Source organism: Mobula birostris, chromosome 9 (assembly GCF_030028105.1).
Source record: "Mobula birostris isolate sMobBir1 chromosome 9, sMobBir1.hap1, whole genome shotgun sequence".
NCBI lineage: Eukaryota > Metazoa > Chordata > Chondrichthyes > Myliobatiformes > Myliobatidae > Mobula > Mobula birostris.
The window spans coordinates 53407439-53549381 of NC_092378.1; the positions used below are offsets into that span (position 1 = coordinate 53407439).

General features: G+C 45.2%; 2 protein-coding genes across 7 annotated transcripts; both read right to left on the reverse strand.

Moving 5' to 3' along the window:
• Nucleotides 1–415: 415 nt before the first annotated feature.
• Nucleotides 416–50836, reverse strand: LOC140202758 (WD repeat-containing protein 91-like). 2 transcript variants are annotated; one of them, XM_072268055.1, is made up of 15 exons: nucleotides 50552–50836; nucleotides 47135–47314; nucleotides 45795–46002; nucleotides 38002–38084; nucleotides 37122–37228; nucleotides 36019–36202; nucleotides 35711–35911; nucleotides 33916–34106; nucleotides 32039–32189; nucleotides 22090–22184; nucleotides 16267–16426; nucleotides 11989–12097; nucleotides 10931–11043; nucleotides 9730–9927; nucleotides 416–1471 (listed from the first exon to the last, which is right to left on the reverse strand). In XM_072268055.1, the coding sequence occupies exons 1-15, from the start codon at nucleotides 50672–50674 to the stop codon at nucleotides 1307–1309; spliced, it is 2268 nt and encodes a 755-aa protein (XP_072124156.1). In that variant the 5' UTR covers nucleotides 50675–50836; the 3' UTR covers nucleotides 416–1306. The 2 variants fall into 2 exon arrangements, with proteins under 2 accessions (XP_072124156.1, XP_072124157.1); XM_072268056.1 differs by lacking the exon at nucleotides 50552–50836 and adding an exon at nucleotides 50228–50425.
• On the reverse strand, nucleotides 47292–80813 carry LOC140202759 (aldo-keto reductase family 1 member B1-like). Of its 5 annotated transcripts, none has more exons than XM_072268058.1 (8): nucleotides 80611–80813; nucleotides 71513–71680; nucleotides 71305–71421; nucleotides 70687–70764; nucleotides 70361–70483; nucleotides 70117–70223; nucleotides 62674–62732; nucleotides 47292–47314 (listed from the first exon to the last, which is right to left on the reverse strand). In XM_072268058.1, exons 1-8 carry the CDS (start codon nucleotides 80686–80688, stop codon nucleotides 47307–47309), a joined length of 738 nt encoding a protein of 245 aa, XP_072124159.1. In that variant the 5' UTR covers nucleotides 80689–80813; the 3' UTR covers nucleotides 47292–47306. The 5 variants fall into 5 exon arrangements, with proteins under 5 accessions (XP_072124159.1, XP_072124158.1, XP_072124160.1 ...); XM_072268057.1 differs by lacking the exon at nucleotides 47292–47314 and adding an exon at nucleotides 62437–62567; XM_072268059.1 differs by lacking the exons at nucleotides 47292–47314; nucleotides 62674–62732 and adding an exon at nucleotides 62782–62851.
• Between the last annotated feature and the right edge of the window lie 61130 nt (nucleotides 80814–141943).

Below are 141943 nucleotides of genomic sequence, written 5' to 3' on the forward strand. Positions count from 1 at the left end.
GCAGGGAAAGGGGAGACAGTGGAAGGAGAGGAACATTTGAGACTGGCTGGAAAGCAGTAGGCTGATTGAGACAAGTGCTGGTGGTGCTGGCGGAAAGACAGGCTGGAAAAAGGTCCAAGAGAGAAACAGCCAAGTTCACTGGAAATGTTAGCAGGAGGCAGTGATAGAAATATAAAATTGTAAAAGTTGAGGGAGAGAAAGTTAAATGTGGAAATAATGTTAAATAGGTGCATGAATCATTTGGATTTCCAACTCTGATCACAATATTACTTGAAGTTACCTGAATGCACAGTAATGCAATTCAGCTATATCATGGAATACAAAGCATTTAACAAAAGTATTACTACTACACCCAAGAGAACAGCTAAAGCAGATTCAGAACTCAATAATCATGGATCTCAGAGCCTGAGCCAAGTCGAGTATTCCAAATGTTTACTGTGACACAAGAATACAAATCAACTCCTTAGAAAGGAAAATATCTGACCTGAAGCTTGGTACATCTGGAGTTGGGATATGCATCAGTTTCCTGGATCCTTTGCATAAAGCACCAACTTGTCCAAACTTGAGACAACCATTTTAGTTCAAACTGTTACTAAATGAGCCAGATAAAGCTATTGACAGATTCTTCCAGTTTACATCTCTGCATTCAAGGGCATTTAACATGATGCTAATACAAGTGGCTTGTTTGACCATTCTTAACAATTCCCTGCTTTCATACACGTTAGCTGCCCACCATTACATGTGAAGCTACAAACCAGGTGTCTGCCACAGCAGTTTAACTTGCACCCTTCCAGAAGCTGGGCAGAGAAGTGCAGCACCTAACAGTTACGAAGGTCAAACAATGACCATGAACTTGGGGCTCAGACCCATCAGCGATCACACCCCTGGAGCATGAAGAAAAGGAACAACTGCTGCATAATCCTCAGGCACAAGTTGTACCTTAAGTTGTAAGTGAGAGGGAAATCCAGAATGTAGAATACCCTGCTCACGCAGAAGGCAATTACACTGTACAAACAAGGGCAAAAGGCCCACATGCTTAGGATTCCCAGAATTAGCTACCATTTTAAAATTGATTTAAATGCAATGTTGTTAAGACATGAAACAATAGCAGGAATGTTTTTTCATTAAAAAACTTGTTAAATACAGCATTAATCCATATGGCTAGAGAGAGTTTAGCACAATACTTGGAACCATTTCATGAGTGGAACCCTCAAATACAAATTGAAGTGTTGTAACGCCCACAGGTTCTGAAGCAATCTCTCTTAGGGAGGCACACCAGTGTTTCCTGTCCAGATGGGCCATAGCCTTATGGCTTGTGTGCCAGCAGAGTGGTCAGCTTTATTCTTCCATCCATTGATGCTGTCAAGCAAGTCCCACAGTCCATTGCGGTGCACCAATCAACAGTGACTACAGGAGCTCGATGACCTCCAAGTGATAGGCAGGGCTCCATGGCTCGGTCCGTGTTGGTCAGCTGCAAGACACCAAAGTTAATGGAATCAACAAGTGCTGTCCGGAACATCACCTACTCCTGGATCAACTTCTTACAGGTTTACCATCACTTCCTGGCCCTTCACTCTTACAAATTCCAGCATACTTTCACAAAACTACTTACTCAACCTATTCTGTTGCTTTCAATGAACTGGGTACACAAAAGCAGACAAACCGTTTGTACTGAATTCCCACAGGGTGTGCTGGAACGACAACTGTTTCGTCTACTGCAATCAAAGTATGAAGCCCCTGCAGAATTTACCAAGTATCACACATCTGTAATGTGGGCAGCTCTCCCCTTTCCAAGAGGCATCACTTGTTGGACCGGCAATCCTCTGATGCTGCCTTCTTGGGGACCGCAGGGGAATAGGGGTGTGAATTGAGGGGAGGGAGAACAGTGGGTATGTGGGACAGATGGACCTGGAGACATCTTGTGTTTGGGATGTGGAGTGGGAGGGGTGCCACGAGAAGGACTGAAGAGACTGCTACTCAATCAGAATCAGGTTGTTTTTTTTTAATATAATTTTTATTGAGTTTTCGAAGTGATTACATATAATGTTAATATCTATCCTCCCCCCTCCCCTCTCCCCTTAACCCTCCCCCCCCCGATATGTACCCCTACCTGAAAAAAAAAGGGAAAAAAAAGAAAAAGCAAGAAGAACAAAGAACTGCCTGGATATTGGAAGGTTTCCACATGCTCCATGGGATTCAAAATAAATTTAGTATATTTATTTATTACTTTCCCCAAGGGACCAACATCTTATCATCGGAGCAACTAAATATGCCATCCTATCCTTTGTAAATGTGGGTGCCAAATATTCAAAAATGTTTCATATTCATCTCTTAAATTATAAGTAATTTTTTCAAGTGGAATACAACTAGAAATTTCATTATTTCAACGATTCATACTTAAATACGAATCCAATTTCCAAGTAACTGCTATAGCCTTCTTGGCTACTGCCAATACAATTTTTATAAATTCTTTCTGATATTTATTCAGTTTAAGTTTCAGTTTTATCCCTTCAATATCACCTAATAGAAATAATATAGGGTTATGTGGAAGTTGACTTCCAGTAATTTGTTCCAATAAAACTTTTAAATTTATCCAAAAAGGTTGAATTTTGGAACAAGACCAAGTAGAATGTAAGAAAGTACCAACTTCTTGATTACACCGAAAACATTGATCAGATAAGTTTGAATTTAATCTATTTATTTTTTGCGGTGTAATATATAATTGGTGTAAAAAATTATATTGTACTAACCTAAGTCGAACGTTTATTGTATTTGTCATACTGTCAAGACACAGTCTTGACCAATTTGTTTCATCAATATTAATATTCAGATCCGTTTCCCATTTTTGTTTTGACTTGTGGATTCCTTGTTTAATTGTCTGTTTTTGAATCAAATTATACATAAAAGAAATAAATCTTTTAATTTTTCCTTTTTGAATTAAAATTTCAATTTCATTGGGTTTTGGCAAAAACATTGTTTGACCCAGTTTGTCTTTTAAATAAGCCCTTAATTGAAGGTAACAAAAGAAAGTGTTATTTGATATTTTATATTTATTCTTTAGTTGTTCAAATGACATCAATATACCTCATTCACAACAGTCTCCTATAGATCTAATCCCTTTTTGGTACCAATTATATAAAAGTTGATTATCCATTGTAAAAGGAATAAGTCTATTTTGGATCAAAGGTCTCCTTGCTAATAAAGATTTCTTTATTTCATTATCAACGTTTATCTTATTCCATAGATCAATCAAATGCTTTAATATAGGAGATTCTTTCTTTTCCCGTATCCATTTAGATTCCCATTTATATATAAAACCTTCGGGTGTATTTTCTCCTATCTTATCTAATTCTATTCTAATCCATGCCGGTTTTCGTTCGTCAAGGAAAGATGCAATAAATCTAAGTTGATTTGCTTTATAATAATTCTTAAAGTTTGGAAGTTGTAACCCTCCTAACTCAAATTTCCATGTCAACTTTTCCAATGATATTCTTGACATCTTACCTTTCCAAAGAAATTTTCTCACACATTTATTTAACTCTTGAAAAAATTTCTGTGGCAATTGTATTGGTAATGTTTGAAACAAATACTGCAACCTAGGAAATATATTCATTTTTACAACATTGTCAAGATCTTCATGAATTTTTTTCAATAGTGGTAAATAATTAAATTTATATAAATTCTTTACATCATCATCAAGTCTTATACCTAAATACTTTATACCATTTACCGGCCATCTAAATTGGGTTGCTAATCGACACTAGCTAATAGTCTCCTTTAGTAAGAGGTAAAATTTTACTTTTTTCCCCAATTTATTTTATACCCTGATACTTTCCCATATTCATCCAATCTAGAAGATAATTTACAAAATGAATGCTGTGGGTTTGTTAAGTAAATCAAAACATCATCAGCAAATAGATTAATTTTATATTCCTCCTGATTAACTCTAAAACCCTTAGTATCCGAATCAATTCTAATTAGTTCTGCTAATGGTTCTATCGTCGATACAAATAAAGCAGGTGATAATGGACAACCTTGTCTAGTTGACCCTTTTTAACTGGAATGGTGTTGAAATTTGACTATTTGTCACTACTTTAGCATTAGGGTTAGTATTTAAAGTTTTAATCCAGTTTATAAAAGGTGTTCCTAACCCATATTTTTCATATACTTTAAATGAAAAATCCCATTCCAATCTATCAAATGCTTTTTCTGCATCCAAGGCTACTACTATACTCATCTCCTCCCTTTTTTGTGCCAAATGAATTATACGGAGTAGCAGAGTTACATTATCTGCCAATTGTCTATTTTTAATAAATCCTGTTTAATCCATCTGTATAAATTTTGGTAAATATTTAGATAATCTATTCGATAAAATTTTTGCTATTATTTTATAACCCGTGTTCAGCAAAGAAATAGGCCTATATGATGCTGGTTTTAAAGCATCTCTATCTTTTTTTTGGCAATACTATTACAATCGCTGTTGAGAAAGATTCTGGGAGTTTATGTATTTTTTCCGCTTGATGTATTAACTCCATAAAAGGAGGAAATAATAAATCTTAAACTTTTTATAAAATTCAGGTGGAAAACCATCCTCTCCTGGAGATTTATTACTTTGAAGTGATCCCAAAGCTTCTTCAACCTCTTTTAATGTAAAAGGCATATCTAATCCCTTCGTTTCCTCCAAATTCAATTTTGGGAGAGTTATTTGTGATAAAAATCTTTCTATCTCATTAACATCATTTTGTGATTCCAATTGATATAATTCAGAATAGAAACTTTTGAAGGTTTCATTAATTTCTAAAGGTTTATAAGTAATTTTATTTGTACTTGTTCTAATTGCATTTATCGTTTTAGAAGCCTGTTCTGTTTTCAACTGCCAAGCAAGAATTTTGTGTGCTCTCTCACCTAACTCATAATACCTTTGCTTAGTTCTCATGATTGCTTTTTCCATTCCATATGTCTGAAGCGTATTATATTGTAACTTCTTATTGACAAGTTGTCTTTGTTTTTCTTCTGTCATATGTCTTTGAGATTCTTTTTCTAATTTTGTAATCTTTTTCCAATTGATCTAGTTCTGCCATATATTCTTTCTTAATTTTAGATGTACAACTTATTATCTGACCCCTCAAATATGCTTTCATCGCATCCTATAGTATAAATTTATCATCCACTGAGAGTTTGTATCCAAAAAAATTGGATCTGTTTTTTCATAAAATCACAAAAATCTTGACGTTTTAATAATGTTGAATTAAATCTCCATCTATAAGTCACTTCTTCCTAATCAGTCATTATTATTGTCATTAATAAAGGAGAGTGATCTGACAATATTCTTGCTTTTTATTCCATATTTTTCACTCTGTGTTGAATATTCATTGATAATAGGAAAAAATCTATCCTTGAGTAAGATTTGTGTCTATTAGAATAGAACAAATAGTCTCTTTCTTTGGGATTGATTCTTCTCCATATATCAATCAAAATTTAAGTCTTTCATCAATGATAAAAGTTAGTTTTACTACCTTCGATTTTGTAACAGCCTTAGTTGATCTAAGACTGGGTCCAGGCAAAAACTAAAATCTCCTCCTATTAATATTTTTTCATGTGCATCAGCCAAATTCAAAAAAGCTTCTTGTATAAATTTTGCATCATTTTCATTTGGTGCATAAATATTCATGAGTCCATAATTCAGAAAAAAGTTGACAGTGTATAATCACATATCTCCCCGCAGAATTGGTTATTACATTTTGTATTCTAATTGGTGACGTTTTATTGATCAAAATTGCTACTCCCCTCGCTTTTGAATTAAATGAAGCTGCAACAACACTACCCACCCAATCTCTCTTTAATTTCTGATGTTCTGTTTCTATTAGATGCGTTTCCTGCAAGAAGGCTAAATCTACCTTCATTTTCTTAATATGTGTTAAGATTCTTTTTCTTTCACTGGTCCATTAAGCCTATTAACATTAAAACTCAAAAAATTCAATAAATTAGTCATTATTCTTAACAAAGTTACTCCAATCTAAAACATTACTTAACATCTCAACTCTCATAGTTCCTTGGGGAATCTCTTTAAACTTCACCATGTTGCTATGTGTTTCCTTCCCAATCATCCAGTCAAAAAGAAAGAAATAAAAGATAGATATGATACAAAAAGAAAAATAACAGAATACCCCCCTACTAATGTTGTGAATGAAAAAAAACACTATCCCCTCCATTCTGCGGGTCTTGGCTATTGCCACGCTTGCACACATGAATTCCATAGCGATTGGTCAGTATTTCTTCCAGCTCCCCCGTAACAAAAAAATTGTGTGTATATATATAAAAAAATTAATGTCACTATTCCCAACTAATATTCCTCAAACTTTAACCTTTCCTCCCCTCTATTATATAATTAGCGAGCCGAAACTCCTGAAGACAGGTGGCAGATCAACTGATGATCCCACTGGTGATAGCACAGGACAGTTAACATCTTAGTCCACGTGTATTCTGTAACTCTATATTCTTCCGCCTTTAAAAATCCACCAAGTCTATTCCTTGACCCAATCGTCATTTTTAATCCATCTCACACCCCTGAGTTTGTTCTTGTATCTTCAAAGAATCTCGCACAAACTCCTCCGCTTTCCAGTAATCGCCAATAAATCTTTTTTCTCCGTTAGCCAAAAAAGTCTTCAAGGTTGCAGGATAACGCAATATAAATTGATAACCGTGATCCCATAGGACTTTTTTCACTGGATTAAATTTCTTCCTTCTCTTCAAAAGTTCATAACTTATGTCAGGGTAGAAAAAAATTTTGTTCCCTTCTATCATCAATGGTCCTTTTCTATTCTTAGCAGCTTGAGCAGCCGCCTGTAGAATCCTTTCTTTGTCTTGAAATCTTAAACATTTTATTAAAATTGATCGTGGATATTGGTCATCTTGTGGTTTTAGTCTTAGAGCTCTATGTGCCCGCTCAATTTCAATTGATCGGTCCCCCTCTTTCATTTGCAAAGTTTCCAGGATCCATCTTTGAAAAAATTCTATTGGATTGTTTCCCTCTATACCTTCTTTAAGACCAACAATCTTAATATTACTTCCTCTACTAAAATTTTCCAGCACATCCACTTTTTCCAACAGTCGCTTTCTTTCCATTTTCCAGACAAGCATATCATTTTCTGTTTTTTCCACTCTATCGTTAATATGCTCCATTGTTCTTTCCAACTTTTGAAGTTTCTTATCCACTTTCTCCTGTCTTTTCATAGCTTTATCATAGCTCATCTTCATGTTTCTAAGCTCTATTTTTAATCCTTTCATTTCAATCATTACTTGCAATGAAGTCTCTTTTATGTCTCCATGATATCCTTTACTTTCAGTCTCTTCCAGTTCTTCCTCCTCCTCTTCGTCTGTGTTCTCTGCTGAATCCAATTCTGACTCTGAGTCACTTTCGCTTGCAGTGGCCGGCGGTTCTTGTAGTTTGAGTTGTATCGATTTGCGCATGCCTACTTCTTTGCGCATGCGCAATTCCAGCATCTTCTTCCCAGGGACCGCTACCGCTGCCATTGCTCCCTGTTCTTCTATGCCAGAGATAAAATGTGTCTCCTCCGAAGGAGATCCAACCTGAGTCCGAGGTTCCATCACCGCAGTAGGCCCTTTTATCTTCCCATCTCGCGACGACTTCACAACAACAGACTTCTTCTGTTGCAATTTACGAGGCATATTGTAAAATAGTCTTGAGAAGTTTATTAGTTTTCAGAAAGTATTTATTAACTTTGCTTTGTTTAAACGGTACTTTGCTGATTTTTTACGGGAGAGTTGGATTTACACGTCTCAATCCCACGTCATCACGTGACGTCCCCCCAGAATCAAGTTTTATATTATTGACAGGCATTGTGAAATCTGTTGTTTTGTGGCAGCAGTAGAGTACGAGACATTAAAAAAAGAACTGTTACATTAAAATTGAATAAGTAGTGAAAAAGAGGAATAGTGAGGTAGAGCTCACAGACCAATCATAGTTAAATGATAGGGAGGGAACAAATCAAAGTGTTAGACTGGTGGAGGTGGAATTTAAAGAGCAGAATAGAGAATAGCACAGCACTGTTCAGGCCCTTCAGCCCACAATACTGTGTTGACCTTGTAACCTACTTTAAAACCAATCTAACCCTTCCCTCCCAAATAGCCCCACATTTTTCTTTTATCCATGCACCGTATCTAGATCTCTTAAATATTACAAACCTATCTGACTTTAACACACCCCACAGCAGGGCTTTCCACACATTCACCACTGTGTAAAAAAAAACTGATCTCTGACATTCCTCTATACATTTCTTAAATTACTTTAAAATTATACCCCTGGTGTTAGCCTCTTCTACCCTGGGAAAGTCTCTGGCTATCCACGATCAATGTTTCTAATCATCTTGTACACTTCAATCAAGCCATAACTCATCCTCCTTTGCTCCAAAGAGAAACCTATCCTCAGAGGACTAATTCTGGCAGCATCCTGATAAATCTCCTCTGCACCCTCTCTAATGCGTCCACGCCTTTCCAATAAAGAGGTGACCAGAACTGAATACTACACTACAATTGTGATCTAACCAGCTTTGTAGAGCTGCACATTACCTCATGGCTCTTGAACTCAATCTCCCATCTCCAACACGCCATATGCCTTCTTATCCACCCTATAAACTTTAGGCAAATATAGTTGAGTGGGAACTATATCAAGAGTTTGTGAAAGAGTGCATGCTGAGCTGGGGCGGGGGGCTGCTCTGACAAGAAGGGGGCAATTTGAGGTTTTGACAGAAAGATCAGAGGAAGGACTCTGATGTAGAATTACAGCTTATGGCATCACAGGGTCATGGGCTCAGCAGAACAGCTGGATATTTGGGTGGTGCGTGTGTGGATACAAGCTCAGCAGATGGTACTGCTTCAGTGACCCAGGGTCAATCCTGACCAATGCTGTCTGTGTGCAGTTTGCAAGCTCTTCACAACCACATGGGATTTACCCCAGGTGCTCCAGTTCCTTCCTACATCCCAAAGATAAGTGGTAGTAGGTTCTTATAAATCATTGGTCCCAACTTGGTTGTTTATTAGAACCAGTAGGGAGTGGGGTGGGGGAAGTGGTGTATGTGATTACACTGGCAGCCAGTATACCATGGGCTCAATGGCCTCCTCTCAAGTCAGAAGAAATAAATGGGGTGAGGATAGGGAAAAAGAAAAGGTACGAACCAGAATCCTGGACCAGCACTATGGCATTACTAGGGTTTCCCCTGAGAGTGGCCAGTAATATTCACCCTGGACAATGTGAATGTTCACCAATGCTACAAAGGGACGTCACAAAGGGATGGAACAGTGAAGCAAGCAAACCAGTTCCCCAAGCCTGTTCCATTGTGGAATTGGAGCATGACTATTCTGTGAATAAATTCCACCTCCAGGGCGTTTGTCAGTAAATATCCATCAATCACACGGTGAATTCCTGGCAGCTGCACGATTCTAGGGGAGTTTCAACTTCTATCCTGAGGAAGAACCTCACTCCTGAAGGCTCAACTCCTTGTTCAAACCCTACTATAAAAGAAACACTATCAAATTGTTAGCTTAAAATTCTATTGTTAATGTCACTCTTAACACACTGACTTATTAAAAAAAAAATGACAGCAGTGTTTAACTTCAAGATAAATAGCACTTCTTATAGGAGGGAGAAAGCAGAGGGTGTGAAAATGCACCAGCTTCTTCCATAATAAATGCTTGAGGCCCACGTCTTACCTTGTGAATAATTCCACCAGTGGATGAACAGGTCAACACATAGTGTCCCTCTGAGTCAAAGGCAAACAGTCTTCCATGCGGCACCTGCACTTGCTTGTACCCGCTGTAACCAGACAGCACAAACGGGCCAATAGCATCCGGCTGTACCCCACACTCTGAAACCTTGACTCCACTCTTATGAATATTCCACTGTATCAACTGGATTGGCCCAAGAAATCAAAATAAATCAGTCAGAGATGTTAATAGCTGCACTTTCTTCAGCTGGTATATACATCTTCACACTGCAAAATAAAACTGAACATTTACTAGTTGAAATTGTAAAAACAAAATAGTTGTGTGTAGGTTAGGTTGTGGGAGTGGGGGGATGCGGAAGAGTGTGTAAACCTTGGTTTCACAGGCAGGGACCTTTCATAAAATGGGAGGCTCAGCAAAATGCCAGCCGAGAACCAGAACTGACATCAATTAAAGAATCACAACTATAAGGAGGGAAGATCCAAGTGATGGCTATTGATTGACGCTATAAGGGTGAAGACCAAAATGATGGTCAATCATATTTTCACGTGTACATTAAACTTCAAAGGACACGGAAAAATGAGGGCAATCATAGAGGATTTCACACTAGGAACTTGAATACATTCAGTACACAATTCCAAAATTCTATTCAAGACATTTGTTTTGCTTACACACAGCAAGCCAAACAACCAGGCTGTAATACTTAAATTTAAATTTTGGAAATTAAGCTGAGCAAGCAAAAGGACTAACTAGTGGGACAAGAGTTTTATGGTAGTGAGTACAATTTGTCTAGATTTAAGAAAGTTATGGAAAAAGATTTAGATAAGAGGAAGGAAGATGTTAAATTGGTGTACTCCCCATTTTACTTACAATTGTCTCTTTAAACAATAACATTTCAGGGGAAACAGCATTGGTTAAAGCTGTTTACTTTGCGTAAATTATTTTCAACAAATTTCCTGTCAGGCACCAAGATGCAAGGAAAGTTTTGCTCTGATACAGGTCAACAGATTTTTAGCTTCACGGCACTTTTCCTTGTGATGAGAACATTACTACGGGGGAACAGTTCCAACCCCATTGCCATTAAACATTCCAAGGAAGCTCCTCCCCCTCTCATGATCCCTGTGGGTATAGTCACTGGTGCCTTCTCTCCAACACTGTGTAGTACTGTATTTAATAATACTTCCAATACCTTTCCATCTTCACCAATGCTGTAAACAGAGTTTTCATCGTAGCTGAACTCCACGGAATAAACTTCACCAGAATGTGCATGCCAGCTCATAGCACAGTCATACCGCTGCATGTCTGAAATATACAAGTAGACACATGCTCAGATTTGATGTGAGGTCATCAACCTGGAACAGTCTTTCTCTCTCTCGCCACTCCCCCCCCCACCACACCCCACCCCCTGAAGATGCTACCTGACCTGCTGAGTCTCATCAATATTTTCTGTCCTCATTTCAGGTTCCAGCCTCCACAGTTTTTTTTTTGCTTTTCAGAAATCTTCTCACATTGAAAAAGTTTTAAAGTAGTACCTGACTTTGGGGAATGGCAACTCAAGCAGTGACTAAACGGAGAGCTCCATGTACACCAAGGTAGAGCTGATTGCTTGAGTCAGGTGCCTCCACCTAATTTTCTGCTCAGATCAGTTAGAGGAAACAAAATTCAAACCAAAGTCAGGCATTCCTCAATACTCAACTCCCTCCCTCATACTCAGGCTCTTTAAGCTGCAGGCTTCTCACCCCTGAGACACCACAGACTGCAGATGCTGGAATCTGAAGCACCACACAAGATGCTCGTGTTTAGCTGCCCAGATGAAGAGTCTCATCCTTGTACATTAATTGTACATTTTCATCCATAAATGCTACCTGACCCACCGAGGTTCTCCAGCATCTTGCAGTTTGAGTCTGCTCTGTACTTACTCAATTCAAGCAAGCTGAGGTGATGTAACTGGTTTTGGGAACTTGAATCTTGGGCATTGGAATAGATGGGTTCTACACAGATCATCAGCATTTAACCCTGCTGAGCTATCAATGTGCAAGCAGTTCACAAAATACTAGAGTGAAGCAGTGTCTATAAATCTGGACCCCAGTAGACCTTCACCCAGCTGAAAAGCAGACAATTGGGTGTTCAGACATTGTAGTTTCAGTGTTATTTTCAGATCTAACCAAATAAAGAATCAAGTAATTAGAGCAAAAACATTTGGAACCAAGCATTCAAAGCCTAAATCCGTGGAAAGGTCAACCTTACCAAAGAGTCGGATGATGCCATCAGCTGCTCCAGACACCAGCAGATTTCCATTATGACTGAAAGCTGTACAGTTAATGGCAATGGGCTCAGGATCCAAGGAAAACTGATGCTGCAGAAAACAAGTCAAAATGTTGAAACTTTAAACCCTCAACAGTAAGAATTTACAAACTGACATCCTTCAATACATACACAATCCTATTGATCTACATCAGCACAGTACTCCTCAAACCCGATCTGAATCCAACATTTACTCCTTAGTCTGGTGAAGGGACTGAACAAAATAACTTACTCCCGACTGTTCTGACACCTCCAAGCCTGAATGCTTGAAACAATAGTGAGCAAGTTTTCAATTGCCTTACTGTTTATTTCCCAACTAACAGTAACAAAACTCACTGCTTTTTAAATACAAACACATGCAACTAACACCATTTAAAAGCTGTTTGCTGTCAGCGCAGTGTAGAGTCTAATGGTCACACAAGTCCAAGTTACTGACTCTAGTTAGAAAATGTTTGGTAACAGTGTCCTATCCCAATTAAGCAGCATACTGTCCCAAAAAGATGAAGGGAATCTTAGCTATCTTCTCGATTAGTTTTTGTTCTTTATGAGTAGTCATAAATAAGTGGCTGCCTTGATGAACCGATGGCCCAATTAACCGGAATCCACTGTGTGGATAAATTATTTGGATGTCGTGGCTTCACATGAAGATTGGTGGTGATGTTGATAGTGTGGAGGGAAGTATTGGGTTACAGGATGATATTGATGGGTTTGTAAAACGGGCAAGAAATGGCAGATGGTGTTTAATTCAGGTAGATGTGAGGTGATACATTTTGGGAGTACTAATGAAGGTTGAACATACATGAATGGCTGAATCCTTGGGAGTACTGAAGAATAGAGAACTTGAGATACAAATCCAAAGGTCCTTGAAGGAGGCAATGCAGGAAGGTCAATGTGGTTAATAAGGTATGAAGGATACAAGGTTTCATTAGCCAGGAGATTATATACAAGAGTAGGCAAACTTGCTCCAGGATGTGATTGTACTGGAGAAGGTGCACATGGGATTCACTAGGAAATTACCTAGGATGTAATGTTTCAGCTATGAGGAGAGACCAGAAGCGCAAAATCCGTTGCTCCCCGGAATGGAGGAGGCCAAATGCAGATATGTTTGAAATCTATACAATAATGAGGGGCATAGAAAGTGAAAGGCACGAATCTTTCCAACCCACCTCGTTTCACCTATCATCTTCGAGCAGGTCTCCTTCCCCTCCCCCCACCTTTTTATTCTGACATCTTCTCACTTCCTTTTCAGTCTGAAGAAGGGTCTCGGCTTAAAATGTCAACTACTATTCACTTCCATGGATGTTGCCTGACCTGCTGAGCTCCTCCAGCATTTTGTGTATGTTGATCAGGAATCTTTCTCCCCCTGTCAGAGGTAGATAAAACTAGAGGACATAGGCTTACAAAATGGGAGATTCAAAGGGGACATTTTCCACACAGAAAGTGGCAAATACATAGAACACACTGCCGGAGAGAGTACAGCAGAAGCAGAGTCACTAACAGCATTCAAGATGTGTCTGAACAAGCACCTGAGTCAATGGACCAAGAGCTTGTATTTAGGATTGGTAATTGCCATTAGTTGGCATGGAGGTGGTGGGCCATATGGCTTGTTTCCAAGCTGTACAAGTCGATGCCTCTAAAATAGGAAGAAGATGGGCAAAGAGTGGCTCAAAATTCCTGGTAATAGTGTTTCAAAATATAGAGTAAACCAAAAAATAAAGAACCAACATGCCAGAATAGCAAGGTGTGTTTAAACAAAACAAAGTCATGATGACACTGCAAGGAATGCAGGGTAAATTCACAAGTACAGGGAAATTTCTGACAGCAAAAACAGCAGTTAAACCTCAGGGGGATATCAATTGCTCCAATATTAATTTTAGTAGAATTAGGTTTGTATGATACAGTGATGGCAGAAGTTTTAACATGCTTTTGAACGTCTCGAATGAGCGGCTGCAGGCATTTGCAGTTGTATCAGTGCATTTAGAGTGGTCACAGGCTTTCTTTTAAAAAAAATACAAAACTTTGTATAGAAGTAGAAGAATTTTTTTCTAAAACAGAATATACATGGAATAAAAACAACAGGAATTCTGCAGATGCTGGAAATTCAAGCAACACACATCAAAGTTGCTGGTGAATGCAGCAGGCCAGGCAGCATCTGTAGGAAGAGGTGCAGTCAACGTTTCAGGCCGAGACCCTTCGTCAAGACTTACTGAAGGAAGAGTGAGTAAGGGATTTGAAAGTTGGAGGAGGAGGGGGAGATCAAAAATGATAGGAGAAGACAGGAGGGGGAGGGATAGAGCCAAGAGCTGGACAGGTGACAGGCAAAAGGGGATATGAGGGGATCATGGGACAGGAGGTCCGGGAAGAAAGACAAGGGGGGGGGGACCCAGAGGATGGGCAAGAGGTATATTCAGAGGGACAGAGGAGAGAAAAAGGAGAGTGAGAGAAAGAATGTGTGCATAAAAATAAGTAACAGATGGGGTACGAGGGGGAGGTGGGGCCTTAGCGGAAGTTAGAGAAGTCGATGTTCATGCCATCAGGTTGGAGGCTACCCAGACGGAATATAAGGTGTTGTTCCTCCAACCTGAGTGTGGCTTCATCTTTACAGTAGAGGAGGCCGTGGATAGACATGTCAGAATGGGAATGGGATGTGGAATTAAAATGTGTGGCCACTGGGAGATCCTGCTTTCTCTGGCAGACAAAGCGTAGGTGTTCAGCAAAGCGGTCTCCCAGTCTGCATGGAATAAATCTCATTTCCACCGAGACATAATGGACAACTCTGGAGGTTATGGACAAGTCCTACCATATCTAGTTTATCAGTTGGGTTTATACAATGGTCCTACAATCAACCACTGTTACCAGATTAAATTAATAAATCTCATAGATTTCCCATGTAGCAACAGAATTTATGACCTCCAGGTTGCCCAGCCAGTAACATTACTGGACTGAGAAGTGGCAGATGGAATTTAATGCAGAAAAATGTCTGGTGATTCACTTTAGAAGGTAAAATTTGAAGACAGAAATACAGAGTTAATGGTAGAATTCTTAGCAGTGTCGAGAAAGTGAGATCTTGGTGTCCATGTTGACAGATCTCTCAAAGTTGCCATGCAAATTGATTGAACTTTTTGAGCACCTGAAGCAAACTCACACAGTCACAGGGAGAACTTACCAAATTCATTACAGATAGCAGTGGGAATTGAACGCCAATCAGTGGTACCGTGAAGCATTCGCGCTAACCGCTACACTACTGTGCTGCCGCTGATTGGCAAAAGAACCAATGGGTCATTTGAAAAGATTTATTTAACACAGTAAGTGGTTTGGGGTGCAGTTGTCAGAAAATGACCATTTCTAGTAATTGAGGGGTACTGGTCGAGGGGAAGAGAAACAAAATTAAACAGGTTTAGAAGAAATGAACAGGAGATATAACAGAAGGTGGGGATGGTGGCATACTGTTGAGGCAAGATCAGAAATTGATTATATAGACAGGTAAAAGATTAATTAACTGCTCTTGTAGATGCAAAATGAGCCATTTCTGCATTCAAGGCATATTTTATTTACAGCCCCAAGGCTTAAGGAGCCACATGGTATGTTGGCCTTCATTGGCATTCAGCTCCAGAGCCTCAAGTTATGCTGCAGCTCTATAAAACCCTGGTTAGACCACATTTGGAATATTCTGTTCAGATCTAATTGTCTCATTATAGGAAGGATGTAGACATCTTAAGAGAGTGCAGATGAGATTTCCAAGGATAATGCTTAGATTAGAGAGCATATCTTATGAGCTAGGGCTTTATTCTTTGATACAAAGACAGATGAGAAGTGACAGACAGAGGAGTACAAGAGGCATAAGATTGAGTGGCTACCTTATTCCCAGGGCAGAAATAGCTAATACCAGAGGACATAATTTTAATGTGACTGGAGGAAAGTAACAGGGTAGTTAGAGGTAATTTATTTATTTTAAAAAGACAGTAGTGTGTGCATGGAACACCCTGCCAGAGGTGGTGGTAGTGGAAGATACATTAGGGACATTTAGAAAACTCTTAGATAGGTACATGAATGATTTTAAAAAATGGAGGGCTATATAGGAGGGTAGGTTTATATTGATCTTTAAGTAGGTTAAAAGATTGGTACAACATTGTGTGTTGAAAGGCCTGTACTGTGCTGTAATGTTCTATCTTCTATTACACTTGGCACTAGCTTCTCTCTGAGAAGCTGCTGGTGTATTACCTGTTGCTTCATGGTCTTTGTGTCCCAGAGCAGGAGATTGCCTGGAACCAGGTTCACTCCTTTCTCTCCAGTATCCGGCACAGCCACGAGTTTGATGCTTGGAGCAGCTGAGGAGCAAACAAATGAGGTGCCACTTGGACTGCAAGCTAGAGACAAGATTCTGGTGCACAAAAGCAGTATTCTTAAGTTAAAAATTTAAACATTGAATATTTCATACTGACTCTAGACAGTTTAGAAAGCCATCTGATACAGCTCAGTTTGTAGTTACAATCATCAATTTCTTCCCTGTTCTTTCATGTATTTTTCTACCAACCACCAAAAATTCTTGGTAATTTTCTACCGGTGAAAACTTTCAGAACACGCTCTATTGGGGGCATGTATTGTTTCTTGAACAGAAGAAAGATATAAAGTTGCTGCAGGCCCTTTTAGCGGCAAGTAAGAAATCAATTACTAGAAAGTGGCTAAATCCAATACCACCTACATTAGAAGATTAGCACGAAATTATCTTGGAAATATTTAAAATGGAAAAAATGACTTACTCTGAGAATTCAAAAAGAAAAATTTTATCAAATTTGGAATAAATGGATTGAATATATAACCCCAAAGCGAGCAGACTTTAGATGACTCTCCTAATGATTTATACTGCTCTTCTCATCAACACAGTAATATTGCTAACGTAAGCACCCCTGGTCTAAATGTTTACTGTTTTTGTTTTCTTTTTTTTTGGAAAATGGAGAATTAACACAAGTAAAGGAAAAGATTTGGGAAAGGGATAAAAAATGATAAAATTAAGTAAATAAGTACATAGGGATTGGATAATTATGTTTGGGGGTAGGAGCAAACATGAACAAGTTAGGATATAAACATCTACAATGGTAGTTACATATGCTTACATACAACATTTTGGACCAGAAGAAATGGTCCAGAAGAGATATATGGAAATTATTATTAATCCACTATTATTACTATCTTTAACAACTAATATCATTATTTAGCCTAATAGATTAGAATTTCAACTGCACATAATTATCTATTTAAGTGTCTAATTTCTTATTATATCTTAATGTGTACTTAGGATTGTATAAGTAATTATAGTTTTATACATATATAAAAAAAATGGAAAAGGTTATACATGTGAAAAAAGTTCATGATACTTGTGAATTCCTTATCCAAATAAAAATAAAAATTTTTAAAAAAAAGAAAACTTTCAGAACATTGAACCTGTGGCAACACTGAGCTATGGCTCAGTGGTAGCACACTCATGCTCAGAAGGTCACTGGTTCCAGCTCCAAAGAATTTAGCAGAAATTTCAGACCAACACAGCAGCTCCGAAGGAATGTTGTTCCAGGGTGGTGGTGAAGAGCAGTACTGAGGGAGTAATATGGAAGTTGTTGTTTTTTTGTGATCCAGAGCCCAAGTATTTGTTCTATAAACGATACCATGACGTTCTTGGAAACATTTCACGTTAACATTAGGGTCTAGAGGAGTGAGAAACTTCCCACTGACAGCAGAGCCAAGAACCAGAGTACAAAATGAAAGTGAGATTAGAGATTACAGATCAGCTTTGTTAAATGTATGTCGAAACAAACAGTGAATTGCGTGGTTTATGTCAACAACCACATTATGAGGATGTGCTGGATGCGACCCAAAAATGTCACCATGCAAAATAGGATGCCTGAAACTTACTAACACTTACTACTCCATACTGTTATGTGGGCAGAAACTGAAGCTCTTGGAGGAAACTTACACAGTCACTGGGCTTACAAGCTTACAGACAGTGGAGAGAATTGAAACCTGATCGTTGCTGCTGTGAAGCATTAACACTAAGTGCTACACTACTGTGCCATCCCTGATCAGCAAAAGAACCAAATGGGACATTTGAAAAAATGGTTTATTTAATATAGTAAGTGATTAGGAAGTAACACACACAAGACACTGGAGGAACTCATCAGGTCAGGCAGTTTCTATGGAAAAGTGTAAACAGTCGACATTTCGGGTCAACACCCTTCTTCAGGACTGATTAGAAATGTGGTCATCAGAAAATGACCATTTCTCGTAACTGAGGGGGACTGGTCAAGGGGAAGAGGCACTTAACTACACAGGTTTAGAAGAAATGAACAGAGATACAACAGATGGTGAGGGTAGCAGATAATTGAGGTAAGACCAGAAAGTGATTGAATAAACAGGTAATCTTGCCTAACAAGTCTGTTGGAATTCTTTGAATTAGCAACAAGCAGTTTAAACAAGAGAATCGGTTGATGCGCACTTGGATTTTCAGAAGGCTTTTGAGAAGGTGCCACACATGAGTGTTATTAATGATTATGATATAGTTGGGATCACAGAGACATGGCTCCAGGGTGACCAAGGATGGGAGCTCAACGTTCAGGGATATTCAATATTCAGGAGGGATAGACATGAAAGAAAAGGAGGTGGGGTGGCGTTGCTGGTTAAAGAGGAGATTAACGCAATAGAAAGGAAGGACATAAGCCGGGAAGATGTGGAATCGATATGGGTAGAGCTGCGTAACACTAAGGGGCAGAAAACGCTGGTAGGAGTTGTGTACAGGCCACCTAACAGTAGTAGTGAGGACGGGGATGGTATTAAACAGGAAATTAGAAATGTGTGCAATAAAGAAACAGCAGTTATAATGGGTGACTTCAATCTACATGTAGATTGGGTGAACCAAATTGGTAAAGGTGCTGAGGAAGAGGATGTCTTGGAATGTATGCGGGATGGTTTTTTGAACCAACATGTCGAGGAACCAACTAGACAGCAGACTATTCTAGACTGGGTTTTGAGCAATGAGGAAGGGTCATGGCAGACCAATTGAATAATTACTTTGGTTCTGTCTTCACTAAGGAGGACAGAGGGTCCAGTGAGATGGAGGAACTAAGCGAAATACATGTTAGTAGGGAAGTGGTGTTAGGTAAATTGAAGGGATTAAAAGCAGATAAATCCCCAGGGCCAGATGGTCTGCATCCCAGAGTGCTTAAGGAAGTAGCCCAAAAAATAGTGGATGCACTAGTGATAATTTTTCAAAACTCGTTAGATTCTGGACTAGTTCCTGAGGATTGGAGGGTGGCTAATGTAACCCCACTTTTTAAAAAAAGGAGGGAGAGAGAAACCAGGGAATTATAGACCGGTTAGCCTAACGTCGGTGGTGGGGAAACTGCTGGAGTCAGTTATCAAAGATGTGATAACAGCACATTTGGAAAGTGGTGAAATCATCGGACAAAGTCAGCATGGATTTGTGAAAGGAAAATCATGTCTGACGAATCTCACAGAATTTTTTGAGGATGCAACCAGTAGAGTGGATAGGGGAGAACCAGTGGATGTGGTATATTTGGATTTTCAAAAGGCTTTTGATAAGGTCCCACACAGGAGATCAGTGTGCAAACTTAAAGCACATGGTATTGGGGGTAAGGTATTGATGTGGATAGAGACTTGGTTGGCAGACAGGAAGCAAAGAGCGGGAATAAACGGGGCCTTTTCAGAATGGCAGGCAGTGACTAGTGGGGTACCGCAAGGCTCAGTGCTGGGACCCCAGTTGTTTACAATATATATTAATGACTTGGATGAGGGAATTAAATGCAGCATCTCCAAGTTTGCGGATGACACGAAGCTGGGCGGCAGTGTCAACTGTGAGGAGGATGCTAAGAGGATGCAGGGTGACTTGGATAGGTTGGGTGAGTGGGCAAATTCATGGCAGGTGCAATTTAATGTGGATAAATGTGAAGTTATCCACTTTGGTGGCAAAAATAGGAAAACAGATTATCTGAATGGTGGCTGATTAGGAAAAGGGGAGGTGCAACGAGACCTGGGTGTCATTATACACCAGTCATTGAAAGTGGGCATGCAGGTACAGCAGGCGGTGAAAAAGGCGAATGGTATGCTGGCATTTATAGCAAGAGGATTCGAGTACAGAAGCAGGGAGGTACTACTGCAGTTGTACAAGGCCTTGGTGAGACCACACCTGGAGTATTGTGTGCAGTTTTGGTCCCCTAATCTCAGGAAAGACATCCTTGCCATAGAGGGAGTACAAAGAAGGTTCACCAGATTGATTCCTGGGATGGCAGGACTTTCATATGAAGAAAGACTGGATGAACTAGGCTTGTACTCATTGGAATTTAGAAGATTGAGGGGGGGGGGGGATCTGATTGAAACGTATAAAATCCTAAATGGATTGGACAGGCTAGATGCAGGAAGGTTGTTCCCGATGTTGGGGAAGTCCAGAACGAGGGGTCACGGTTTGAGGATAAAAGCGAAGTCTTTTAGGACTGAGATTAGGAAAAACTTCTTCACACAGAGAGTGGTGAATCTGTGGAATTCTCTGCCACAGGAAACAGTTGAGGCCAGTTCATTGGCTATATTTAAGAGGGAGTTAGATACAGCCCTTGTGACTAGGGGGATCAGAGGGTATGGAGGGAAGGCTGGTGCAGGGTTCTGAATTGGATGATCAGCCATGATCATAATAAATGGCGGTGCAGGCTCAAAGGGCCGAATGGCCTACTCCTGCACCTATTTTCTATGAGGCTGCTTAACAAGCTACAAGCCTATGGTATCACAGGAAAGATTCTAGCAAGGATAAAGCAGTGACTGATTAGCAGGAGGCAAAGAATGGGAATAAAGGGAGCCTTTTCTGGCTGGCTGCTGGTGCCTAGTGGTGTTCCACAGTGGACTGTATTGGGACTGATTCTTTTTATGTTATATGTTAATGATTTGAATGATGGAATTGATGGCTTTGTTGCAAAGTTTGCAGACAATATGAATAGAGGTGGAGAGGCAGGTAGCTTTGAGGAAGTAGAGAGGCTACAGAAGGAGAATGGGCAAAGAAACGGCAGATGGTACAGTGTTAAAGTGTATGGTCATACACTTTGATAGAAGCAATAAAAGGGTTGACTATTCTCTAAATAGAGAGAAACTACAAAAAAACTGAGGTGTAGAGGGACCTGGAAGTCCTTGTGTAGGATTTCTTAAAGGTTAATTTGCAGGTTGAGTCTGTGGTGAGGAAGGCAAATGCAATGCTAGCATTCATTTCAAGAGGAATAGAATTTAATGCTGAAACTTTATAACCACTGGTGAGGTCTCACGTGGAATACTGTGAACAGGTTTGGGCCCCTTATCTTTGAAATGATGTGCTGAACCTGGAGAAAGCTCAAAGGAAGTTCACGAAAATGTTTCCAGGATTGAATGGCTTGTCATACAAGAGCGTTTGATGGCTCTGGGCCTGTATTCACTAGAATTCAGGAGAGCGAGGGGCCACCTCACTGAAACCTATCAACTGGTGAAAAAGTTTGATAGCGTGAATGTGGAGAGGATGCTTCCTATAATCTGGGAGTTTAAGAGCTAGAGGACACAGACTCTGAATAGAGGGGTGTACTTTTAGAACAGAGATAAGGAGGAATTTCTTTAGCTAGACAGTGGTGAATCTGTGGAATTCTTTGCCACAGGCAGCTGTTAAGGCCAAGTCTTCACATATATTTAAGGCTGACGTTGACTGATTCTTGATTGGTCAGCACATGAAGGAATACGGGGATGGAGGTGGTGGAAGGCAGGAGATTGAGACAGAGAGGAAAACTGGATCAGCCATGATGAAATGGTAGAGCAGACTTTATGGCCAATTCTGCTCCTATACATTATGGTCTTATGGTAAAAGATTAATTGCTCCTGCAGACAATTGCAATGCAAGCAAAATGAGCCATTTCTACATACAAATATTTCATTTACAGCCCCAAGCAATTTTAAGATGCATCTTAAATTTGCAATCTTGCAAATCTACAGTATTTCATGTACTTTTCATGCCACAATAACTCTAAAACTTACCGGGGATACGATTCATCAATTATTAACTCATACAAATTCTTCTTGGCATCAGTGTCATAAAGTCGGACTGTCCCAACTCCGCTGCCAAGCAACAGCTGCAGGAGATGTAATCAACAATTTACTACACATACTTTCTCAAACCCTGGGGAAGATGAGTTGACATTATACACTTTATTCTTAATTGTACTCTTGTGTAGATGAAATGCAACAGATGATCTCTAAAGTTCATAGGAATCTGGCATCACTCACAGAACTGCTACTGACCTTGTGGATGTGGAGATGATATTTACCCCTGGGGAGAAACTAGAGGTAGGGATGACTGCTTAAAAATAAGCACCTTCCAATTACAACAGAAAGGAGGCAAATTTTTCTGTCAGCATCACAAATCCCACCATGACATGCAGCTGGCGCAAAACATATTTTAACAATAAGTCACCAATCATTGATTTAGTCAATTTAGGCCAAAAGTAGATCAAGATCCCCCACTTTGGAGAGTGAGGGGATGGAGGGAGACAGGAGAGGGAGGACTGGAGGAGGGATTTGAGGAACAGCTAACACTATTTATGTGCAGCTCTTGGATGCTTGTGGAGATTATCTGTCACTTGGGACTAACACACAGAAACACCTACAACTGCCTCCCCATCAGGTCTAGTCCCCAAGCACCAGAGTAGCTGACAATCTATGACAATACAAGATTTCAGATGAAAGAAACCAAGAGGATTCATACTGCAGACAAAATGAATTGGTCAGAAATGGGCAACCAAGTATAAAGAAGGGATGAGGGGATATTGAAAACCTGAGGCAATTAAGGAAGGCATTCAGTTTTCAATGTTACATAAAATCATAGGGCAATTAGTTAACCTCAAGAAAATAAACATAATACTGTAAAGATGCAAACAGGTAAATACATGTGCTGCAAGAAACATGCACAAACTTTGGCAAAAAAGAGATCTTAAAGGAATAGGGAAAAGAGCAGAGGGAATTCTGGAATTTTTGTATTTGCTTAGTTTGTCATCTTGTGCATATTGGTTTGTCAGTATTTGTGTATAGTTTTTCATTGATTCTATTGTATCTCCTTATCCTACTGTGAATGCCTGCAAGAAACTGAATCTTGGGGTGGTGTATGGTGACATCTACATACTTTGAACTTGAAGAGCAATGGAGATTTATGGAGTTAATTCTGGAATGTTTGTCAAGTGTGGATGAAGATTCCGCGGATTGAGCAAAAAGATGCGGAGTGCACAGGGTGATTGAAGGGTTACAGGTTTGTCTCAACAGGAGAATGGCATTTTGAATTTGAGTTCACGACATGGAGAATGAGAGGGTGACCAGACTGGAGAGGAAGCAGAAACCTTGTAGCTGAGATGTTTTAAAAGAACAGCAAAGGGCCTGAAGCCGTTGTTCAAGCAGTGATGCTATAGTGATAAGAGCAACTCTCCAACTGTGCTTATTAGAAGCTCATCATTGAAGAAAAGTAAAGGTTACGAACAATAAAGACACATCCTCAACTCTCAGGTTTTGTTGTTAAAACCAGTTTCATAAATGTTTCTGAGGGAAAGAACTCTGTAGCCTCACCAAGTCTTGCCAGTGTGAGATCTTCATCTGATCAAGGGAATTACAGATGGGTAGTAAATGATGGACACATTAGTGAAACCCCAAAAGCACAGACAAATAAATTCTGTTTTACACCTGCAATCTTTTGTCTTCGTAATGATATTTGCAGCTCAAAAGCAGCCACTGAGGTCACCACATCAATGATGTCCAATGAAAGGAGCTGTTTAGATGTACCCCACTTCCCATCTCTGTCTCTCTGTGGCCTTATCTGTAGAGCTCTTCAAACGCCTATGTAGCTATCTTGAAAATGTAGACTGAGCATTTCCACCAGCACCCCCTTTCATGACTCTAGGGGTGCATTTCTCCCCTTTCAACTCCTTTAATCCTAATCTATGCTTCATTGTTATTAAATTCTCTACCAAGATTGTTTTTCCTTTTCCAAATATCTATACCTCTCAAATGTTATGCAACTTAATTTAATCTACTTTAATATGATACCATCACTGGAGTCATCTTCCCTCCACAGTTCCCAAGGAACAATTCCTCCGCTTTATTTTTCTAGTCCCACCACCACCCCACTCTCAAGGAACAATCCATGCAACAGAGGCCCTAACATTTGCCCTTATACCTCTTCCTTTTCCACCATCAGGAACCCAAATACGCTTTCCAAATGAACTAACAACCTATTGTCCTTCTTCCCCCCTCCCCCAATCCAATACATACATTCTGTGTTCACAATGTGGCCTTCTTTGGATTGGAGAAAATATTCAGATGTCACAACAGTTCCAGATTACAAGGGTGGTCCTGAGCTTCCCGCTACCTCCATTCTACTCTGACACGTCCTTGGTCTCTGCACTGTTTCAACAAAGCCCAAAACAAGCTTGAGAAACATAACTTTATCATCCTATTAGAGTGGTTACAACCTCCGGGTCTCAAAACTGAATTCAACAACTAAAGGGTAAACTCCTGGTACTCACAATTTACTTCTCTGTAGCCCTTACACTTGTCTACCCACACTGTAATTTTCTTTAGCTGCAATTCCATGTTCTATGGAATTCCAATGTAACTATGTAAGGCATAAGGCATCTGGACGGTATGCAAGAGAGTAGTTTTTCCACTGAATCTCGGTACACATAATAATAAAGCAATGAGAAACAGACATTAGAGGTCTCTAGTACTGGGAATAGTTCATCCTGTACAAACTGTAATGTTAATTCAGCTTGTCTTCTCTTCAGTTTTTGCCCCATTTGAAGTATTTCTTTCCAGGTCCAAATTTGTTTCTAACCCTGGCCCAGCGCCCCCTCCCCAATAACCAAAATGACCTGTGCATTTCTGGTCATCCCATTACGAGGAAGATGTGGAAGGTCTGGAAGATGCAGAAGAGGTTCATCAGGATTATAAGACCATAAGATATAGGAGCAGAAGTCAGCCATTCAGCCCATTGAGCTTGTTCTGCCATTCAATCATGGGCTGATCCAATTCTTCCAACCATCCCCACTCCCCTGTCTTCACCCCACACCTTTTGATCCCCGGCTAATCAAGAACTTATTTATCTTTGCCTTAAATACACCAAACGGCTTGGCCTCCACAGCCGCTCATGGCAACAAATTCCACAGATTTACCACTCCCTGACTAAAGTAATTTCTCCGCATCTCTGTTCTAAATGGACGTCCTTCAATCCTGACATTGTGCCCTCTTGTCCTAGAATCCCCTACCATGGGAAATAACTTTGCCATATCTAATCTGTTTAGGCCTTTTAAAATTCTGAATGTTTCTATGAACACCCCCCCCCCACCCCTTCTCCTGAACTCCAGGGAATACAGCCCAAGAGCTGCCAGACGTTCCTCATATGGTGATCCTTTCATTCCTAGAATCATTCTTGTCAGTCTTCCCTGAACCCTCTCCAATGTCAGTATATCCTTTCCAAAATAAGGAGCCCAAAACTGCACACAATACTCCAAGTGTTCTCTCACGAATGCCTTAGAGCCTCAACATCACATCCCTGCACTTATATTCTATACCTCTAGAAATGAATGCCAACATTGCATTCACCTTCTTCACAACCGACTCAACCTGGAGCCAGAAATCCATTAATACTGTAGTCCAAATCATTGACATACATTGTAAAAAGCAGCAGTCCTAACACTGACCCCTGTGGAACTCCACTAGTAACCAGCAGCCAGCCAGAATAGGATCCCTTTATTCCCACTCGCTGTTTTCTGCCGACCAGCCAATGCTCCATTACAGACAATAAAGGGAGATAGAACAAACCTAGGCTGTTTTTGCTGGAGATCTGCTAGAGTTTTATAATATAATCAGTGGCATAAATAGAGCATAGAGTAAGAATCTGTTTCCCAGAGAAGGATTAAAGTTCAGAGGGAAAGTTTAAAGGAGATGTGTGACATAGATATGCGTGCTTGGAACGTGGTAGTGGAAGCAGACGAGATTGTGGTATTTTACAGGGATTTAGGCAGGAGCACAAACATGCAAGGAATAAAAGGATGTGAATCACATGCAGGCAAATAGGTTTAACTTAACACACACACATACACAAAATGCTGGAGGAACTCAGTAGCATTTATGGGAAAAAGTAGTGTTGGCATTTCAGACCCGTTTTCCATAGATGCTGCTTGGCTTGCTGAGTTCCTCCAGCATTTTGTGTGTGTTGCTTGGATTTCCAACATCTACAGATTTTCTGGTTTTTGATAGTTTTAACTTAACCTGCGTAGATCTGGAAGGCTGAAGGATCTGCTCCTGTGCTCTACCACTGATGTTAAGGAAAGGTAGGATAACCAGAGTCTAATGAAAGACAAAGGAGACAGGTGACAATGAAATTTTAAAAAGTTGGTGAATAGTTCAAGTGAGAACCAGACTAAATATTCCAAGCTCAGAAAGAAACTGTAAAGAATATTTAGATACAGAGGAAGAATGAGTGTTAGGGAGTACTCTGGATTCAGGTGAATACAGCAGATAGTAAATCACGAACTGGTCTTTATTCTTAATGTAAATTACAGGCAGTAAATTGAAGTTTAAAACAACCTTTGCAAATAAGCTTTACTGTCCTTAGAATCAAGGCCCTAAAGGGATGATAGTGCAAGAATATTTAACTTTCTATGTAAAAGGGATACAGCGATGTCATGGGTTTAATTGTGATGAGGGGAAAACTCCCAAAGTGTATGCTTCATAAACCTGCGTATCTACAAGAGAAAACAAAGTGTCAGAAATTGCAGTGAACAAATCACAGGGCTACAAGAGGAAATGGATGAATACAGAGAACAGCAAGACAAATAGAGCTGGGCAGATTGAAGGAACAGTTAGAATATTTAGAGAGAGAGACATGGGTGAGAAACAGGTAGAACAATACAAGAATAAATTAGTCAGGGATCTGGACAGACAGGTAAATGGTATAAGGCCCAGCGAATGGGGTTCGCTGGGTAGCAGCCATCGAAATGATAGCTGAGGAAGATAATGAGATAAATTGGGAAGTGTTAGACCAGGAATTTGACAAGTGGGTAAGTGCCCACAAACAGAAGAGATTATTGCCAGTACTGCCTGTCACAATGGTATGGCACACTTAGAGACCAAGCCAACGGCAGGCTCAGAATCCTAATGATCCCAAGCAGCCACTCAGACTCATGACAAGCCTTTCATCCCAGGAGAAAAGCAGAGCATTTTATCCAAACCACACAAAGTTGCCAATGACAAAGCAGAATTTTAGCACAAGTTAGAAGAAATGTTATTAAATTAGAAACCCACCAGATACAAAGACAAACGTGTATTGGTTAAAGCTAAATGCCTGAAAATATGTGGATCAGTATGACCCTAAGGGTGCAGAATGGAACATGAGCAACTAACGGGAATGCCAGTAATGAGGGGAGGTATCGGAATTTTAAGTAAGAAGTGAGGCAGTGACTGTTGACCAGATCATCATCATGGCTTGTCACACCAGACAGCAGCCACTCTAGTGTTGTTTGGTTGATGTTGAGCAGGTCAGTGTCAGCTAAATCAGGTGAGAGTGGACAGTTGCGCAGAACATGTTCAATGTTCTGCACCCTTTTGCCACACTCACAGGATTCGCTGGTCTTTAAACTCCACTTCACCATATTGTCTCCCGTCCTACAAACTCCCACTCCCGATCTGTTGAGAGTGCACCACTTCCGTCTGTCAAGCAGTACCCCGTCTGGTAACGTTTCTGTGGGGTCTTGCACTGTATTGTTTGATGGGATTCTGGCTTCTGTTTGTTGCCAGAGGTCAATCTTGTATGTTTGGGGGGGATGTTCAGTGCGGTAGTTCCTCCACTGTAGCAAAGCTTTTCCTCGACTTTAGGCAGTTGAAACTGACACATGATGATGTAGTGGGTGCCATGGATCCGAGTTCTGTTTACCTTTTTCAATTTTTGTTGTAGTGTGTTCTTCGGATCTCTGGGGGAGCAATGCCTGCAAGTCTGTAAATGATGTTAGTGGGTGTGGGGCGCAGTGTGCCCGTGATTATTCGGCAGGGCTCATTAAGCAATGGGTCTATTTTCTTCGTATGAGCTGATCTGCCCCACACAGGTGCACAGTATTCTGCAGGTGCATAGCAGAGTGCTAGGGCAGTTGATCTAAGTGTGTAAGCATTAGTTCCCTATTTCGTGCCTGCTAATTTTTTCAGGAGAGAATTGCAAGAGCCAACTTTCCCTTGGAGTTTTTGGACGTGGGTGGCAAATGAGAGCGTCCTATCCAGTGTTACACCCAGGTAAATTTGAGCTCCTTCCCACACCAGAAGATCTTGAGTTTCCAAGCTGCTTCTCGATTCCTCAGGTGGAATGCACATACTTGAGTTTTTGATGGATTTGGGTTCAGAGACTATTTTTCATAATACTGCTTCATTGCTTCGAGAACTGCTGTAAGTCGTACTTCAACTTCTTGGAAGGAATTGGCTTGTGTTGCTATGCATAAGGTCGTCTGCATAGATAAACCTGCATGTGTTATGAAAGGTTGGTTGGTCGGTTGTGTAAACATTAAATAGTAGAGGTGCCAGGACTGATCCCTGTGGTAGTCCATTCTTTTGTGGGTGCCACCTACTCTTAATTCCATTCATTTCTACATAAAATCTGCGATTTTCTAGGAGGCTTCTTATTACTTTGACTGTGGTTTCATTCTTTAACATTTTAGATAATTTCAGTAGAAGGCCTCTGTGATTCACAGTGTTGTATGCCGCTGTTGAGTTGACCAGATTATAGAATGAGTAAAGGCAGCATCCAGTCAGACACAACAGCTCTCAATAGCCCCCATTGCCGGTACTGGTCACTCTCAATGTACACAAGAGATTTAATAGGAGACCAGCAATGCAGTATGTCATGGACAAAGGAGCTTCAGTATCTATAACTCATCTTTCTTTGCCCATACCTGGAGAGGCTATTTATCTCACAGGTGTAGGGGGCAAAACAATGAGGGCAGAAAAAAGTGAGCCTCAAGTACTTGAGATAGAGAGAATGCATTTTCTGGTGGACTTCTGGATGTGCCAAACAATGTGGACACAGTTCTGGGGATAGATGCACTTAGTAAAGCAGGTGCTGTTACAGACTCAGGGAAGGGACAGATTACATGGACAAGTCAGGGTCAGCAAACAAGAGTCACACAGTCGACAACATGACCACAGCAGCTCTGATAAATAGGGACTGGAGCCAGGATGGTGTATCGGGATTATGTCAAACAGTCCAAGGGGTACAGGCTGAACACAAACAAGATTGTGAACCAATCAGAACATACCCAACTGGAATAGAGTTATATAAACCCACACACAAAAATCCCAAACACAAGTGGAAATATGGGTTTGAACTAAAGGATGAGTTGTTCTAAAGTAGATTAAATTGCCCAAGACCAATACTAACAGGTCATATAATCAGAATTTTGTAGATTAGAGACTTGAATCTGGGAAAACTCAGATGTTACAATTTTAGTTGATGTGGAATGTTTGTCTATGACCAATAATTCCCAGCATTCTTTATTTCAACCGCTTAAGGGCCAAGATTTTGGAAGATGGTTATAAATGCATGCTGAATGTTTAACCAGTGAGCAAATGAAGCATGAATAATGGTTTATTAAAAAAATGTCACATGCAGTGTGGCCACACACAAGTTCTCTTGCTCCCTCTCCCTCGAGAGAATACAGCATGAATGAGTGCAAAGCCCATCGTGTATTTGTTAAATTTCTCATGTGTTTAATTATTTCAATTAATACAAGAGGAAGATTCTGTAACTTGATGTGTAACAGAATTTGCACGATGTCTTGAGTATCTACCTTTTAGAGTCAGAGAAAAGTACAGCAGGCTCTTCAGCCCATGCCAAACCAAACCACTGCCTAATCCCATTGAACTGCACCAGGACCACAGCCCTCCATACCCCTGCCATCCAAGTACCTCTCCAAACTTCTCAAACATTGTAATCGAGCTCGCATACACGGCTTGCGCTGGGAGCTCGTTCCACTCTCTCACAATCCTCTGAGTGAAGAACTTTCTCCTCATGCCCTCCTTAACCCATGACCTCCAGTTGTAGTATCACCCAACCTCAGTAGAAAAAACTTGCTTGCATTTAACCTACGTCCCTCAATTTTACATACCTCGTCAAATCTCCCCTTAATCTTCTACATTCCAAGGAATAAAGTCCTAACCTATTCAATCTTTCCTTATAACTCAGATCCTCCAGTCCCAGAAAACATCCTTGCAAATTTTCTCTGTTCTCTTTCAACCTTATTTACATCTTCCCTGTAGGCAGGTGACCAAAACTGCACACAATACTCTGAATTAAGCCTCACCCATGTCTTATACAATTTCAACATTCCATCTCCTGTACTCAATATTTTGATTTATGAAGGCCATATGCTACCTTATCTAACTGTGATGTCACTTTCAATGGATTATGGACCTGTATTCCCAGATCCCTTTATTCTACTGCACTCCTCAATGCCCTACTATTCACTGGGCAAGATCTACCCTGGTTGGTCCTACTGAAGTGCAACATCTCGCTGTCATCTGCATTAAATTCCATCTGCCATTTTGCAGCCCATTTTTCCAATGTGCTCATATCCTGCTGCAAGCCATGATAGTCTTCCAAAATTTACTGATCCAGTTAACATCATCATCCAGATCATTGATATAGATGATATATCCAGCACCGATCTCTGTTGCACTCCACCAGTCACAGGCCTCCAGTCAGAGAGGCAACAGTCTACCACCACCCTCTGGCTTTTCCCACAAAGCCAAGTCAAATCCAATTTACTAGCTAATTTTGAATGCCAAACAACGGAACCTTCCTGACCAACCTCCCATGCAGGACCTTGTCAAATACTTTGCTAAAGTCCACGTAAACACTATCCATTGCCTTGCCTTCATCAACTTTCCCGGTAACTTCCTCGAAAAACTATAAGCTTGGTTAGACACAAACTATCACACACAAAGCCATGCTGACTATCCCTAATCAGTCCCCGTCTATCCAAATACTTATGGAGTACCTTCCAGTAATTTTCCCACAACTGATGCGAGGCTTTTCCTTTGTTTTTGGAATATGTGTTTATTACGCATTAAATGTACGTTTCATGTTTTTTATCAGTTTATTGGTGAATCTTCAGAAGGAAGAAAAGTATATGTTGTTTTATCTGTGTTTTAAGTTTGTGTCTTTTTATTTCTTTGCTTTGAAATTGGTTTTGGAGAGAAAGAGACCTGGATTCCGCTCTGGCCATGTGGAATTCAAGTCAAGGTGAAGGAAATATGAGTGTCTCTATTAAGATACTATGCCACTTAAATGGGACAGGAGACTGTTGCAAAGAGTTTCTAACCAACATCAGCTGCATGGACTTGTGTGGTCACTGTGCTTAAAGTGAAGTTTTTAAACAGCATCATTTGCATGTATTTGTGTTCAAAATACATTGACTTTTGTCACTGATAGTTTGTGGGAAATAAGCAGTAAGACAATTCAGAACTGTTTTGCTCACTGTGGTTTGAAGCATTCAGGCTTAGAGATGGGAGAAACAGCCAGGAGTGAAAATGAAATGATTTCACTACTTCAGCAGGTTAGGAACGATGAAGAATTTGAAGGTATCGACAATCACCTCGAATGTTACAATGAAAATGAAGACTTGGAGGGTGCAATCATTGAAAGTATTATATGGAAGCAATCCATCATCCACACTAGATGTCTGTGCTGATTTTGTTCATTTACAGTCAAAGAACACGACAGCATACACTGGATGAATTCCTCCATCCATAGCTATTAGAAACCAACAGTTTTATAGTCTTAATAGTGGCATTGACAGTGTTATAATTTGTTCGGTATTTGTTCAGTTAAATACATAATATGTTACCCAGCTAAAATACGCTGTCCTGTAAGCATTGCAGGTGGAAAGAGATTATTTCTCACCAATCGATCCGGTTTCGTGGCCCACTCCAGGGAGAGTAACTGTGACTTGGACATTATGGTGGCCTTCGTCTGCATGGTGGGATTGAATGTCCATACTTTAACCACTCCATCCACATCCAGACTAGCGACTCTCCTACCAGAGCAATCCACCCTAAACCAATCACAAAAAGTATTTTCAAAACCAGCATAATATCTTCAGAGACCTAAGCAGACTGGTATTAAATCTCCTTTTCCCATCCACCATAATCAACCTTCCCTTTACAAACATTTCAAATCCCCTTTACATGGAGAAGGTCCGCCATGGACACCAACATTGCCTCCTACTTCAGTACAAAAATGCTAACTCAGAGCACTTGAAAAGGATACAGCTGTGTAACAAAGTTCAGTTAACTGTTGAAACAAGCTCTGATGAAGGGTCTTCAATCCATACTGTTAACCATTTGTCATTTATATAGATACTGCTTGATCTGCTGAGTATTTTCAGCATTTTTTGGTGGGATTCCAGATACCAATTGCATCTGCAGTTTATGGCATCTTTAAGCACCCTGATGTTTACTGAATTAAGTTGATCCAATGGGCGCTTTTAGAACTATGAACAGCTACAGCATTGAAGCCTGTCAAAGGTAGCTTGAAAGACTAAACTTGACACAGCATTCATCACCAGTCAAGAATTCTGCAGCACAGGAAAGGAAAAACACTTACTTAGTGTACTGCAAGTTAATTTGATTCAGAACACCAATCATAGAACATAACAGCACAGAACAGGCCTTTCAGCCCACTACATTACAGCATCCTTTTAACCTACTCCAAGATCAATCCAATTCTTCCCAACACAGTCCTCCATTTTTCTATCATTCATGTGCCTATTTAAGAATCTGTTAAATATCTCTAATGTATCTGCCTCTACTACCAACCATACCAATTCACCCACCACTATGTAAAAAAATTAGCTCTGACATCCCCCTGTACTTTCTGCCAATCACCTTAAATTATAACCCTCTGGTACTTGCTATTTCTGCCCTGGGAAGAAAACTCTAGTTATCTACTCAATCTATGCCTCTTTACATTTTGTGTACTGCTATCAAATTGACTCTCATCCTCCTTTGCTCCAAAGAGAAAAGCCCTAGCTCACTTAACTTATTCTCACAAGACATGCTCTCTACCCCAGGCAGCATCCTGTTAAATCTCCTCTGCACTCTCTCTAAAGTTTCTTCCTTCCTATAATGAGGCAACCAGAACTGAACAATATTCCAAGTCTAGTCTGACCAGGGTTTTACAAAGCTGCAACATCACCTTGCGGCTCTTGAACTCAGTCTCCTGACTAATGAAGGTTCAGGCACCATACACAACTGTAACTTTAAGGGACCTATGGACGCGAACCCCGGGATCCCTGTGCCTCCTCACTGCTAAGAACTATGTACTCTGTCTTCAAATTCGACCTTTCAAGGAGAATTACTTAACACTTTTCAGGGTAGAACTCCATCTGCCATTTTGCAGCCTAGCTCTCATCCTGTTAATGGTCCATTGTAACCTAAAACTACCTTTTACATAATGCACAACTCCACCAATCTTGTGTTATTTAGATTCTGATGTCCACCGTGTACATTAGATTCAAAACAAGCTAGTTATACTCCTGGAAGGAGAGGTAACCCCTGGAATACATTCCCACTAGAAGTGTTGCTGAGAGTTATCATGCCCAGAGAGACAGAGAGAATGCACTTCCAGAACATACATTTAATGAAATTTACCCTCCAATAAACTAAGGCCATCATATTCCTCCAACTTGTTTATAACTTTAGCATACAGTCACAGAATAACTTATAAGGGAATTAACATCCAAGCTATTAATTGTTCACAATATATCCAGAGCTGCTCACCTGCAATGCATGATTGAAGAGTGATGCTCTGCATATTCCTCCTGACTCAAGACAATGAAAGGCTGCTCATTCCCTCCATCCAGGCTGCTCTTCTTCAGTTTGGAAGAGGAATCCAGCTGATCTGCTGACAATTCAGGACTACTAGGAATGTCAATCTCTGCATTACTGCAGTCAAGCTTTTTCTCCGTACCCTACACGTAGCAAAAGTATATTCACAGTGACTTTGTAACTTCAACAAGCAAATATCTATGAAATTTATATAGGTTGCCTTATTAACATAATCTTGAAACCATCCATAAAAAATCTGATGCAACTCTTTACAACAGGGACAATAATAACAGACCAAGGGTCCTAGATTTCATCTTTGAGCAAAGTAGCCCTTTTCATTTATAGCAGTAGATGCGATGAATCGGGGCTGCCCGAACACATTGTATTTACAAAGTAGAATCTGGTTCGACTTTGATGTATTCTGCAATGAACAAATTCTGTTTCGCTCTATCTAGGTTTACAAGAGGTAGCAGTAGAGTCCTAAGGTCATTGAACTGCACCTCACAGGATTCAAGACAGTTAGGATTTACTATAAAATGTCAAAGGAAGTAAAATAAATTATAAATTGTACTATTTTACATAATAACTGGCTGATATATTAACTACATGAAATTAAAGATCAGTGATGAAATTACTTTTATACGTCAATGGAAAACAGCAAATCTTGCTAAGTATTTTTGGATGGTGGGATGTTCAGCAAAGGTTGAGACTGAGACTGCGGCTGTTGAGTGCATTTTCAGTTCGGTTCAGGAAGCTTGGAAAGTAAGCCTGAGAATGGCAGGCTAACAATGACAGTCCAATTTACCATAACTGCAACAGTAATTTTTTTTTACTGTAAAGATATTGCACCATGTTGCCAGCTGACTATAGTACACAAAAGCCATGTCACCAGAGCTAAATCTGATGAGCTCATTTGCAATTGGTATTATTGAGAAATTACAGACATCCAGAGCTTCCAGTTTAAGATGGCGCTGGTGAAACACAATGACACATTACTGCCAGCAAACAGATCTACTAACTATTAATCACACTTCTGCTGGATAACAATCACTGCAATCAATAGCCTGCAATTTTCCTTTCAGATATGAGCTTTTGAACCACCTGTACAACCTGGCATTTTAGCAGTGTGAACTGAAGACCCAAAGGTACAGGACAGTTGCGCGTGGCGTGCAAGAGCTGAATCGGGGCAGCAGGGCCCAGGCCTGACGGAGGAATGAGCTGATGTCTGACCATTGCTGGAGCAGACTTGCAGCCGATTTGAAGCAGGAGATCTGAGGTGATGCAAGGTAAGAGTTGAGGCGACAAGGCCCGGGCTCAAGAGTGAGGAACGAGCTGATGTTTGACCTAATTTAAGTGCTGGGCCAGATTGAAAAGGTCAGAGTGCTGGAGCTGGAGGCAAGGGATAGGCCTGCATTCAGATTGCCGCCCACCGAAGTTTACTCATCTCTGCGCCGAACTGAGGCTCTGGCCTGCAACAAATGGGCTCCTAGACTGGCTTGATGGCTGCAAACTCACTTTCATGAAGTTTAGTTCTGAATGCTATTTGCTTACTTTTTATTGTTTGCATGACTTTTTCTTTTTTTTGTACATTGGGTGCTTGACATTCTTTTTTAATCAGTTGTATTGATTTCTTTGCTTTGTAGCTGTCTTTAAGGAGACAAATCTCAAGGTTGTATAGACTGCAATATACATACTTTGATAATAAATGTACTTTGAACTTTGACGTACTGATCAAACTGGTCATTACCTGGCCAGTCTGTTTGGACAAGAGCTCCTTTCGTTCTTTCCCGTAGTCCAGCACTTTTCTCTGTCGTTGTTGTAGCGTACTTGGCTCCCTCTCAAGGTCTTGCACCCTCTTCTGACGCTGCTGGACAGTGCTGAGGTCAGCAGTCGTGCTTGCTAACATTTTCCCTTCTCTGGCAGCTGAGCCATCTTTGTTCTTGGCAGCCTGAATATCATGAACGAGAAAAAGCCAGCCAGCTTCCTAAAGCAGTGCCAATTATTGGAAGCGAGAACAGCGAAATATCAAATGGATTCACTGTCAACAACAAATACCTGGTTATTGATAACATCTTTTTTCCCAGTGGATACAGGTGACTGAGACTGCTGGGGAGGTGCCAAGTGCACGGAACCTTTCACAGGGGGTTTCTTGCTTTGCGGCAGTAACATTGACAGAAACGAACCAGCTTTAGTCTGAGATGGCATTGGAGATGAGGTCCTTTGACTCGACATCAAATCTCTGCATATAAACAGCACAAGTTAAGCTGACAGAAGGTATTATCACAGTCACTGACTTCCAAGTCAGCTCACAGCATGACGCCTGACTTCCCATATCAGACCATGTTCCATCAGATCTCCATGTAAACAAATGTGTTATAAATGGTGAAGACATTACCATAAGGACACAGTATCAGTAGAAAACACTGATACTGTGAAAACACAGACACTGCAGAAGCAAGATGACTTCCAGCTTAAGGCGTAAAGGGTGGGGAAAAACAATAGGCACAACAGGAATGGGATTGATTTTGAGCTGCCATAGGCTCGGTGGGTGGATGGCTCCCTTTGACATAGTAAGGAAATATGGAAAGTCCAAGTGAGCCCAGGTATGATTCTCAACCTAGACCGAGTTGTCAGGTTAAATGTATACGCGTGGTCTGTACTAAAGGTTAAAAGTTTTTAGGGGTTCTGTGCTCTGGAAAACTGGGATAGCCTTTCCAATGAAACCTGCCGTAAACAAGTAGCCTGCCAAGGCCCACCACCTCAATTTCCATATTTCCTTACAATATAGAAGGTAGACATTCACCCAGATGGTGATAGTCATAGCAACAAGTTCAATTATGGAACAAACTGGCAGAGAATGTAGACAACAATTATATCAAAAAGGCATTTGGATGTACAAGGGTCAGAAAGATTGAGTGATACAGGCCAAGTATGAGCAAATGGGAGAAGCTCAGGTGGCCGACTTGTTTAGAGTGAATGAGTTGGGTTAAAAGGCCAGATTCCATATTACTCTATAAAGCAGCATACAGAGCAAGCTGCCCTCAGTCCCTATGAGCAACAGATTCAATCCTATATAATAGTCAGTCCTGGAGCAACATGGAAAAAAGTATAAAGTTTATTAAAAACAGACATCACTACTGTTTGGGTGCAATACTCACAATTCAGAATCTCCCAACCGGTCCATATTCTGTACATAATAGGGTAACTTATGGTGAATCACCTCCTCCTCTTTCTTCATTTTTGCTTCTGCTTGAAGTGCAAACAACTAGGGTACAACATGAAACATTCAATAAACTAATATAATTTTTCAAATATATTAATTTATCAAGGCGTAGACTCCACTGGTATTTATTGCCCACCTCTTTTACCCTTGATCATGTGACAAATGACATCCCTGAAACTGACTGGTCAAAATCTACAATAAAACTCGTGTTGAAAATCAAACATACCCATACTGGTTGGTAAGGTACGAACAGGTCAAAAAACAAGCTCAACTGTTCTAATACTGCCGGGACAACAGGTGCACTCTACAGGGCAAATGGTATATAGGTTTACCATTCTGTGCAGTAGTATTTCTGTAATTTAAGCGCAAGACTGTTACGCACCAGGTAAGAAAGCTAAAAGGAAAAAGGAATGAAGAAATGTGATTCTCGCACTTGGACTTGCCTTTCTTGTCCTCGGCAACCTATTTCCAATTCACCCATTCTTACACATCAGGCTCTCACATCTTCATCATCACCCACCCAACTCAAGTTTAATTATCAACTATACATGAACACAGCCAAACAAAACAGCATTCACCTGGGGCCAAGGTGCAAAACCTGTCATCAGTGCAGGATAGACAGCTCCAGTCAGCATGCAACCGTCTTGGGATCACTGGGACTGCTCCAGCCATCCATAGCCCATCTCTGGAACACTGCACATTGGTGTTCAGCTTCCAGGTCCTCAGCCCCTCCCAAAACCCTATATAAAAAAAAAAAAAAAAAAAGCCCATCCCTAGTTCTCCAGCCCCCGGATCTCAGCAGAATAAAGCAGTACCTTCTGCCACAAAGCTTCATTTTCTTCTTGCAGCTGGTGGCGTCTCTGCACCTCTTCATCAAAGCTCAGCAACACAGGAACAGGTGACATAAGTTAAAGTAAAAACTTGAACAACATGTCAATTCTCATGTTTAAGATTGAAGAGGGATCTCACTTATTGATACGGTAAGCATTTTTACCCCTTTAAGAATCACCTCATTCTCACACCAAATGTCACCATGGAACAGTCCTACATTAAGACCATTCTACTACCTCTCTGACCTCAGTCTCAATCAAGCGCAGTAAAGAAAAATTCAGATCAGCACACCTCTAAACAAGCATATCATCTCAGAGCATACAGAATTCAGTAACAATAACTCTGCTATCTATACTTTTACCTCATCTTGAGGCACTTTTCTGGCTTTATTTGGACAATTACCATTCACTCTTGCCATTTAATTTCTTTGTCACAGATGTTATCTTTTCCCATTCACTGCTCTTAACTAAGTCTTTATCTTTAACTTTCCAATTTTGAGGAAAAATTAACTGGCTTCCTCCACAGAAGCTTCTTAACATGTTTGGTATTTTGATTTTATTCCTATCCTGTTGCAAGTTTAATTATTTTCTTAATTGGTTTTAATTATGTCCTGTCATTTTACATTACACTCACCCATGCATCTATTTTTAGTAGGTTTGGCAACTGTAATGGCATTTTCACAGGTCTCTGTAAAAAAAAAAAAATCCCTCAGACAGCTGCAACTTATTCAGAACACTGCTGCTAGAGACCAAGAAAGTAGAACGCATCACCCCAGTTCTCAGATCACTACACTGGCTTCCTGACCAGAGGACTGACTTTAAAATATTACTAGTGGTTTATAAAGTACTGAATGTTCTAGGCCCAAAATACATCTCTGATCTCTTATGGCATCATGAACCTTCCTGAGCTCTCAGGTCATCTTGGGCGAGTCTGCTTACTGTCCCCAGGTTGAAAACTAAACATGGTGAAGCAACTTTTAGTTACTATTCTCCACATAGTGGCATGCAAAAGTTTGGGCACCTCTGGTCAAAATTACTGTTACTGTGAATAGCTAAGCAAGTAAAAGATGACCTGATTTCCAAAAGGCATAAAGTTAAAGATGACACATTTTTTTAATATTTTAAGCAAGATTACTTTTTTTTATTTCCATCTTTTACAGTTTCAAAATAACAAAAAAGAAAAAGGGCCTGAAGCAAAAGTTTGGGCACCCTGCATGGTCAGTACTTAGTAACACCCCCTTTGGCAAGTATCACAGCTTGTACATGCTTTCTGTAGCCAGCTAAGAGTCTTTCAATTCTTGTTTGGGGGGGATTTTTGCCCATTCTTCCTTGCAAAAGGCTTCTAGTTCCGTGAGATTCTTGAGCCATCTTGCATGCACTGCTCTTTTGAGGTCTATCCACAGATTTTTGATGATGTTTAGGTCAGGGGTCTGTGAGGGCCATGGCAAAATCTTCAGCTTACACCTCTTGAGGTAGTCCATTGTGGACTTTGAGGTGTGTTTAGGATCATTATCCTGTTGTAGAAGTCATCCTCTTTTCATCTTCAGCTTTTTTTTTTAAAAAAAACACACGGTGTGATGTTTGCTTCCAGAATTTGCTGGTATTTAATTGAATTCATTCTTCTCTCTACCAGTGAAATGTTCCCCGTGCCACTGGCTGCAACACAAGCCCAAAGCATGATCGATCCACCCCCGTGCTTAACAGTTGGAGAGGTGTTCTTTTCATGAAATTCTGTACCCTTTTTTCTTCAAACATACCTTTGCTCATTGCAGCCAAAAAGTTCTATTTTAACTTCATCAGTCCACAGGACTTGTTTCCAAAATGCATCAGGCTTGTTTAGATAGATAGATAGATATACTTTATTAATCCCGAGGGAAACATGGCTTCGTTACAGCCGCACCAACCAAGAATAGAGCGTAAATATAGCAATACAAAACCCCCAACAATCAAACAACAAAATGCAAGCTATGCCAGATGGAAAATAAGTCCAGGACCAGTCTATTGGCTCAGGGTGTCTGACCCTCCACGGGAGGAGCTGCACGTTCGATGGCCACAGGCAGGAACCACCTCCCGTGCAGCCAAGTGTTGTATCACGGTGGAATGTGGCCGAAGTCCAACAGTAAAAAGTTCAATATCCAGTCTGCAAACACGTTCCTCAATCGTAATATGCCCCGGATTGCACCATCTGTTGTTAACCAGATCAGTAAGCACCCAACTCCTTTACGCTTACCGCTCGCAGTGCGCTTCCGGTCAGCCGGAATGGTATTACCCACCGAACTCCTTTTCTCCAAAAGTCTCTGTTGTCTCGACCCAGTCCTCTTTCCTCGGCTTTGTGATCCCCCCTGCATCCTCTGTGTGTTTTCCTCCAGATTTCAGCAGGGGTGTCCGCCGCTCTGTTCGCTAAACCGGCCAGTATTTGCTGTTCCGTGGAATACACAATGCGACCTTGCTTCTGTCCCGCATGTCGGGATGTACCTCTGGCAACTTCTGACGCTGAATTTTGTGGTGAGAACGCAGGAAAGGTTTTCTTCTGATGACTCTTCCATGAAGGTCATATTTGTGCAGGTGTCACTGCACAGTAGAACAGTGCACCACCACTCCAGAGTCTGCTAAATCTTCCTTAAGGTCTTTTGCAGTCAAACGGGGGTTTTGATTTATCTTTCCAGCAATCCTACGAGCAGTTCTCTCGGAAAGTTTTCTCGGTCTTCCAGACCTCAACTTGACCTCCACTGTTCCTGTTCACTGCCATTTCTTAATTACGTTACGAACTGAGGAAACGGCTACCTGAAAACACTTTGCTATCTTATAGCCTTCTCCTGCTTTGTGGGCATCATTTATTTTAATTTTCAGAGTGCTAGGCAGCTGCTTAGAGGAGCCCATGGCTGCTAATTGTTGGGACAAGGTTTGAGGAGTCAGGGTATTTATAAAGCTTTGAAGTTTGCATCACCTGGCCTTTCCTAACAATGACTGAACAAGCCATAGCCCGAACAAGCTAGTTAAGGTCTGAGACCTTGGTAAAAGTTATCTGAGAGCTCAAATCTCTTAGGGTTCCCAAACTTTTGCATGGTGCTCCTTTCCTTTTTCCCCCCCACTCTAAAACTGTACAAAACAAAATTAATACACTAATCTTGCTTAAGATGTTGAAAAGAATGTTTCATCTTTAACTTTATGACTTTTGGAGATCAATTCATCTTCTGCTCACTTAACTATTCACAGTAACAGAAATTTTGACCGGGGTGCCCAAACTTTTGCATGCCACTGTATCTGGAATAACCTTCCAGAGGATCTGAAGTCTGCCCCAACTTTAAGCTCTTTTAAATTGAGGATTAAAATTTTTCTTTTCGCTGTAACTTTGAAGTAGAATCCCCTGCACTGTAACTTTTATTCCTTTTTTAATCTATTTCTTGTGTGACTTTATTCTTTTATATTGTCTGAAATTTGATGTTTGATTTTTTTTTATCTTGTTCTTTATAAAGCACTTTGAACTACCTTGTGTTTGAAAAGTGCTATACAAATAAACTTGCCTTGCATGACAAGTATCAAATCCCCAGCTGAAGGCTTTCTGGCTTTGCCGGGTAAGACAGCAGCAAACATGAAAATCTGGTTTTCCATTCCACACCCAAGTCAAGAGCCCCAATACATGTCCCAGGAATAAATGTTAATACATGTACCATCTTAAAATTCAACAAGTTTCCTAATCAGATGAATAATTTAAATCCATGAATTTTAATTTCAGATGCCAATCTCACATGAGGAACTTCATAAAGTTTTCTGGACATCCACACAAATAACATCCAGAAATATGCAAACTCATTCTAGCTTTAGATTAATTAGTCTTTATATAAATCTAATTTATACAAGTCTAACTTTATACAAATGAGTCACCATACAGGACTGAAATAGGACACCTGATTGAATGGTGCCTCAACAACAATTTCTCATGCAGTGTCAGTAAAACTAAAGAGCTGATCATTGACTACAGGAAGGAGGAGAGCTAACATACGCCAGTCTACATTAGGGGATTGGCGGTTGAGAGAATCAGCAGCTTTAAATTCCCTGGGTGTTAGCATATCACCTGACCAGCCCTGAGCTCGGTACCATCACAAAGAAGGCATGCTAGCATCTTTACTTTCTTAGAAGGTTAAGGAGGTTCAGCATGTCACCAAAAATTCTAACAAACTTCTACAGATGTATTGTTGAAAGTATGGTTTGGTACGAAAATTCAAACGCACAGGAATGCAAGAAGCTGCAGATAATAGTGGACCCAGCACAACCGTCCTTTTCAGCAAACTGCCTCAAGAAGGCAATGCCTATCAAAGACCCTCACCATCTAGGCCACACCATCTTTTCACAGTTACTATCGGCCTGGTGGGTACAGAAGTCTGAAATCAAACACCACACCAGGTTCAAGAACAGCTACTTCCCTTCAATCATTTGGTTCCTCAACCTACACCATCCTTAATCATTACTTCAGTACCTATAACAAAAAGTTATAAAAAGTCATTTCTTGTTCTTTGCTTCAGCAGCAAAAGGTGATCACATAGGGGGCGATATTCATGTGTTAAAGGTTACAAAGACCACTTTTAAGATTATTTAAATACTTTACTGAAAATCACCACTTTTTATCTCCTTCAGGACCCCTAGTTCAGTATTTTTCCATTGTACCAGTTACTGTCCCTCCTTCTCTTTCTCATTTAGGTACATAAAGATAGAAACTGCAAGTTCTGCAGGAAAAAAAACTGCCATGATTATCCACTCACAAGGCTTTGTATCAGTTCTCCGCTATGTTCTGAAAACATTTCCCACATTCCAAGCTGACACCATTTTGCCTAAAATCACCATTTTGTGTTAACACTTTTAAATGTACTAATATGGAACCTCCGCAACTTTTGAACAATTTAACTCTCTTCTTACAATGGAGCACCTTCCTGACCACTTTGCCCTACAACAGATTTAGTTCCTTCTTGTGTTCTTTCTTGTATAATTTATGTTGCTATTGTGCCTGTGATACTGCTGCATTTTTCTTTGCACCTGTGCCTACATGCACATACATTTGACAAAAATGTGACTGAGTTTAATTTCCTTACTTCCTTCTCTCATGTTAACATGAGCATGCAGATTTCTAACATGAAGGAAAGATTTTAAAAATCAAACAAGTGCTGGAAGATCATAGTTAGGATATCAGCAATTTTCTCACTTTATTTAAAATAATGGAAAGGAAACTATTTATTTGTAGTGACTGGTTGCTCTTTGATGCCATTATTTCATGTGAATTTGCTACCATTAGTCTCTCCAAGTTCAGGGCCCTAATTATTCAACTATTATTTTTCTTTTAATTTTTTGCATCTTATTCTGATCCTCAAATGAAAATAATGAGGCAAACATATTCTGTAATATCATCCTCAACATGTCCAATTGTCCAAAATCAACAAAACAGCTAGCTATTACCTTCAGAAAGGGGTGGGAGGGAGAAGTGCACACGCTCCTGTCTACTTCAACAGTGTCAAGGTTGAGAGCTTCAGGTCCCGAAAGGTGAACAACAATAGCCTGTCCTGGTCCATCCACAATGAAAATCCACAAAGCCAAGAAAGCTCACCATTGCCTCAACTTCCTTATAGACTAAAGACATTTGGAATATTCCTTTTGACTCTTACAAATTTTTATTGATGCATTCTTTCTGGACACAAGAAGGCTTGTTATGGCAACTGCTCTGCACATGACCTCAAGAATCTGCAGTTGTGGACACAGTTCAGCACATCACAAGAACCAGCCTCCCCTCTTCGACCTGCCTATACTTTTTGCTTCCTCAGTAAAGCAGTCAGCATAAACATCTTGTGCATTTTCTTCTCCCCTGCCATCAGGCAGAAGATACAAACGCCAGAAAGTGCATACCACCAGGCTCAAAGAGAGCTACAATCCCACCATTATCAGTCTTGAATGGTCTTCTTGTGCCACAAGATGGACTCTTGGCCTCACAAACTACCTTATGATATTGCATTTTATTGTTTACCTGCACTGGACCCTTTTGGCAGCTTTTACAGTTTATTCTGCAATATTATTTCTTTAACTTATTCTAGAGCAATGCACTGTATAATGATCTGATTTGTATAACCAGAATACAAGCTTTTCACTGTACCTGTATGTCAATACATGTGACAATCATGAACTAATACCAATATGCTTCCCATGTCACCCCTGGCCACTTTCTTCCTTATACAATTATAAAAGTTGTGTTTATCTTGGTACTGGTTGTAAAATGTTCCCATTCCCTGACCAGTTGCTTTGTCACTCTTTTAGTTAGCAGTTCCACTGGAAGGCAACATCTCAATTTAAGCCACAAACCACAAAGCAGGAGAGGGGAGGAAAACAAATCAAGTGAACATAGAACCATTCGGTCTTCAATCTTGTGGCAACCTTTACTTATTCTAAGATCAATTTAAACCTTCCTTCTATGTAGCTCTCCATTTTTCTATCATCCATATGACTATCTAAGTAAGAGTTTCTTAAATGTCCCTAATGTAACTGCTACCACCACCACCACCACCAGCAGCAGGGTGGTCCACAGACCCACCACTCTCTGTAAAAATTTTATTTCAGGCACTCTGCGCATGCTTTCCTCCGAACACCTTAAAATTATACCCCTTTGTATGCTATTTCTGCTCTGGGAAAAGATGTCTGGTTATCCTTGCAATCCATGCTTCTTATCCTCCTTTGCTCCAAGAAAAAAGCCCTAGCTCACTCAACTTATTCTCACAGGTCATGCTCTCTAATCCAGGCAGCATCCTGGTAAACCTCCTTTACATCCTTTCTAAAGCTTCCGAAAATGAGGCCACCAGAACTGAAAACAATATTCCAAGTGTGATCTAAGCAGGGTCGAACCAAATGGTGCAGCTGCTACTGTGATCCCTGCTGGAAAGTGGCTGTGCAGTGCATGCCACCCTGATTCATGCCTCAATGATCTCAAAGACTCTCCACCTGGATGTACATGGTTATTCTGATTACCTGCAACGTGGTCAGCACTTACTGAATAAAGAATGATGGGTGGAACCGCTGGACCACCAACCTGCCCGCTACAAACCAACACTAATGCTTCATGATAAACATTCTTTCCAACCTAACTGTAACCGCATGACCTTCCGAAGGGGAAAAGTGTACACAATAAAATTAAAAAGAGTCCAATGTAGGGCAAAGTGGTCATGGAGCTGCTATATTGCAAGGAAGAGTTAAATTTGCCAGATGTTAGAGGTTCCTCCTTAGTATGTTTAGAAGTGTTTTATCATAAGACAAAATGTTGCCAGCTTGGAATGTGGAAAAGGATAATTCATTGCAGAACCAACCTTTCACTTGTTTCGTCAAGCATTCACTGGTAGAAGAGAGCCTGAAAAGGTCTAAGAACTGACAGTTTGATATGTGAAACAAGTGTGATTGTGAGAAATAACAAGGAGGACAACTAAGCTGTTAAGTGGATTCCTTGCATTACCAGGAAAAGGGTTGTCATCCTAGAAGACTGGACACATTGTGATTTTCCATAAGGCAAAGTCACATCTTCTGCGCAAATCTGAAAGAAAATTACTTAAGACAGCAAATTTTATTCCACATCTCAGGCGACTGTGAAATTTGTAAGGATAAATTTCCGTCACCCAAATTGCTGGTACGTAGCAGTCACCTGCACTTTTCAAGCTGTCTGGATTTCAGTCTGCTGCCAGTGGCACTGGCTCCCTCCTCAAATGACTGACAAGTAGAAAAAAGTTGATCTTTCATTTACAACAAAAGGATATGCATGCACTGAAACAGCACACTTAGGAAATTGTGCAGTGACACCAGGAACGTTTCTGCCCACTGCTTGGAGAAATACGTGGCAAACACCTGGTTTTGCTCTGGATTTGGAATGAAGGGAAGAATGAACCACTCCTTCCATTCGGGTTGGTTCTGCAGTTCCAGGGAGTATTTCTGGAAGAATTCTTGGGTTTTATCAATCCTGTTGGACTACAATAAAATAAGAGGAAAGAAAATTACTTTGCCTTAGTCCCCAGCTCTCAAGTGTGCACTGCCATATGGAAGTATTATTCAGACACATTACCATCATTAACAAAGAATCCAACCCTACCACCCTTCGCCTCCCCCACCCATTTTGCAAACACCTTACATAGCACAAAGACAAGTGATCCTGTTTACAGTTTGGCCAAAGTAGCCAACATGGATTGTCTAGGGAACCTACAGGAGGTGTATGCTCAAAGGCAGAAAGTAGGAGGGTGAGCTAGTGGGGTGTCTCAGAAAATTAATTCTAAGTCTATAGGGGGCAAAACGTGTTGCGGTCCCACCATGCCAACTAGATCCAAAGCCAAACATCACACCCCTGCTCTAGAACTAGTCTGCAATTATTAACCCAGGGGCCATCTCTGGAGGTACAGGGTGGGATAGCCCTTTATAGCCAATTCCAAGGTGGGAGGGGGGTGGCATATGGTGGCCGGAGATCGTCAAAACCAACTTTGGATTAGGGTGTCAATCCTTATGTTACCAACCAGCTATCAAATATCCAAGGTACGTGCATCATAAATTCCAAACAACTATTCTTCATAAACCTTTGACAGTAACGTTGCACACGTGTGGACACATTAAATGTGCAAATTAAAAGATCCCTGCAACATTCAAAGTCCTGCGTAAAGATATGAAAATATTCTCAATCATAATTCAAGAACCATTTGAAAGAAAGACTGTGCGGGTACCAGAGGAATGCGGCATCCAGAGAAATGAGTCTGAGGCAGGAGCTCCAGAGCAAGGCTGGAGAGTGGCGTTGCCATTTCTTGCAGAAGAGGAAATACTAGAGGCAGGATCATAGTGAAAACAACAGCTCACCATCAGCAACGTTACCCCCCCCCACCCCAATCTCACAAGTGATTATCAGAGCTGGAAAAACTGTCAATCTCACTTCTTTTTCCCTCTCAGTAACAGGAACTTGTTGACCAAGAATACACAAAGAGTAAATTTGCTTCTATTCTGTCCTAGCAAACATTCCCAGTAAATGTAACACATCAGCCAAATAGTGAGACACAGTACCTTGTAATCACATACCCTGGCAACATGGATCAGACTGCTGCAAGGACAGCTAGGCAGTTACCTGAACAGTATGCACCAGGTAGTAACGGTTCAGGCTGGTTCTCAGCTTGTTAACAGTGTGTCGATACGCATCTTCCAGCCTTCTGAACAAACGACGATCAAGGTAGTTCCAGTATTCACGTAGTCCACTGAGATCATATCCCTGAACCAAATGCTGCAAGTGCTCTACAATTTTATCTACCTACGAGATAAAACAGATTATTTTGAGCATAATCTTTAAGTTTAATTTTATTTGCATTGATACATTCTTACTGAAGCACTTAACATTTTAAATATAAAAGTGGCAACAGCAATGTCGGTGGTCAACAGTGATTTGCCTTGCAATAATATAAAGGCAGGCTTAAAGATGTAAGCCATATAACCTGTTGAGTTTACTCAGTTATTTTAACATCAGAATCAGGATTATTATCACTGACATGTGACGTGAAATTTGTTAACTTAGCAGAAGCAGTTCAATGCAATACATAATCTAGCAGAGAATAAATAATAATAAATAAAATAAAAATAATAATAAAATAATAAATAGACAAGTAAACCAATTATGTATATTGAATAGATTTTTTAAAAGTGCAAAAACAGAAATACTGTACATTAAAAAAGTGAGGTAGTGTCCAAAGATTCAATGCCCATTTAGGAATCAGACGGCAGAGGAGAAGAGGCTGATCCTGAATCACTGAGTGCGCTTCAGACTTCTGTACCTCCTACCTGATGGCAACAGTGAGAAAAGGGCATGCCCTGGGTGCTGGAGGTTCTTAATAATGATGCAGCCTTTCTGAGACACCGCTCCCTGAAGATGTCCTCGGTACTTTGTAGGCTAGTACCCAAGATGGAGCTGACCAGATTTACAAATCTCTGCAGCTTCTTTTGGTCCTGTGCAGGCAGTGATGCAGCCTGTCGGAATGCTCTCCACGGTGCAACTATGGAACTTTTTGAGTGTATTTGTTGACATGCTAAATCTCTTCAAGCTCCTAATATAAACTCCTTCTTTATAGCTACATCGATATATTGGAACCAGGTTAGATCCTCAGAGATCTTGACACCCAGGAACCTAAACTGCTCACCCTCTCCACTTCTGATCCTTCTATGAGGATTGGTATGTGTTCCTTCATCTTACCCTTCTTGAAGTCCACAATCAGCTCTTTTGTCTTACTGACAATGAGTACCAGGTTGGTGCTGCGGCACCACTCCACTAGTTAGCATATCTCGCTCCTGTACACACCCTCATCTCCATCTGAGATTCTACCAACAATGGCTGTATCATCAGCAAATTTATACACAGTATTTGAGCTATGCCTAGCCCCACAGTCATGTGTATATAGAGAGTAGAGCAGTGAGCTAAGCACACACCCCTGATGTGCACCAGTGTTGATCATCAGTGAGGAGGATACGTTATACCAATCCTCACAGATTGTGGTCTTCATTTTAGGAAGTCAGGGATTCAATTGCAGCGGGAAGTACAGAGGCCAACGTTCTGCAACTTCTCAATCAGAATTGTGGGAATGATGGTGTTAAATGCTGAGCTATAGTCGATAAACAGCATCCTGATGTAGGAGTCTGTGTTGTCCAAATGGTTTAAAGCTGTGAGGAGAGCCATTGAGATTGCATCTGCCATTGACCTACGTGGCGATAAGCTGATCCTTTATCTCATTCACAACTAAACCCCGCTTCCCAACAATCCCTTTATTATGTCAGTCTTATTCTTGAGGTACACACTTTGGATGCAGGGAATTGTTCCTGGGATTTGAGTTGAAACTGTAACAATTCCTTCCCTTCCATAGATGCTGCTTGGCGCACCAAGTTCCTCCAGCAGATTCTCACTCCAGGTTCCAACATGTGCATTCTCTTGTCACTCCACTTATTATAGATTAATGATTGTAACTTGATGGTCTTGCAGCTCTCTCCCTGCACCAGGGAAAAATACAGGGCTCCGAACAGAGTAAGAGTGGGCTACTTTTTCAATTTTTCTGACACCTAACTAGATGATTGCTTTCTATAATGGAAATGATTTTTATGATTGCTGTATTACTAAGACAAGCCCCACACAGAAATATCTCAAGAACAAGTTTAAAGAAAGCTTTATCAAGGCGACTTAGTGAAATGTGCAATACTTTATAACAGATGCATCTTCATGTTAATCATGAACTGGGTAAACATTTGTAGGAAGCACAGTTATGACTGATTTATATTTCAACTCATCTGACCTGCCATATTCCATCACATATTTGCATGGCAAAAATGTGTTAAATAGTCTTTTAAAAAAAAAAGCTAGCTTATGATTTCCACTATCACCTAACAAGGACACAGTTTCCCAATTTCATTCCTGAACAGAAATAATACCAGTTGAAGAACAGATCCCACTTTTTCTGGTGCCACCCACCCATTTCAATTCTAATTCCCATTCCCAATCTGACATGACAGTCCATGACTTCTACTGTAGCAATGAGGCTACGCTCAAGTTGGAGGAGCAACACCTTATAGTCTGTCCAGGTAGCTTCCAACCTGATGGCATGAACATCAATTTCCCTAACCTCCGGTAATTGACACCCCCCCCCCACACCATTCCCTATTCCAGTTTCCCTATCTCACCCACCTTACCTGCCCATTACCTCCCTCTGATGCTCCTCTCCCTTCACTTTCTTCCATGGTCTCTGTCCTCTCCTAGCAGGTTCCCCCTTCTCCGGCCCTTTATCACTTTCAGCAATCAAATTCCCAGCTCTTTACTTCATCCCTGGTTTCACCCATCACTTCGTACTTCTTCCTCACCTTCCCCACCTTCTCACTCTGACTTCTGTTCCTTTCCAGTCCTGATGAAGGGTCTCGGCCCGAAACGTCGACTGCTCACTCTTTTCTATAGATGCTGCCTTGCCTGCTGAGTTCCTCCAGCATTCTGTGTGTGTTGCTTTGGATATCCAGCATCTGCAGATTTTCTCGTGTTAGGGTTAATTGGATTTACTGGGGGTTGCCGGGACGGTGCGGCTCGAAGGGCCTACTCCGCGCTATATCGTTAAATAAAAAATACAATACAATCCAACCATGATCCTCAGTCCATTTACCTACTATTAGCCCATCCAACAAACCTTTCCTATCGGTGTACCTGTCCAAGTATCTTCCAAATACTGTTAAAAGTAACTGCCTCAACGTCCTCTGGAAGCTCGTTCCACATACTGACCACCCATTGGGTGAAAAAGTTCCCCACAAGTTCAGATAGTGAAAGGACGGCCTGGGGTTTGACAGTGGTGGAGGAAGGAGTGACATTCAGTCTCCGTAAGCGAGAGTTCTCCAAACAACACTGTCCTTACTCACTGGTTAATGACAATGTCGATGTTGGTTCTCGCTGCTGCAGGTTCAGAAAGGGGTGATGGGGAGGAACAGATCCCGTCAGGGCCACCAACGCCAGGATTGACTTGTACACACTCACTCTGCATCCCTTCTCCTTGTCGGCCTTCATCTCTGCATCCAGCACCTTCAGGGTACTGCTGAACTCCCTGTACAGAAGGTACTCGCGGACCAGCTTGTCCATGCGTTCCACCGCCGAGGCCATAGCTGCCGGACCCGGGTGCGGGCTCCCTCTGTACGGAACGGGACAAACACCAGACGAACGTTCCCTGCCGCGACTGGCACACTAAAGGCCACAGTACACCACTCACAATCTTCCCCTCCGACGCCGATCACTCTCCGCAGGCCTCATCCCTCCCCCAATCAGCTGACCAGTACGTACACCCGTGTCACGTGAGGAGTTGGCCAATCAAATTTCGCTTGCTCAGTGGACGTCTCATCGATTGCACGTCCCGCCAAACCGATCAGAAACTCCTCATGTCACCGCTGTCGCTTACACCTCACTTATCTTCCTTTACACCTTACCATTGCCCCCTCATCCCTTCACCAACCTCCCCCTCACCACATCACACCTGCTCACAGCCCTTCTTACCCCATCATCCCCTCATTACACCTACACATCCCACCCGACCCTCTTTATCAACCTCCCACATCCATGATATCATCAATCCACATTACCACACCCTTTCCCTTCTACCTCATCCACTCACATTCTATCACCAAGCCTTTTGCCCCATATCAACCCCGCCCCCGCACCCATTACCAGACCAACCCCCTCCCCCCACTCCAGATGCTCACCTGAATACCCAAGGTAGGCAATGGAGCAATTTGCTGGAAGAACTCAGCAGGTCAATCAGCACCTGTGTGAGTTAATGAATGGGTCAAAATCCTGCAACTGGACATCCTCACCCAACAGCCCCTTATGGGCCACGAGTACCCTGTGGGTAACAGAGATAGGAAAATCTCCACCAGAGCCCAGCAATCTCCTCCCTATTTTCTATAATATCGTAGGGCAGGCCCCAGGGCATCCAACATTTTGTATTTCGAGACCTCCTCCATTGTAATGCTGATAGCTCCAAGATGTCACCATCACCCTCTCTGAACTGGCTAACTTTGTGCTTCTCCATGGTAAATAAAGGTAGGAAGTATTAATTTAAGACCTCACTAATTTCCCATGGTTCTACATATAGATGGCCACACTGATCCAAAATAAAGAACTGGTTTAACAAATATGTTAACTTCGGTGGCAGAGTGGAGCTAATTCTCTTCCAAAGGAGGTGTAAGTCACTCTTCCTCTCCGCTAGCCAGCAGGTCACTCTTGGGCAAGGTTTAGCACCTGCTTAGCCCCCGATCAGGGTCACGTGAAGCATTGGGAGCAGGTGGTTGATGGTCATACGAGCAGCTGGTCCATATCACAAGTCCTTGTTGGGTGACAACGGTTGCCAGACGGACAAACTCTGAAGGGTCATAGGAAAACACAGCACTGAAACAGGCCCTTCATCCTATCTAGTCCATGCCAAACCATTTAAACTGCCTACTCTCATCAACCTGCACCAGGGCTATAGACCTCCATACTCTTGCCATCCATGTACCTATCCAAACTTCTCTTAAACATTGAAATTGAGCTCACCTGCATCACTTGTACTGGCAGCTCATTCCACACTCTCACGACCCTCAGGTGAAGAAGTTCCCCTCATGTTCCCTAAAACTTTTCATCTTTCACCCTTAACCCTGACATCCTCACTGGAAAAAGCCTTCTTGCATTTGCACTACACCCCTCATAATTTTGCATACCTCTATAAAATCTCCTCTCAATCTTCTACATTCTAAAGAATAAAGTCCTAACCAATTCAATCTTTCCTTACAACTCAGGTCCTCCAGACCCAGCAATATCCTTATAAATTTTCTTTGTACTCTTTCAATCTTATTTACATCTTACTTGTAGGTAGTGTAAGGATATCACATGTAAGAACGTGATTGGACAGAGTCGGGAGCATGCGCAGAAATGAATGATCTAGAAACTGTATGGTGAAACGTGGTTGCTGGTAAATAAAAGTTCTACTTTTAATTCTTACAGAACGTGGTTTGTTCTTAGTAACCCACGGTACATATTAAGAATGCAACATGGTGTCAGAAGTCAGTCTGGAAGAATAATTCGTTTCGCTACTATGGGAGAAGCGAAGATAATGGGAAAAAAAAGCATACTTTTTCATTGTTTGCTAACAGCTTTGAAAATGGAAGTTTTGCAACCCCCATCAATGCTTCAGCTGACTGGTATCGTAACAGAAAACTGGAGAAGATTCAAACAGCGTTTTGAAATTTATTTATTGGTGATCGGAGCAGAAAATAAAACAGAAAAAACGAAAGCAGCGATCATACTCCAGGTGATAGGGGATGACGCAATTGAGGTATATAACCATTTTACTTTTGAAATTGGAGATAATTTGAATCTAAAAGCGATAGTCATAGTCACAGTCATACTTTATTGATCCCGGGGGAAACTGGTTACAGTCGCACCATAAATAATAATAAAACCATAAATAGTTAAATAGTAATATGTAAATTATGCCAGGAAATAAGTCCAGGACCAGCCTATCGGCACAGGGTGTCTGACCCTCCAAGGGAGGAGTTATAAAGTTTGATGGCCACAGGCAGGAATGACTTCTATGACGCTCTGTGTTGCATCTCGGTGGAATGAGTCTCTGGCTGAATGTACTCCTGTGCCCAACCAGTACATTATGTAGTGGATGGGAGACATTATCCAAGATGGCATGCAACTTGGACAGCATCCTCTTTTCAGACACCACCGTCAGAGAGTCCAGTTCCATCCCCACAACATCACTGGCCTTACGAATGAGTTTGTTGGTTCTGTTGGTATCTGCTACCCTCAGCCTGCTGCCCTAGCACAGAACAGCAAACATGATTGCACTGGTCACCACAGACTCGTAGAACATCCTCAGCATTGTCCGGCAGATGTTAAAGGACCTCAGTCTCCTCAGAAAATAGAGATGGCTCTGACCCTTCTTGTAGACAGCCTCCGTGTTCTTTGACCTAATCAACAAGTTTGAATCATTTTGTATACCGAAGTGTAACATGAAAGATAGAAATTCTTCATGTTGTTGCAACGAGCAGCTGAAGCGAATCCAAGTGCAGGACGCAGGCACGGAGATTGAGTTTGGATGTTTTACATGTTTTGGATGTAAACACCGAACAGCAAGCAGGAGGGATCTTGACACAGATCTTTTGACTCAGAGACTCGACACGGAGCCTTGACTCAGAGAAACGGAGTCTCATAGGTAACCCTTGAAACTGGAGCTAAATTTAGAATAAACAGTTCTAAGCAGTCAGGAAACATAGTTTACTCATAGGAAAGAAAAAAGACCAACAAACTGGCAACTAGTGGTTGTGATGTAGGGGTTCTTATACTGAGTCTTTGATGGAAACCAGGTGTGCCATCATTAAAGAGAAGTGGAAGCAATTAGGGAAATTAATCATCAGGACTATGACGCATGTAAGCAGAAAGCTGGTGAAGTGATTGATCAATTTGTTACTAAGTTGAGAAACTGCAGTAAAACATGCCAGTTCACAGAGCTGTCAGACATACTTGGCTGTGACGGGATTGAGTGGGTGGAGACTTTGGTGTGGAGGAGCCTAGTAATTTGGAAAAGGTTAGCTTGTAGCCTATGGCTGCAAAAGGGAGGGGGGGGGGTTGAGATTGAAGGGGGAGGGTGGGAGACTGTGGAATACTCCAGAAGTTAGGGTAGCCAAAAAAGGGGTGCATCAGGTGAAAGACCTGAAGTAATGGGGGACAACAAATTGAGGAAAATGGGTCAGTTGGAGGAATTTATAGTTCTGTATAAAATTAAAGGTCAGAAGGAAGGAGAAGGAGGATTTAGAGCCCTTAATCCTTTGAAAGTGGCAGCAGTATTAGAGAACCAAATAGGTAAAGGATTCCAGGCCAAGATTTTATCTAATAAATTGCTGAAAATTTGTTGTAAAGACATTGACCAATATAACAGTGCTAAAATGGTGGGAAAATTGGTTGTGAAAGTGGAGTGTATTACTCCGAAAGAAAGGAAGGGAGTTAAGGGGGTAGCGTATGGTATTTGGTCTGGCATAACTGAAAAATAAATTTAATTAAATATTAAAGATGGTCGAGTGATTGAAGCCAAACGATTAAAATTGAGAAAAGGTGGTAATTGGGATTCCCCTGTTCTTCTGGTTTTTGCAGGTGATATTCTTCCAACTAGAGTCTATCTTGGGTGCATGCCTTATCAAGTGAGAGAATACATTAGGCCTCCCTTACGCTGTTATAATTGCCAGAGATTTGGACATGTTGCTGGTTCATGTCAAGGTAAAAGAAGATGTATGAAATGTGGAGAGGATCATGATATTAAAGCATATAAGGCAGCGGTGCCTAAATGCAGTAACTGTGGAGGGGGCCATATAGCGGCGTTCAGAGGATGTGAGTATTTTAGTAAGGCAAAGCAGATTCAGGATGTTAGTATCCAACAAAAAATATCATATGCTGAAGCAGTAAAGAAAGTTGATAGAGAGCAAAGGATAAGTAAAGAAAAGATTGGAATGATGGGGAGTCAGTTGATTCCGAGTCCTCCAACTCTGGTTCCTTCAGGCATGTTGTTGATGACTAAAGAGTCTTTTTTGGCGTTCGTTGTTGATGTACTGTTCGAGGCTAAAACTACAGCCAAGAGATCGGATATGATAAAAGTAGTTGTTGGAGCTGCAGAGAGATTCCTTGATATAAAACAGATTTCATCGGAAAAGTTACATGAGTATATGATAGACAAACAATCACTGAATACTTCCCAGTTGTCGGGATCAGAGAGTATGGAGGAGCTTTATGTGGATGAAGAGGCCAATAATTAGTATTTCAATGTTTTTAATATTACAATGGAATGCAAGAAATTTATCTGCAAATGGTCAAGAATTAAAAAGATTTGTTGGAACTTTTAGAGACAAGCCTGATTTGATCTATATACAGGAGACATGGTTAAAGCCTCACTTAGATCTTGTGATCCCTGGATATGATAGTTTCAGAGCTGACAGAACAGGTAAATCTGGTGGAGAGTGTACAACTTTCATAAAAACAGGACTCCAGTTTAGAAGACTTGATATTAAATCTAATCTTGAAATTGTGGCTGTGGAGGTTTGGAGCTCTCGTGGTCAAATAACTTTGATTAACTTTTATAATCCAGGTAATATGATGTTATCAGATTTGGATGAAATTATGAATAAGGTAAGATCCCCAGTAATCTGGGTTGGAGATTTCAATGCCCATAATCCTATATGGGGTAGTGAAAGTATAGATAGTAATGGAGTGGTAATAGAGGAGTTTCTAGATAAATACAACATGGTACTGCTAAATGACGGAAGGCCTACAAGATTCAATATTGTAAAGAATACGTGTTGTCACTTAGACTTATCTATCACTTCCTCAAATTTATCTAGGGTTGGGGAATGGGATGTTATGGACAGATACACACTAGGAAGTGATCACTATCCTATATTATGTCGATTTGGTAGAAATTTGATAGTAGAAGTTGAGGAGAGGTCTGCTAGGTATAATTTTTCTTTGGCCCATTGGGATGAGTACCAGGAGAAAGCTGTGGATATAATAGAAGAGGTTAATAGCGAGGGCTCCATAGATGATTGGAATGAATCCCTCTGTTCTATAATTCATAAAATTGCTCAGTTAAATATTCTGCTACGGCAGGGGTCTCCAACCTTTTTTGCACTGCGGACCGGTTTAATATTGATAATATTCTTGCGGACCGACCGACCTGGGGTGGGGGGGGGGGCGGGGGTATGGTTGCCAACGGACAAGAGTAGCAGTCAAAACGTTGGGTTTACCCCAAGAAAGACTGCAATGAGCTTGAAGTCTTGCGCGGGCACCAGTGCGCATGTGTATTCGTGCGGTTTTTTTTCCTGCAAGTCATTATTGGTGATTCTGTTCGGGGGGGAGTGTTAATCACGACCGGAATATAGGTGATAAGTGGCTAATACACTCAATTCCGTTTCTAAAAGGGTTTATCTAACGAATTTAATATTAAGCACACAATGCATATTTTTCTCGCATGAATATAGTGATAAGTCAATTATCAGGGGAGCTTGAAGTAAGTGTTGAACGCACTTCCGGTAGAAGTGGTAGAGGCAGGTTCGATATTATCATTTAATGAAAAATTGGGTAGGTATATGGATAGGAAAGAAATGGAGGGTTATGAGCTGAGTGCAGGTCGGTGGGACTAGGTGAGAGTAACATTCGGCACGGACTAGAAGGGCTGAGATCGCCTGTTTCCGTGCTGTAATTGTTATATGGTTATATAAGTCAATAGCATCATAACATTTTAAGTAACATTTGGATATTAAACACACAGCACATATTTTCCCTGTATGAACATATAAAATCATTGCAACACACCAATATCGCTGAATCAGTGGGAGCCCTGGGCTTGTTTCCCTGCAACAAGACGGTCCCATCGAGAGGTGATGGGAGACAGCGATACTCGAAGGGGGTTCCTTATGTCCAGTCTATTCCGCAATTTAGTTTTCGTTGCATTCATTGCAGAGATATGTTGGAAATGGAAGCAACGTTTTCAGTGCTTTCGTGGCTATCTCAGGATAGTCAGCCTTGACTTTGATCCAGAATGCCAGCAGAGGTGTTATGTCAAACATACTTTTCAGCCCGCCGTCATTTGCAAGCTCGAGGAGTTGATCTCCTTCCTGCGCTGACATGGATGATGTGCGGGTAATGACCTCGCGTGCGTTCAAGTTCAACAGTGGGCGTGACAGGGAATGAGGAAAGGTGCAGCTGACTCATATCGCCAAATCATATCGTTTCCTTGCGGCCCGGTAGCGCATGCCTTGTTGGGGACCGCTGCGCTATGGAATGTACTTGAGGCTTGAGCATTAGTTCCATGGTGGAATAAAAATTGTGATATAGCAGTAAGAAACAGAAATAGAGTTTACAGGAAGTTAAGAAAGTACCCCATGTTAGATAATGTTGTGGAGTATAAAAAGGAAAGAGCAGTAGCAAGGAGAGTAATTAAAAATGCAAAGAGGGATAGTTGGAGAAGATTTTGTGGAACCCTGGGCCCTGAGACACCTATAAAGCAGCTATGGACGATCATTCACAGAATGTCAGGGATATATAGGAAACCATCTATCCCAGTTTTGCTGGATAGAGATATTGAAGCTGTAACCAATAAGGAAAAGGCTGATATGTTTGTAGAGGTGTTCCAAGTGTTACACAGTTCTGGAGAGTTAGGTGATTTGAGAAAGGAAATTATGTTAAAGGAAAGTTGGAAATTGGACAGGAGTTTGGATGATAATAGCTCCATAAATTTGTTTTTCTCCCTTCAGGAATTGTAGGAAGCTGTCCAATCAGGTTCAAACACTTCTGGTAGGGATGGACTGTGTTATGAATTGCTTAAGCATTTAGATGACTCTGTATTAATAGAAATTCTAGCATTGTTTAATTCAGTGTGGAAAGAAGGAAAATTACCAGTAGAGTGGAAGCATGCGGTGGTAGTTCCAGTTTTAAAGCCAGGTAGGGATGCGTCTAGTCCTAGTTCGTATCGGCCTATAGCTTTAACGTCAGTGCTTTGTAAAACTATGGAACGAATGGTCACCAACAGACTTGTTTATTTTTTGGAAAATAAAGGACATCTTGCTGCCTATCAAAATGGTTTTAGAACTGGAAGATCAACAATAGAATCTGTTGCCCTTTTAGATCATGATATTAAAAAAGCGTTTCAAAATAGAGAAGTAATGGTAAGTGTATTTCTAGATATTGAAAGAGCATATGACTCACTGTGGAAGGATGGCTTATTAATTAAACTCTATGATGCGGGAATTAGAGATAGAATGTTTAATTGGATCAAAGATTTCCTTAAGGAAAGGACAATTCAAGTAAGATTAGGTGGAACAAGCTCCAAGTCAGTTAGAATAGGTAATGGTACCCCTCAAGGAAGTGTCATTAGTCCAGTTCTTTTTAATGCAATGATAAATGATATTTTTGATCAGGTAGGGACAGGATTTGGCAAATCATTGTTTGCAGACGATGGTGCAATCTGGAAAAGAGGAAGAAACATCAGGTATATATTAAGGCAGGTACAAAAGGCTTTAAGATCAGTTGAAAACTGGGCTAATAAATGGGGTTTCAGGATTTCTGCTTCTAAGTCCAAATACATGATTTTTGCGTTTAGAAGAAAGATTCCTGATTGTGAATTGTGTCTATATGATTCTCCACTAGAAAGAGTCAAGGTATTCAAGTTTTTAGGTGTCTGGTTTGATGAAAGACTTACTTTGAGGGTTCATATAGATAAAACAATTGGAAAGTGTAAGAAAGTTTTAAATGTTATGAGAAGTATTGCTGGATGCGACTGGGGAGCAGGGCGGGAAACTATGTACTTAATATATCTAGCTATGATTAGATTAGTTATAGATTATGATTGTATTATGGTTCCGCTGCTATGGCAGTGCTTGGAAGATTAGACACTGTGCAGTCCAAAGCACTTAGACTGTGTTGTGGAGCTTTTAGAACAACATCAGTCCCGGCATTATGTGTGGAGATGGGAGAAGTGCCTCTGCATTTAAGACGAATTCAGTTGGGTCTGCAGTATTGGGTAAAACTAAATGGATTCAATCACAGCTGTCCATCAAAGTGTCTTTTGCAGGGGAAGTCAGAGCACCAAAGTAAAATTAAAAGATACCCATTTTTAGATTTGGTTAATAACTGGGCTGTGAAATTGAAACTGACTGAGGAAGACGTAGTTGGCCAAATTTGCTTGCCACCCATCCCTTTTTGGCTCTTTCCAGAACCAGAAGTAGACCTATTCCTCCTTTTTCAGCTTAAAGGAAGCAGTGCAATTTCATCAGCGTTGATCACAAATGAATATTTAAATAATAAATGGGGATCTTATCTGAAGATTTTTACTGATGGCTCAGTGGACCCAGAGAGCAGTAGGGCAGGATTTGGGATGTATGTGTCTCAACTTGGAGTTAAGATTGGTCACCGGGTTTCAGATGGTGTTTCTGTCTTTGCAACAGAATTATTAGCAATCCTCTGGGCCTTGTGATGGATAGAAGGCTCTCAACCACGTAGGGTTATCATCTGTTTGGATTCTGTTGCTGCCTTAGAGGCTATAAAAGGGAGTAAATCAAAAGCTCATCCTGACATAGTTACTGAGATCCTCTTAGTGTTGTTTAGAGTAGGGAAGATGGGTTGTGCAGTTAGATTTTCCTTAATACCTGGGCATGCTGGGGTGGAGGGAAATGAAATTGTAGATGGCATTGCAAAGTCTTCCTTACAGAGCAGGCAAGTAGAAATTAGAGTTCCCCTAGGCAGAGCAGAATTGAGAAGTAGGATTAAAAAACGCATAGAGAAGACATAGTCATAGTCGGAGTCATACTTTATTGATCCCAAGGGAAATTGGTTTTCGTTACAGTTGCACCATAAATAATTAAATAGTAATAAAACCATAAATAATTAAATAGTAATATGTAAATTATGCCAGGAAATAAGTCCAGGACCAGCCTATTGGCTCAGGGTGTCTGACCCTCCAAGGGAGGAGTTGTAAAGTTTGATGGCCACAGGCAGGAATGACTTCCTATGATGCTCAGTGTTGCATCTCGGTGGACTGAGCCTCTGGCTGAATGTACTCCTGTGCCCAACCAGTCCATTATGTAGTGGATGGGAGACATTGTCCAAGATGGCATGCAACTTGGACAGCATCCTCTTTTCAGACACCACCGTCAGAGAGTCCAGTTCCATCCCCACAACATCACTGGCCTTACGAATGAGTCTGTTGATTCTGTTGGTATCTGCTACCCTCAGCCTGCTGCCCCAGCACACAACAGCAAACATGATTGCACTGGCCACCACAGACTCGTAGAACATCCTCAGCATCGTCCGACAGATGTTAAAGGACATCAGTCTCCGCAGGAAATAGAGACAGCTCTGACCCTTCTTGTAGACAGCCTCAGTGTTCTTTGACCAGTCCAGTTTATTGTCAATTCGTATCCCCAGGTACTTGTCATCCTCCACCATGTCCACACTGACCCCCTGAATGGAAACAGGGGTCACCGGTACCTTTGGTCTCCTCAGGTCTACCACCAGCTCCTTAGTCTTTTTCACATTAAGCTGCAGATAATTCTGCTCACACCATGTGACAAAGTTTCCTACCGTAGCCCTGTACTCAGCCTCATCTCCCTTGTTGAAGTGGCAGGAGGATTGAAAAAATGAATTAAGGGGCAGGCATTATTTTTCTAGTCACCCACTAGTTAAAACGGTCTCAGACTGTTACCTTTTAAGTCATAGAGATATGGTGAAATTTACAAGACTTGGTTTGGGGCATTGTGGGCTAAACTATTATTTAAAGATAATAGGAAAACATCCTACTGGATTATGTGACTGTGGTAGTCCAGAGACAATCCAGCATGTTTTGCTGAGCTGTAATCAATACAAAATTGAAAGAAGCATGCTGTTCAAGAGGCTATCTGGCTTAAATTTATTTTGGTTTTCTATTCAATCTTTGTTTGGCCATCAAGAGAATCAACATCTGATTGAAGAATCTGTCATTCAGTTTATACATGAGTCTAGGTTGTATTCGAGAATTTGAGTTCCTTGAAGTTCTATAATTAATTATACATCCTGCGGAGGGCTGTAATACGCCTAGATGCGTCTAAACAGCTGGAAATAGAAGAAGAAGAGCTGCCAGACTCTCTCATTAAAGACAGAATTGTTTGTGACATTCTGGATAATGGTCTGACAGAAAGACTGTTAGAACAAGATTTGAATTTGGAAAAAGCTGTGGCACTCTACAAAGCTTCTGAATCCGTGATGTCACAGGCTAAAGAGCTTTTTATTGAGAACTGCAGCGTACACGCTGTGCGCGAACATATTAGAAAAAATAATAAAACGACAATGGAACCGACAGAGAACAAGACGTCACCTGAATGAAAAAGGCTATGTGATCGCTGTGGGCGGGAGCACCGACCTAAACAGTGTCCAGCGTATGGGAAAATGTGCAATGACTGCGGTAAGAGTAATCATTTTTCACGCTGTTGCAGAAGTAGAAAGGAAATAAAACACATAAATGCTGTGCTTGAAAATGAACACGAGGAGTTTTATATAGGTGTGCTTTGTGAAAACAAACAAAGTAAGAATGACTGGACTATGCCATTTCAAGTGAATCAAAACATTATTTTGTTTCAATTGGATACTGGAGCGCAAGTAAATGTTCTTGCAGAATCTGAGTTTAATGCATTAAAGCCAAGACCAAAGTTATATCAGACAAATATAAAAGTGACTGGGTATTCAGGTGCAGATATTCCAGTTAAAGGAACATGTGGCGAAAGTATTACACGAAAATATGGTGCACATGCTTTCATTTGTGGTCGTGCCTAAGAATGTACAGTCAATATTGGGTTTATCTGCCTGTGAGAGACTGAATTTGGTGAATAGATTTTTAGTCCTGGACAGTGACACAGAGTCAGAATACAGTGATTTGATGAAAGAGAATGAGGACTTGTTCAAAGGGCTTGGTTGTCTTCCAGAAGAGCGCACGATTAAAATTGACAACACAGTGCCACCCATAGTATATCCATGTAGAAAAGTACCTTTTGCATTACGTGATCAACTGAAAACAGAGCTTGACAGAATGGAACGGTTAGGAGTTATAAAAAAAATTGATGAACCAACTGAATGGGTCAATTCGCTTGTTATTGTTGATAAGAAAAATGGAAAACTGAGGATTTGCTTAGATCCAAGAGTCTTGAATTGAGCCATTAAAAGAGAGCATTACAAATAGCCTACTCATGAAGAAATTATGTCACAGTTTGCTAATGCAAAGTACTTTAGTAAATTAGATACATCCTCTGGATTCTGGCAACTTAAACTAGATGAACCGAGTTCAAAGTTATGTACCTTTAACACTCTTTTCCCAGATACCGTTTTCTTAGGCTTCCATTTGGAATTGTATCAGCTCCTGAGGTGTACCATAAAACCATTCACATGCTATATGAGCACATTGAGGGCGTAGATACTTCCATGGATGATATTATTGTTTGGGGATCATCTAAACAAGAACATGACACCAGACTTGGACAAATCTTAGAGGCAACACACAAGGCAAACCTGAAGTTGAATAAAGGCAAACGTCAGCTAGGAGTGACTGAACTTACCTTTGTGGGTGATATCTTCAGCAAAGAGGGTGTGCATCCTGATCCATTGAAGGTTTCTGCTATTGAGAACATGCCAAGACCGCAACGTAAAAAGGATGTTCAAAGGTTTATGGGAATGGTCAACTACATGGGAAAATTCATACCCAATCTTTCGGAACAGCTTGCTCCATTGAGGGAGCTAACAGAAAAGAAAAACAATTAGCAACATTGATCAGAACAAATACATAATTTAACATGTCTCTATCAGTCTCTCTGGGGGTTTACGAACACAAGTAGACCTTCTAAGTGGTTCACACAGTCCTTGTGTTTCGTTGTTATTTTCATGTTTTGTCTGGTCTGCATCAGTTAACTGAAACTCTGAAGTTGGCTGTTTCTTAGGTGACCAAAACTGCACACAATATTCCAAATTAGGCCTCACCAGCGTCTTTTACAACTTTGGCATAACATCCCATCTACTGAACTCAATTTTTCGATTTATGAAGACCAATGTGCCGAAAGTTTTCTTTACGGCACTATCTACCTGTGACACCACATTCAATGAATTGTGAACTTATATTTCCAGATCCCTTTGCTCTACCGCACTCCTCTGTGATCTACCGTTCACTGTGTAAGATCTACCCTGGTGGGTCCTACCAAAGTGCTACACCTCACATTTGTCTACATTAAATTCCATCTGCCATTTTTCAGCCTATTTTTCCGGCTGGTCCATGATAGCCTCCTTCGCTGTCCACTACACCCTCAATCTGGGTGTCATCCGCAAATTTGCTGATCCAGTTAACCACATCGTCATCCAGTTCGTTGATATAGATGACAAACAACAATGGACATCAATCCCTGCGGTACTCCACTAGTCACAGGCCTCCAGTCAGAGAGGCAACCATTTATTACCTCTCTGCCTTCTCCCACAAAACCAAATCTAATCCAATTTACTACCTCAACTTGAATGCCGAGTGACTGAAACTTCTTGACAAAAAAACTCCCATTCGGGACCTTGTCAAATGCCTTGCTAAGGCCTATGTTCGCAACATACACTGCTTTTCTTTCATCCAATTTCCTGGTAACTTCCTCAAAAAACTCTATAAGATTGGTTAGACATGACCTACCATGTATGAAGCCATGCTGACTATCCTTAATCAGTCTGTGTCTTTCCAAATATTTATATATCTGGTCCCTTAGAATAACTTCCAATAACTTCCTACTACTGATGTCGGAATCACTGCCCTATAATTTCCTGGTTTATATCTAGAGCCTTTCTTAACTGGTTGAACAACATTAACTATCCTTCAATCCTCTGGTACCTCCCCTGTTGCTAAGGATGATTTAAATATCTCTGCTAGGAGCCCTGCAATTTCTGCACTTGCCTCCCGTAGGGTCTGTAGGGTCCTGGGGATTTATCCACCCTGATCTGCCAAAGGACAGCAAACACCTCCTCTTCTGTAGTCCATATAGGGTCCATGAAGTTGATGCCTTTTTGCCTCACTTCTATCTATTGTGAACAGATTTGGGCCCCTCATCTTCGAAAAGATGTGCTGGCATTGGAGAGGGTACAGAGGAGGTTCACAAGGATGATTCCAGGAATGAAAGGATTATCATATGAGGGACATTTGATGGCTCTGGGTCTGTACTTGCTGGAATTCAGAAGGATGAGAGGGGAATCTCATTGAAACCTATCGGATGTTGAAAGGCCTAGACAGTAGATATGGAAAAGATGTTTCCCATGATGGGTGAGTCTAGGACAAGAGGGCACAGCCTCGGGACAGAGGGGCACCCTTTCAAAACAGAGATGTGGAGAGATTTCTTTAACCAAAGGGTGGTGAAATTGTGGAATTTCTTGCCACGTGCAGCTGTGGTGGCCAGGTCATTGGGTGTATTCAAAACTGAGATTGATAGATTCTTGATTGGACATGGTATCAAAGGTTATGGAGAGAAGGCCGGGAAATGAGGTTGAGGAGGAGGAAAAAAAAGGATCAGCCATGATTGAATGGTGGAGCAGACTCAATGGGCCAGATGGCCTAATTCTGCTCCTATGTCTTGTGGTCTTTATGGTCTTAAAGACTCTGTGTCAATCTCCTGAGTAAATACAGATGCAAAATAATTCATTTAAAAATAATCCTCCATCTCTTTTGGCTCTACACATGGATTACCATTCTGATCTTCTAGAGGATCAATTTTGTCACTTCCAATCCTTTTGCTTTCAACATACCTGTAGAATCCCTTAGGATTCTGCTTCACCTTGTCTGCTAGGACAACCTCATGCCTTCTTTTAGCCCTCCTGGTTTCTTTCTTAAGTGTTCTCTTGCATTTCTTGTACTCCATAAGCACCTCATTTGTTCCTACCTGCCTTTGCTTGCTATGCACCTCCTTCTTTTGTTCTTAACCATGGCCTCAATATGTCTTGAAAACCAAGGTCCCCTATACCTGTTATCTTTGCCTTTTATTCTGACAGGCACATGTAAGGTTTGTACTGTCAAAATCTTGCTTTTGAAGACTTCCCATTTACCAAGTACATCTTTGTCAGGAAACAGCCAGTTCCAGTGCACACTTGAGAGATCATTTCTGATGTCATCAAAATTGGCTTTCTCCAATTTAGAATCTCAACCAGCAGACCAGATCTATCTTTTTGCATATTTAGTTTGAAATGAACAGCATTGTGATCACTAGATGCAAAGTGTTCCCCTACACAAATTTCTGTCACCTGCCCTGTCTCATTCCCTAATAGCAGATCAAGTATCATGCACTCTCTTGTGGGGACTTTAACGTACTGATTAAGGAAACTTTTCCTGGTTCACTTCCTTCCTACCTACATCCATGACACTTCACATGCTCTTGATCTTTTCAATTATTTCAAGTTCCCAGGCCCTGAGCATCTTATTTTCACTATGGATGTCGAGTCCCTATACACCTCCATCCCCCACCAGGAAGGCTTCAAAGCTCTCCGTTTCTTTCTGGACATCAGACCCATCCAGTTCCCCTCCACCACCACTCTCCTCCATCTGGCAGGACTTGTCTTCACTTTCAATAATATCCCTTTTGGCTCCTCCCACTTCCTTCAAACAAAAGGTGTAGCTGTGGGTACTCACACAGGGCCCAGCTATGCCTGCCTTTTTGTCAGCTATGTGGAACAGTCTATGTTTCAAGCCTACACTGGGGACACTCCCTAAATTTTCCTATGCTACATTGAGAATTGCAAGCAGAACAAATGCTACACCTGCCCCTACACCTCCTCCTTCAATACCATTTAGGGCCCCAAACAGTCCCATAAAGCCTCACTCGTTGAGTTCTCCTTTCTGTCCTAACTGAGCATTGCCGTGACATTTTCCCTGACTAGTAAGAACCACCCCTCCTCCTAAAATCCCTCCCACTCTGTCGCGTCTAAAACAATGGACCCCTGGAATATTGAGCTTCCAGTCCTGCTCCTTCTTCAGCTAAATCTCATTAATGGCTACAATATCATAATTCCAGGTGTTGATCCATGCCCTGAGCTCATCTGTATTTCCTAAGATACTTCTTACATTGAAATATATGCAGCTTGGGACACTAGTCACGCAATGCTCAACCTTTTGATTCCTGAGGTCTTATCAACATCTGTCTCCACAACCTCTTCACCAACTGTTCTGGCACTCTGGTTTGCATCCCCCTGCAACTCTAGTTTAAATCCCACCGTACAGCACGAGCAAACTTTCCTACTAGGATATTTGTCTCCTTTCAGTTCAGGTGCAAATCGTCTCCTCCATACTGGTCCCACATTCCTCGGAAGAGAGTCCAATGATCCAAAAATCTTATGTCTTCCCTCCTACCCCAACTCCTTAGGCATGTGTTAAACTGTATAATCTTCTTATTTCTGTCCTCACTAGAAAATGCCATGGATAGCAATCCTGAGATCACAACAGTGGAGGTCTTGCCCTTTAGCACCAAACTCCCTGAACTCCCTTTGCAGAACCTCACCACACTTCCTACCTATGTTATTGGTCCCTATATGGACCATGACCTCTGACTGTTCCTCCTCCCACTTAAGACTGCTGAGGACTCGATTCGAGATGTCCTGGACCCTGACAGCCAGAATGCAACATACCATCCAGGAATCTCCTTCTCCTCCATAGAACCTCCTTTCTGTTACCCCACCTAATGAAACCCCTATCACCACTGCTTGCCTCCTCTCTCCCCTCCCCTTCTGAATCACAGTCAGATTCAGTGCCTACAACCTAACCACTCTGACTTTCCGCTGCTGGGTCATGCTCTCCAACAGTATCCAAACTGATATACCTGTTGCTGAGGGGGCAATATATGATGCATATCAGTAGAAGTGGCATGGAGAAGCTTAGCACAGAGGTAGATTGATTTTGAGATCCTCTAACTTTCCCAAAGGTCACACCCACTCTCGACATTCTTCTCCCCTCTTCCATCAGCCAAAAGATAGCACAGGCCTGAAAGCACATACCAGAGTCAAGGACAGTTTTTACCCTGCTCTTGTAAGACTATAAAATAGTTCCTTAGTACTACAAAATAAACCCGACTTCACAATCTACCTATGATCTTGCACCTCATTGTCTGCCCTACGCTTTCTCTCTAGGAGTTACATTATTCTGCATTTTGTATTGTTTTACCTTGTTCTTCCTCAAATTGATCTGTATGATTAGTATTCAAGACAAGTTTTCCACTATACCTTAGTACAAGTGACAATAATAAGTGTGCAAAAATTGTAGCATGGTTTAAAAAAATTAGGGATCAATTACTCAAAAATTCATCATCTAATAAGAGCAAAGCAGAGATTATTTTTTGCAAATACATTATTTCTTAATGTACCAAGGATGAATCAATGGATGATCAGGTTTTGAAGAATATGGCAAATCAGATAGACAGTGTCAGGTAGGCACATGGGAAACAGTAATAATATTGTTTAGATTTAATAGAGAAGGACAATGGTCTTTCCATTATGTGTCCTCAAGATACACAGCTTTGCAGTTTGATTCTTTCATGTCAAGAGGTTGGCCAGATTACACTGGAAATTTACTACAACTCTTTCTAAAGATTTGCAAAGATCTCTGAAGACCAGACCAGATTTATTAAAAATCATTATTCTCATTTTAACATTCGTTGTTTACTGAATGTTATTTATTCTCCCTCTAAAGAAACTTTGGAATGCGTGATTTCTTTGGATGCTGAGAAAGCCTTGACTGAGTAAAATGGAATTATTTTTTTAAAATATTAGAAAAATTTAATCGATGGATTAAATTACTTTATTCATCTCCCAATGCACAGGTTCTTATTAACTCTCAGAGCTCCAAACTATTTAATCTCCAACGTGGAACCAGACAAGAATGTCCTTTGAGTCCTTTGCTTTTTGTTTGGCTTTAGAGCTTTTAGCCATCGTGTTTCGTGAATCCATTGACGTTTCAGGTATTTTAAGGAGGGGTATCACTCATAAGTTGTCACTTTATGCTGATGACCCTTTGCTCTACATCTCTAATGTGGAGTCCTCTCTACCCTCAATACTCTTTACTTTCTGAATTTAGCCAGTTCTCAGGATATAAACTAAATCCTCATAAGAGTGAACTTTTTCCTTTGAATAATTTGGTATCAGTCAACTCTGACCTTCCTTTTAAAACTTTGAGAAAGCAATTTACTTATTTGGGTATAACAATTACTAGGAATTACAAATTTCTTTTTAAAGAAAACTCTCTCTTTTGGAATATATCAAGAAGGTACTATCAAATTGGTCTCCCCTTTCTTATCGCTGATTGGTCGTATTAATTCTACTAAGATGAATATTTTGCCTAAATTTTTTAGTTATTTCAAGTCCTACCTGTTTTTATTCCTAAATCCTTTTTTTGACTCTTCAGATTCGATTTATATCTTCTTACTTATGGTAGAATAAAAACCCCCAATTAAAAAAAGTTCATCTTCAGAAAACTAAAAAAAAAAATGGGGGATTAGCCCTACCCAATTTTAGGTTTTACTACTGGGCAGTCAACATACGCCACTTTACGTTTTGGTTATACTACATTAATTGTGAAGACTGTCCAGTTTGGGTTTCTTCAGAAGTTAATTCTGTTAATAAATGTTCTATTATTTCTCTTCTTGGTTCTTTAATTCCTCTATCTTTACGTAATTTAACTGATAATTATGTAGTTAAACATTTTTTGAGGATTTGGTTACAATTTAGAAAATTCTTTGGGTTATTTGGTTTTTCACTCCCATTTTTTCTAATTTTTTTATACCTTCTTTGACCCATGTAGTTTTTCAAAAGAGTGAAATAGACTAGGTATTAAATGTTTTCAGATCTGTTTGTTGGAGATGGTCATTCCTCATTTGATCAACTATTAATCTTCGTAAAGCTCACTTTTTTAGATATTTACAAATTAGATACTTCTTGCATTCTCAACTTCATACATTTCCTAAATGTCTAGATAAGAACTTAATTGATACAATTTTTACTTTGAAACCTTTTCATAATGGATCTATTTCTAATATTTATAGTATGTTGTTGGTAATGAGAAACATTTCGTAAGACAAAATTAAAAACCTCTGGGAACAAGACCTACAGATTTCAATTGATGAGGATACTTGGAATGAAACTTTAAAACTTGTTCACACCTCTTCGTTATGTGCTCGTCACTCTCTTTTACAATTTAAAGTGGTTCAAAGAGCCTATATGACTAAAGATAAGCTCTCTCGATTTTACTCAAGATTTTTCTCCATACTGTAATAGGTGTAATGTCGAAGAGGCCTTTCTAATTCATATGTTTTGGTCCTGCCCGCGGCTTGATAAATTTTGGAAAGAAGTATTTCAAACTTTCTCAGAGCTTTTTAAAGTAAACTTTAAACCCAACCCTGACTGCCTTGTTTGGCATTGTTGGAGGAAATGATTTTACTCTTAAATCGAATGATTTGCATATTTTGGCTTTAATTTCTCTTGTAGCCAGAAGAGTTTTGTTGCTTAAATGGAAAGATGCCACTCCGCCTACTCATGTCCATTGGTTGATTGATGTTATGTCACGTTTAAATCTGGACAAGATTAGGTGTTCTATTTCTATACCTAGACAAGATTTTTTCACATTATGGGGACCTTTTTGGAACTACTTTCACAATTTTCGATTTGGCTATTATAGCAATGATGATGGCTATTATATGTTTGAATTTACAACTATATGGCAGAGATTTTTTTTTTCTTTTAACCAAATAGCTGTTTTTTCCCCTCTTTTTTGGTTTGTTATGGCATTTTGATTGTTTTAGATTAGAATAAAATATACCTTTTCAATATTATGGTTAGTTACTATACATAATTATGGGGCACTTCAATCTTGTTTCTGTTTTCATAATGTATTTTGTATTCGTCTATGTAAGTAATTAATAAAAATATTGAAAAAGAAAGTTGTCTTTATAAAATAAACTACAATATTAGCAATTTCTCATTACTAAAATAGGAGCAAATTACGTTAGTACCATGGTCTGTCTGGAGATCCCAATGGACTATAGGCTGTCACAACAATATTGTTAGAAGTGCAATAGGAGATCAGATCTTCTTGAGTTAGATAAGGGTGGCACTCAATCTAGTAAAACAAAAAAAAGAACACAATAAAACTTCAATGTTGATGAGAAATTTTCACAGAAAAAGGTAGTGTCAATAAATGCCATACTGAAAATAAGTGAAATTCTATAATGCCAAATTTTAAAAGTGATCAATTACCTGGTTGACAGCCGGTCTGTATTTCAAATTTTTTTTATTAAGGATGCGCTCTATCTGCTTACGATTAAAATTGGACACCCCTATAGCTTTAACCATATTTAGATCCACCAAGTCTTCCATTGCCTGTAAATGGAAAATGATTAAAATTTAAATTGATCTGACTGTTAATTATTATAGACTGAAGACCATCCAGAATAATGTTTCAAGCAACTAAAGTCAAGGGACCAATCTAACAACAAGGGCTTTAAGGAGGAAACATACTACAAGTTTAATTTCTAGATAAATCTAGTAACAATAAACTTAAGATTCTTCAGTTACATACTCACTTCCCAAGTGTCAACAAAATCCGTGTCACTTGGTATTACCACCCCATTCCCATCAAGAGGAAGGTTCTCCGGGCCAGCCTAAAAGGAGATATTTTAGAAACAAGAACAAAAAGCATGACTTAAATTACTGAGAAAGGATGTAGACCCAAGTAGGTTAATACATGCCAACATTTAAGAGCTGTTTGCCAGTTTGCCTTTGGTTTGTTTTCATTTATATTACAGAATATACTTCATGTCCAAGTCTTATCAAATTGTATTCACTACATATTCCTTGACATTACTCAACAAGAGGAACACATTGGCATGCAAGGGCAGGAGTCCTGTGTTTCTTCTAACGGGGCCAAAGAGGCTGCTCTGCATTGTATATTCGATGTTCCAGTATGGCTTGCTACTACCTAGCAATGTTCCTATGAGTCACTTCAATGTAATTCAGTTGGCTTAGATTTCTCACAAATGAATGTTAAAAAACCTCAAGTACAGTACCTGACCCCCAAAATTTACTCATTTTAAACAACCCACTGAGTACTTGGCTATCTAAGGGTACAAATAATTTAACTCGAGCAGTGTGCAAATTAACCTAGAGAAAGATATACAAAATTGTTTTGCCAGGCAGTTTACCTTGAATCCCATAGGGAAATGAATAAGGTACAGATCCAGATAGTCCAATTTCAGGTCACTTAATGTGTTAGAACAGGCATCCTTCACCATGTCTTTGGCATGAAATGTACACCACAGCTAGCAGGAAAACAAAACTATTCATTAGTGCATTGATATTGCTAAAGTTAAATTATACTTTAGCGACCTGGCAGCACCCCAAATCCTTTACCTTGCTAACAATGAAAAGATCTTCACGCTTTACAGTTCCATCCTTGATCTTCGCCTGAATAGCATCACCAACTTCTTTTTCATTTTCATACACAAATGCACAATCAATGTGACGATAACCAGCTTCAATGGCCGTTTTCACTGCTGCTATCACTTTACCTGGCTCAGACTGAACAGAAAAGTGATTCTAATTAAAATTCAAATGGTAAGGCAAAGCCAAATGAAACAAATATAAATGGCACTCAATTCAAATTTAAGCATTTCAAAACAGCAAAGCTAAAAACATTCTTCCAACATCCTCTTTAGCCTAGAATTTAACCAAGCTCTACCAGAGAAGATCACACAAGTAAGAGACAAAAAGGCAAAGGACAACTGCATTTACACTTGGGAAGCTTGACATTAGTGGTAGCAGACAATGACTTCCAACTCATTCACCAGTCTAGACATGCCCAATCCCACCAGCACTGAAATGCAAAGTATCCATAAAATAGTTAAGTCTTCTAGGTCACTCCATCAGCACCTCTCTAAAGCACAAACTTTATCACTGAGACAAGGACAGCAAGTGACGAGAACATGGCCAAATGCAAGTTCACATGGAAAAAAATTATATCCCCTCCCCCCCCACACAGTCACTGGGCCTTGAACTCTAACCAAAAGAACTATTTGAAGTACCTCTCCAGAACAACCACTGAGCATCAAGATGGTGGATGATCATCACCACTAAAGGCAACAGGCTGTCTCTGCTACTACAACCAACAAGCCATAAAATGGGTGAAATCAGGACTGTTGAAGGGCCTCAGCCCAAAACATTGACTGTTTACTCTTTTGCATAAATGCTGCCCAGCTTGCTGCATTATCCAGCATTGAGTGTGATTTCTAGTATCTACAGATTTTGTGTTTGAAAATCCTAAGGATACTGCTTACAGCAAACTTTAGGTTCTGTTAGTAATACAGCAAATCTGCCCTGCCATACACCAAACTTTTCTAGCACAGTCTTAATCCTGACACTCAGCCAACCAAAAGCATTACCAAGTACCAAAAGGATCCCTTGACAATGCTATCAAGTGCCATTCTAGAAGCAGCAGGTAAAGTGACTCAAGTCTATTCACCATTTGAAGATAACAGCTCAATGGCTGACCAGATTATTAGCTTGACCTCCAATTTGCTGCCCAAACCCAATTCCACCAGAGCCCAGAAATCTGTTTCAGGCTTAAACATATCCAATAATGCAACCTTCTCAGTACTCTGGAAAGTAGGATGCCAGGGACTTACAATCCTCATACAAGATTCCTCATTGTAATTTTAAATGGTTTTTCCACTTATTCTGAACCTTTATCTCTGCCCAATCAGTTTTTCCATAGAAGGCAACATCTTCAGTATCGACCTTCATAACTTCTTCAGCATATTATTTCACTATCACCTCCATTTAGATCCTGACTGCTCAATACTTCTTCATAAGACAAGCTCTTCATTCCAAGAATCCACTTACCAATACTTTTGCACCATCAGAGCCACTTGTTTCAGAGCTAATTTACAATCTTGGTCCTAATACAGAGAAGATGGAAAAGACAAATTCCAGAGATAATACAAGAGATTTGACACAATAGATGCAACTGACTAAGTGCAACATCAAGGAGTCCAAATAAAATTGCATCAATGGGAATGAAGGCATGAACTCTTCAATCTCTATTCATATCTGAAAGAAGCTGGTTCTGATTGCTAGAGGTTAATCATTTCAACTCCAGAGCATCATTTCAGGAGGCCCTCAGAGCTATCTTCAGCTTGCTTAGTGACATTTTCTTCACAAGGTCAGAAGTGAAGATTTTCTTTAACATTCGCTTAGTGTGCAGTTCCATTTGTTACTCCTCAGCTAATGAGGTGGTCCATGCCTACAGCCACCATGACCTAAATGGCACTGGGTATAAATGGCCAGTAAGGTTTGTGCCACACAAGAATCAGGCATCAACCATCAGCAGCAAGTCTGACCACCTTTATAATTTCAACTGCGATATTATTACTGCATTCCCTTCTCAATATGCTGAGCATAAGCCCTGTCCAGAAACTTTCTGACCAGATACAGCAAGTTTAGTTATGTGAAGTGTCATTATCTTGGATAGTACTTTGATAATCTGACAATTACCAATTGTGGCCAGATTCGAGCAGAGGTTGGGCACCCTATGATCACCAAGTGACCACCTGACTCCTGAACACCTTAATAACTGATTAATAACAGGTGAAATATGTGGTATTTGCTGTTTTCCTGGATAAATGCAATTGTAGCAATATCCATGGAATAGGTCAAGCAGTAGGGCAAGACCCCAAGCCTGTTCTGCCATCTAAATACCTAGTTTTCCCACCCAATTCCCCCATCTCTCTCACAATAGAATTCAGGAACTTACAGAATCTTAACCTTTGAATGTTCAACAGCTACACAGCCACAGCTCAAGAGTATAATCTTTTATTTTAAGAAGTCAATCCTCAAGTGAGGAACTTCCAGCTGACTTCATTAGCCAGTCCCTAATCCCAAAACAAAATCTCAGATTTAGTAATCCCAGCCATCAGAAAGTACCAAAGGAAAAAACCTATCAACATTGACAATTTCCTTCCTAATCATATCTTAGCATTTCCTGAAATCATAAAAATTCTGCTCTATGTCTCCTCATGGAACAGCTTTCTCATCCCAACACATCTTAAGATCCTTTGTTGCATTGCTTTCAAGCTAAATATGGTTGAGATAAGCAGGCAATAAATCATACCGTAATCATGCCATACAGCTTAACTAATTCAATTGCTTGCTAACCAGACAAAAACCATCTCATTTCACTTAACCACACTCAATTTTTTCTAAAAACTGAGCATTCTACAAGTGAGTGGCTTCTTCAAAATCCTCACATTAAACCACTCTGCCACATTCTTGCCTATCCATCTGTATCCTCTTCTAACTTGTGTACTTTGTAACTTAAACTTCCTTACACAAGTTTTACATCACCAGTACGCTTGCATATATTAAGATCAGGTATCCAGTTGTAGACAACAAATAACCAAAGATCAATTACTGATCCTGACAGGTACCCAGTAATTATTTTTTGTCACTGTTAAAAATCTCCCTTCAGCTTTTATTCTGTAATGTCTAACCATGTCAAAATATTTACCTCAACCTCATGACCCCTTTCTTACATAACACCTTTACCTGACACCTTATCAAAATTCCTTTCAAAAATTTCTTTCATATAACCAAGGTCACTGTACTACCAATGTTATTCAAGTATTTCAATTAGATCCTTCAAAACGAAAGTCAAGATGTTATACAACACAGAACAAGACCCCACCCCCCAACATCACATCCACACTAAATTTATTCTCTCCACCGCCACGACACAAGGATTTTGTTAATCAAAAGCTAGAGCAATTCACTATAGCTCATCTATACTGCCAATTCAGGGAACACAGTTTTGACTTTGAACTTTTAATAATTTATTGAAAATTACTGACTTGCTCCCACACTGTCCAATTTTGCTTTGATGCTTGTATATGCACATAGCAGTTCAAACCTACAACACTTCTCACTTCGATTTCATTCTTTCCTCTATTACTTCAACTTTCAAGGCTGACATCCCTATTGATAAGCCTCAATTGGGGTGCTTGCTACTATAAGAAAATCACCAAGCTCTTCTGTGCAAGACTCAGTGGCTCTAACATCCATCTTTTGTCTTCATTTCCTCTTCAAAACAATTATTTGCTGCCACTTGCATATTTCTCTCTGCACGTCCACAGTTCAATTTGCAGAGGCTTAAGCCTTTCTTCAGCATAAATTGCCATTACAGTCAATACTTGTACCTTCATTTTCTGCACTCCCCTCCCCTACACTTTTGCCTGCTTCTTCAACTCTTTCATTTGTGCATGACTTACTCTTGCAAGATACATCTACGATGTACAAACAATCCTCCCTACATACAGCACCAAAGCCTAATGGAATAGAAAGCCATTTCATCAATCTTGCCCATGCCAGTAGGAAAAGATCCACCCATTTGAATTCCACATGTCAGCAAATGATCAGTTTAAGTGTAACAAGCCTCTATCATCTGTTCAGGTATTGTTCTATATCAGTACCATCATCATTTGGGTTAAAATTAATATCCACTCAATGTACTTTAAAACTATTCTCTTGGCTTTCATCCCTGTTGTCAAATGGTTCTATACTGTCCTAGCATCTCAATTAAAAAAAAGTTTCTTCCTAGCTTCCTCAGTGCCAAATAATTTGAACCATCTGATTGAACTTGGCCTTTTTTCCTTGGAGCAACGGAGGATGAAAGGTGACCTGATAGAGGTGTACAAGATAATGCAAGACATTGATCATGTGGAACGCCAGAGGCTTTTTCCCTAGGGTTGAAGTAACACGAGGGGCACAGTTTCAAGGTGCTTGCAAGTAGCACAAGGAGGATGCCAGAGACAAGTTTTTCCACGCAGAGTAGTGGGTGCATGGAATGCACTGCCAGCAAAGGTGGTAGAGACAGATACAACAGGGTCTTCTAAGAGACTCTTAGATGGATATACAGAACTTAGAAAAATAGAAGGCTGTGCGGTCGGATACATGGGTGACACAAGATTGTAGGCCAAAGGGCCTGTAATTGTAGGACTAATGTGCTGTAGATTTGTGTTCCATCACATCTTTCCTGTGAAAATGACACCAATCTATATGCATTAAAGTTGACAAACTGGAAATTTCATATTACAAGTGATACTGGAATATTCAGGTCAAGTGGAAACTGAGTAGTTCTGATGAATGACACTGGGCTCCACTGTTCATCATTTTCATTCTACGAAACCTGCCTGACTGAATGTATCCTCAGTATTTTTCACTTCCATTTTCCAGCATCTACATGCTTGTTTTTGCTTTGATTTTGTTTATATAGTTCTGGCAATATCAGCATTTTATATTCCATTCCTCAAAAACCATCACATACCATACTAAGCCATACTCCTTTCCTTGTTAATCTTCTCCACCCTTCTATACTAGCAAGGGCATGCTCACATGGTTTGAGGAAATAGGAGACGACCACTCAGTAAGCTCACCAGTTTCTGCCCCAAACAGCTTTTATCCTGCTCATCTCCATATCTTAGTATCCAGAGATCTTTCAATCTCAGTTTTGTATGGCATCAAAGCCTTTATCCTTCTAATGATAGCCCATCAACTCAAAGTAAATGCTTCAATTACTACAACAAATGAAAATGGGAAATTCCAGATGAATTTCAGATTAGGCAGTACTTGAAAAACTGAGGGTTGCAGACACAAAACATTGCCCCACCTGTTAAGCTTTTTCCTAGCTTTTCCGTTTGTTTCAGATTTCTAGCATCTGCATTTAAATTTTCCCTTTATTCCTTTCCTTCCAACCAACATATCCATGCTAGTACTTTATCACCAATGTCCAACGTGTGTGGACCTTATCACAAGCTTTCTGAGAATTAAAATACATAATTTGTACTCGGTCCACTCTCCTCAAAGAAATCCAATGCATTGTCATGCACAATTTCCCTTTTATAAACCCATTGTTCACTATTCAGTCATTTGACAGCTTTCCTCCTCTTTGGCTCTCAGTGTTTTCCCTAATTCTGATATTATGCTAAAGAATGTTATCCTTTACTGACAATATGCATGGGCTGTTGGTGTATACCCACCCAACACCAGACATCTCCCCCCCACCCCCCCCGTAATCCATTCCATCCTCAGAATTTGAAAGCTTTCACTATTCATGTAATGCCTTCCATTTGCTTCATTCAATCTTGATTTCTGCCACTCTGAAAAAGTTGCTTTCAGTCTACCTCAATGAGAAAGAATGTCATCAAGCTGTAAAAACAATACACCTGAGGTCCCAGTACTTTCAGACAGGCTCAAGGATTCAAACTGTATCACTTACCTGTCTTAAACACAGGAATTATCACTGGATAAGCTGTGATGTGACAGCAGGCAGTCACCAGAAAGACCTGTGGTAACTTTAGGTTGAGTATGGGATCTGTACTTGGCGGCATTGAGACTTGATCAGGCAACCAAGGTCGGTAACATCAAAACTCATCATTGGATAACCATGTAAAGTGGCATTCGGAGTTTTGAAAGAATTATTGTTTATTTCCCTTGCATAGAATGTTGACTGATCACACCCACCTCTTTCTCCACTTACTGGTTACTTTCATCTTACAGGCTTAATGTTAAACAGTGAATTTCCTCCAATTGATCATGAAAATTACTTAGCTGAAAACATGACAAAATTCTCAATTCAAAAAGTATAACTCATCCTAGCTTTCCAAATCAAAATTGTTTGTAATGTGAGTAGGTCCAGCCAATCTTTGCTCACCTTTAAACACCCTCCCTGGTTATTCACAATACTACTTAGCAAAGTTTTAAACCCTACATCCCAAAAATTATCAAGATTTCTTACACCCTTTGCATCATCACAGCTAACACTACTACTGCTAGAATTCACATCTATGGTAGTTCCAAACAGCTTTGGTACCCAACATTCTCCATAAAATATTTAAAATACTGTATTTGCCCCATTGAACTCAACAAGTCAAAATAATATCGTTTCTTTTTAAGTAAAAAAAAAAGCAGAATAGTTACTTTTGGATAGAACTATTTGCACAATTAAAAGCTCCTGGTCATCAAAAATTGGTCAGACCTCAGCACTGCAGTATGAACACTCACTGGCCAAGAAATTCTAGTAGTGTACACTCAGGCAATGGGTCAATTGAGTAGCAGTCCAAACATTCAGAGCAATCAAGAGACAAGGAGCACAGACTGGAAATAGAGGATTCAGCAAGAAGGAATACCAGGACGAATACTGTACAAAATGGAGATGAGATAAAACCTTAAGATATAGGAGCAGAAGGCGGCCATTTGGCCCATCGAGTCTTGTCCGCCATTCAATCATGGGCTGATCCAATTCCTCCAGTCATCCCCGTTCCCCTGCCTTCTCCCGATACCCTTTGATGCCCTGGCTAATCAAGGACCTATCCATCTCTGCCTTAAATACACACAAATGACTTGTCCCCCACAGCCACTCGTGGCAAATTCCACACATTTACCACCCTGACTAAGTTAATTTTTCCGCATCTCAGTTCTAAAAAGACATCATTCAATCCTGAATTCTCTCCCTATCTAAATGTCTGCCTGTTTATTTTTTCCAAAGTGCATGACCATACTTTCCAACATTGTATTTCATTTGCCACTTCTTTGCCCATTCCCCTAAATTATCTAAGTCTCTCTGCAGCTCTGTTTTCTCAATAGTACCCGTTCCTCCACCTATCTTTGTATCATCGGCAAATTTAGCCACAAATCCATTAATACTGTAGTCCAATTCATCGACATACATCATAAAAAACAGCAGTCCCAACACCAACCCTTGTGGAACTCCACTGGTAGCCAGCCAGAATAGGATCCCTTTATTCCCACTCTGTTTTCTGCCAACCAGCCAATGCTCCACCCACACTAGTAACTCCCCTGTAATTCCATGGGCTCTTACTTTGCTAAGCAGTCTCATGAGTGGCCCCTTGTCAAAGGCCTTCTGAAAATCCAAGTACACCACGTCTCCTGTGTCTCCTGCTTGCAATTTCCTCAAAGAATTGCAGTAGGTTTGTCAGATAGGGTTTTCCTTTCAGGAAACCATGCTGGCTTTGGCCTATCTTGTCATGTGCTTCCAGGTACTCTGTAATCTCATCCCAGAAGGCATTCTAGTCCAGCAGTGCTGACCAGAATTCGGTGACTGAAAGTCACCAACAAACTGCAATCCAGTTTCACACATCAAAGTTGCTGGTGAACGCAGCAGGCCAGGCAGCATCTCTAGGAAGAGGTACAGTCGACGTTTCAGTTAGTCCTGACGAAGGGTCTCAGCCTGAAATGTCAACTGTACCTCTTCCTAGAGATGCTGTCTAGCCTGCTGCGTTAACCAGCAACTTTGATGCACGTTGCTTGAATTTCCAGCATCTGCAGAATTCCTGTTGTGTTCAATCCAGGTTTCCCCATTATGCTCAAAACGGCGTGTTGTCTGGAAACGATCTCCCCAAGCACACATGGAACAAATACTTTGGAGATGAAACTGTGAATTCAGATTATTTTCAACTGAAGATAAATGAAGACATAAATCTAAAAAGAAAATTAAAAAAACTAGTTTATAATAAAGAGCACCTATTGGCTGTTTATTCGTTAGATTAGATTCACTCTTACACTTCAAACAGATATTTACATTCCGGTGCTGGATAAAACAGATACAAAAGCTCAATTCTACCCGGGTATTTGTCCATTAGTGAAAACAGAACACTCGAACTTCTTTCTGGCTTAGTCTGCAAGGCATCACATTAGTACGTTGACACTGGACCTATAGATGTAAACATCAACACCCTCCCCAACTCCTATCTCCCACTTGAATTTTTTTTGTTCGGGGTTATTCTGGATAAAGACAGCGCTGCGGATGCAACTTATGTTCCTTCAGATAACGGCGAAGGAGAATATGACAAGTTGAAGTTAACATATCACACACACACTTGTTTATTAAGGAATGGCTTGCACGCTTTCGCTTTAAAGACGAAGTTCCTTTGCGAGAATACCGTCCCCCCCCCCCCGCGCACATCTGTGCGAGCAGTAACGCCCCTACCTCGGGGAGATTTACAGCACTGTCCGGTCCCAGAACTCGGGCACCCCTCACTCAGTCTCGCCTGCGCTGCAATAAACACCACCCCCCCCCAACACAGCGTGTTAACCCGCGTCTGAACAACTCTCCCCCACCCCACACTATCAGTTCTTCACTCGACCGAGAACGAGTCGGCTATGCGCGCCGCAGATGGTGATCGCGCGTTCCCCCACCCCACCCCATCACCTCAGCGCTTGGGGGGCAACCCCCGAACCCACGGTCCGGCCCGCAGCTGGGTGTGGGAGATGGGGTAAGGCCCGCATGCTCTTGGGGCACAGACCGCTACCCCATTCCCCCCCCCCACCGCGCGGGGAGTGACATTGACCAAGCGCACAGAACTCCGGTGAGGTTTAACTTTGCCGAGTGCCCATCCTTCGAGTCACTGAACGGAACGACGGCAACTACCTCACTTACTCACTTTCCAGGTCCCCAGCCCAACAACGGGCATGTGAGCTCCAGTGTTGAGGGTAATAGTGAAAGCGCCACCACCAGCCATGACGCACGCTAATAGAAGATTCTGTCTGTATCTTGTTTTACGGTGGTTAGCATCCACCTTAACAGTGCATTACCACCACATAGAAGATTCTAGCAAGCACGTACGTTTAAACGGCAAAAATAAACTCGCACCTGCCCCCACCCCGCTCCTGAAGCTAATTCCTCCTCTGATTGGCTCGTAGTTGCTGTCGCTCAAAGGTGGGCTTTGCACACCGCTCTCCTTTACCCTTCCAGCCTGCCTGCTGACGCCAGTCCTTTCTCCGATTGGCTAACAGGCGCTGTCATTTAAAGGGCGCCCGCAATAGACCCCGCCCCTTCCAAACCGGTTATTTGCCCACATTCCTCCTCCCTCCACCCCACCCACCGACTGACTATCGGGTCTACGGACGCTCTGAACGGGAAAGAAAGGGCTGGTAGTAATCTCTCAGTACAGTATGCGAGACAGGAGGGAAAACATCAATTTTGAAGTTATTTTAACGATTTTTATAAGGACTGGAAATGATAGTGATAAAAGGTTATTGGGAAGAACAAAATGAAATCTGGGTGACTGGACGGAAGACAGATTAAATAACAAAAGATATTAATCAATAGCACAGGGAAAGGAACAAAAGATTGGTAAAATGGATAACGATAAAACAGCATATAATAACATCATTTTGTTCAAATCATTGGTCAAAGTTGAAATGTGCTTTGTCAAGGTATGTACTTTATTTCTCAGTAAGAATACAAAGAAAAAGTATTTCTTCAATATACTCGATGACTGAACCTCCTCGGCTTTCTTGGATAGAGAATTCCAGAAATTTCATTCTTTCGGTGAAGGGTTTTTCTTTCCCCTTCGTGTCCCGAATGGCTGAGCCTTCATACTGAGACTGGTCCCTCTTAAAAGTAACTTCTACCAGGGAATTAGTCATCCTTACCAAGTTAAGTAAGAACTTTGATTACTTTAACGAGAATGCACCTCATATTCCTGAACTCGGACACAGCCTGCTTTGTCTTCATGTGACCTCCATTCCAGATAGGCAGTTTTGGATGAGTAAGAACTTTGATTGCTTTAACGAGAATGCACCTCACTTGGACACAGCCTGCTTTGTCTTCATGTGACTTCCATTCCAGATAGCCAGTTTTGCTCTGCTGATTAAGCAGTGAGTTGAAATGTCTAGTCAGTATTCTGGGTTGGACCTTATCAAGCTATTGTACAATTTCAGTAATTTGTGATAGGAGACTAAAAATTCTGGAATTGAAATAAATGTTCCTTATTTCAGTATGAAGTTGATGGTGTTGTATGAGATAAGCATGCCACATTTTAGTTCCTTTATAATTTTCTTTCTGAGCATACAACTATAAAGGTTGAATCCTGAACCAGTGGGCAGGATTTTACAGTCACTGCCAGCTCCTCATGACTTAAACTGCATTTAAACTTGCCTCACTGGATTCTTGACTGCTGGGGAAATCCTGCATCCACAGTGCATGACAGCTTTGCAGGAGGAATGATTAATTGAAGGCTAATCTATGACATTCCAAGAGGACCACAACCTTGGTTCCCCGGTCCTCCAGGTTCAGGGGTTCGGTTCAGGGGTTCAGCTCAGGGCTAACAACCTTGATTGGTAAAACTAAATTGTTATGGAAACAGCAATGAAGAGTCCTTCAATATCTGACTATGACGGTATTTCTGAGCCTCCACTCAGAACTTCCATGATTGACTGTGGTGGAAACCGAGCTACTGACACAATGAAGGATACCCTGAGCACTGCCAGTGATGGAAGACCTTCATTGCTTTCCTAAATACCACCAATATAACTGGCAGTGGGGTATCTATGACAACCAGCTTTCTTCTCCATTCTCTGGAGACTTCTGCATTGCAATGCCTCGACGCATTCCATGTTGAATTGCCAGATAAAACAGAAAATGCTTCGGGTAACTGCCACAGTGCAGGAACAGGATAAGGATAATACCTGCGCCACATACAGCAACATTGAGAGTACTTCTCACCTGTTGATCAGGTTCTTACCCGCCAATGTGGGGAAGGCCACTCCTATAGTCCCAGTTTTTGTTTATTTTTGACTATTCTTGCTGTATTCCCCCCCCCCCAGCTCCTCACTTACCCAACTATCAAAAGACTCGCTTTTAATATCTTACTGCCAGTATAGAGAGAAGAAAATGGGAAGAGAAAGAGGAAGAAGATGGGGTAATCAGGGAAGAAGTAGAGAGATACAGGACAGAAGTAATGATGCAGGAGGAAGGAGGGAAGAACAGATGAGAAAGAATAATGAGAGAGATGCACAAAGATCAAGTGACAGTCTTGAGATCTGTAATATTATCTCAAAGCAATCCTATTAGGAAGTGCTTTAGAAACTACTGAATTCCTAACTGATATGGCAAACATGACCTGCCCAATTAGGCCCTCCAAAACAAGCTGTAGCCACAACTGTTCTTTAGTTTTGAAATACATTAGTTGTAACAAAGGTTAGCATATGTGAGACTGAAAATGAAAAGTAGTAGAAAGAGGAAGCTCAGAATCACTCTTGGAAGACAAATTATGCTCTGGATGAGGCCATTCTCAGGGTGGAGGGGCAACATCTCATTCCATCTGAATAGCCTCCAACCTGATGGCATCAATATAGATTTCTTCTGGTCAATGTTCTTTCCCTTCTGCTTCCCCCTTCTATTCCCCACTTTGTCCTCTTGCCTCTTCTTATCACCTCCCACTAGTGCCTCCCCTACTTCCCTTTCTCCCAAGGTCCACACTCCTCTCCAGTCCTTTCGCTGTCTTACCCACCCAACTTCACCTATCACTTCATTATCCTTCTTCCCTCCCCCACCTTTTTATTCTGGTGTCTCTTCCTTCCTTTGAGTCCTGAAGGATAAATATATAATATAGCTTAAGTAAATTGATTGTATGTCTATAAAGTGGAGCTAAACAAGGGAGTGTCTGTATATAAGGTGACAGGCAAGAAATTATAAAGTAGTGGTGGTTGGGGCTGTGGAGGGTTGAGTTAGTGGGTGGAGGTATTGATTAGCCTTACTAATTGGGAAAAGTAATTGTTCTTGAGTCTGGTTGTCCTGATGTGGATGCTATGCAGCCTCCTTCCTGATGGGAGTGGGACAAACAGTCCATGAGCAGGGTGGATGTGATCGTTCATGATGTTATTGGGCCTTTTCCAGCACCTTTCTGGATATACAGTACATTCTTGATGGCAGGTAGGTTCGTGCTGGTGATCCGTTGGGCAGTTTTGACTACCCATTGTAGAGCCTTCCTGTCTGCCACAGTGCAGTTTCTGTACCCTGCAGCAATGCAGCATGTTAGGATGCTGTCTACTGCACATCTGTAGAATGACCTGAGCATAGATGTGCATAGTCCAGCTCTCTTCAGACCTCTCAAAAAGTTTTCCTGATTGTGGTCTGGAACCAGAGAGATTGTGCGAGATGTACAATCCCAGGAGTTTGATACTGCTCACAGTTTCCATAGCAGTGCTGTTGATATTTATTTATTTATTTGTTTATTGAGATATGTACGATCTTGTTATAGGCAGTGGTGGGAATTGAAACTTGGTCGCCGGTAATGTAAACCATTGTGCAAACTACTACACTACCTGATAGAAAAGGGTATAAGTGGTGTGAGTTCTGCTGAAGTCGTAACAATTTCCTTTGTCCTGTTGACATGTAAATAAACTGGCCATTACGTGGCTGGCATTTAGGGCAGTAATGAAGGTCTTCTATCTCTGGTGGTGTTCAGGGCTTCCTTCTTCCTGATAGTAGCTTCTTGGTTTTCACTACTGCCAGTCATGCAAGTCCCGGGTGGAGACTCAGGAATACCGTCACACTCAGATGTAGAAGGATTCTTCATTGCTGTTTCTGCAACAGTTTTGTTTTACCAGTCACAGTTGTTAGCTCTGAGCTGAACCCCCGAACCTGGAGATCCAGTGGACCACTCTTAGTCTGGCCTCTGCCCTTTGACCTGTTTGGCATGGGTGAGCCTACCAAGAGCCAAAGCATAAAGCCTTGATTCCAGCCAACACGGTCATTGAGGCACACAGGCCTGCAAACAGCAACAAGGTTGTCCTCTAGGAGGATTTAAATAAGTTATATGAGTCATCCTTTGGAACACCATGAAAAGATAGAACCTCAGCACGGAGGGACAGTTGGAGCCTGACTTTAGTTGCAAGCACAGCATAATGCAATTACATACAAAGGTGGCCATCACTCTATGCTTTCTCCTTCGTTCTCTGGAGACTTGTGCATTGCAATGCCAATACATTCCATTTTGAATTTTCAGATAAAACAGAAAATCCTTCAGGTAACTGCCACGATGCAGGAACAGGATAAGGATAATACCTTTGCTGCATGCAGCAACATTGAGGGTACTTCTCACCTGTTGATCAGGTTCTTACCTGCCAATGTGAGGAAGGCCACTCCTATAGTCCCAGTTTTTATTTATTTTTGGTTATTCTTGCTGTATCCCCCAGCTCCTCCAAAGCAGATTCCCAGCACCTACAGGTATTTAGAGGTCATGGAAAGGAAACAAAGCATTGCTAGGATCAGTTGCCAAAGAAGATGGCCTCACCCTTCTTGTAGTTGAACTCTGGCTAAAATATATATATATGTGTGTGTGTGTGTCTAAAATGTGTGAGATATATATATATACACACACACACACACGTGTAATATTCCTTAAAGCAATTTATAGTTTTTTTTAATATATTGCATTGAATTGCTGGTGCAAAACAAAACAACAGATTTTGCAACATCTGTGTGATAATAAACCTGATTCTGATTGTGGTTGCATTTCAAAAATGCACTTTGCCATATATTTCAAAGTTATATCAGCATAATGTCAAAATTATATAAAAGAAAACTCCAGCTGTGCGGCAGTAAAGGTCATGTGTGCGGGAGTATTCCAGTTACTGTGCAGCTTAGAGGGAACACTGATGACGACCCTGTGATCTCTGCCTCGGAAGCTGACGTCAGAATACCTTTCAACAGGGAGAACCATCACAAGGCATCAGGCCATGATATTGTACGTGGTAGGCCTCTGGAAAATCTGTGCCAACCCTCTGGCACGAGTGTTTAAGGAGATCTTCAATCCCTCACTGTTGCTATCAGAGGTTCCCACTTGCTTCAAAAGGGCAACAATAAATCCAGTGCCCAAGAAGAGCAGGGTGAACTGCCTCAATGACTGTCACCTAGTGGCATTCTCATATGCTGTGATGAAGTGCTTTAAGAAGTTGGTCGTTGCTAGAATCAACTCCTGCCTAAGCACGGACCTGGACCCGCTGCCAACTTGCCTATTGCCACAATAGCTCTACTGCAAATACAATCTCACTGGCTCTTCACCCAGCCTTGGATCTCTTGGTCAATAGTAACACCTACATCAGACCACTATTTATTGATTAGAGTTCAGCTTTGAATACAATCATATCCTCAGTTCTAATTGAAATGCTCCAAAACCTGGGACTCTGTACCTCTCACTGCAACTGAATCCTTGACTTCTCCACTGGATGACCACTGTCCATACGGATTGGAAATAACATCTCCTCCTCAATGATAATCAACACTGGCGCACCACAAGGTTGCGTGCTTAGCCCACTGCTCTACTCTCTCTACACCCAACACTGTGTGGCTGGGCACAGCTCAAATGCCATCTGTAAATTTGAAAAACCACAAATCTACATTTAATGGCCACTTTACAGGAGGTATATGAGGGGGAACCTCTTCACTCAGAGATTGGTGCGAGTGTGGAACAAGCTGCCAGTAGAATTGGTGGTTACCGGTTCAAATCTAAGATTTCTTTCTTTCTTTCTTCAATCTTTTTATTAAGTTTCAAGATTAATAAACTTAACAGTAATGATTTACAATAATAACAGTTAACATGTACAAGCACAGATTCCAAGTTTCTTCAAATTTAACTGAAGGATCCATAGTACCATTCCTAATCTTTTCCAAGTTTAGGCATGCTATCATTTGGGAAAATCACTGAAGTGTAGTGGGGGGATTAGAATCTTTCCATTTAAATAAAATGGATCTTCTGGCTATTAATGTAACAAATGCAATCAGATGACAAGCTGACAAGGATAAACGACTAGAGTCTATCACTGGTAGTCCAAGATTTAAAAGAAGTTTAGATATGTACATAGATGGAAGGGGTATGGTGCAGGTGCAGGTCGTTGGGACTAGGCAGAATAACAGTGCAGCACAGACTAGGTGGGCCGAAAGGCCTCTCTCTGTCCTGTACTGCTCTATGACTCTGACTGTCAATGAAAGATGTACAATGTATGTATCTTCAAAAAAAATTAAGTCAATGGATCTAATCACAGGGAAGTAATTGGATTTGTCCTGCATTGTGTAGAATTGTCAAGTAGATATCAGTGGTATTATAATATTGGGACAGCCTGCCCGGAAGCCTGACTAGTTTTGAAGCACAAGTTTTTATGCAAAACTATGGTGTCACACTGCTACCTTTGTATGAGTAATAATTGCACAGAATGAATGAAGTTCACAGGGACTCCACCTCTCATTGGTAAATACCCATCACAGTTTAAAACTGAATGAGGCAAGAATCCAGATTTCACCATGTATGAGATTATTGAAATATCTATTCCATAAAAACATAGAAAACAGAAAAGCCTACAGCACAATACAGGCCCTTCGGCCCACAAAGGTGTGCCAAACATGTCCTTACCTTAGAAATTACCTAGGGTTACCCATAGCCCTCTATTTTTCTAAGCTCCATGTACCTATCTCGGAGTCTCTTAAAAGACCCTTTTGTATACAGTACCGCCTCCACCACTGTCTCCGGCAGCCCATTCCATGCACTCACCACTCTCTGCGTTTATATAATAAAAAAAATGTAACCTTGACATCTCCTCTGTACCTACTTCCAAACACCTTAAAGCTGTGTCCTCTCGTGCTAGCCATTTCAGCCATGGGGAAAAAGCCTCCGACTATCCAGATGATCAATGCCTCTCATCATCTTATACACCTCTATCAGGTCACCTCTCATCCTCCGTCGCTCCAAGGAGAAAAGGCTGAGTTCACTCAACCTATTCTCATAACATAAGGCATGCTCCCCAATACAGGCAACATCCTTGTAAATCTCCTCTGCACCCTTTCTATGGTTTCCACATCCTTCCTGTAGTGAGGCGACCAGAACTGAGCACAGTACTTCAAGTGGGGTCTGACCAGGGTCCTATAGAGCTGCAACATTACCTCTTGGCTCCTAAACTCAATCTCACTGCATACTGCTTTTGCTCATTAAATGGTTTTAATCCTGTATTGTGTCTTCAACAGTGTGTCCCTGATCAGTCCTATCCTCACTCTAGTCATCCTGTTCTTCACGCATGTATAGAAGGCCTTAGGGTTTTCCTTAATTCTGCTCACCAAGGCCTTCTCATGTGCACTTCTCCTAAATCCATTCTTAAGCTCCTTTCTGGTTACCTTACAATTTCCAAGAGCCTTGACTGGCCCTTGTTTCCTAAATTTTAAAGTTTGTTCCCTTCTTTCTCTTGATTAGACTTTCACAATCTCTTGTCAACCATAGTTCCTTCAGCCTACCATCCTTTGCCTGCCTCAATGGGACAACCCTATTGAGAATCCCATGCAAGTGCTTCCTAAGCAACCTTCCTATTTCCATAGTGCATTTCCCTGAGTACATCTATTCCCAAATTACTCTCCCAAATTCCTGCCTAATAGCATCATTATGCACCCTTCCCTGAATTAAATACTTTCCCATACAGTCTGCTCCTATATCCCTGGTAAAGGTTAGGAAGTTGCAGTGACTGTCTCTGAAATGCTCACCTGCCATTCTGTCACCAGAGCAGGTTCATTGCTCAGTAGCAGATCCAATCTAGCCTCTTCTCTAGTTGCCATCTGCATATTCTCCACTTCCTGAAGTTCACAGTGAATTCCATACTCTTACCGATGTTGAGCACACGTTGATGTTGTGACAGCACTCAACCAGATAATCGGTCTCAGTCCTGAGATTCAACCAATAACAGATGTGTTATCGGCAAATTTATTGATGGCATTTGAGCTGTGCCTACCCACACAGTCATGAGTGTAGAGATGGTACATCAGTGGGCTAAGCACACATCCTTGAGGCATGACTCTCTGTTCGTGTCACCTGCAAAATTACTAATTGTACCTCCTGTATTCACATCCAGTTCATTAAAATATATTACAAAAAGGAGTACCAGGACTGATTCCTATCAAAAAAAAACACCCTTCCTACACCACCCTTTGCTTTGAATATGTCAGGGCTATAGTTTTGAATAGTTCAAAACCCAAGGCAGTTTTTCCCCTAACTGTGTACCATTGTGGCAGGAACAGACCAAATGTATCTAAGACTAAGGCAACAAACTGTGGAAGACAAAATACAGGATTAAAGCCATTTAATGAGCTAGAGCAATATGGAATAGATATTTCAATAATCTCATAAATGGTGAAATCTGGATTCTTGCCTCATTCAGTTTTAAATTATGATGGGTATTTACCAATGGGAGGTGGAGTGGCTGTAAATTAATTCATTCTGTGTAATTTTTATTGATACAAAGGCAGGCAAAGGATGGTAGGGTGAAGGAACCATAGTTGACAAGAGATAAGGAATGTCTAATCAAGAGAAAGAGAAAACATACACTAGGGATAACCCTGGAATTTATAGACCAGGGTTAACCTTGTCAGTGATGGATAAACTATTGGAGAAGATTCTGAGAAACAGGATTTGAGCATTTGGAGAAACAAAGTCTGGTTAGGGATAGTCAGCATGGCTTTGTGGGGACCAGGCTATGCCTCATGAGCCTGCTTGAATTCTTTGAGGAAGTAACAAAACAGATTGATGAAGGTAGAGTAGTGGATGTGGTGTATATGGATTTTAGTAAGGTGTTGAAGCTTGCCTGCGGTAGGCTCATTCTGAAAATTAGGAGGCATGGGATCCAGGGAAACCTGGATTCAATATTGGCTTGCGCATAGAAGGAAGGTGTTGGTAGCAGATGGAGTGTTTTCTGCCTAGAGGTTGGTGTTCCGCAGGGATCTGCTCTGGCACCTCTGATCTTTGAGATTGTTATAAATGACTTCTATAAGAACTAGAAAGGTGGATTAATAAGGTTTCAGATTATACAAAGGTTGGTAGTGTTGTGGGTATGCAGAAGGTTGTCTTAGGTTGCAACGGGATATTGATAGGATGCAGAGCTGGGCACTTGCTGGAACATGTTGGCATTAAGAAAGAGGATGCACTGGAACTTTTGAAAAGCATTAGGATAGTTAAACCTCCAGGCTTATGGTATATACACCAGGCAACTATAGGAAGCAAGGGAAAGATAGCTGCGTCTTTGACTATCTTTGATTATTTACTGGCTATAGGAGTAGTAGCAGAAGATTGGAGGGTGGCACGTGTCATTCCTCTGTTCAAGAAAGTTAATAGGGATAATCCTGGAATTTATAGATCAGTGAGTCTTATGTCAGTGTTGGATAAACTATTGGAAAGGATTCTGAGAAACAGGATTAATGAGCATTTCGAGAAGCGTAGTCTGGTTAGGGATAGTCAGCATGGCTTTGTGGGGACCAGGCTATGCCTCATGAGCCTGCTTGAATTCTTTGAGGAAGTAACAAAACAGATTGATGAAGGTAGAGTAGTGGATATGGTGTATATGGATTTTAGTAAGGTGTTGAAGCTTGCCTGCGGTAGGCTCATTCAGAAAATCAAGAGGCATGGGATCCAGGGAAACTTGGATTCAATATTGCCTTGCCCACAGAAGGAAGGTGTTGGTAGTAGATGGTCCGTCAACTGTACCTCTTCCTATAGATGCTTCCTGGCCTGCTGCGTTCACCAGCAACTTTTATAAGTGTTGCTTGAAATTCCAGCATCTGCAGATTTCCTCATGTTGGAGTGTTTTCTGCTTGGAGGTTGGTGTTCCACAGGGATCTGCTCTGGCACCCTTGCTCTTTGTGATCTTTATAAACGACTTGGATGAGGAACTAGAAGGGTGGATTAATAAGGTTTCAGATGATAACAAAGATTAGTAGTGTTGTGGATATGTAGATGGTTGTCTTAGATTGCAACGGGATATTGATAGGATGCAGAGCTGGGCAGCAAGGGGCAGATGGAGTTCAATCTGAAAACATGGAGTAATTTACTTTGGAAGATTGATTTTTTTTTAAAGGAGTGTACAAGGTTAATCGTAGGATTCTGAGCAGCATAGAGAAACAGGGATCTTGAGGTCCACATTGATAGTCCCCTCAAAGTTACTGTGCATGTTGATAGGGTGGTTAAGAAGGTATATGCAGTGTTGGCATTCCTTAGTTGGGGGACTGAGTTCAAGAGTTGCAAGGTAATTCTCCAGTTCTAAAACTCAGGTTAAAGCAACATGCACAATACGCTGGAGGAACTCAGCAGGTCGGGCAGCATCCTTGGAAATGAACAGTCAATGTTTCAAGTTTCTGCTTCAGGTTTCACTGATGTAGAGGAGGCCGCATGGGGAGCACCGGATGCAATAGATGACCCCAACAGACTCATAAATGAAGTGTTGCCTCACCTGGAAGGACTGTTTGGGGCCCTGAATGGTGGTGAGAGAGGAGCTGTAGGGACAGGTGTAGCACTTACGCTTGCAGGTATAAGTGCTGGGTGGGAGATCTGTGGGGAGGGTCATGTGGACCAGGGAGTCGTGGAGGGAACGATCCCTGCGGAAAGCAGAGAGGGGTAGAGAGGGAAAGATGTGCTTAGTGGCGGGGTCCTGTTGAAGGTGGCGGAAGTTGTGGAGGATAATGTGCTGGATCCAGAGGCTGGTGGGGTGGTAGGTGAGGACAAGGGGAACTCTGTCCCTGTTGTGGTGGCGGGAGGATGGGGTGAGGGCTGAAGTGCGGGAAATGGAGGAGATGCGGGTGAGGGCATCATTGATGACGGCAGAAGGGAAACCACGATCCTTAAAGAAAGAGGACATTTGAGATGTCCTGGAACGGAAAGCCTCATCCTGGGAGCAGATGTGGCGAAGACGGAGGAACTGGGAATAGGGAATAGCATTTTTGCATGTGACAGTATGGGAAGAGGTATAGTTATGAGAGTCAGTGGGCTTATAGAAGATATCAGTGGACAGTTTGTCTCCAGAGATGGGGACCGAGAGATCGAGAAAGGGGAGAGAAGTGTCTGAGATGGACCAAGTGAATTTGAGGGCTGGGTGGAAGTTAGAAGCAAAGTTGAAATTGACGAGCTCAGCATGGGTGCAGGAAGCAGCACCAATGTAGTCATCAATGTAGTGAAGGAAAAGTTGGGGAGTAGTACCAGTATAGGTTTGGAGCATAGACTGTTCCACATAACCAACAAAGAGGCAGGCATAGCTGGGGCCCATGCCAATGCCCATGCCCATAGCTATACCCTTGGTCTGAAGAAAGTGGGAAGAGCCAAAAGAGAAGTTATTAAGTGTGAGTACCAGTTCCGCCAACCGGAGGAGGATGGTGGTGGTGGGGAACTAGTGAGGTCTATTATCCAGAAAGTAGCGGAGGGCTTTGAGGCCGCCTTGATGGGGAATGGAGGTGTATAGGGATTGGACATCCATAGTGAAAATGAAGCAGTCGGGACCGGGAAACTGGAAGCTATTGAAGAGGTGGAGGGCATAGGATGTATCCCAGATGTAGGTGGGGAGGGACTAAACTATGGGTGTCAAAATGGAGTCCAGGTAGGCAGATACCTGGATGCTGCCTGAATTGGAGAGCAGGTCTTATGAGGAATGGTCAAGCAAACTTGGGTTTTTCTCTTTGGAGAAAAGGAGGATAAGATGTTTCTATGATAGGAGGCATAGATAGAGTGGACAGCCAGAGCTGTTTTCCCAGGACAGAAATGGCTAATATGGAGGTACATAGTTTTAGTGATAGGAACGACATAGGGGGATGCCAGAAGTAGGTTTGTTTTTTTTAAAAAAAGAGAGTAAGTGCATGAAAGTGGCAACTCAGATAAAGTGGTAAAAAAGGCAGGCGGCATGATTGTCTTCATAGGGCAGGGTATGGAACATAAAAGTTGGGATGTTACATTGCAACTTTACAAAACACTTGAATTGTATGTAGTTTTGGTTGCTATGTGACTGAGCTAATGTGCAGAGGAGATTCTCCAAGACATTGCTTGGATTGGAGCACCAGTTATGGGGAGAGATTGAATAGGCTTGTTTTTCCTGGGACAAGGGAGTTTGGGGTGGGGTGCGGTGGGGGTTTGAAGGAAAGGCAAGTGGGGCAGCAGGATGACATGGTAGAGGTATACAAAAATAAGCATACAGATAAATAGATTCTACTTCCCATGAGCCAAGAGGAAGAAGAGTTTTAAAGATTTGAGGAAAATGTCCCCCTCCCCCCCCAAGATAGGGAAAGGTTGGTACCTAAAGTGCATTTCAAGGAAATAGTGAAGTATGATCACTGCATTTAAGAGACATTTAGACAGGCACGTACATAGGCAAGACATAGGATACGGAATAAGGTGGGCAAATGGAACTAGCATAGCTGGGCAAAGAACGTGGATGTTTTTGTGCAGTACTACTCTTAGTCAGGACCAGTAATCATAGTATTGAATCAGCCTTTCTGATGGATGGCAAAGATCCCCCATGGCAAGATCCTAAGTAGAGGTACTGCCACGCTTTTTGTAATTGCACTTGCGTGTTGAGTCCAGGACAGGTCCTCCGAAATAATAACAGTGAGGAATTTAAAGTTGCTGACCCTCTCCACCTCTGATCCTTTGAGGAGAACTGGCTCATGGGCTTCTGGTTTCCTTCTCCTGAAGTCAATAATCTGCTCCTTGAACTTGCTGGCATTAAGTAAGAGGTTTGTTGCTGTGGCACCACTCAGCCAGGTTTTCGATCTCCCTTCTATATCTCTATTTTGAGGCTGTTCTGAGACCACATCCTTTCTAAGATAAGAGCCCAAAACTGCTCAATACTCCAAGTGAGGCCTCACTATTGCAATATGAAGTCTCAACATTATATCCTTGCTTTTACATTCCAGTCCTCGTGAAATGAATGCTATCAACATTTGCCTTCCTCACCACTGAATCAACCTGTAACTTAACCTTTAGGGAACTTGTGTGAAGATTCCCAAGCCACTTTGCACCTCAGATTTTATGAATTCTCTCTCCATTTATAAAATAGTTAACCTTTTTATTTCTTCTACCACAGTGCATGACCATACATTTTACAACTTTGTATTCCATCTGCCACTTGTCGTCTTTTCTCCTTCCTCAAACCTACCTGCCCCTCCACCTATCCTTGTCTTGTCCACAAACTTGGACAAAAAACCATGAATTCCATTATCCAAGTTATTGACATATAATATAAAAAAGCAGTCCCAACACAGAAGCCAAGTCCTATTGTCACCTATATCACTTGATTTTACTTTGAGGTGATAGTGTCTGGAATTGCCACTTTGCCCTTGAGATGGCTCTCCAGAGATCGTACTTAGTTACTCCTCCACATTAAACTTGCTTCCTCATGTAGGACAGGTGCATACAAAGTTGACTGTGCTGAGTGTGCCTTTCCAGCTTTCAGAGGGACCATAACAGTCATCTGCATTGTTCAGACCATGATGCTGCATTAGCCAACCCTGTGGAAGGTCATCAGATCTCCTTCAAACAGGAAATTAGAATTTAACTCCTACACCCCTCTGGAAGATCTGGTGGTTATCATCTGCATTAATATCATGATGTTTCTTTGCTTTATTCAATTTCATCAGTTTGGTGCAGTTTTATTTATCGGCAGGCCTTTGGATTATTAGTGTGGTAGTCATCAACATAATGTTAGCTCATTACATAATTCTTGTATGACATTTCCTGAATTTATGAAATGGGATAAATTCCTCGCAAATGTTTTGAGTGGAAAAAATTTGTCAATGGACAAAAAACAAAACCTATTACTGGAATTTTTGATAGTTCCAATTGCCAAGTTGCACCCATTCGAAGGTATGTGTCTTATGTCAAACTGTTATATTCCTTTCAGTGAATAACTTGGCAGTTTCAAGCTCTGTGACCAAATGGAACCGGCTCTGAATGAAACTCAAGCAGTTACATGAAGTTATTCTGGGATTATTATACCAGCCTGTAGAAACATAACAGTAAACAGAACTATCATGTTGTGAAGTGATACTGGTGCTTCCAGGATGCTGCATCGGCAAGTTTGCGGCACTGGAAGCTCATGGCAGGGAGAGTTTTCTTCCTTCTACCACCTGTGTGAGATGTTGGGACTTTCGAGAGACTTTGAGACTTTTTTTTACCGTGCCCATGGTCTGTTCTTCTATCAAATTACAGTATTGCTTGCGCTGTTGTAACTATATGTTATAATTATGTGGTTTTTGTCAGTTTTTCAGTCTTGGTCTGTCTTGCGTTTCTGTGATATCACACTGGAGGAACATTGTATCATTTCTTAATGCATGCATTACTAAATGACAATAAAAGAGGACTGCATGTCCTCATAATCTAATCTAATACTGAAGAGTTGGACAGAATTATAAATTTATGTCTACTGTAAATTGGTTTCATAAATCAAGTGAAGTTTTATTTTTCCTACAATCAGACTGTTGGTAATCTTTGATCTACATCATTAATTCTTAACTGCCAAGTCTATCAAAAATACCCATAAACAGCCTGGTCTTTGTTTGAGGGAAAAATTTGGAAAGACCGCGCTACTTATGGGTATTTTTGATATAGTATTTTACTGTACTTGGCAGTTAAGAATTAACAATGTAGATCAAAGAGTCTGATTGCAGAAAAAATAAAATTTCTTTTGATCTATGAAACCAATTTATAGTAGACATAAATTTATAATTCTGAAGTCCAACTCTTCAGTATCACCTCGCAACATGATAGTTCTGTTTAGTGTTATGTTTCTAAAGGCTGGTATAATAATCCCAGAATAACCTCATGTAACTGCTTAAGTTTCAATCAGAGCCGGTTCCATTTGATCACAGAGCTTGAAACTGCCAAATTGTTCACTGAAAGGAATACAACAGTTTGACATAAGACACATAACTTTGAATGGGTGCAACTTGGCAATTGGAACTATCAAAAATTTCAGTAATAGATTTTGCTATCTATATATAGTTTTACACTCACGTTTGGCACATGACAAAGCTGCCTGGTGCATGATGGGCCCATGGCCAACAAGAAACTTACCATTTGCTTTAAGCCTTTAAGGCATAAAATCAAATCACACCCAGCAACAGATGCTATGAAATAACAAAAATTTAATAAACTGGAGCCAGGAACAGAAAATTGATTCTGGATTTACACAGTGAGAAAATGGAGGCATCTCAGCAAGAGTGGAATGTTTATTCACATCATTGATACAATCAGAAAGTTACACTGCTAAAACACATCACTGTACAGTGATTTGTTCTTCAAAATATTACAAATGGGTTTGTATATTAATTCTGCTGTCCAAGACTACAGATAGGACAACCATAAAAGAAACTTAAATTTTCAGACAGCTTGATCCATCTGAAGCAGTTAGTTTGTAATCTCAAAAAGGATAGTCCTTGTGGTTAACACACCTAAAAGAAAAAGTTAATTTCCATTTTAAGGGCAGGCAAATAAAAGGCTACACACCCCAAGGTGTCTTGCCCGCAATTTTATTAAGTTTTGTACTTCAGCCATAAATAAAATTATTCAGAGTAGTGTTCAACACAGACCTTCACTGCAACTCCATTGCCTCAGAACCAGGCACTACTGACAGACGACTCCAGCTCCAACACCTCCCAACCAGAAATCTAGCCCTCAGTTGTAGGGAACAGGCTTGTGGGTGTTGGGAAGCAGCAGAAGCAATACTTTAGAGAAGCCTGGTAGGCCAGTAACAGAAGGGGGCAAATAGAGATGCGGAAGGGGTCATACAATGGCTTCACTTCTCTGGGCAGCAAGTCTACAGTTATTGATTATAAGCCAGGCCCTTATTTGATACACTGCACACCCCACTGGCCAATGCTCCACCCTTCCTACAATCAGACCCATAAGCTCCAAGGTAAAGCCCATGTGCACTTTTCCAGATGATTGCTACTCTTGTATTTCAAATGTAATTAACAACCGTTAACATGTACAGTATACTTTCATAATTGCAATTCCTTTCTATAAAAAGCTATGTTAAATGCTGATAACTGAATGTAGCAATTTTTTTTGCAGACTAGCAGCTCAGAGACCCCCCCCCCCATTTCCTCGCTGTTTTTAAATAAACATTTTGCTCTATTTCCAAGTTTATTTTTAGTTAAATTTGGGTCAGAAGTATTTAAGGGACTGAAAGTGTACAAATTGAGCTTGATAAGGATATAAAAATTCTCTGCAATTCAGTCAGAGACATTTTTCCCTACAATGAGCTTGTACTTTTGCACATTTTCCATTGACTTTGCTTTGGCTGCTTGGCTGAAAGGAAGACTGGTTGCCAAAGTGACAGGTGAAAGGCAAAAATTATGAAATGAACAAGTAACTGCATGTCATTATCAGATTAAACCTACAAAGCTCAATCAGAATCAGGAAAATTGCAGTTTGAATTCAAAAGACAAATCAGATACTAAGCTCTTGTACACTTCACCTTTCTGTATCAGAGGTTATATGGTGATAGTTGTGTTAGAGGTACTTGAATAACCAACTTAAATGTAGTTGAAAATGTAATTTGTACACAATTTAGTACAAAACTTCTGGCCAGAAGCTATTATTGGACAGGAGGAACCGAGCTTTTGACAACCGTTTCCTTGTTTTCATCCTAAAATTGCAAATGTCAAGAACTTGGGAAACAGAAGTTTCTCCCTTCGAAGAACCTCAAAAGCAACACTCACTGCTCTAGAAGCCTCATTTTAGGTAAATGGCCTTTCCAATTTTTAAAAGTAGGATGGAGGCAAGATTGGACTGGACAATTAGGTTTCAGGAAGGGAGAGTCAAGGTCACTCACATTAATAAAGAATGGTTAAACTAAAGCTCCGTCAAAATGTTCCTTTAGTTCCAACTCCCTTGCTGGGCAAATGGAAGCTATGCTCCTTAAAGATATTTCTTGCTTGAGATGTCTGCAATCTACCCTTACTTGGACATTAATTAACCTTTACCTCACTACCTGTTCCCATAGTGACCACAACTATACATTTGCTAAGGAAAGTAGAAACCACAAAGACGATCAGGGTCTCCTTCATCCTCATTTGTGACATTTACCAGGAGCATTGCCGATAAAGGGCCCCAAAACATCAAAGATCCATCCCTACCACCCATCCAACAATCTCTAACTCAGTACCGTCTGAAAGAGGTGCAAGAGCATTAAGACTAGAGCTACCAGACAGGGCAACAGCTTCTTCCATCAGGCTGAGTCTAATGAATATCCTGACACTACCAAGGTGGTGTCACTCAGACAGACAGCCATTTACTTTTGCTGCACTTTACTATCTGCATTTGAATTATATTTAAAAATTATTTATAGTACAATGTTTTGGTTTATACACACACACACATACATACACACATATATATACAGTCAGATGACAGTCAACTTGAACTCATCTCCTTCATTCCACCCTCTCATTGGTGAGACCCTGGGTAGCAGGAGGCAAGAGGCTGGAGTCTCTTGCAGGAGGCAGGAGGCAAGAGGCTGGAGTCTTCAGGCTTGAGGCTAGAGACTTGAGGCGAGGCTTTGCAGGAGGAGCAAGGCTGGAGTCTTCAGGCTTGAGGCTAGAGGCTAGAGACTTGAGGCTTGGCTTGGCAGGAGGCAGGAGTGGGGAGTCTTCAGGCTTGAGGCTAGAGGCTAGAGACTTGAGGCAAGGCTTGGCAGGAGACTTGAGGCCTCAGGCTTGAGGCGATGCTTGGCAGGAGGCAGGAGGCTGGAGTTTTCAGGCTTGAGGCTAGAGGCTAGAGAGTTGAGGGAAGGCCTGGCAGGAGGCTGAATGCTGGAGTCTTGAGGCTAGAGACTAGAGGCGAGGCTTGGCAGGAGACTTGAGGCCTCAAGCTTGAGGTGATGCTTGGCAGGAGGCAGGAGGCTGGAGTCTTCAGGCTTGAGGATAGAGGATAGAGGCTAGAGACTTGAGGCAAGGCTTGGCAGGAGGCAGGAGGAGGGAGTCTTCAGGCTTGAGGGTAGAGACTTGAGGCAAGGCTTGGCAGGATGCAGGAGGCTGGAGGCTTGAGGCTAGAGGCTAGAGACTTGAGGCAAGGCTTGGCAGGAGGCAGGAGGCTGGAGTCTTCAGGTTTGAGGCTAGAGATGAGGCGAAGCTTAGTAGGAGGTAGGAGGCTGGAAGATTGAGGCTAGAGACTACAGGCGAGGCTTGGCAGGAAAATAGAGGCAGGCTGGAGGCAAGGCTTGGCAGGAGGCAGGAGGCTGGAGTCTTCAGGCTTGAGGCTAGAGGCTAGAGACTTGAGGCGATGCTTGGCAGGAGGCAGGAGGCTGGCGTCTTCAGGCTTGAGGCTAGAGTCTTGAGGCGAGGCTTGGCAGGTGGCAGGAGGCAGGAGTCTTCAGGCTTGAGACTAGAGACTAGAAACGAGGCTTGGCAGGAGACTAGAGGCCTCAGGCTTGAGGCGAGGCTTGGCAGGAGGCTGGAGTCTGGAGTCTTCAGGCTTGAGGCTAGAGACTTGATGCAAGGCTTGGCAGGAGGCAGGAGGCTGGAGTCTTCAGGCTTGAATGTAGAGACTATAGGCGAAGCTTGGCAGGAGGCAGGATGCTGGAGTCTTCAGGCTTGAGACTAGAGGCTGGAGAATTGAGGCGAGGCTTGGCAGGAGGCAGGAGGGTGGTCTTCAGGCTTGAGACTAGAGGCTAGAGACTTGAGGCGATGCTTGGCAGGAGGCAGGAGGCTGGCGTCTTCAGGCTTGAGGCTAGAGTCTTGAGGCGAGGCTTGGCAGGTGGCAGGAGGCTGGAGTCTTCAGGCTTGAGACTAGAGACTAGAAACGAGGCTTGGCAGGAGACTAGAGGCCTCAGGCTTGAGGCGAGGCTTGGCAGGAGGCTGGAGTCTGGAGTCTTCAGGCTTGAGGCTAGAGACTTGATGCAAGGCTTGGCAGGAGGCAGGAGGCTGGAGTCTTCAGGCTTGAGGTTAGAGATGAGGCGAGGCTTAGCAGGAGGCAGGAGGCTGGTGTCTTAAGACTTGAGGCTAGAGACTAGGGGCGAGGCTTGGCAGGATAGTAGAGGCTACAGACTTGAAGCGATGCTTGGTAGGAGGTAGGAGGCTGGAGTCTTCAGGCTGGACAATGGAGGCTAGAAATTTGAGGTGAGGCTTGGCAGGAGGCAGGAGGGTGGTCTTCAGGCTTGAGACTAGAGGCTAGAGACTTGAGGCGATGCTTGGCAGGAGGCAGGAGGCTGGCGTCTTCAGGCTTGAGGCTAGAGTCTTGAGGCGAGGCTTGGCAGGTGGCAGGAGGCTGGAGTCTTCAGGCTTGAGACTAGAGACTAGAAACGAGGCTTGGCAGGAGACTAGAGGCCTCAGGCTTGAGGCGAGGCTTGGCAGGAGGCTGGAGTCTGGAGTCTTCAGGCTTGAGGCTAGAGACTTGATGCAAGGCTTGGCAGGAGGCAGGAGGCTGGAGTCTTCAGGCTTGAGGTTAGAGATGAGGCGAGGCTTAGCAGGAGGCAGGAGGCTGGTGTCTTAAGACTTGAGGCTAGAGACTAGGGGCGAGGCTTGGCAGGATAGTAGAGGCTACAGACTTGAAGCGATGCTTGGTAGGAGGTAGGAGGCTGGAGTCTTCAGGCTGGACAATGGAGGCTAGAAATTTGAGGTGAGGCTTGGCAGGAGGCTGGAGTCTTCAGGCTTGAGGCTAGAGGTTAGAGACTTGAGGTGGGGCTTGGCAGGAGGTAGGAGGCTGGAGTCTTCAGACTTGAGGCTGGAGGCTGGAGACTTGAGGTGAGGTTTGGCGGGTGGCAGGAGGCTGGAGTCTTCAGGCTTGAGGCTAGAGAATAGAAACGAGGCTTGGCAGGAGACTAGAGGCCTCAGGATTGAGGCGAGGCTTGGCAGGAGGCTGGAGTCTTCAGGCTTGAGGCTAGAGACTATAGGCGGGGCTTGGCAGGAGGCAGGATGCTGGAGTCTTCAGGCTTGAGGCTAGAGCCTAGAGACTTGAGGTCAGGCTTGGCAGGACACAGGATGCTGGATTCTTCAGGCTTAAGGATAGAGGCTTGAGACTTGAGGCAAGGCTTGGCAGGAGGCAGGAGGCTGGAGTCTTCAGGTTTGAGGCTAGAGGTTAGAGACTTGAGGCAAGGCTTGTCAGGAGGTAGGAGGCTGGAGTCTTCAGACTTGAGGCTAGAGGCTGGAGACTTGAGGTGAGGTTTGGCAGGATGCAGGAGGCTGGCGTCTTCAGCCTTGAGGCTAGAGTCTTGAGGCGAGGCTTGGCAGGTGGCAGGAGGCTGGAGTCTTCAGGGTTGAGGCTAGAGACTAGAAACGAGGCTTGGCAGGAGACTAGAGGCCTCAGGCTTGAGGCGAGGCTTGGCAGGAGGCAGGAGGCTGGAGTCTTCACGCTTGATACTAGAGGCTAGAAACTTGAGGTAAGGCTTGGCAGGATACAGGAGGCTGGAGTCTTCAGGCTTGAGGCTAGAGGCTACAGATTTGAGGCAAGGCTTGGCAGGAGGCTGGAGTCTTCAGGCTTGAGGCTAGAGGTTAGAGACTTGAGGCAAGGCTTGTCAGGAGGTAGGAGGCTGGAGTCTTCAGACTTGAGGCTAGAGGCTGGAGACTTGAGGTGAGGTTTGGCAGGATGCAGGAGGCTGGCGTCTTCAGCCTTGAGGCTAGAGTCTTGAGGCGAGGCTTGGCAGGTGGCAGGAGGCTGGAGTCTTCAGGCTTGAGGCAAGAGACTAGAAACGAGGCTTGGCAGGAGACTAGAGGCCTCAGGCTTGATGCGAGGCTTGGCAGGAGGCAGGAGGCTGGAGTCTTCAGGCTTGAGAATGGAGGCTAGAGACTTGAAGCAAGGCTTAGCAGGAGGAAGGAGGCTGGAGTCTTCAGGCTTGAGGCTAGAGGCTAGAGACGAGGCGAGGCTTGGCAGGAGGCTGGAGTCTTCAGACTTGAGTTTTGCGACCTGACACACGACTTGGCAGGAGGAAGGAGGCTGGAGTCTTCAGGCTTGAGGCTAGAGACTATAGGCGGGGCTTGGCAGGAGGCAGGATGCTGGAGTCTTCAGGCTTGAGGCTGGAGCCTAGAGACTTGAGGTCAGGCTTGGCAGGACGCAGGATGCTGGATTCTTCAGGCTTAAGGATAGAGGCTTGAGACTTGAGGCAAGGCTTGGCAGGAGGCAGGAGGCTGGAGTCTTCAGGTTTGAGGTTAGAGATGAGGCGAGGCTTAGCAGGAGGCAGGAGGCTGGAGTATACAGGCTTGATGCTAGAAACTTGAGGCGAGGCCTGGCAGGAGGCAGGAGGCAGGTGTCATCAGGCCTGAGCTTACAGACCTGAAGCGAGGCTTGGCAGGAGACAGAAGGCTGCTGTGTTCAGGCTTGAGACTAGAGGCTAGAGACTTGAGGCAAGGCTTTGCAGGAGGCTGGAGGCTGGAGACTGGAGTCTTCAGGCTTGAGGTTAGAGGCTAGAGTTGAGGCGGGGCTTGGCAGGAGGAAGGAGGCTGGTGTCTTAAGACTTGAGGCTAGAGACTAGAGGCGAGGCTTGGCAGGATAGTAGAGGCTACAGACTTGAAGCGATGCTTGGTAGGAGGTAGGAGGCTGGAGTCTTCAGGCTGGAGAATGGAGGCTAGAAATTTGAGGCGAGGATTGGCAGGAGGCTGGAGTCTTCAGGCTTGAGGCTAGAGGTTAGAGATTTGAGGTGGGGCTTGGCAGGAGGTAGAAGGCTGGAGTCTTCAGACTTGAGGCTGGAGGCTGGAGACTTGAGGTGAGGTTTGGCAGGTGGCAGGAGGCTGGAGTCTTCAGGCTTGAGGCTAGAGAATAGAAACCAGGCTTGGCAGGAGACTAGAGGCCTCAGGCTTGAGGCGAGGCTTGGCAGGAGGCTGGAGTCTTCAGGCTTGAGGCTAGAGGCTAGAGACTTGAGGCGATGCTTGGCAGGAGGCAGGAGGCTGGCGTCTTCAGCCTTGAGGCTAGAGGCTAGAGTCTTGAGGCGAGGCTTGGCAGGTGGCAGGAGGCTGGAGTCTTCAGGGTTGAGGCTAGAGACTAGAAACGAGGCTTGGCAGGAGACTAGAGGCCTCAGGCTTGAGGCGAGGCTTGGCAGGAGGCAGGAGGCTGGAGTCTTCATGCTTGATGCTAGAGGCTAGAAACTTGAGGTAAGGCTTGGCAGGAGGCTGGAGTCTTCAGGCTTGAGGCTAGAGGCTACAGATTTGAGGCAAGGCTTGGCAGGTGGCAGGAGGCTGGCATCTTCAGGCTAGAGGCTAGAGACTTGAGGCGAGGCTTGGCAGGAGGCAGGAGGCTGGAGTCTTCAGGCTTGAGGCTAGCGGCTGGAGATTTGAGGCGAGGCTTGGCAGGAGGCTGGAGTCTTCAGGCTTGAGGCTAGAGGTTAGAGACTTGAGGTGGGGCTTGGCAGGAGGTAGGAGGCTGGAGTCTTCAGGCTTGAGGCTAGAGAATAGAAACGAGGCTTGGCAGGAGACTAGAGGCCTCAGGCTTGAGGTGAGGCTTGGCAGGTGGCTGGAGTCTTCAGGCTTGAGGCGAGAGGCTAGAGACTAGAGGCGAGGCTTGGCAGGTGGCAGGAGGCTGGAGTCTTCAGGCTTGAGGCTAGAGACTAGAAACGAGGCTTGGCAGGAGACTAGAGGCCTCAGGCTTGAGGCGAGGCTTGGCAGGAGGCAGGAGGCTGGAGTCTTCACGCTTGAGGCTAGAGGCTAGAGACTTGAGGCGATGCTTGGCAGGAGGCTGGCGTCTTTAGCCTTGAGGCTAGAGTCTTGAGGCGAGGCTTGGCAGGTGGCAGGAGGCTGGAGTCTTCAGGCTTGAGGCTAGAGGCTAGAGATTTGAGACGAGGCTTGGCAGGTGGCAGGAGGCTGGCATCTTCAGGCTAGAGGCTAGAGGCTTGAGGCAATGCTTGGCAGGAGGCTGGAGTCTGGAGTCTTCAGGCTTGAGGCTAGAGATTTGAGGCAAGGCTTGGCAGGTGGCAGGAGGCTGGCATCTTCAGGCTAGAGTCTAGGGACTAAAGGCGAGGCTTGGCTGGAGACTAGAGGCTAGAGAGTTGAGGCGAGGCTTGGCTGGAGACTAGAGGCTAGAGAGTTGAGGCGAGGCTTGGCAGGAGGCTGGAGTCTTCAGGCTTGAGAATGGAGGCTAGAGACTTGAAGCAAGGCTTGGCAGGAGGCAGGAGGCTGGAGTCTTCAGGCTTGAGGCTAGAGACTAATAGCGAGGCTTGGCTGGAGACTGGAGTCTTCAGAAATGAGGCTTGAGACCTGACGCGCGACTTGGCAGGAGGTAGGAGGCTGGAGTCTTCAGTCTTGAGGTTAGAGACTATAGGCGAGGCTTGGCAGGAGGCAGGAGGCTGGAGTCTTCAGGCTTGAAGCTAGAGACGAGGTGAGGCTTAGCAGGAGGTAGGAGGCTGGAGTCTTCAGGCTAGAGGCTAGAGACTTGAGGCGATGCTTGGCAGGAGGCAGGAGGCTGGCGTCTTTAGCCTTGAGGCTAGAGTTTTGAGGCGAGTCATGGCAGGAGGCTGGAGTCTTCAGGCTTGAGGCTAGAGACTAGAAACGAGGCTTGGCAGGAGACTAGAGGCCTCAGGCTTGAGGCGAGGCTTGGCAGGAGGCAGGAGGCTGGAGTCTTCACGCTTGAGGCTAGAGGCGAGAAACTTGAGGTAAGGCTTGGCAGGAGGCAGGAGGCTGGAGTCTTCAGGCTTGAGGCTAGAGGCTAGAGATTTGAGGCGAGCCTTGGCAGGTGGCAGGAGGCTGGCATGTTCAGGCTAGAGGCTAGAGACTTCAGGCGATGCTTGGCAGGAGGCTGGAGTTTGGAGTCTTCAGGCTTGAGGCTAGAGATTTGAGGCAAGGCTTTGCAGGAGGCTGGAGGCTGGAGTCTTCAGGCTTGAGGTTAGAGGCTAGAGTTGAGGCGGGGCTTGGTTGGAGGAAGGAGGCTGGTGTCTTAAGACTTGAGGCTAGAGACTAGAGGCGAGGCTTGGCAGGATAGTAGAGGCTACAGACGAAGCGATGCTTGGTAGGAGGTAGGAGGCTGGAGTCTTCAGGCTGGAGAATGGAGGCTAGAAATTTGAGGCGAGGCTTGGCAGGAGGCAGGAGGCTGGAGTCTTCAGGGTTGTGGCTAGAGGCTGGAGATTTGAGGCGAGACTTGGCAGGAGGCTGGAGTCTTCAGGCTTGAGGCTAGAGGTTAGAGACTTGAGGTGGGGCTTGGCAGGAGGTAGGAGGCTGGAGTCTTCAGACTTGAGGCTGGAGGCTGGAGACTTGAGGTGAGGTTTGGCAGGTGGCAGGAGGCTGGAGTCTTCAGGCTTGAGGCTAGAGACTAGAAACGAGGCTTGGCAGGAGACTAGAGGCCTCAGGCTTGAGGCGAGGCTTGGCAGGAGGCTGGAGTCTTCAGGCTTGAGACTAGAGGCTAGAGAATTGAGGCGACGCTTGGCAGGTGGCAGGAGGCTGGCATCTTCAGGCTAGAGGCTAGGGACGAAAGGCGAGGCTTGGCTGGAGACTAGAGGCTAGAGAGTTGAGGCGAGGCTTGGCAGGAGGCTGGAGTCTTCAGGCTTGAGAATGGAGGCTAGAGACTTGAAGCAAGGCTTGGCAGGAGGCAGGAGGCTGGAGTCTTCAGGCTTGAGGCTAGAGACTAAAAGCGAGGCTTGGCTGGAGACTGGAGTCTTCAGACATGAGGCTTGAGACCTGACGCACGACTTGGCAGGAGGTAGGAGGCTGGAGTCTTCAGACTTGAGGTTAGAGACTATAGGCGAGGCTTGGCAGGAGGCAGGAGGCTGGAGTCTTCAGGCTTGAGGCTAGAGACGAGGTGAGGCTTAGCAGGAGGTAGGAGGCTGGAATCTTCAGGCTTGAGGCTAGAGACTATAGGCGGGGCTTGGCAGGAGGCAGGATGCTGGAGTCTTCAGGCTTGAGTCTAGAGCCTAGAGACTTGAGGTCAGGCTTGGCAGGACGCAGGAGGCTGGGGTCTTCAGGCTTGAGGATAGAGGCTTGAGACTTGAGGCAAGGCTTGGCAGGAGGCAGGAGGCTGGAGTCTTCAGGTTTGAGGATAGAGATGAGGCGTGGCTTAGCAGGAGGCAGGAGGCTGGAGTATACAGGCTTGATGCTAGAGACTTGAGGCGAGACCTGGCAGGAGGCAGGTGTCATCAGGCCTGAGGCTACAGACCTGAAGCGAGGCTTGGCAGGAGACAGAAGGCTGCTGTGTTCAGGCTTGAGACTAGAGGCTAGAGACTTGAGACAAGGCTTTGCAGGAGGCTGGAGGCTGGAGTCTTCAGGCTTGAGGTTAGAGGCTAGAGTTGAGGCGGGGCTTGGCAGGAGGAAGGAGGCTGGTGTCTTAAGACTTGAGGCTAGAGACTAGAAGCGAGGCTTGGCAGGATAGTAGAGGCTACAGACTTGAAGCGATGCTTGGTAGGATGTAGGAGGCTGGAGTCTTCAGGCTGGAGAATGGAGGCTAGAAATTTGAGGCGAGGCTTGGCAGCAGACTGGAGTCCTCAGGCTTGAGACTAGAGGCTAGAGACTTGAGGCGAGGCTTGGCAGGAGGAACGAGGCTGGAGTCTTCGGGCTTGAGAATGGAAGCTAGAGACTTGAAGCAAGGCTTAGCAGGAGGCAGGAGGCTGGAGTCTTCAGGCTTGAGAATGGAAGCTAGAGACTTGAAGCAAGGCTTAGCAGGAGGAAGGAGGCTGGAGTCTTCAGGCTTGAGGCTAGAGGCTAGAGACGAGGCGAGGCTTGGCAGGAGGCTGGAGTCTTCAGACTTGAGGTTTGCGACCTGACACACGACTTGGCAGGAGGAAGGAGGCTGGAGTCTTCAGGCTTGAATGTAGAGACTATAGGCAAAGCTCGGCAGGAGGCAGGAGGGTGGTCTTCAGGCTTGAGACTAGAGGCTGGAGAATTGAGGCGAGGCTTGGCAGGAGGCAGGAGCGTGGTCTTCAGGCTTGAGACTAGAGGCTAGAGACTTGAGGCAAGGATTGGCAGGAGGTAGGAGGCTGGAGTCTTCATACTTGAGGCTAGAGGCTGGAGACTTGAGGTGAGGTTTGGCAGGATGCAGGAGGCTGGAGTCTTCAGGCTTGAGGCTAGAGGCTAGAGACTTGAGGCGATGCTTGGCAGGAGACAGGAGGCTGGCGTTTTCAGCCTCGAGGCTAGAGTCTTGAGGCGAGGCTTTGCAGGTGGCAGGAGGCTGGAGTCTTCAGGCTTGAGGCAAGAGAGTAGAAACGAGGCTTGGCAGGAGACTAGAGGCCTCAGGCTTGAGGCGAGGCTTGGCAGGAGGCAGGAGGCTGGAGTCTTCAGGCTTGAGGCTAGAGGCTAGAGATTTGAGGCGAGGCTTGGCAGGTGGCAGGAGGCTGGCATCTTCAGGCTAGAGGCTAGAGACTTGAGGCGATGCTTGGCAGGAGGCTGGAGTCTGGAGTCTTCAGGCTTGAGGCTAGAGATTTGAGGCAAGGCTTGGCAGGTGGCAGGAGGCTGGCATCTTCAGGCTAGAGGCTAGAGACTAAAGGCGAGGCTTGGCTGGAGACTAGAGGCTAGAGAGTTGAGGCGAGGCTTGGCAGGAGGCTGGAGTCTTCAGGCTTGAGAATGGAGGCTAGAGACTTGAAGCAAGGCTTGGCAGGAGGCAGGAGGCTGGAGTCTTCAGCTTGAGGCTAGAGACTAAAAGCGAGGCTTGGCTGGAGACTGGAGTCTTCAGACATGAGGCTTGAACCTGACGCACGACTTGGCAGGAGGTAGGAGGCTGGAGTCTTCAGGCTTGAGGCTAGAGATGAGGTGAGGCTTAGCAGGAGGTAGGAGGCTGGAGTCTTCAGGCTTGAGGCTAGAGACTATAGGCGGGGCTTGGCAGGAGGCAGGATGCTGGAGTCTTCAGGCTTGAGGCTAGAGCCTAGAGACTTGAGGTCAGGCTTGGCAGGACGCCGGAGGCTGGAGTCTTCAGGCTTGAGGATAGAGGCTTGAGACTTGAGGCAAGGCTTGGCAGGAGGCAGGAGGCTGGAGTCTTCAGGTTTGAGGTTAGAGATGAGGCGAGGCGTAGCAGGAGGCAGGAGGCAGGTGTCATCAGGCCTGAGGCTACAGACCTGAAGTGAGGCTTGGCAGGAGACAGAAGGCTGCTGTGCTCAGGCTTGAGACTAGAGGCTAGAGACTTGAGGCAAGGCTTTGCAGTAGGCTGGAGGCTGGAGTCTTCAGGCTTGAGGTTAGAGGCTAGAGTTGAGGCGGGGCTTGGCAGGAGGAAGGAGGCTGGTGTCTTAAGACTTGAGGCTAGAGACTAGAAGCGAGGCTTGGCAGGATAGTGGAGGCTACAGACTTGAAGCGATGCTTGGTAGGAGGTAGGAGGCTGGAGTCTTCAGGCTGGAGAATGGAGGCTAGAAATTTGAGGCGAGGCTTGGCAGGAGGCAGGAGGCTGGAGTATTCATGGTTGAGGCTAGAGGCTGGAGATTTGAGGCGAGGCTTGGCAGGAGGCTGGAGTCTTCAGGCTTGAGGCTAGAGGGTAGAGACTTGAGGTGGGGCTTGGCAGGAGGTAGGAGGCTGGAGTCTTCAGGCTTGAGGCTAGAGACTAGAAACGAGGCTTGGCAGGAGACTAGAGGCCTCAGGCTTGAGGCGAGGCTTGGCAGGAGGCTGGAGTCTTCAGGCTTGAGGCTAGAGGCTAGAGACTTGAGGCGATGCTTGGCAGGAGGCAGGAGGCTGGCGTCTTCAGGCTTGAGGCTAGAGACTAGAAACGAGGCTTGGCTGGAGACTAGAGGCCTCAGGCTTGAGGCGAGGCTTGGCAGGAGGCAGGAGGCTGGAGTCTTCACGCTTGAGGCTAGAGGCTAGAAACTTGAGGTAAGGCTTGGCAGGAGGCAGGAGTCTGGAGTCTTCAGGCTTGAGGCTAGAGGCTGCAGATTTGAGGCGAGGCTTGGCAGGTGGCAGGAGGCTGGCATCTTCAGGCTAGAGGCTAGAGACTTGAGGCGAGGCTTGGCAGGAGGCAGGAGGTTGGAGTCTTCAGGCTTGAGGCTAGAGGTTAGAGACTTGAGGCAAGGCTTGGCAGGAGGTAGGAGGCTGGAGTCTTCAGACTTGAGGCTAGAGGCTGGAGACTTGAGGTGAGGTTTGGCAAGATGCAGGAGGCTGGAGTCTTCAGACGAGGCTGGAGGCTGGAGACTTGAGGTGAGGTTTGGCAGGTGGCAGGAGGCTGGAGTCTTCAGGCTTGAGGCTAGAGACTAGAAACGAGGCTTGGCAGGAGACTAGAGGCCTCAGGCTTGAGGCGAGGCTTGGCAGGAGGCAGGAGGCTGGAGTCTTCAGGCTTGAGGCTAGAGGCTAGAGACTTGAGGCGATGCTTGGCAGGAGGCAGGAGGCTGGCGTCTTCAGCCTTGAGGCTAGAAACTTGAGGTAAGGCTTGGCAGGAGGCAGGAGGCTGGAGTCTTCAGGCTTGAGGCTAGAGGCTACAGATTTGAGGCGAGGCTTGGCAGGTGGCAGGAGGCTGGCATCTTCAGGCTAGAGGCTAGAGACTTGAGGCAAGGCTTTGCAGGAGGCTGGAGGCTGGAGTCTTCAGGCTTGAGGTTAAAGGCTAGAGTTGAGGCGGGGCTTGGCAGGAGGAAGGAGGCTGGTGTCTTAAGACTTGAGGCTAGAGACTAGAAGCGAGGCTTGGCAGGATAGTAGAGGCTACAGACTTGAAGCGACGCTTGGTAGGAGGTAGGAGGCTGGAGTCTTCAGGCTGGAGAATGGAGGCTAGAAATTTGAGGCGAGGCTTGGCAGGAGGCTGGAGTCTTCAGGCTTGAGGCTAGAGGCTGGAGACTTGAGGTGGGGCTTGGCAGGAGGTAGGAGGCTGGAGTCTTCAGACTTGAGGCTGGAGGCTGGAGACTTGAGGTGAGGTTTGGCAGGTGGCAGGAGGCTGGAGTCTTCAGGCTTGAGGCTAGAGACTAGAAACGAGGCATGGCAGGAGACTAGAGGCCTCAGGCTTGAGGCGAGGCTTGGCAGGAGGCAGGAGGCTGGAGTCTTCAGGCTTGAGGCTAGAGACTAGAGACTTGAGGCGATGCTTGGCAGGAGGCAGGAGGCTGGAGTCTTCAGGCTTGAGAATGGAGGCTAGAGACTTGAAGCAAGGCTTGGCAGGAGGCAGGAGGCTGGAGTCTTCAGGCTTGAGGCTAGAGGCTACAGATTTGAGGCGAGGCTTGGCAGGTGGCAGGAGGCTGGCATCTTCAGGCTAGAGGCTAGAGACTTGAGGCAAGGCTTTGCAGGAGGCTGGAGGCTGGAGTCTTCAGGCTTGAGGTTAAAGGCTAGAGTTGAGGCGGGGCTTGGCAGGAGGAAGGAGGCTGGTGTCTTAAGACTTGAGGCTAGAGACTAGAAGCGAGGCTTGGCAGGATAGTAGAGGCTACAGACTTGAAGCGACGCTTGGTAGGAGGTAGGAGGCTGGAGTCTTCAGGCTGGAGAATGGAGGCTAGAAATTTGAGGCGAGGCTTGGCAGGAGGCTGGAGTCTTCAGGCTTGAGGCTAGAGGCTGGAGACTTGAGGTGGGGCTTGGCAGGAGGTAGGAGGCTGGAGTCTTCAGACTTGAGGCTGGAGGCTGGAGACTTGAGGTGAGGTTTGGCAGGTGGCAGGAGGCTGGAGTCTTCAGGCTTGAGGCTAGAGACTAGAAACGAGGCATGGCAGGAGACTAGAGGCCTCAGGCTTGAGGCGAGGCTTGGCAGGAGGCAGGAGGCTGGAGTCTTCAGGCTTGAGGCTAGAGACTAGAGACTTGAGGCGATGCTTGGCAGGAGGCAGGAGGCTGGAGTCTTCAGGCTTGAGAATGGAGGCTAGAGACTTGAAGCAAGGCTTGGCAGGATGCAGGAGGCTGGAGTCTTCAGGCTTGAGGCTAAAGGCTAGAGACTTGAGGCGATGCTTGGCAGGAGGCAGGAGGCTGGCGTCTTCAGCCTTGAGGCTAGAGTCTTGAGGCGAGGCTTGGCAGGTGGCAGGAGGCTGGAGTCTTCAGGCTTGAGGCTAGAGACTAGAAACGAGGCTTGGCAGGAGACTAGAGGCCTCAGGCTTGAGGCGAGGCTTGGCAGGAGGCAGGAGGCTGGAGTCTTCACGCTTGAGGCTAGAGGCTAGAAACTTGAGGTAAGTCTTGGCAGGAGGCAGGAGGCTGGAGTCTTCAGGCTTGAGGCTAGAGGGTAGGGACTTGAGGTGAGGCTTGGCAGGACGCAGGAGTCTGGAGTCTTCAGGCTTGAGGCTAGAGTCTAGAGATTTGAGGCGAGGCTTGGCAGTTGGCAGGAGGCTGGCATGTTCAGGCTCGAGGCTAGAGACTTCAGGCGATGCTTGGCAGGAGGCTGGAGTCTGGATTCTTCAGGCTTGAGGCTAGAGATTTGAGGTAAGGCTCGGCAGGTGGCAGGAGGCTGGCATCTTCAGGCTAGAGGCTAGAGACTAAAGGCGAGGCTTGGCTGGAGACTAGAGGCTAGAGAGTTGAGGCGAGGCTTGGCAGGAGGCAGGAGGCTGGAGTCTTCAGGCTTGAGCATGGAGGCTAGAGACTTGAAGCAAGGCTTAGCAGGAGGTAGGAGGCTGGAGTCTTCAGGATTGAGGCTAGAGACTATAGGCGGGGCTTGGCAGGAGGCAGGATGCTGGAGTCTTCAGGCTTGAGGCTAGAGCCTAGAGACTTGAGGTCAGGCTGGGCAGGACGCAGGAGGCTGGAGTCTTGAGGCTTGAAGATAGAGGCTTGAGACTTGAGGCAAGGCTTGGCAGGAGGCAGGAGGCTGGAGTCTTCAGGTTTGAGGTTAGAGATGTGGCGAGGCTTAGCAGGAGGCAGGAGGCTGCAGTATACAGGCTTGATGCTAGAGACTCGAGGCGAGGCCTGGCAGGAGGCAGGAGGCAGGTGTCATCAGGCCTGAGGCTACAGACCTGAAGTGAGGCTTGGCAGGAGACAGAAGGCTGCTGTGTTCAGGCTTGAGACTAGAGGCTAGAGACTTGAGGCAAGGCTTTGCAGGAGGCTGGAGGCTGGAGTCTTCAGGCTTGAGGTTAGAGGCTAGAGTTGAGGCGGGGCTTGGCAGGAGGAAGGAGGCTGGTGTCTTAAGACTTGAGGCTAGAGACTAGAGGCGAGGCTTGGCAGGATAGTAGAGGCTACAGACTTGAAGCGATGCTTGGTAGGAGGTAGGAGGCTGGAGTCTTCAGGCTGGAGAATGGAGGCTAGAAATTTGAGGCGAGGCTTGGCAGGAGGCAGGAGGCTGGAGTATTCAGGGTTGAGGCTAGAGGCTGGAGATATGAGGCGAGGCTTGGCAGGAGGCTGGAGTCTTCAGGCTTGAGGCTAGAGGGTAGAGACTTGAGGTGGGGCTTGGCAGGAGGTAGGAGGCTGGAGTCTTCAGGCTTGAGGCTAGAGACTAGAAACGAGGCTTGGCAGGAGACTAGAGGCCTCAGGCTTGAGGCGAGGCTTGGCAGGAGGCTGGAGTCTTCAGGCTTGAGGCTAGAGGCTAGAGACTTGAGGCGATGCTTGGCAGGAGGCAGGAGGCTGGCGTCTTCAGGCTTGAGGCTAGAGACTAGAAACGAGGCGTGGCAGGAGACTAGAGGCCTCAGGCTTGAGGCGAGGCCTGGCAGGAGGCAGGAGGCTGGAGTCTTCACGCTTGAGGCTAGAGGCTAGAAACTTGAGGTAAGGCTTGGCAGGAGGCAGGAGTCTGGAGTCTTCAGGCTTGAGGCTAGAGGCTACAGATTTGAGGCGAGGCTTGGCAGGTGGCAGGAGGCTGGCATCTTCAGGCTAGAGGCTAGAGACTTGAGGCGAGGCTTGGCAGGAGGCAGGAGGCTGGAGTCTTCAGGCTTGAGGCTAGAGGTTAGAGACGAGGCAAGGCTTGGCAGGAGGTAGGAGGCTGGAGTCTTCAGACTTGAGGCTAGAGGCTGGAGATTTGAGGTGAGGTTTGGCAGGATGCAGGAGGCTGGAGTCTTCAGGCTTGAGGCTAGAGGCTAGAGACTTGAGGCGATGCTTGGCAGGAGGCAGGAGGCTGGCGTCTTCAGCCTTGAGGCTAGCGTCTTGAGACGAGGCTTGGCAGGTGGCAGGAGGCTGGAGTCTTCAGGCTTGAGGCAAGAGACTAGAAACGAGGCTTGGCAGGAGACTAGAGGCCTCAGGCTTGAGGCGAGGCTTGGCAGGAGGCAGGAGGCTGGAGTCTTCAGGCTTGAGAATGGAGGCTAGAGACTTGAAGCAAGGCTTAGCAGGAGGAAGGAGGCTGGAGTCTTCAGGCTTGAGGCTAGAGGCTGGAGATTTGAGGCGAGGCTTGGCAGGAAGCTGGAGTCTTCAGGCTTGAGGCTTGAGGTTAGAGACTTGAGGCAAGGCTTGGCAGGAGGTAGGAGGCTGGAGTCTTCAGACTTGAGGCTAGAGTCTAGAGACTTGAGGTGAGGTTTGGCAGGATGCAGGAGGCTGGAGTCTTCAGGCTTGAGGCTAGAGACTTGAGGCGATGCTTGGCAGGAGGCAGGAGGCTGGCGTCTTCAGGCTTGAGACTAGAGGCTGGAGAATTGAGGCGAGGCTTGGCAGGAGGCAGGAGGCTGGAGTCTTCAGGCTTGAGGCTAGAGGCTGGAGACTTGAGGTGAGGTTTGGCAGGATGCAGGAGGCTGGAGTCTTCAGGCTTGAGGCTAGAGGCTAGAGACTTGAGGCGATGCTTGGCAGGAGGCAGGAGGCTGGCGTTTTCAGCCTTGAGGCTAGAGGCTAGAGATTTGAGGCGAGGCTTGGCAGGTGGCAGGAGGCTGGCATCTTCAGGCTAGAGGCTAGAGACTTGAGGCGATGCTTGGCAGGAGGCTGGAGTCTGGAGTCTTCAGGCTTGAGGCTAGAGATTTGAGGGAAGGCTTGGCAGGTGGCAGGAGGCTGGCATCTTCAGGCTAGAGGCTAGAGACTAAAGGCGAGGCTTGGCTGGAGACTAGAGGCTAGAGAGTTGATGCGAGGCTTGGCAGGAGGCTGGAGTCTTCAGGCTTGAGAATGGAGGCTAGAGACTTGAAGCAAGGCTTGGCAGGAGGCAGGAGGCTGGAGTCTTCAGGCTTGAGGCTAGAGACTAAAAGCGAGGCTTGGCTGGAGACTGGAGTCTTCAGACATGAGGCTTGAGACCTGACGCACGACTTGGCAGGAGGTAGGAGGCTGGAGTCTTCAGGCTTGAGGGTAGAGACTATAAGCGAGGCTTGGCAGGAGGCAGGAGGCTGGAGTCTTCAGGCTTGAGGCTAGAGATGAGGTGAGGCTTAGCAGGAGGTAGGAGGCTGGAGTCTTCAGGCTTGAGACTATAGGCGGGGCTTGGCAGGAGGCAGGATGCTGGAGTCTTCAGGCTTGAGGCTAGAGCCTAGAGACTTGAGGTCAGGCTTGGCAGGACGCAGGAGGCTGGAGTCTTCAGGCTTGAGGTTAGAGGCTAGAGTTGAGGCGGGGCTTGGCAGGAGGAAGGAGGCTGGTGTCTTAAGACTTGAGGCTAGAGACTAGAAGCGAGGCTTGGCAGGATAGTAGAGGCTACAGACTTGAAGCGATGCTTGGTAGGAGGTAGGAGGCTGGAGTCTTCAGGCTGGAGAATGGAGGCTAGAAATTTGAGGCGAGGATTGGCAGGAGGCTGGAGTCTTCAGGCTTGAGGCTAGAGGCTGGAGATTTCAGGCGAGGCTTGGCAGGAGGCAGGAGGCTGGAGTCTTCAGGTTTGAGGTTAGAGATGAGGCGAGGCTTAGCAGGAGGCAGGAGGCTGGAGTATACAGGCTTGATGCTAGAGACTTGAGGCGAGGCCTGGCAGGAGGCAGGAGGCAGGTGTCATCAGTCCTGAGGCTACAGACCTGAAGCGAGGCTTGGCAGGAGACAGAAGGCTGCTGTGTTCAGGCTTGAGACTAGAGGCTAGAGACTTGAGGCAAGGCTTTGCAGGAGGCTGGAGGCTGGAGGCTTCAGGCTTGAGGTTAGAGGCTAGAGTTGAGGCGGGGCTTGGCAGGAGGAAGGAGGCTGGTGTCTTAAGACTTGAGGCTAGAGACTAGAAGCGAGGCTTGGCAGGATAGTAGAGGCTACAGACTTGAAGCGATGCTTGGTAGAAGGTAGGAGGCTGGAGTCTTCAGACTGGAGAATGGAGGCTAGAAATTTGAAGCGAGGCTTGGCAGGAGGCAGGAGGCTGGAGTCTTCAGGGTTGAGGCTAGAGGCTGGAGATTTGAGGCGAGGCTTGGCAGGAGGCTGGAGTCTTCAGGCTTGAGGCTAGAGGTTAGAGACTTGAGGTGGGGCTTGGCAGGAGGTAGGAGGCTGGAGTCTTCAGACTTGAGGCTGGAGGCTGGAGACTTGAGGTGAGGTTTGGAAGGTGGCAGGAGGCTGGAGTCTTCAGGCTTGAGGCTAGAGACTAGAAACGAGGCTTGGCAGGAGACTAGAGGCCTCATGCTTGAGGCGAGGCTTGGCAGGAGGCAGGAGGCTGGAGTCTTCAGGCTTGAGGCTAGAGGCTAGAGACTTGAGGCGATGCTTGGCAGGAGGCAGGAGGCTGGTGTCTTCAGCCTTGAGGCTAGAGTCTTGAGGCGAGGCTTGGCAGGTGGCAGGAGGCTGGAGTCTTCAGGCTTGAGGCTAGAGACTAGAAACGAGGCTGGGCAGGAGACTAGAGGCCTCAGGCTTGAGGCGAGGCTTGGCAGGAGGCAGGAGGCTGGAGTCTTCACGCTTGAGGCTAGAGGCTAGAAACTTGAGGTAAGGCTTGGCAGGAGGCAGGAGGCTGGCATCTTCAGGCTAGAGGCTAGAAACTTGAGGCAAGGCTTTGCAGGAGGGTGGAGGCTGGAGTCTTCAGGCTTGAGGTTAGAGGCTAGAGTTGAGGCGGGGCTTGGCAGTAGGAAGGAGGCTGGTGTCTTAAGACTTGAGGCTAGTGACTAGAAGTGAAGCTTGGCAGGATAGTAGAGGCTACAGACTTGAAGCGATGCTTGGTAGGAGGTAGGAGGCTGGAGTCTTCAGGCTGGAGAATGGAGGCTAGAAATTTGAGGCGAGGCTTGGCAGGAGGCTGGAGTCTTCAGGCGAGGCTAGAGGCTGGAGATTTGAGGCGAGGCTTGGCAGGAGGCTGGAGTCTTCAGGCTTGAGGCTAGAGGTTAGAGACTTGAGGTGGGGCTTGGCAGGAGGTAGGAGGCTGGAGTCTTCAGACTTGAGGCTGGAGGCTGGAGACTTGAGGTGAGGTTTGGCAGGTGGCAGGAGGCTGGAGTCTTCAGGCTTGAGGCTAGAGTCTAGAAACGAGGCATGGCAGGAGACTAGAGGCCTCAGGCTTGAGGCGAGGCTTGGCAGGAGGCAGGAGGCTGGAGTCTTCAGGCTTGAGGCTAGAGGCTAGAGACTTGAGGCGATGCTTGGCAGGATGCAGGAGGCTGGAGTCTTCAGGCTTGAGGCTAGAGGCTAGAGACTTGAGGCGATGCTTGGCAGGAGGCAGGAGGCTGGCGTCTTCAGCCTTGAGGCTAGAGTCTTGAGGCGAGGCTTGGCAGGTGGCAGGAGGCAGGAGTCTTCAGGCTTGAGGCTAGAGACTAAAGACGAGGCTTGGCTGGAGACGAGAGGCTAGAGTGTTGAGGCGAGGCTTGGCAGGAGGCAGGAGGCTGGAGTCTTCAGGCTTGAGAATGGAGGCTAGAGACGAAGCAAGGCTTGGCAGGATGCAGGAGGCTGGAGTCTTCAGGCTTGAGGCTGGAGGCTAGAGACTTGAGGCGATGCTTGGCAGGAGGCAGGAGGCTGGCGTCTTCAGCCTTGAGGCTAGAGTCTTGAGGCGAGGCTTGGCAGGTGGCAGGAGGCTGGAGTCTTCAGGCTTGAGGCTAGAGACTAGAAACGAAGCTTGGCAGGAGACTAGAGGCCTCAGGCTTGAGGCGAGGCTTGGCAGGAGGCAGGAGGCTGGAGTCTTCACGCTTGAGGCTAGAGGCTAGAAACTTGAGGTAAGTCTTGGCAGGAGGCAGGAGGCTGGAGTCTTCAGGCTTGAGGCTAGAGGGTAGGGACTTGAGGTGAGGCTTGGCAGGACGCAGGAGTCTGGAGTCTTCAGGCTTGAGGCTAGAGGCTAGAGATTTGATGCGAGGCTTGGCAGTTGGCAGGAGGCTGGCATGTTCAGGCTAGAGGCTAGAGACTTCAGGCGATGCTTGGCAGGAGGCTGGAGTCTGGAGTCTTCCGGCTTGAGGCTAGAGATTTGAGGTAAGGCTCGGCAGGTGGCAGGAGGCTGGCATCTTCAGGCTAGAGGCTAGAGACTAAAGGCGAGGCTTGGCTGGAGACTAGAGGCTAGAGAGTTGAGGCGAGGCTTGGCAGGAGGCAGGAGGCTGGAGTCTTCAGGCTTGAGAATGGAGGCTAGAGACTTGAAGCAAGGCTTGGCAGGAGGCAGGAGGCTGGAGTCTTCAGGCTTGAGGCTAGAGACTGAAAGTGAGGCTTGGCTGGAGACTGGAGTCTTCAGACATGAGGCTTGAGACCTGACGCACGACTTGGCAGGAGGTAGGAGGCTGGAGTCTTCAGGCTTGAGGCTAGAGACTATAGGCGGGGCTTGGCAGGAGGCAGGAGGCTGGAGTCTTCAGGCTTGAGGCTAGAGACGTGGTGAGGCTTAGCAGGAGGCAGGATGCTGGAGTCTTCAGGCTTGAGGCTAGAGCCTAGAGACTTGAGGTCAGGCTTGGCAGGACGCAGGAGGCTGGAGACTTCAGGCTTGAGGATAGAGGCTTGAGACTTGAGGCAAGGCTTGACAGGAGGCAGGAGGCTGGAGCCTTCAGGTTTGTGGTTAGAGATGAGGCGAGGCTTAGCAGGAGGCAGGAGGCTGGAGTATACAGGCTTGATGCTAGAGACTTGAGGCGAGGCCTGGCAGGAGGCAGGAGGCAGGTGTCATCAGGCCTGAGGCTACAGACCTGAAGCGAGGCTTGGCAGGAGACAGAAGGCTGCTGTGTTCAGGCTTGAGACTAGAGGCTAGAGACTTGAGGCAAGGCTTTGCAGGAGGCTGGAGGCTGGAGGCTTCAGGCTTGAGGTTAGAGGCTAGAGTTGAGGCGGGGCTTGGCAGGAGGAAGGAGGCTGGTGTCTTAAGACTTGAGGCTAGAGGCTAGAGGCAAGGCTTGGCAGGATAGTAGAGGCTACAGACTTGAAGCGATGCTTGGTAGGAGGTAGGAGGCTGGAGTCTTCAGGCTGGAGAATGGAGGCTAGAAATTTGAGGCGAGGCTTGGCAGGAGGCAGGAGGCTGGAGTCTTCAGGGTTGAGGCTAGAGGCTGGAGATTTGAGGCGAGGCTTGGCAGGAGGCTGGAGTCTTCAGGCTTGAGGCTAGAGGTTAGAGACTTGAGGTGGGGCTTGGCAGGAGGTAGGAGGCTGGAGTCTTCAGACTTGAGGCTGGAGGCTGGAGACTTGAGGTGAGGTTTGGCAGGTGGCAGGAGGCTGGAGTCTTCAGGGTTGAGGCTAGAGACTAGAAACGAGGCTTGGCAGGAGACTAGAGGCCTCAGGCTTGAGGTGAGGCTTGGCAGGAGGCTGGAGTCTTCAGGCTTGAGGCTAGAGACTTGAGGCGAGGTTTGGCAGGAGGCAGGAGGCTGGAGTCTTCAGGCTTGAGGCTAGAGGTTAGAGACTTGAGGCAAGGCTTGGCAGGAGGTAGGAGGCTGGAGTCTTCAGACTTGAGGCTAGAGGCTGGAGACTTGAGGTGAGGTTTGGCAGGATGCAGGAGGCTGGAGTCTTCAGGCTTGAGGCTAGAGGCTAGAGACTTGAGGCGATGCTTGGCAGGAGGCAGGAGGCTGGCGTCTTCAGTCTTGAGGCTAGAGTCTTGAGGCGAGGCCTGGCAGGTGGCAGGAGGCTGGAGTCTTCAGGCTTGAGGCTAGAGACTAGAAACGAGGCTTGGCAGGGGACTAGAGGCCTCAGGCTTGAGGCAAGGCTTGGCAGGAGGTAGGAGGCTGGAGTCTTCAGGCTTGAGGCTAGAGGGTAGGGACTTGAGGTGAGGCTTGGCAGGACGCAGGAGTCTGGAGTCTTCAGGCTTGAGGCTAGAGGCTAGAGATTTGAGGCGAGGCTTTGCAGGTGGCAGGAGGCTGGCATGTTCAGGCTAGAGGCTAGAGACTTCAGGCGATGCTTGGCAGGAGGCTGGAGTCTGGAGTCTTCAGGCTTGAGGCTAGAGATTTGAGGTAAGGCTCGGCAGGTGGCAGGAGGCTGGCATCTTCAGGCTAGAGGCTAGAGACTAAAGACGAGGCTTGGCTGGAGACTAGAGGCTAGAGAGTTGAGGCGAGGCTTGGCAGGAGGCAGGAGGCTGGAGTCTTCAGGCTTGCGGCTAGAGGTTAGAGCCTTGAAGTGAGGCTTAGCGGTAGGCACGAGGCTGGAGTCTTCAGGCTTGAGGCATGGCTTGGCAGGAGGAAGGATGTTGGAGTATTCAGGCTTGACGCTAGAGACTTGAGGCGAGCCTTGGCAGCAGGCAGGACGCTGGTGTCTTCAAGCCTGAGGCTAGAGACTAGAGGCGAGGCTTAGCAGGAGACTAGAGGCTACAGACTTGAAGCGAGGCTTGGCAGGAGGAACGAGGCTGGAGTCTTCAGGCTTGAGGCTAGAGTCTAGAGGCGAGGCTTCTCAGGAGGCAGGAGGCTGGAGTCTTCAGGCTTGAGAATGGAGGCTAGAGACTTGAAGCAAGGCTTAGGAGGAGGAAGGAGGCTGGAGTCTTCAGGCTTGAGGCTAGAGGCTAGAGACGAGGCGAGGCTTGGCAGGAGGCTGGAGTCTTCAGACTTGAGGTTTGCGACCTGACACACGACTTGGCAGGAGGAAGGAGGCTGGAGTCTTCAGGCTTGAATGTAGAGACTATAGGCGAAGCTCGGCAGGAGGCAGGAGGCAGGTGTCATCAGTCCTGAGGCTACAGACCTGAAGCGAGGCTTGGCAGGAGACAGAAGGCTGCTGTGTTCAGGCTTGAGACTAGAGGCTAGAGACTTGAGGCAAGGCTTTGCAGGAGGCTGGAGGCTTCAGGCTTGAGGTTAGAGGCTAGAGTTGAGGCGGGGCTTGGCAGGAGGAAGGAGGCTGGTGTCTTAAGACTTGAGGCTAGAGACTAGAAGCGAGGCTTGGCAGGATAGTAGAGGCTACAGACTTGAAGCGATGCTTGGTAGAAGGTAGGAGGCTGGAGTCTTCAGACTGGAGAATGGAGGCTAGAAATTTGAAGCGAGGCTTGGCAGGAGGCAGGAGGCTGGAGTCTTCAGGGTTGAGGCTAGAGGCTGGAGATTTGAGGCGAGGCTTGGCAGGAGGCTGGAGTCTTCAGGCTTGAGGCTAGAGGTTAGAGACTTGAGGTGGGGCTTGGCAGGAGGTAGGAGGCTGGAGTCTTCAGACTTGAGGCTGGAGGCTGGAGACTTGAGGTGAGGTTTGGAAGGTGGCAGGAGGCTGGAGTCTTCAGGCTTGAGGCTAGAGACTAGAAACGAGGCTTGGCAGGAGACTAGAGGCCTCATGCTTGAGGCGAGGCTTGGCAGGAGGCAGGAGGCTGGAGTCTTCAGGCTTGAGGCTAGAGGCTAGAGACTTGAGGCGATGCTTGGCAGGAGGCAGGAGGCTGGTGTCTTCAGCCTTGAGGCTAGAGTCTTGAGGCGAGGCTTGGCAGGTGGCAGGAGGCTGGAGTCTTCAGGCTTGAGGCTAGAGACTAGAAACGAGGCTGGGCAGGAGACTAGAGGCCTCAGGCTTGAGGCGAGGCTTGGCAGGAGGCAGGAGGCTGGAGTCTTCACGCTTGAGGCTAGAGGCTAGAAACTTGAGGTAAGGCTTGGCAGGAGGCAGGAGGCTGGCATCTTCAGGCTAGAGGCTAGAAACTTGAGGCAAGGCTTTGCAGGAGGGTGGAGGCTGGAGTCTTCAGGCTTGAGGTTAGAGGCTAGAGTTGAGGCGGGGCTTGGCAGTAGGAAGGAGGCTGGTGTCTTAAGACTTGAGGCTAGTGACTAGAAGTGAAGCTTGGCAGGATAGTAGAGGCTACAGACTTGAAGCGATGCTTGGTAGGAGGTAGGAGGCTGGAGTCTTCAGGCTGGAGAATGGAGGCTAGAAATTTGAGGCGAGGCTTGGCAGAAGGCTGGAGTCTTCAGGCGAGGCTAGAGGCTGGAGATTTGAGGCGAGGCTTGGCAGGAGGCTGGAGTCTTCAGGCTTGAGGCTAGAGGCTAGAGACTTGAGGCGATGCTTGGCAGGAGGCAGGAGGCTGGTGTCTTCAGCCTTGAGGCTAGAGTCTTGAGGCGAGGCTTGGCAGGTGGCAGGAGGCTGGAGTCTTCAGACTTGAGGCTGGAGGCTGGAGACTTGAGGTGAGGTTTGGCAGGTGGCAGGAGGCTGGAGTCTTCAGGCTTGAGGCTAGAGTCTAGAAACGAGGCATGGCAGGAGACTAGAGGCCTCAGGCTTGAGGCGAGGCTTGGCAGGAGGCAGGAGGCTGGAGTCTTCAGGCTTGAGGCTAGAGGCTAGAGACTTGAGGCGATGCTTGGCAGGATGCAGGAGGCTGGAGTCTTCAGGCTTGAGGCTAGAGGCTAGAGACTTGAGGCGATGCTTGGCAGGAGGCAGGAGGCTGGCGTCTTCAGCCTTGAGGCTAGAGTCTTGAGGCGAGGCTTGGCAGGTGGCAGGAGGCAGGAGTCTTCAGGCTTGAGGCTAGAGACTAAAGACGAGGCTTGGCTGGAGACGAGAGGCTAGAGTGTTGAGGCGAGGCTTGGCAGGAGGCAGGAGGCTGGAGTCTTCAGGCTTGAGAATGGAGGCTAGAGACGAAGCAAGGCTTGGCAGGATGCAGGAGGCTGGAGTCTTCAGGCTTGAGGCTGGAGGCTAGAGACTTGAGGCGATGCTTGGCAGGAGGCAGGAGGCTGGCGTCTTCAGCCTTGAGGCTAGAGTCTTGAGGCGAGGCTTGGCAGGTGGCAGGAGGCTGGAGTCTTCAGGCTTGAGGCTAGAGACTAGAAACGAAGCTTGGCAGGAGACTAGAGGCCTCAGGCTTGAGGCGAGGCTTGGCAGGAGGCAGGAGGCTGGAGTCTTCACGCTTGAGGCTAGAGGCTAGAAACTTGAGGTAAGTCTTGGCAGGAGGCAGGAGGCTGGAGTCTTCAGGCTTGAGGCTAGAGGGTAGGGACTTGAGGTGAGGCTTGGCAGGACGCAGGAGTCTGGAGTCTTCAGGCTTGAGGCTAGAGGCTAGAGATTTGATGCGAGGCTTGGCAGTTGGCAGGAGGCTGGCATGTTCAGGCTAGAGGCTAGAGACTTCAGGCGATGCTTGGCAGGAGGCTGGAGTCTGGAGTCTTCCGGCTTGAGGCTAGAGATTTGAGGTAAGGCTCGGCAGGTGGCAGGAGGCTGGCATCTTCAGGCTAGAGGCTAGAGACTAAAGGCGAGGCTTGGCTGGAGACTAGAGGCTAGAGAGTTGAGGCGAGGCTTGGCAGGAGGCAGGAGGCTGGAGTCTTCAGGCTTGAGAATGGAGGCTAGAGACTTGAAGCAAGGCTTGGCAGGAGGCAGGAGGCTGGAGTCTTCAGGCTTGAGGCTAGAGACTGAAAGTGAGGCTTGGCTGGAGACTGGAGTCTTCAGACATGAGGCTTGAGACCTGACGCACGACTTGGCAGGAGGTAGGAGGCTGGAGTCTTCAGGCTTGAGGCTAGAGACTATAGGCGGGGCTTGGCAGGAGGCAGGAGGCTGGAGTCTTCAGGCTTGAGGCTAGAGACGTGGTGAGGCTTAGCAGGAGGCAGGATGCTGGAGTCTTCAGGCTTGAGGCTAGAGCCTAGAGACTTGAGGTCAGGCTTGGCAGGACGCAGGAGGCTGGAGACTTCAGGCTTGAGGATAGAGGCTTGAGACTTGAGGCAAGGCTTGACAGGAGGCAGGAGGCTGGAGCCTTCAGGTTTGTGGTTAGAGATGAGGCGAGGCTTAGCAGGAGGCAGGAGGCTGGAGTATACAGGCTTGATGCTAGAGACTTGAGGCGAGGCCTGGCAGGAGGCAGGAGGCAGGTGTCATCAGGCCTGAGGCTACAGACCTGAAGCGAGGCTTGGCAGGAGACAGAAGGCTGCTGTGTTCAGGCTTGAGACTAGAGGCTAGAGACTTGAGGCAAGGCTTTGCAGGAGGCTGGAGGCTGGAGGCTTCAGGCTTGAGGCTAGAGACTTGAGGCGAGGTTTGGCAGGAGGCAGGAGGCTGGAGTCTTCAGGCTTGAGGCTAGAGGTTAGAGACTTGAGGCAAGGCTTGGCAGGAGGTAGGAGGCTGGAGTCTTCAGACTTGAGGCTAGAGGCTGGAGACTTGAGGTGAGGTTTGGCAGGATGCAGGAGGCTGGAGTCTTCAGGCTTGAGGCTAGAGGCTAGAGACTTGAGGCGATGCTTGGCAGGAGGCAGGAGGCTGGCGTCTTCAGTCTTGAGGCTAGAGTCTTGAGGCGAGGCCTGGCAGGTGGCAGGAGGCTGGAGTCTTCAGGCTTGAGGCTAGAGACTAGAAACGAGGCTTGGCAGGGGACTAGAGGCCTCAGGCTTGAGGCAAGGCTTGGCAGGAGGTAGGAGGCTGGAGTCTTCAGGCTTGAGGCTAGAGGGTAGGGACTTGAGGTGAGGCTTGGCAGGACGCAGGAGTCTGGAGTCTTCAGGCTTGAGGCTAGAGGCTAGAGATTTGAGGCGAGGCTTTGCAGGTGGCAGGAGGCTGGCATGTTCAGGCTAGAGGCTAGAGACTTCAGGCGATGCTTGGCAGGAGGCTGGAGTCTGGAGTCTTCAGGCTTGAGGCTAGAGATTTGAGGTAAGGCTCGGCAGGTGGCAGGAGGCTGGCATCTTCAGGCTAGAGGCTAGAGACTAAAGACGAGGCTTGGCTGGAGACTAGAGGCTAGAGAGTTGAGGCGAGGCTTGGCAGGAGGCAGGAGGCTGGAGTCTTCAGGCTTGCGGCTAGAGGTTAGAGCCTTGAAGTGAGGCTTAGCGGTAGGCACGAGGCTGGAGTCTTCAGGCTTGAGGCATGGCTTGGCAGGAGGAAGGATGTTGGAGTATTCAGGCTTGACGCTAGAGACTTGAGGCGAGCCTTGGCAGCAGGCAGGACGCTGGTGTCTTCAAGCCTGAGGCTAGAGACTAGAGGCGAGGCTTAGCAGGAGACTAGAGGCTACAGACTTGAAGCGAGGCTTGGCAGGAGGAACGAGGCTGGAGTCTTCAGGCTTGAGGCTAGAGTCTAGAGGCGAGGCTTCTCAGGAGGCAGGAGGCTGGAGTCTTCAGGCTTGAGAATGGAGGCTAGAGACTTGAAGCAAGGCTTAGGAGGAGGAAGGAGGCTGGAGTCTTCAGGCTTGAGGCTAGAGGCTAGAGACGAGGCGAGGCTTGGCAGGAGGCTGGAGTCTTCAGACTTGAGGTTTGCGACCTGACACACGACTTGGCAGGAGGAAGGAGGCTGGAGTCTTCAGGCTTGAATGTAGAGACTATAGGCGAAGCTCGGCAGGAGGCAGGATGCTAGAGTCTTCAGGCTTGAGACTAGAGGCTGGAGAATTGAGGCGAGGCTTGGCAGGAGGCAGGAGCGTGGTCTTCAGGCTTGAGACTAGAGGCTAGAGACTTGAGGCAAGGCTTGGCAGGAGGTAGGAGGCTGGAGTCTTCAGGCTTGAGGCTAGAGGGTAGAGACTTGAGGTGAGGCTTGGCAGGACGCAGGAATCTGGAGTCTTCAGGCTTGAGGCTAGAGGCTAGAGATTTGAGGCGAGGCTTGGCAGGTGGCAGGAGGCTGGCATCTTCAGGCTAGAGGCTAGAGACTTGAGGCGATGCTTGGCAGGAGGCTGGAGGCTAGAGAGTTGAGGCGAGGCTTGGCAGGAGGCTGGAGTCTTCAGGCTTGAGAATGGAGGCTAGAGACTTGAAGCAAGGCTTGGCAGGAGGCAGGAGGCTGGAGTCTTCAGGCTTGAGGCTAGAGACTAAAAGCGAGGCTTGGCTGGAGACTGGAGTCTTCAGACATGAGGCTTGAGACCTGACGCACGACTTGGCAGGAGGTAGGAGGCTGGAGTCTTCAGGCTTGAGGGTAGAGACTATAGGCGATTCTTGGCAGGAGGCAGGAGGCTGGAGTCTTCAGGCTTGAGGCTAGAGACGAGGTGAGGCTTAGCAGGAGGTAGGAGGCTGGAGTCTTCAGGCTTGAGGCTAGAGACTATAGGCGGGGCTTGGCAGGAGGCAGGATGCTGGAGTCTTCAGGCTTGAGGCTAGAGCCTAGAGACTTGAGCTCAGGCTTGGCAGGAGGCAGGAGGCTGGAGCCTTCAGGTTTGAGGTTAGAGATGAGGCGAAGCGTAGCAGGAGGCAGGAGGCTGGAGTATACAGGCTTGATGCTAGAGACTTGAGGCGAGGCCTGGCAGGAGGCAGGAGGCAGGTGTCATCAGGCCTGAGGCTACAGACCTGAAGTGAGGCTTGGCAGGAGACAGAAGGCTGCTGTGTTCAGGCTTGAGACTAGAGGCTAGAGACTTGAGGCAAGGTTTTGCAGGAGGCTGGAGGCTGGAGTCTTCAGGCTTGAGGTTAGAGGCTAGAGTTGAGGCGGGGCTTGGCAGGAGGAAGGAGGCTGGTGTCTTAAGACTTGAGGCTAGAGACTAGAAGCGAGGCTTGGCAGGATAGTAGAGGCTACAGACTTGAAGCGATGCTTGGTAGGAGGTAGGAGGCTGGAGTCTTCAGGCTGGAGAATGGAGGCTAGAAATTTGAGGCGAGGCTTGGCAGGAAGCTGTAGTCTTCAGGCTTGAGGCTAGAGGCTGGAGATTTGAGGCGAGGCTTGGCAGGACGCAGGAGTCTGGGGTCTTCAGGCCTGAGGCTTGAGGCTAGAGGCTACAGATTTGAGGCGAGGCTTGGCAGGTGGCAGGAGGCTGGCATCTTCAGGCTAGAAGCTATAGACTTGAGGCGAGGCTTAGCAGGAGGTAGGAGGCTGGAGACTATAGGCGGGGCTTGGCAGGAGGCAGGATGCTGGAGTCTTCAGGCTTGAGGCTAGAGACTGGAAACGAGGCTTGACAGGAGACTAGAGGCCTCAGGCTTGAGGCGAGGCTTGGCAGGAGGCAGGAGGCTGGAGTCTTCACGCTTGAGGCTAGAGGCTAGAAACTTGAGGTAAGGCTTGGCTGGAGGCAGGAGGCTGGAGTCTTCAGGCTTGAGGCTAGAGGCTAGAGATTTGAGGCGAGGCTTGGCAGGAGGCAGGAGGCTGGCATCTTCAGGTAGAGGCTAGAGACTTGAGGCGATGCTTGGCAGGAGGCTGGAGTCTGGAGTCTTCAGGCTTGAGGCTAGAGATTTGAGGCAAGGCTTGGCAGGTGGCAGGAGGCTGGCATCTTCAGGGTAGAGGCTAGAGACTAAAGGCGAGGCTTGGCTGGAGACTAGAGGCTAGAGAGTTGAGGCGAGGCTTGGCAGGAGGCTGGAGTCTTCAGGCTTGAGAATGGAGGCTAGAGACTTGAAGCAAGGCTTGGCAGGAGGCAGGAGGCTGGAGGCTTCAGGCTTGAGGCTAGAGACTAAAAGCGAGGCTTGGCTGGAGACTGGAGTCTTCAGACATGAGGCTTGAGACCTGACGCATGACTTGGCAGGAGGTAGGAGGCTGGAGTCTTCAGGCTTGAGGCTAGAGCCTAGAGACTTGGGGTCAGGCTTGGCAGGACGCAGGAGGCTGGAGTCTTCAGGCTTGAGGATAGAGGCTTGAGCCTTGAGGCAAGGCTTGGCAGGAGGCAGGAGGCTGGAGTCTTCAGGTTGGAGGTTAGAGATGAGGCGAGGCTTAGCAGGAGGCTGGAGGCTGGAGTCTTCACGCTTGAGGCTAGAGGCTAGAAACTTGAGGTAAGGCTTCGCAGGAGGCAGGAGGCTGGAGTCTTCAGGCTTGAGGCTAGAGGGTAGAGACTTGAGGTGAGGCTTGGCAGGACGCAGGAGTCTGGGGTCTTCAGGCCTGAGGCTTGAGGCTAGAGGCTACAGATTTGAGGCGAGGCTTGGCAGGTGGCAGGAGGCTGGCATCTTCAGGCTAGAAGCTATAGACTTGAGGCGAGGCTTAGCAGGAGGTAGGAGGCTGGAGACTATAGGCGGGGCTTGGCAGGAGGCAGGATGCTGGAGTCTTCAGGCTTGAGGCTAGAGACTGGAAACGAGGCTTGACAGGAGACTAGAGGCCTCAGGCTTGAGGCGAGGCTTGGCAGGAGGCAGGAGGCTGGAGTCTTCACGCTTGAGGCTAGAGGCTAGAAACTTGAGGTAAGGCTTGGCTGGAGGCAGGAGGCTGGAGTCTTCAGGCTTGAGGCTAGAGGCTAGAGATTTGAGGCGAGGCTTGGCAGGAGGCAGGAGGCTGGCATCTTCAGGTAGAGGCTAGAGACTTGAGGCGATGCTTGGCAGGAGGCTGGAGTCTGGAGTCTTCAGGCTTGAGGCTAGAGATTTGAGGCAAGGCTTGGCAGGTGGCAGGAGGCTGGCATCTTCAGGGTAGAGGCTAGAGACTAAAGGCGAGGCTTGGCTGGAGACTAGAGGCTAGAGAGTTGAGGCGAGGCTTGGCAGGAGGCTGGAGTCTTCAGGCTTGAGAATGGAGGCTAGAGACTTGAAGCAAGGCTTGGCAGGAGGCAGGAGGCTGGAGGCTTCAGGCTTGAGGCTAGAGACTAAAAGCGAGGCTTGGCTGGAGACTGGAGTCTTCAGACATGAGGCTTGAGACCTGACGCATGACTTGGCAGGAGGTAGGAGGCTGGAGTCTTCAGGCTTGAGGCTAGAGCCTAGAGACTTGGGGTCAGGCTTGGCAGGACGCAGGAGGCTGGAGTCTTCAGGCTTGAGGATAGAGGCTTGAGCCTTGAGGCAAGGCTTGGCAGGAGGCAGGAGGCTGGAGTCTTCAGGTTGGAGGTTAGAGATGAGGCGAGGCTTAGCAGGAGGCTGGAGGCTGGAGTCTTCAGGCTTGAGGTTAGAGTTGAGGCGGGGCTTGGCAGGAGGAAGGAGGCTGGTGTCTTAAGACTTGAGGCTAGAGACTAGAGGCGAGGCTTGGCAGGATAGTAGAGGCTACAGACTTGAAGCGATGCTTGGTAGGAGGTAGGAGGCTGGAGTCTTCAGGCTGGAGAATGGAGGCTAGAAATTTGAGGCGCGGCTTGGCAGGAGGCTGGAGTCTTCAGGCTTGAGGCTAGAGGCTGGAGATTTGAGGCGAGGCTTGGCAGGAGGCTGGAGTCTTCAGGCTTGAGGCTAGAGGTTAGAGACTTGAGGTGGGGCTTAGCAGGAGGTAGGAGGCTGGAGTCTTCAGACTTGAGGCTGGAGGCTGGAGACGAGGTGAGGTTTGGCAGGTGGCAGGAGGCTGGAGTCTTCAGGCTTGAGGCTAGAGACTAGAAACGAGGCTTGGCAGGAGACTAGAGGCCTCAGGTTTGAGGCGAGGCTTGGCAGGAGGCAGGAGGCTGGAGTCTTCAGGCTTGAGGCTAGAGGCTAGAGACTTGAGGCGATGCTTGGCAGGAGGCAGGAGGCTGGCGTCTTCAGCCTTGAGGCTAGAGTCTTGAGGCGAGGCTTGGCAGGTGGCAGGAGGCTGGAGTCTTCAGGCTTGAGGCAAGAGACTAGAAACGAGGCTTGGCAGGAGACTAGAGGCCTCAGGCTTGAGGCAAGGCTTGGCAGGAGGCTGGAGTCTTCACGCTTGAGGCTAGAGGCTAGAAACTTGAGGTAAGGCTTGGCAGGAGGCAGGAGGCTGGAGTCTTCAGGCTTGAGGCTAGAGGGTAGGGACTTGAGGTGAGACTTTGCATGACGCAGTAGTCTGGAGTCTTCAGGCTTGAGGTTAGAGGCTACAGATTTGAGGCGAGGCTTGGCAGTTGGCAGGAGGCTGGCATCTTCAGGCTAGAGGCTAGAGACTTGAGGCGAGGCTTGGCAGGAGGCTGGAGTCTTCAGGCTTGAGGCTAGAGGTTAGAGACTTGAGGCAAGGCTTGGCAGGAGGGAGGAGGCTGGAGTGTTCAGACTTGAGGCTAGAGGCTGGAGACTTGAGGTGAGGTTTGGCAGGACGCAGGAGGCTGGAGTCTTCAGGCTTGAGGCTAGAAGCTAGAGGCTAGAGATTTGAGGCGAGGCTTGGCCGGTGGCAGGAGGCTGGCATGTTCAGGCTAGAGGCTAGAGACTTCAGGCGATGCTTGGCAGGAGGCTGGAGTCTGGAGTCTTCAGGCTTGAGGCTAGAGATTTGAGGTAAGGCTTGGCAGGTGGCAGGAGGCTGGCAACTTCAGGCTAGAGGCTAGAGACTAAAGACGAGGCTTGGCTGGAGACTAGGGGCTAGAGAGTTGAGGCGAGGCTTGGCAGGAGGCAGGAGGCTGGAGTCTTCAGGCTTGAGAATGGAGGCTAGAGACTTGAAGCAAGGCTTGGCAGGAGGTAGGAGGCTGGAGTCTTCAGGCTTGAGGCTAGAGACTAAAAGCGAGGCTTGGCTGGAGACTGGAGTCTTCAGACATGAGGCTTGAGACCTGACGCAGGACTTGGCAGGAGGTAGGAGGCTGGAGTCTTCAGGCTTGAGGCTAGAGACTATAGGCGGGGCTTGGCAGGAGGCAGGAGGCTGGAGTCTTCAGGCTTGAGGCTAGAGACGAGGTGAGGCTTAGCAGGAGGTAGGAGACTGGAGTCTTCAGGCTTGAGGCTAGAGACTATAGGCGAGGCTTGGCAGGAGGCAGGATGCTGGAGTCTTCAGGCTTGAGGCTAGAGCCTAGAGACTTGAGGTCAGGCTTGGCAGGACGCAGGAGGCTGGAGTCTTCAGGCTTGAGGATAGAGGCTTGAGACTTGAGGCAAGGCTTGGCAGGAGGCAGGAGGCTGGAGTCTTCAGGTTTGAGGTTAGAGATGAGGCGAGGCTTAGCAGGAGGCAGGAGGCTGGAGTATACAGGCTTGATGCTAGAGACTTGAGGCGAGGCCGGGCAGGAGGCAGGAGGCAGGTGTCATCAGGCCTGAGGCTACAGACCTGAAGCGAGGCTTGGCAGGAGACAGAAGGCTGCTGTGTTCGGGCTTGAGACTAGAGGCTAGGGACTTGAGGCAAGGCTTTGCAGGAGGCTGGAGGCTGGAGTCTTCAAGCTTGAGGTTAGAGGCTAGAGTTGAGGCGGGGCTTGGCAGGAGGAAGGAGGCTGGCGTCTTAAGACTTGAGGCTAGAGACTAGAGGCGAGGCTTGGCAGGATAGTAGAGGCTACAGACTTGAAGTGATGCTTGGTAGGAGGTAGGAGGCTGGAGTCTTCAGGCTGGAGAATGGAGGCTAGAAATTTGAGGCGAGGCTTGGCAGGAGGCTGGAGTCTTCAGGCTTGAGGCTAGAGGCTGGAGATTTGAGGCGAGGCTTGGCAGGAGGCTGGAGTCTTCAGGCTTGAGGCTAGAGGTTAGAGACTTGAGGTGGGGCTTGGCATGAGGGAAGAGGTTGGAGTCTTCAGGCTTGAGGCTAGAGACTAGAGGCGAGGCTTGGCAGGAGGCAGGAGGCTGGAGTCTTCAGGCTTCAGGCTAGAGGCTGGAGATTTGAGGCGAGGCTTGGCAGGAGGCTTGAGTCTTCAGACTTGAGGTTAGAGGCTAGAGTTGAGGCGATGCTTGGCAGGAGGCTGGAGGCTGGAGTCTTCAGGCTTGAGACTAGAGACTTGAGGCGGGGCTTGGCAGGAGGAAGGATGCTGGCCTCTTCAACTAGAGGCTAGAGACTTGTGGCCGGCTTGCCAGGAGGCTGGAGGCTGGTGTCTTGAGGCTTGAGGCTAGAGACTAGAGGCGAGGCTTGTTAGGAGAGTAGAGGCTACAGACTTGAAGCGAGGCTTTGCAGGAGGTAGGAGGCTGGAGACATCTGGCAGGAAAATGGAGGCTAGAAATTTGAGGCGAGGCTTGGCAGGAGGAAGGAGGCTGGAGTCTTCAGGCTTGAGGCTAGAGGCTGGAGATTTGAGGCGAGGCTTGGCAGGAGGCAGGAGGCTGGAGTCTTCAGGCTAGAGGCCAGAGACTTGAGGCAAGGCTTGGCAGGAGGCTGGAGTCTTCAGGTTTGAGGCTAGAGACTTGAGGCGAGGCTTGGCAGGAGGCAGGAGCTGGAGTCTTCAGGCTTGAGGCTAGAGACTAGAAACGAGGCTTGGCAGGGGACTAGAGGCCTCAGGCTTGAGGCAAGGCTTGGCAGGAGGTAGGAGGCTGGAGTCTTCAGGCTTGAGGCTAGAGGGTAGGGACTTGAGGTGAGGCTTGGCAGGACGCAGGAGTCTGGAGTCTTCAGGCTTGAGGCTAGAGGCTAGAGATTTGAGGCGAGGCTTTGCAGGTGGCAGGAGGCTGGCATGTTCAGGCTAGAGGCTAGAGACTAAAGGCGAGGCTTGGCTGGAGACTAGAGGCTAGAGAGTTGAGGCGAGGCTTGGCAGGAGGCTGGAGTCTTCAGGCTTGAGAATGGAGGCTAGAGACTTGAAGCAAGGCTTGGCAGGAGGCAGGAGGCTGGAGGCTTCAGGCTTGAGGGTAGAGACTAAAAGCGAGGCTTGGCTGGAGACTGGAGTCTTCAGACATGAGGCTTGAGACCTGACGCATGACTTGGCAGGAGGTAGGAGGCTGGAGTCTTCAGGCTTGAGGCTAGAGACTATAGGCGGGGCTTGGCAGGAGGCAGGATGCTGGAGTCTTCAGGCTTGAGGCTAGAGGTTAGAGACTTGAGGTGGGGCTTGGCAGGAGGTAGGAGGCTGGAGTCTTCAGACTTGAGGCTGGAGGCTGGAGACGAGGTGAGGTTTGGCAGGTGGCAGGAGGCTGGAGTCTTCAGGCTTGAGGCAAGAGACTAGAAACGAGGCTTGGCAGGAGACTAGAGGCCTCAGGCTTGAGGCAAGGCTTGGCAGGAGGCTGGAGTCTTCACGCTTGAGGCTAGAGGCTAGAAACTTGAGGTAAGGCTTGGCAGGAGGCAGGAGGCTGGAGTCTTCAGGCTTGAGGCTAGAGGGTAGGGACTTGAGGTGAGGCTTTGCATGACGCAGTAGTCTGGAGTCTTCAGGCTTGAGGTTAGAGGCTACAGATTTGAGGCGAGGCTTGGCAGTTGGCAGGAGGCTGGCATCTTCAGGCTAGAGGCTAGAGACTTGAGGCGAGGCTTGGCAGGAGGCTGGAGTCTTCAGGCTTGAGGCTAGAGGTTAGAGACTTGAGGCAAGGCTTGGCAGGAGGGAGGAGGCTGGAGTGTTCAGACTTGAGGCTAGAGGCTGGAGACTTGAGGTGAGGTTTGGCAGGACGCAGGAGGCTGGAGTCTTCAGGCTTGAGGCTAGAAGCTAGAGGCTAGAGATTTGAGGCGAGGCTTGGCCGGTGGCAGGAGGCTGGCATGTTCAGGCTAGAGGCTAGAGACTTCAGGCGATGCTTGGCAGGAGGCTGGAGTCTGGAGTCTTCAGGCTTGAGGCTAGAGATTTGAGGTAAGGCTTGGCAGGTGGCAGGAGGCTGGCAACTTCAGGCTAGAGGCTAGAGACTAAAGACGAGGCTTGGCTGGAGACTAGGGGCTAGAGAGTTGAGGCGAGGCTTGGCAGGAGGCAGGAGGCTGGAGTCTTCAGGCTTGAGAATGGAGGCTAGAGACTTGAAGCAAGGCTTGGCAGGAGGTAGGAGGCTGGAGTCTTCAGGCTTGAGGCTAGAGACTAAAAGCGAGGCTTGGCTGGAGACTGGAGTCTTCAGACATGAGGCTTGAGACCTGACGCAGGACTTGGCAGGAGGTAGGAGGCTGGAGTCTTCAGGCTTGAGGCTAGAGACTATAGGCGGGGCTTGGCAGGAGGCAGGAGGCTGGAGTCTTCAGGCTTGAGGCTAGAGACGAGGTGAGGCTTAGCAGGAGGTAGGAGGCTGGAGTCTTCAGGCTTGAGGCTAGAGACTATAGGCGAGGCTTGGCAGGAGGCAGGATGCTGGAGTCTTCAGGCTTGAGGCTAGAGCCTAGAGACTTGAGGTCAGGCTTGGCAGGACGCAGGAGGCTGGAGTCTTCAGGCTTGAGGATAGAGGCTTGAGACTTGAGGCAAGGCTTGGCAGGAGGCAGGAGGCTGGAGTCTTCAGGTTTGAGGTTAGAGATGAGGCGAGGCTTAGCAGGAGGCAGGAGGCTGGAGTATACAGGCTTGATGCTAGAGACTTGAGGCGAGGCCGGGCAGGAGGCAGGAGGCAGGTGTCATCAGGCCTGAGGCTACAGACCTGAAGCGAGGCTTGGCAGGAGACAGAAGGCTGCTGTGTTCAGGCTTGAGACTAGAGGCTAGAGACTTGAGGCAAGGCTTTGCAGGAGGCTGGAGGCTGGAGTCTTCAAGCTTGAGGTTAGAGGCTAGAGTTGAGGCGGGACTTGGCAGGAGGAAGGAGGCTGGCGTCTTAAGACTTGAGGCTAGAGACTAGAGGCGAGGCTTGGCAGGATAGTAGAGGCTACAGACTTGAAGTGATGCTTGGTAGGAGGTAGGAGGCTGGAGTCTTCAGGCTGGAGAATGGAGGCTAGAAATTTGAGGCGAGGCTTGGCAGGAGGCTGGAGTCTTCAGGCTTGAGGCTAGAGGCTGGAGATTTGAGGCGAGGCTTGGCAGGAGGCTGGAGTCTTCAGGCTTGAGGCTAGAGGTTAGAGACTTGAGGTGGGGCTTGGCATGAGGGAAGAGGTTGGAGTCTTCAGGCTTGAGGCTAGAGACTAGAGGCGAGGCTTGGCAGGAGGCAGGAGGCTGGAGTCTTCAGGCTTCAGGCTAGAGGCTGGAGATTTGAGGCGAGGCTTGGCAGGAGGCTTGAGTCTTCAGACTTGAGGTTAGAGGCTAGAGTTGAGGCGATGCTTGGCAGGAGGCTGGCGGCTGGAGTCTTCAGGCTTGAGACTAGAGACTTGAGGCGGGGCTTGGCAGGAGGAAGGATGCTGGCCTCTTCAACTAGAGGCTAGAGACTTGTGGCCGGCTTGCCAGGAGGCTGGAGGCTGGTGTCTTCAGGCTTGAGGCTAGAGACTAGAGGCGAGGCTTGTTAGGAGAGTAGAGGCTACAGACTTGAAGCGAGGCTTTGCAGGAGGTAGGAGGCTGGAGACATCTGGCAGGAAAATGGAGGCTAGAAATTTGAGGCGAGGCTTGGCAGGAGGAAGGAGGCTGGAGTCTTCAGGCTTGAGGCTAGAGGCTGGAGATTTGAGGCGAGGCTTGGCAGGAGGCAGGAGGCTGGAGTCTTCAGGCTAGAGGCTAGAGACTTGAGGCAAGGCTTGGCAGGAGGCTGGAGTCTTCAGGCTTGAGGCTAGAGACTTGAGGCGAGGCTTGGCAGGAGGCAGGAGCTGGAGTCTTCAGGCTTGAGGCTAGAGACTATAGGTGAGGCTTGGCAGGAGGCAAGAGAGCGGAGTCTTCAGGCTTGAGACTACAGGCTAGAGAATTGAGGCAATTCTTGGCAGGAGGTATGATTCTGGAGTCTTCAGGCTTGAGGCTAGAGGGTAGAGAATTGAGTCGAGGCTTGGCAGTAGGAAGGAGGCTGGAGTCTTTAGGCTTGAGGCAGAAAATAAATATCAAGAATATGAGGAGTATTCCGGATTGGATAATCCATGGAGGGATGACCCAGTATTCCTGAAAATGCTGCTGAGGAAGGCCTGAGCCCAGCACACAAGAAGGTTTTAGATTTGGGGGTAGAGGTGGGATTGACCTACTCTGCAAAAGTGTCATGGGCCAGTGAGATAGACCAGAGGACAGAAAGAGAAATCGTTAAGTGGCTGTCATGAATGTAGCTGCTGTAGCATCACAGGCGACTTGCTCTGTGTGCCAGCAGCCAGGGCACATAGCAAGGAACTGCTGGAGTACACATGGGAGGGTAAAGGAGATGGTTTGTTACAGCTGTGGCTTCTCGGGCCATTGATGAAGGCAGTGTCCTGAAAAGAGAGCAACGTGTGAGAATCACTCACCAGAGCAGGCAGAATCCACAGCAACACACTCTGTTTCCGATATGACTGCTGATGAGATTATAGAGCTGGTGAGGTCAGACAAATGGCTGACAGCAGCCTCTATTGCCAGAAGTGGTCATCCACGGATTTACACAAGATGTTTATTAGGGAGCCGGCAATATAAAATGTTAGTGAACACAGGATGCTCAGTATCAATAACTGATCTACCCTTGCCCACGACTGGAGAGGCGATTTACATTACCAGTGCAAAAGGTGAAACAATGAGGGTGGAGAGAAGTCAGCCCCTGGTACTTGAGATTGAGGGAACGCAGCTTCGTGTAGATTTTTGAGTGTGTCCAAACAATGAAGGTACTATCCAGGGGATAGAGTGAGGCAGGTGTTATCATGGACTCAGAGAGAGGACAAATATAACATGGACAACACAGGGACAGCACAATCGTATAATCCACAAAGCAACTAACCTGGCCCACTGAGAGACAGCAGCCCTAAGCAGGCAGGAGAGACAGGGTGATGTGTGGGAATCATGCCAGGAGATCCCAAGGGTAGGGGTCAAGCACAACCAGGCGTTGTTAGAAGTAGTGCAGCTGCCTGAGGAAGTAGCAGTGATTGAAGTAAAGGTTCACCAGAAAGGGGATAGTAAGGAGCAGGAAGGGAACGTGTGGGCAGACATCAGTGTGAGCAGGGCAACAGAAGAACAAGAAGCAAGAGAAATTATAAGTGTACAGGAAGTGTACAGATTATAAGTTACTAAGAATACATGGAAATGTGAAAGACCAGGGTAAGACACTGAGGGACCGAGCAAAGCAGCAGTGACATATTGTGGATCAGAAGATAGTCCTTCCACAGCCGGGCAACTGTCATGGTAAGGGAGCTGGCTGAAAAGGTAAGTTTTGTTCCCGGGTGTATCAAACCACAGGTGGCGCCCCGGACGAATTACTCTTGTGTTGGTGCACAGACCCGACCGGGCTCAGGTTAAGCCATGTGACTCACGTTGCTCCCCCCCATAGACAGAGCAAGAGGCCAAGTGTGCCCCTTAATAGTGTCTTTGCAGAGAACCTAAGTGATGAACACCAGCCAGCTGTATCAGATCTGACCACACCTAATGGAGGCAGACCCACAACAAACACAAATGCTGAAGACACTGAGAGAGTGTGACAGCATGTTAAAGTATATTGGTAACTGTAGTCTGAAATGAAGGCTGGTTGCTGAAGATGGATCATTAGTTGTGTAACTCAGAATAGGAAAGATATTGGGGACAATAGATGGGAAGGGATCCGAGGTACAGCAGAGACATCGGGTTCCACAACTTTGATGGCATGGCAGGCCGAGAAAGAAAAGAAGTTACACACAGCGTCTTAAGGCGAGAGGTCCCGGGTTCAAATCCCGGACGAGCCCCCAATTTTGTCACGTACCCCGTGTCGGGAATGAAGAACTAGCAGAGATGGAAAACACTTTGGGGTCCAGTATTGCTATAAACTAATAATATCTATTAGTAACTACGCAATACAGTAATATAAATGTAGATAAATCGAACAGGTTAGCAATGATTATATATATAAGTAAGTACATCAGTAAGTGTGGAAATATATGTATGAAAAACCAAGCTTTTTTAAGTCTAGGGGTAAAAAGATACAGTCTTACGATGAAGAGTAAGGTTCAGTTCATTTCAGTTCAGTTCATGGTATTGAGTTTAGTGATGGAGAGAGAGGGAGAAATTTGAGTCTTCAGGTGAGCTGACACCGTCAATCTTCTCGTTGTCCTCCGAAATCCTTTAAAAATCACCGACTGTGACCGCCACAAAAGGGGCCGGTTTTCTGTGGTGGAGCTATCACCCAGGCAAGGGTGGACACATGGTCAACTCCCCGCCAGTCAACCCCTTTCCCTTTCACTGCAAGAGCCACTGAATGGGGAGTGAATACAAATGAGCTGGGCCCTTTCAGTGGTTAGGCCAGCGAATGGCTGGACAGTCTGAAAGGGGGTACCATCGGGGTGAGGTCCTTGCAGTCATTCAGATAGACACCACCTCATCTCCTCCTGATACACCTACCTTGCTGGTGACCTGACCTGACAGTAACCACTGATAGCCACTGCTGAGTTTTAGCTATCAGAGAATGAAAGGGTGAAGATAAAGAATGTGATTAAACTGCAATTAGACAACAGGGAAGGAGGCAATGGGCATACAAATGACAAAGCTGCATTTTAAAAACTGTCGGTTATTTTCTGAAACAATCTCTGCTTAGAGTCTTGTAGATAGCCGGTAATTGGAGAAGGGGGTCTAAAACACAGGGCATTTTTGCTGCCCTATTTGATTAGACCCTTTTTTAAGGTTTGGCCTTTCCTGCAAGAAATTTATTTTTGTCCTGGTTGGCCAAGAGGAGGGACTGTTAGGCCATATTCTGGAGTTAGGGTTTATAGCAAATATTAATGTCACCAGCAACCAAACTTCAGGCATGAACATTGGCTGTAGATTGTATTTAAATTGCAGCCCTAAAAAATAGTTTTCCTGGAGCTGTGGACCGGAGTTGACTGCAAACTGGACAATGCTGATTTACGTTCATTTTGGATGTCTGGAGCGTGGGTGTAATGGAGGAGGTGTTTGAAGATTATATGTAATTCAGAAGAGGTATTGTAGGTACATTGTAACTACAAAAGAATTGCAAGGGACAAAATTGGTCCTCTGGAAGATCAGAATGGTAATCCATTAGTGGAGCTAACAGAGATGGGGGAGATTTTAAATGCATTTTTTTTGCATCTGTATTTACTCAGCAGACAGACACAGGGACTATCAAAGTAAGGCAAAAAGGCATCAACTTCATAGACTCTACACAGGTTACAGAGGAGGAGGTGTTTACTATCTTGAGGCAAATCAGGGTGCATAAAACTACAGAGCCTGACAAGTGTTCCCTCAGAGCCTACAGGAAGCAACAGCAGAAGTTCCTGGGGCTCTAGCAGAGATGTTTAAATCATTCCTAGTGACAGGTGAGGTGCTGGAGGATTGGAGGATAGCCAGTGTTATTCCATTGTTTAATAAAGGCTCTAAAAGCAAACCAGGAAATTATAGGAGGGTGAGCCTGACATCAGCAGTGGGAGAGTTATTGTAACGGGCCAGATATATGAGTATTTGGATAGACAAGGACTGATTAAGGATAATCAGCATGCTTTGTGTGTGGTAGGTTGTGTTTAACAGAGCTTATAGTTTTAAAGAGGAAGTTACGAGGAAAGTTGATGAAGGCAAGGCAGTGGATGTTGTCTAAATGGACTTTAGCAAGGCATTTGACAAAGCCCCACATGGGAGGTTGGACAAGAAGGTTCACTCGTCAGCATTCAAGATGAGGTAGTAAATTGGATGAGACAAATGGGTTTATGGGAGAAGCCAACAAGTGGTCTTAGATGGTTGCCTCTCTGACTGGAGGTTTGTGACTAGTAGAGTTCTGCTGGGATCTGTGCTGGGTCCAATGTTGTTCATCATCTATATCAATGTTCTGGATGATAATGTGGTTAACTGGATCAACAAATCTACAGACATCAAAACTGGCGGTGTTGTGGACAGTGAGGAAGACTATCATAGCTTGCAGGATGTGCACCAGCTGGAAAATTGGGCTGAAAAATGAGAGAATGAATTTAATGCAGACAAGTGTGTGGTATTGCACTTCTGTATAACCAACCAGAGTAGATTTTGCACAGTGAACGGTAGGGCACTGAGGAGTGCGGTAGAACAAAGGGATCTGGAAATACAGGTCCATAATTCACTGAAAATGTGTCACAAATAGAGTCATAAATAAAGCTTTTGGCATATTGGTCTTCATAAATCAAAGTATTTGGTACAGGAGATGGGATGTTATGTAGAAGTTTTATAAGAATTTGGTGAGGCCTAATTTGGAGTATAGCGTACTGTTTTGGTCACCTTATCTACAGGAATGAAGTAAATAAGATTGAAAGAGTACAGAGAAAATTTACAGGGATATTTTCGGATCTGAGGGACCTAGTAATATGCAAAAAATTGAATAGGTTAGGATTTTATTCCTTGGAACCTAGAAGATTGGGAAGAGATTTGATAGAGGTTTACAAAATTATGAGGATCATAGATAGGGTAAACGCAAGCAGGTTTTTTCCACTGAGGTTAGGTGGGACTACAACTAGGGATGAAAGGTGAAAAAGTTTAAGGGAACTTGAGGAAAAGCTTCACTCAGTGTGTCGTGAGAACGTGGAGCAAGCTACCAGCACAATTGATGCATCCACACTCAATTTCAACGTTTAAGAAAAGTTTGGATAGGTACAGTGGTGCTAGAAACTTTGAGAACCCTGTAGAATTTTCTCTATTTCTGCATAAATATGGCCAAAAATGTGATCAGATCTTCACACAAGTCCTAAAACTAGACAAAGAGAACCCAATTAAATAAATAACACAAAAGCATCGTACTTGTTCATTTATTTATTGAGAAAAATGATCCAATTACATGTATTTGTTGGGAAAAAGTATGTGAACCTCTGGGGTAATGTCTTCTACAAGAGCTATCCGGAGTCAGTGTTCTAATCAATGAGATGAAATTGGAGGTGAGGGTTGTAGAAGTGCCCTGCCCTAGAGAAAAGACATACAAAGTCAAATTACTGACATAGCCTGCTCTTCTCAAGAAAGATTGGTTTATGTGCACCATGCCTCGATTAAAAAAACTTTCATATGGCCTTAAAAGAATTGTAGAGATGCATGAATCTGGAAAAAGACTACAAAAGCATTTCTAAAGACCCAAGTGTTCATTAGTCTACCATACCAGAAATCGTCTACAAATGGAGGAAACTCGGTGCTGCTACTACTCTCCCTAAAAGTGGGCATCCTGCAAACATCAAAGCAGAAGTCCGATGTGCAGTGCTGAAGGAGGTGAAAAAGAATCCAAGGGTAACAGCAAAAGACCTGCAGAAATCTCTAGAACTTGCTGAAGTCTCTGTTTATGTATCCACTACAAGAAAAACACTGAACGAGTACAGTCGACGATTTGGGCCAAAACCCTTCGGCAGGACTGGAGCAAAAAAAAAGGATGAGGATTAGATTTAAAAGGTTGGGGGAGCAGAGGGAGAACCACCAGGTGAGAGGTAAAACCTGGAGGGAGAGGGATGAATCAAAGAGCTGGGAAGCTGATTGGTGAAAGAGACAGAAGGCCATGGAAGAAAGAAAAAGGGGGAAGGAGCACCAGAGGGAGGTGATGGGTGAGCAAAGAGATGAGGTGAAAGAAGGAAAATGGGACAGGAAATGGTGAAGGAGGGTGGGCATTACCAGAAGTTTGAGAAATTGATGTTCATGCTATCAGGTTGGAGGTTCCTCCAACCTAAGTGTGGCTCATCACGACAGTGGAGGAGGCCATGGATGGACATATCGGAATGGGAATGGGAATGGGAAGTGGAATTAAAATGGGCGGCCAATGGGAAATCCCGCTTGTTCTAGCAGATGGAGCATAGATGCTCAGCAAAGCAGTCTCCCCACCTACATTGGGTCTCACCGATATAAAGGAGTCCACACCAGGGGCACAGAACACAGTAAATAACCCCAACAGACTCACAGGTGAAGTGTTGCCTCACCTGGAAGGACAGCTTGTAATAGGCATCGGTGGATAAGCTGTCTCTGGAGATAGAGACAGAGAGATCGAGAAAGGGAAGGGAGGAGTTTAGACCTTAAGATCATAAGATATAGGAGCAGAAGTAGGCCATTCAGCCCATTAAGTCTGCTCTACCATTCAATCATGGGCTGATCCAAATCTTCCAGTCATCCCCATTCCCCTGCCTTCTCCTCACACCCTTGGATGCCCTGGCTAATCAAGAACCTAATCAAGAAGCCGCTCGTGGCAACAAATTCCACAGTTTTACCACCCTCTGACAAAAGTAATTTCTCCGCATCTCTGTTCTAAATGGGCATCCTTCAATCCTGAAGTCATGCCCTCTTGTCCTAGGCTCCCCTACCATGGGAAATAACTTGGTCATATTTAATCTGTTCAGGCCTCTTAACATATGGAATGTTTCTATGAGATCCCCCCTCAGTCCCCTGAACTCCAGGGAATACAGCCCAAGAGCTGCCAGACGTACCTCATTATGCAACCCTTTCATTCCTGGAATCATTCTCGTGAATCTTCTCCGAACCCTCTCCAACGTCAATATATCCTTTCTAAAATAAGGAGCCCAAAACTGCACACAATACTCTGTGCGGTGTCACAAGTGTCTTATAGATCCTCAGCATCACATCCCTGCTCTTATATTCCATATCTCTAGAAATGAATGCCAACATTGCATTAGCCTTCTTTACCACTGACTCAACCTGGAGATTCACCTTCAGGGTATCCTGACAAGGACTCCCAAGTCCCTTCCCATCTCTGCATTTTGAATTCTCTCCCCATCCAAATAATAGTCTGTCCATTTATTTCTTACACCAAAGTGCATGACCATACACTTTCCAACATTGTATTTCATTTGCCACTTCTTTGCCATTCCCCGAAACTATCCAAGTCTCTCTACAGGGTCTCTGTTTCCTCAACACTACCCACTCCTCCACCTATCTTTGTATCATCAGCAAATTTAGCCACAAATCCATTATTCCCGTAGTCCAAATCATTGACACACATCATAAAAAGCAGCGGTCCCAACACTGACCCCTGTGGAACTTCACTGGTAACCGGCAGCCAGCCAGAATACGATCCCTTTATTCCCACTCACTGTTTTCTGCCAATCAGCCAATGTCCCACCCCTGTAATTCCATGGGCTCTTATCTCGCTAAGCAGCCTCATTTGTGACACTTTGTCCAAGGCCTTCTGAAAATCAAGTACACCAGAGCTACTGCATCTCCTTTGTCTACCCTGCTGTAATTTCCTCAAAAAATTGCGTAGGTTTGTCAGGCAGGATTTTCCTTTCAGGAAACCATGTTGGTTTTGGCCTATCTTGTCATCTGCCTCCAGGTATTCCATAATCTCATCCCTAACAATTGATTGCAACAACTTCCCAACCACTGATGTCAGGCTAACAGGTCTATAGTTTCCTTTCTACTGCCTCTCACCCTTCTTAAGTAGTGGAATAACGTTTGCAATTTTCCAGTCATCCGGTACAATACCAGAATCTTTTGATTCTTGAAAGATCATTGTTAATGCCTCCACAATCTCTCCAGCTCCTTCCTTCAGAACCCGAGGGCACATTCCATCAGGTCCAGGAGTTTTATCCACCCTCAGACCATTAAGCTTCCTGAGCACCTTCTCAGTCATAATTTTCACTGCACATACTTCACTTCCCTGACACTCTTGAATATCTGTTATACTGCAGATGTCTTCCACTGTGAAGACTGATGCAAAATATGCATTCAGTTCCTCTGCCATCTCTGCGTCTCTCATTACAATATCTCCAATTCTATTGGTCCTATATCTACTCTCAACTCTCGTTTACCCATTATATACATAAAAAAAGCTTTCTGTATCTTCTTTGATATTAGTCACCAGCTTCCTTTCATAATTCATCTTTTCCTTCCTAACTACTTTCTTAGTTTCTTTCTGCAAGTTTTTAAAAGCTTCCCAATCCTCTATCTTCCCACTAGCTTTGGCTTCCTTGTATACCCTCTCTTTTGCTTTTACTTTGGCTTTGACTTCACTTGTCAGCCACGGTGGTGCTCTTCTTCCATTCGTAAATTTCTTCTTATTTGGAGTATATCTGTCTTGCACTTCCCTCATTTTTCACAGAAACTCCAGCCATTGCTGCTCTGCTGTCCTTCCTGCTAGTGTCTCTTTCTAGTCAACCTTGGCCAGTTCCCCTTTCATGCCATTGTAATTTCCTTTATTCCACTGAAATACCAACACATTGAAATTTAGTTTCTCCTTCAATAAAGTTCAAAGTGAACTCGATCATATTGTGATCACTATTCCCTAAGGGTTCCTTAGCCT

Bases quoted from the DNA above. Each gene is read 5' to 3' on its own strand.
- LOC140202758 (XM_072268055.1), bottom strand. From the start codon at position 50,674: ATGGCCTCGGCGGTGGAACGCATGGACAAGCTGGTCCGCGAGTACCTT. The intron at 22,185-32,038 runs GTGAGAAATAAT...CATCTCCTGCAG, and splicing joins CCACGAAACCGGATCGATTG to CTGTTGCTTGGCAGCGGAGT. The intron at 16,427-22,089 runs GTAAGTTTTAGA...TTTGTGCACCAG, and splicing joins ATTGATGAATCGTATCCCCG to AATCTTGTCTCTAGCTTGCA.
- LOC140202759 (XM_072268057.1), bottom strand. From the start codon at position 80,688: ATGGCTGGTGGTGGCGCTTTCACTATTACCCTCAACACTGGAGCTCAC. The intron at 70,765-71,304 runs GTAAACTGCCTG...ATCTCCTTTTAG, and splicing joins ATTTCCCTATGGGATTCAAG to GCTGGCCCGGAGAACCTTCC. The intron at 62,568-62,673 runs GTAAGTTCAGTC...GTTCTTGTTTAG, and splicing joins TGAAGATATCACCCACAAAG to ATGATCCCCAAACAATAATA.